At 41.2% G+C, this 121,896-nt stretch overlaps 2 protein-coding genes and 1 long non-coding RNA gene across 6 annotated transcripts; 1 reads left to right on the forward strand and 2 right to left on the reverse strand.

The window, feature by feature from the left end:
* Positions 1-2,058: 2,058 nt before the first annotated feature.
* Positions 2,059-92,663, forward strand: LOC132382446 (lamin-L(III)-like). Its single transcript, XM_059952649.1, has 11 exons — positions 2,059-3,759; positions 21,557-21,713; positions 21,803-21,928; positions 31,416-31,586; positions 54,517-54,642; positions 55,084-55,304; positions 61,759-61,972; positions 65,464-65,571; positions 72,406-72,522; positions 76,896-77,009; positions 91,279-92,663. Exons 1-11 carry the CDS (start codon positions 3,431-3,433, stop codon positions 91,318-91,320), a joined length of 1,725 nt encoding a protein of 574 aa, XP_059808632.1. The 5' UTR covers positions 2,059-3,430; the 3' UTR covers positions 91,321-92,663.
* Positions 32,284-42,732, reverse strand: LOC132382447 (uncharacterized). The gene is made up of 3 exons (XR_009508315.1): positions 42,671-42,732; positions 33,198-33,375; positions 32,284-32,455 (listed from the first exon to the last, which is right to left on the reverse strand). It is a non-coding gene; the product is annotated as an uncharacterized LOC132382447 (long non-coding RNA).
* Positions 92,664-99,194: 6,531 nt separating the features above from the next.
* LOC132382449 (E3 ubiquitin-protein ligase MARCHF3-like) lies at positions 99,195-115,277 on the reverse strand. Of its 4 annotated transcripts, XM_059952653.1 has the most exons (6): positions 115,144-115,277; positions 114,560-114,653; positions 106,206-106,467; positions 102,063-102,258; positions 100,901-101,110; positions 99,195-100,197 (listed from the first exon to the last, which is right to left on the reverse strand). In XM_059952653.1, the coding sequence occupies exons 3-6, from the start codon at positions 106,376-106,378 to the stop codon at positions 100,039-100,041; spliced, it is 738 nt and encodes a 245-aa protein (XP_059808636.1). In that variant the 5' UTR covers positions 106,379-106,467; positions 114,560-114,653; positions 115,144-115,277; the 3' UTR covers positions 99,195-100,038. The 4 variants fall into 4 exon arrangements, with proteins under 4 accessions (XP_059808636.1, XP_059808637.1, XP_059808638.1 ...); XM_059952654.1 differs by lacking the exon at positions 114,560-114,653 and having other exon boundaries at positions 115,144-115,265; XM_059952655.1 differs by lacking the exon at positions 115,144-115,277 and having other exon boundaries at positions 102,063-102,240; positions 114,560-115,023.
* Positions 115,278-121,896: the final 6,619 nt, after the last annotated feature.

Consider the following 121,896-nt stretch of genomic DNA (forward strand, 5'->3'; position numbering starts at 1 on the left):
AAAAGGCACTTAGAGAGGTATGTGATAGGTAAATGTTTTGGGGGATATGGGTCAAACAAAGGCAAATGGGACTAGCTTGGCGATGTCTTGGTTGACAGGTTGGGCCATAGGGCCTGTTTCCATGTTGTTTAACTCCATGAATCTACAGTGTATGATCGTAATCATGTGATAATCACAGCTTGTTGAAATTGGTGAAGTAAATTCCGGAATACGGCTTTGTAGCTAACTCTAGTGACCTTGCCTTTTCCCTTCTGAGTCAACCTTTCAAAATAGCACACAATGTCCACGGATGCATCAGGTCTTCTGTGATTGATGTAGTTATTCCATTAGATAGCTTCAATTAATTTCAATAATTTAAATAGAGTAGGCTCCTTTTGTTTGTTTTTATGCCCCTCCTCCCCCCTTTTGATTTTGATCCCAGATACGAATCTGCGTGCTTCCCAGCACACGTTCCTGTGAGTGGCCATTCAAAAGTGTGCACAGCTAGCCCGCGAGCATGATGATTGTATGTCAAATGAGCAACTCACCGCCTATCAGCAAACATGCCTTTAAACCATTCTGTTGTTTGCACTTGACACTGTATTTAATGTTGCATTTATTATTGACAAGTATTCTGTTTACTCTGAACTTTTTACAAGCAAAGAATTTCTTTCCATCCTGGTGTATACAAAAATAAACTAGGCTGAACCCGAATGTGAATTGGATGTGTGCTACTAAAGACGCTGGGGAAAAATGTTACACGTAGGGTCATAGAGGAGTACAGCACGGAAAGAGATCCTTCACTCTTAACTTGTCCATACAAACCAAGATATGCACCTAAGCTTGTTCCATTTGCCCACTTGTTTCCAATGTCCTGCCAACTCCTGCTATCTATTTACCCTTCTTTACTATCTTTGAAATGCTGCCATGGTACCTGCCTCAAATACTTCCTCTGAGAGTTCATTCCATAAATGGATCGCCCTCTTCATGAAGAATAGTCATCGAGCACTATAGAAGCAGGCTTTACAGTCTATCTTGTACATGCCAAACTATTCTTCTGCCTTCCCCACTGACCTGTAGCTGAACCACAGCTTTCCATACCCCTCCCATCCATGCACTTACCCAAATTTCTCTTAAATGCTGAAATTGAATCTGCATTCACCTCTTCCACAAGCAGCTTCACACTTACACCACCCTCCTGAGTGGAAAAGTTCCCCTTAAATATTTCACCTTTCTTAACCCATGACCTCTAGTTCTTGTCTCACTTAACTTTAGTGGAAAACGCCTGCCTATAGCACTCATAATTTTGTATCATCATCAGTATGTGCCACGTTGTACGGTATGGGCGATCATGGTACTTTTGTGCAACCCTCTCACCAGGCTCATATACACAAATGACTCGTTAGCTAATTCTGCTAACAGCCACGTGACTCAGCGATGAGAAGGCCATCTTTCATAAGCAATGTATGTCTTGAGTCGGTATGATTTGGGGTTCAACCAAACAGGAAAGTTAGGATGTTGCAATTAAGGAATTGGAATCAGAATCAGGTCTATTATCACCAGCATGTGACGTGAAATCTGTTAACTTAGCAGCAGCAGTTCAATGCAGTACATAATCTTGCAGAGAGAGAGAAAAATAATAACAAATAAACAAGTAAATCAATTACACAAAAACATAAATATTGCATATTAAAAAAAAGTGAGGTAGTGTCCAAAGCTTCAATGTCCATTTAGGAATTGGATGGCAGAGGGGAAGAAGCTGTTCCTGAATCACTAAGTGTGCACCTTCAGGCTTCTCAATCTCCTACCTGATGGCAACAGTGAGAAAAGGGCATTAATTGTAGTGAATGCTGTGTAGACACTGCCCCACAGTTATCAGTCACCAAGAAATGACAGATCGCGCACCAGAAGAAAGTATATTTACCAATTTTTCAACTTTATCAAATAGTTAATAGGAAAAGAAAAAATGTAGAGGCCTATTACAGTTAAACCAGTCCAATGAGTACATACACGTTGGAGATCGTTTCTGTAGTAACTGGGTGTATCTCTTTACTCACGTGCTGAACCCACATTCTGTGTGAAATACACAAGTCACAGTTTGAACTTCCTCGAAGACCATCTCCAATAAACTGGCTAACTCAAGGAGTGTTGGCACTTCCTCCTTAGCGCCATTCGTCTGCACAAAAGACTTCTTACAATGCGGTCTCTCCTTCGAGCAACACTCTGTGAGCATCTTCCCCTCTGCCCTGCTCCGCAGGTCCTGCCAAAAGACTCCAAACCAGACTACTGTCCTTCAGAAACCTCATCCTGCCCAGCTCGCTCGAATGTTCCATGATATCCCACCAGGCAGAAAGTTACCACACGTACCCAGACAGTCCTGATTGACTGACACGACACTAAGTTGGCCAACATGGCTCCTTATCTTTAGCCGAAACCAAAACACTCTTACTAGCAGGACACACTGCTTTTGCATATAATTGCTAAAATAAAATACCTAACAGCGTAGGAACCCAGGGCATTATATTTATGTACCTCTATCAAATTTCCCCTCATTCCCATGCTCCAGGGAATTAAGTCTAAACCTACTCAATCTTTCCCATAACTCAGGTCCTCAAGTCCAGGCAACAATTTTCTCAGTACTCCGTCCTGTAGGCAAGTGGCCAAAACTTCACACAATACTCCAAATTAGGCCTCATCAAAGAGGAGCCCCGGTCCTTTTTAATTCTTTCCCCTCCCACTTTGAACCCATGCCCACTTGGTTTTGCTTCCGTTTCCCTGGGGGGGGGGGAATGACTGGGTGCACTCAATCTAAATGTTCTCATGATTTTCTACACGTTATAAGGTAACCACCCCCAGTAGCCAAGGAATAAAGTCCTAGTCTGCCCTACCTCATCAGACCTGGCAAATTCATCTCAAGTCTTTGCTCTCTTTCCAGCCCAGCTGACGTCCTTCCTAAAACAAGAGCAACCAAAACTGTCCACAACATCCCAACTGTGGCCGCCCTCGCTGATGAAGGCCAGGCTGCCGACCGGTGACGCCGCTTCCAGGGAGCAACATCCCGCTGTTCTAAACCACTCCCCGGGGTCCTGCTCTCCACTGTGAGTTCTGGGTTAGCTTCTCAAAATTCAACAGCTCATACTGAGCAGAATGCCCAACTAGTCAAGATCCCCCCTGTGAACTTGGCAACCTTCTTCACTGTCACGGCACCGCTAATTTAGTGTCATCTGCAAAACGGGCAAATGATAAATAAGGTATTCTGTATTGAACGCATCAATCAGATTGGGTTGAATCCCAAAAATAACATTGCCCATTAAATGTGTGTCACAATGGGGGACATGTAGAAGTGCAATGCTTGACCTCTCCTCCTGGTGCTGCGAGTAGTTTTGCTGCTCGGAGCTGCCGACGGGCTTGGCAGAACCCGGAACGGCGCAGGGACTGCGGAGACAGGGCAATGGAGCGACGGAGATCTGCGCACCTCGCCAGCCCGAGTCCGGCTCGCTGGAGTCGGCTGCAGGAGAAGGAGGAACTGCAGCAGCTGAACGACCGCCTGGCCTTCTGCATCGAACAGAACTGCCGGCTGGAGGCGGACAGAGAGGCGCTGCGGCAGCGGCTCGCCGAGTGCCTGGAGGCGGACAGCTCCCAGTTCTGCAACACCCGCAGCCTCCTGGAGAAGCAGTTGGCCGACTGCCGGAAGCAGCTGGACGCCACGGCGGCCGAGCGAGCCCGACTGCAGGTGGAAAAGGGCAGGATTTACGAGGAGAACCGCAAGCTCCGAGAGAGGTACCGTGACCGGTATCCAACACTGACACTGTCCGCTCGCAGCGGCATACGGAACAGAAGAACATTGTTTCTTCTCCTTCCCCCCCTCCCCCCTCCCCGCCCCCCACTCCCCGCTCCTCCCCGCCCCCCACTCCCCGCTCCTCCCCTCCCCCTCTCCCCTCCCCTCCCCCTTCCACTCCCCACTCCCCGCTCCTCCCCTCCCCCTCCCCCTCCCCCTCCCCCTCCCCCTCCCCCTCCCCCTCTCCCTCCCCCTCCCCCTCTCCCTCCCCCTCCCCCTCTCCCTCCCCCTCCCCCTCCCCCTCTCCCTCTCCCTCTCCCTCTCCCTCTCCCTCCCTCCCCCTGCCCCTCCCTTGCTCCCCCCTCCCCTCCCCTCCTCTCCCCCTCCTCGCTCCCCCTCCCCCTCCCCCCACTCCCCGCTCCTCCCCTCCCCCTCTCCCTCCCTCCCCCTCCCCCTCCCCACTCCCCACTCCCCCCTCCCGCCCCCCACTCCCCCCCTCCCCCTCCCCCTCCCCCTCCCCCTCCCCTCTCCCTCTCCCTCTCCCTCTCCCTCTCCCTCCCTCCCCCTGCCCTCCCTTGCTCCCCCCCCCCTCCTCTCCCCCTCCTCGCTCCCCCTCCCCCACTCCCCGCTCCTCCCCCTCTCCTCCTCTCCCCTCCCCCTCCCCCTTCCCCTCCCCACTCCCCGCTCCTCCTCTCCCCTCTCCCTCTCCCTCCCCTCTCCCTCCCCCTCTCCCTCCCCCTCTCCCTCCCCCTCTCCCTCCCCCTCTCCCTCCCCCTCTCCCTCTCCCTCTCCCTCTCCCTCTCCCTCCCCCTCCCCTCCCCCTCCCCCTCCCCCTCTCCCTCCCCCTCCCCCTCCCCCTCCCCCTCTCTCTCTCTCCCTCCCCCTCCCCCTCCCCCTCTCTCCCTCTCCCTCCCCCTCTCCCTCTCCCTCCCCCTCTCCCTCCCCCTCCCCCTCCCCCTCCCCCTCCCCCTCCCCCTCTCCCTCCCCCTCTCCCTCCCCCTCTCCCTCCCCCTCTCCCTCCCCCTCTCCCTCCCCCTCTCCCTCCCCCTCTCCCTCCCCCTCTCCCTCCCCCTGCCCCTCCCCTGCCCCTCCCCCTCTCCCTGCCCCTCCCCCTCTCCCTCCCCTGCCCCTCCCCTGCCCCTCCCTTGCTCCCCCCTCCCCTCCCCCTCCTCTCCCCCTCCCTTGCTCCCCCCTCCCCTCCCCCTCCTCTCCCCCTCCTCGCTCCCCCTCCCCCTCCCCCCACTCCTCCCCCTCTCCTCCTCTCCCCCTCTCCCTCTCCCTCTCCCTCTCCCTCTCCCTGCCCCTCCCTCTCCTCCCTTCCCCCTCTCCCCCTCTCTCCCCTTCCCACTCCCACTTCCCCATTCCCCCATTCCCACCTCCGATTCTCCCATCCCCATTGTGCTTGCATTGGGGGCGTTACAGAAATGGTTCCTGTGTTGATTGCTGAGTTGAAGGGATTGGCATATAAAAAAGGTTAAGCTGATTGTGTCAATCTATATTCATTGGGGTTTTGAAGAATTGAGGATGAACTTGAAACATTCGAAATTTCTGGGGCGAGGGGTACATGTGATCAGGTGGATTCCGAGAAGAGTGAATATCTACAAATTGGGATTATGGCTTCATAATGAAGATGTACTATTTCAGGTAGAGACAAAAAGGATTTCCCTTTCTTCAGGTTGTGACTCTGGGTTTTACTCTACCAAAGATCTATGGAGTTGTAGTCATTGGATATATTCAAGGAGGAAATTGATTGGAGTTTGAGCTAAAAGAGAAATGAGGGATGTGTGAAGCGGGCAGGAAGTTGGTGTTGACGCCATAGGTTTGGATCAGCCATGACCTTACCGAATGACAGAGGAGTTTCACCAGGCCCACTTCTGGCTCCTGTTTTTTAAATTGGTATGAATCGCTTTGTAACCAATCCAAATAAGTGAACTTTTCCCTTCTGTACCCAATACTATTTTCTACCTTTTGATTGTCCCGAAGGATAATAACTCAAAATAATTATATTTTGCTATTTGATTTAAAAAATAATTGTAGCTCTCTAGTTAATTAACTATCGTTAGAAATTCAGGCTGATTATTATTATATTCTTGCATATAGTATATCGGGGATCTCCAATAGACAGAAATCAAAAGTTCTAAATCATTCTGATATAAATGTATCTTTTAAAAGTTTGTTTGAAATCAGAACTATTATAGCCCTTTGAGAAAAGATTTGTGTTCACAAGGGCTTCATTATTTTCTCTAAAAGCAAGTAAGGTGACAATTGAAAAGTGAGTAATTTGAGCCCACAGTATATATAAAAAAAATGAGCTTGTAAAAATTGGATTGCTTATGATGATGCATGAACAGGGCCTTCATTGATAGGAACCGACAATTTATTTTGTTTCCAGCAAGTTTTGAGAGCCTGTTTCCCAGAAATACCTGAGACAGTTTGGACATTGAAGCTTTAAAATTATAGCAACATACAAAATTAGCTTTCATACGAAATAAGTTTCAGTTGAAATGTAATTCTGGATCTATGATGATGAGATTCAAGTACGGTACATTGAGTATTTGCTGTGAACTAAAGTACAGTATTGTTGATCCTCAAATGACATCAAGAGACATAACTTTTTTCACAGATAAATGCCTGATAAAATAAAATACAGTGGATTCTAACTAATTAGGACATATCGGAACCAGTACCTTTTGGGTCAGTTAAGCAGCTACCCCAATTAGTTGAAGTTTCATGGAGATAGATAAAAAGGTATGGAAAAGACAAGTACCATTTCACTGACCAGCAAATTATGTATTTAAATAAAATACAGCACAAATTAGAACACTATCAGTACTATTACAATGCTCTGAAACTATGTAGTAGTTCCTAATAGTTATCGACAAAGGAATTCATCCAGTATATGCCACCATGTTCTTTTGGCTGACTGAAAATGACCAAAATCAGCATGGGCACCTAGTTCAGGTCACAGTTTGTCTTCAAAACTGTGCTTTTGACAATTGCACCCTCCAAATCTTCATTTTCATAGTAACATTCAAAATAAGAAGAGTCCATTAAAACATTAAAATATACAGGTCGACCTTCTATGATCCGGCACCATTGGGACCTGAGGAGTGCCGAATTACAGAAGGATCACATTAAACAATTGCTAACCGCCTCATCATAACTTTAAAATATCATGTAAATCGGTATAAGTTAGATAATAATGAAACAGAAATATTAGAGTAGCAAGTGAAATTTTAATAAAGTAATACTGTACAGGCACAGATCTTCCGCTTCTAAAGTGAGATGTTCAATATACCTTCAGGCAAAGTTACATGTTTGCAAGTGTGGGGTTGTCAGGATCATCAATATCTTCGTTTTGAAAAATGAGTGAAGCATCAGGAACTGGTGCTGAAACTGGCACAACAGTTTCTTCAAAAACTGTTGATGTTGGTGGGAGCACATCTGGGTGAGCAGATGCAGAATTCAGAGAAACGAGGTCTTCTATACGCTGCATTTCACATGACCGCCATGCAGCCGGGGATTCGGCGCTGCGCTCTTCCCTCTTCACTCGCAGTTACTGAGGGAATCTTCGTTAGTTTCTTTTCCCCTGCTTAGTAATATGCTTAGATTCTGCGGATCGCCATGTCTGATCTGAGGTCGTAGGCAGAAGAGAACGGAGCGCCGGCCGGGCGACGCCAAAGGGCAGTGCGCGACTACCGGCAGGCAGGTGAGAAGGAGGACCGACCCAGAGCACGCCAGCTCTCCCGCAGCTGGCGGGTGAGACGTCCGAGTGACGGGCGGCCATGCCTCACACAAATTATATTAATAAATGCGGTAAACAACCCGCAATTGCCTGTCTGTACTTACAAGAGCATGCCAACATGTGAACAGATTTAGTGCAACCAAAACAATGCGCAGCAGGTCGGTGTGGTGGCCTGGGAAATTTGAAATTACAGTTGCACGGAAAATTTGAAATCACTGCCGGATTATCGAAGGAACCAGATTGCAGATAGTCGGACTAGTGAAGGTCGAACTGTACATTAAAACATTCAAAATGATTGTTGATACCGTCAAGTTCTTTATAGTTGCTAACTCGTTGAAATAGTGAGATTGTTTCATTTTCACTCCTGGCCATTTCTGGCACCTCCAAACCTGAAGCTTGATGCGAAGCAGAGCAAAATAGATCTGATCTGTCTGGCTGCTTATTTTTTGCCAACTGTCAGTGGCAAAAATTGCTGCTTATTGAAACAAACACCCTCAAATGGTGCTATTTAAAAACTTTTAAGTTTTCGCTTTAAGTACTATGTAGTGTCTAATAATCACACAGTGCACACTAGTTAGAAACTGTTTGGCAATAGAATCCTGTCTCAATTAAGCACCATGGCGTACCAGTGAAATGAAGGAAATTCCACCTATATTCTTGATTGGTTTTTGTTCTGTAGGAGTTTTTCCCAATAAGCAGCTGCCCAGATGAGCCAATGGCCCAATTAACTGGAACTGTATTTTATATTTAGTTGTTGCTGTCCATTGGGGAATTGCCTGTGCAACAGTATTGCTCATTAGGTAAAATGTGCCATTTTAGTAGTTGGGTACATTATATAGGTTTTGCTTGAATGCTCGCTGGTTGTGTTTGTCAGGAAGTTTTCTGTATTAGCCAGCTTCCTAATAGTTTAAGTAGTATGGTGTCCTCGGAGAACATAGTTTTAACTGGCATGTTCTCAATTGTTTTATTTATATAAAATATTTATATGCCATCCATGTTTATAAACTAAATGTAGATATTCCTTTTCTTCATTTGCCTTTGATCTAAATAGGACATTCCTTTAATTCCCTTCTAATGCCTAACTATCATCACTTGATGACAATACTAATTACTTTTTCTAAAAAATGGGTGATGATCTATAACAGGCTCCAAGCTGAGAATATTCTGTTCTCTCACTTCCAGCACCCAGTATTTCACTTTCCTCTTAACTCATTTTCTGAAGAACTCGACAGTGTTTTTTCTGAAAGTCTATGTCTGACACGTATTTGCCATCTGTTTTGCATTGAACTTGTTAAGATAATTTGTTGTCACAATAGCTGTTAGAGCATGAGAAGCATGAATTAATATATACCATGAAATTTTAAAAAAAACTGTCATTAATCCAGTGTTAGTTGTAATGTGAAACTGATTATTATAGATCTGCTGTTGTTTAACTGAGTAATCTTTTGGAGGTTTTTATGACAGTGTTACAAATGTAAATTTGTGAATTCAATGGAAAATCTGTTCTTTTAAAACCAGTCATAACACTACTTTTCTCAAGATGGTGTGTTACATTCCTGTTTGTAGACTTGTTTACATCTTCAGAGCAAGGGTAGGGGAGTGATAAGGCCATTGGTAATTAATGATTACAACTATCAACTAGGCCCTTAATGTACCACGTGAACTTATAAAGCACATCCCAGATGGTAGAATAATTTAATTCTCTTTTTTTGTTTTGTTTTTGAAGTAAGTGACCTTTGCAGTGCTCTTCGAAATATAATTCTGATGTTTTTAAATAACATTGATTCCACTCTTGTCTCATTAGCTTTTAACCTTGAATTAAGTCAACTGCTTCCAGCAGCAGTGAAGTTAATCTAAAGCATGAAAATATAAGCTTTGCTATCTTCACGCCGTAACCCAGATCTCTTCAGTTTACTTAGAGAACAGATACTATTTGCCTATAGGCAAATTCAGAGGCTGAGCTCCAAATTGTCATTAACTTCTTCACTAATGAAGACAGTAAAATGGACTTCATGAGAAGTATCTGGAAGACAAAGATCCCCCAGACTCAGCCAGATATACTTTGCTGTAGAAGAGTAGCCCTTCTGCCCCAGCCCCCACCTATCCCATCCCAGCATTTGCTATCAATGTTCATGACAACACTGAGGCAACACAGCTGGTTAAAAGCCTTGATGCTGAAGATATTGGTAAATAGATGCAGAGGTAGGGTATTTAGCCCACTTTCCCTTCTCTACTAATGAGATCAAGTCTGATTTTTTTAATACTGCTTTATTTTTCTGCACTAATCCATATCCCAGGATTTCTCTTAGTACCCAGAAATCTTTTGTTTAACCCAGTTCATTGTCATTTATCTATATTATAAATAACCACATAATATATATATAGAAATGAGACATTTCTTCGAACTAGGGTGTAAAGCACAGTAGTACACATAACACATGACTCTTGAAGGTATGGATAAAATCTACAGATGAATCTCACATAAATAACAAGCTAAAGTGTGTTAATTTTAAATATTGGAAGATACAGAACAGATTACTTCGCGATACTTTGAGAACGATGCAGCTGGGAGTTCAGAAGTGTAATGGCCTGGGGGAAGAAACGGTTTCTCATCCTGACTGTTCTTGTCTTTATGCATCAGAGTCTCCTGCCCGATGGTAGAAAGTCAAAGATGATGCTGGATGGACGGGTGGGATCTTTAACAATACTGAAGACCCTGCATATGCAGTGCTCCTGATAAATGTCTCCGATAGATAGTAAGGAGACTCCTTTGATCCTCTCAGCTGCACTCACAGTCCTTTGTAGGGACTTCCAGTCCAATACTCGACTGCTCGCATACCAGATGGAGATGCACCTTGTCAGGATGCTCACAATGGTGCTCCTGTAAAACACAGTTAAGATGTGTGGTGGGGGTGGGGGGGTGATGGAAAGAGCCTTGCTTGCCTCAATCCTCTTGGGAAGTGGAGGCACTGCTCTGACTTAATGTTCAGGCAGGTGATATTAAGGGAGTGGGTGAAGTCATCCGTGATGTGAACTCCTAAGAACAAGTTGCACTTAACTCTGTCTACGGAGGAGCCATGTATTCGCAGAGGGGGATGCTATGTTTGCACCTTGCTGAAGTCCGCAATGATTATCTTCATCTTCTCCCACGTTCAGGCTTAGGTTGTTCTTCTCACACCAATCCACCAGCCGCTCTGCTTCCTCTCTTTACTCCCTGTCATCATTGTCCTTGATAAGGCCAACTACTGTTGTGTCGTCAGCAAACTTGATGACACGGTTTGAGCTGGGTCCTGTGAGACAGTCAGCAGTGTGAACAGCAGCAAGTTGAGCACGCAGCCTTGGGGAGTGCCAGTGCTCAGCGTAATGGGACGAGGGATGTTGCTGCCCTCGCAGACTGGCTGTTATTCAATCTCTGCCTTTCATACATTCAGCCAATGAGCTTCCATAGCTCTTTTGTGTTGAAATCTAAAATTCCACCATTGAGTACTATCCACCATTCTTCTTCTTCACTGGAGAATAAGGATCCATATCTCCAAAACATTGGAAGTCACATCTCAGCAAAATTTACCATTTAGTGTCAGCATAATCTCTGGCGAACTGAGGAAAGGAATGTTGAAACACCATGATTTCGACATTGCATTAAAGTCCTGGTGTACTGCGATCCACACCTTCCTGTCTTCTTTGGAGACTCATAGATCTTACTTTAGGAATCAATACGTTCTCTGCAAAAGCTTCCAAATCGGCTGTCAGGGTAGATGGATCAGGGTTAATGTCATGTGGATGAGATGGCACCTGGAGTACAGGCCTTCTCAAGGTTATGAGCGCAAAGCATATATATATATAGATAATACATACAAACGAGTGTCTGGGAGGTCACCAAGATGAATTTCCGAAATGGAACCTTGCGATAACCTGGGGAGGACTAGTATTTTGTGCAGGTCTCACCTCCCAAACTAAGGAAGAATATACTTGTGAAAGAGTAAATGCAATTAAGATTGATTCATATGAGAGCAGGGGTTATCATGACGAGATTACCAAACAAGGTCTATAATCTACTGAGTTTAGAAGAATAAGAGTTGATGTTATTAAAATACACCTGTTTTTATGGGGCCTAACAGATGAGAGGTGGGGATGTTGTCTTCCTAGAGTTTTTTGAACCAGTGGTCACATCTCAAGGTCTTATCAGAACTGAGGTGAGGTGAAACTATTTAACTCAGGGTCGTGAATCATTGGACTTTGACTCAAGAGGTCAGTGGAAGTTTGTTGGCTGAATAAATTCAAGTCAGGCATTGTGGGATTGTTTTGTCCTTTAAAGTCAATCAAGGGCCATTGGTTGTTGCAGAAAAGTGAAGGAATAAATAAAATAATAGCTTTCATCTCATTGGATGATGCACAAGGAGCTAAATAGCCTACTTCTGCATCCATTTCCCTTGTTCCCTTCCAAGCCAAAATCTGACGAGTCAAGTCTCTGGTCGTACTTAACCAGCTCTGGTGTTTGGGCCTTTATCTGTGTGCTTGACACTAAATTCCTGAAACCAGAATCTGATCCTACCCGACATGAAATTTCCAGGAAGAAAGGGAATTTTTTCAAGGCTGCGCTCTAAACTGTCTTAAAAGATTGCAACATCCTAACTGACGTTAAAGGAATCCCTGGGTTACAAAAGCTGAAAATAGAGAGGTAACATTCAGAAAGTCACTATATACCTTAGATCTTTGCACCAGGAAAATAGAGGCTATTTGCAAACAGGAAGGTTCATGCAACATCCCAAACAGCTCATTCATCCGTGTCATTCATTGCTGCCCATCTGTGTCGGAGCATGCAGCCTGGAGGGTTCTTCAGCCATCTCTGAACCCACAGAACTGGACTGAAAATAAATCTTTTTCAACCATGGAAGACAAGCCAAAGGCTGATTTATACTCTTGCATACGGGCTACACCATAGCCCTGATTTTCACTTCTGCATCTCTCTACGCCATAGCGAGCATGCATAGGTGTGCTTCGAAACGTTAGTAGGCGGTGGGGTTTTTATGCCACTGTGTTGAGTTTCTTCGTGAGAGACATGGATGAGGAAATACATTTCAAACATTTTCGCATGTTGGTAGGCAGATTTGACGATTTGGTTCATCTATTTCGTATCAGTGTACAGACATGGCGGAGAAGAAGCAACCAGAAATGCGATGCCACCAAGCGGACCAATCACAGTTGTTGCAGTCTGCGTCGCCACGGCGCATGAGTTACTTTTCTGGAGAGATGCACATCACCCTATGGCGTAGGGTACAGTGTAGGTACGGTGTAGAGTATGCGTTACCTTTAGCGTCAATGCGACGCACAGATCAGCCTTAAGAAGAGATTGATTGATGGTAATCTAATCATTGGCTGGTATGATGGACTAGAAGTCTACGATAGATCCTGGGCGTCCTGGATGGCATTCCAGCCTTGTTGTCATTTTGCTGTCAGTATATAAACAATCAAGCCCCAAGGAGGAAAAAATAAGAATGTTTTCATTTGATAGTTGATGCACCATCAATAACTCACACTGAGACGTAGGCGAGATATCAGCTTTTATTGACTGGAAGAAGGAACCAGGAGTGAGTGTCTATCATACAACGTCCTGGAGACTGAGGCTGAGCGTCAGGCCGCAGGTCTCCTTTATACAGGGGCCTGTGGGAGGAGCCACAGGAGCAGTCAGCAGGGGCCGTGTCCCGACAGGCACATAGTTCACCACAATAGTCTCCCTGATTACACCTTTTATTCAAAGAGAAACATTCAAATGCAATTTAAATTTCAAATAATAATATTTTTATGAGCAGTTGATTTCATAAGGATGTGCACTCTGTATTAAGTTGACTTTCTCTTGGTATATTTAGCTTTTACTAATTCCTTAATCGTGCTAAGAACCCAAAACAACATGAAGCTTATCAAAGTTTTAATTTTCTAGACTAAAAGGGGGAAATTTTGTTGATCTATAAATTGTTACATTTTGAGGAGACATACCTGCATTTGGGTGGGGGTGTGGGGGAATAAAGAACACAAGTTGTGGTTGTGGTCCTGGTAACTTTGTGTGAGATACAGCAAGATATGTATAAAAATAATGTTTGGCTGCTGGCACGGACTTTGAGATCCTGCATGGCATAATTCAGTCCTGAGTTGACTCAGGTCATAATGATGGGGTTTATTGAGTTATTCTGGAGTTCTTTCAGGACAGGGGTTACTAACCTGGGGTCAATGGTAGAGGTCTATGGCATAAAAAAAGGTTGAAGGCCCCTGTTCTAAGGGAATATCTCGCTGATGTTAATCATGGACCTTCTTGCAAAAATATTTTGGAGATTATCATTTAAATGGAAAAGATTTTAGCTTCAGTTAAGTAACTTTGAAACAATAGCTAAATAGTTATATTGAGAACTATCGGTGTTTAAATTGTAACTAAGAATTATTGAATGATAACATTCATTGACCTTTAAATTAATTTCATTAAATAGTAGATCTGAATTACATCTGAATTGCACCACTTCAGTAATGAGTTACACAGACCAAAATTAAATTCTGAAAGAATCATCTGAAGTTTGTTCTTTCCAAATGGTAGACACAGTAAGCCATAAAGACAAATGTAATGTGGGTGGAGTGATGAACAGGTGGAAAGTGCAACCACCTGATCTAATACTAATCAGGGATACTAATGATTATTCTGGCATCTTTCCCCTTCTTTCTTAGTCCTGAAATAGTGTTTCGGGCCGAAACGTCAACTGTTCGCTCTTTTCTGTAGATGCTACCTACTGCCTGACCCGCTGAGTTCAGAATCAGGTTTACTATCACCAGCATGCCTTGTTAACTTAGCAGCAGCAGTTCAATGCAATACAGAATACAGAAGAATAAACAAACAAATTAATCAATATATAGTATATGTACATTGAATAGATTTAAAATCGTGCAAAAACAGATCTTATATATATTAAAAAGTAAGGTAGTGGTCACGGGTTCAGTGTCCATTTAGGAATCGGATGGCAGAAGGGAAGAAGCTGTTCCTGAATCGCTGAGTGTGTGCCTTCAGGCTTCTGTACCTCCTACCTGATGGTAACAGTGAGAAAAGGGCATGCCCTGGGTGCTGGGGGTCCTTAATAAAGGATGCTGCCTTTCTGAGACACTGTTCCTTGAAGATGTCCTGGGTACTTTGTAGGCCAGTATTCAAGATGGAGCCGCAATCCACTGCAGCTTCTTTCAGTCCTGTGCAGCAGCCACCCCCACCCCCATACCAGACAGTGACGCAGTCTGTCAGAATGCTCTCCATGGAACATCTATAGAAGTTTTTGAGTGTTTTTGTTGACATACCAAATCTCTTCAAACTCCTAATGAAGTACAGTCACTTCTTTGTAACTGCTTCGATATGTTGGGACCAGGTTAAGTCCTCAAAGAACCTGACACCCAGGAACTTGAAGGTGCTCACTCTCTCCACTTCTGATCCCTCTGAGGATAAGTATGTGTTCCTTCATCTTATCCTTCCTGAAGTCCACAATCAGCTCTTTCGTCTTACTGATGTTGCTGCGACTCCACTCCACTAGTTGGCACATCTCACTCCTGTACACTCTCTCATCTCCATCTGAGATTCTACCAACAATTCTATCATTAGCAAATTTATAGATGGTATTTGAGCTATGCCTAGCCACACAGTCATGGGTATAGAGAGCGTAGAGCAGTGGGCTAAGCACACACCCCTGAGGTGCACCAGTGTTGCTCGTCAGTGAGGAGGAGGTATCACCAATCTGCAGATTGTGGTCTTTCGGTTAGGACTTTGAGGATTCAATTGCAAAGAGATATACGGAGGCCCAGGATCTGTAATTAATCGATCAGGATTGTGGGAATGATGGTGTTAAGTACTCAGCTATAGTGGATGAACAGCATCCTGACATAGATGTTTGTAGTGTCCAGGTGGTCTAAGGCCGTGTGGAGAGCCATTGAGATTGCATCTGCCATTGACCTATTGTGGCAATAGGCAAATTGCAGTGGGCCCAGGTCCTTCCTCCAGCATTTTGTGTGTGTTGCTTTGGATTTCCAGTGTCTGCAGACTTTCTCGTAGTAATGATTATTTATTACTTGATAGAAAAATATGAGACTGCAACAACTGAGAGAAATGACATTCTGAATTTTATGCATTAACATGGGGAATATAAAAATCAAGTATTTGGCATTGAATTTAAAGGAGATGATTACCTGGGGCAGTTTTGGACTGATCTTCTACATTATACTATAAAACTAATGACTTTCTTATACAAACAGAAAGTGGTGATTGTTCTAACTGAGATACTTAAAGGATTAGCTTTGGTATTCTCTAAACTGGCAGAAATGCAAAATTACATTTTGGGAGAAGATGCAGGAACTTGAAAGGGCAGACATGCAATCCAGACTTACAGAGCAGCAATTTCCAGCTGCTCTCAGACCCCTGAAGCAATCAACCCTTTCACACCCCCTTCCCAGTGGTGCTGGCATTTTCATGTACTATTCTCCCACTCTCCCCACTATAGTTTTGCAGTTGTATTTATTATTACTGTGCATATTGCTTTACTCTGTAAGTTTCATGTAAACAGGAATTTCATTACACACTAGTGTATATGACAGTAAACTGAGCTAATCTAATGTAGCAATTTTTAGTAATCTGGGTGTGTCCTATAAACAAATTACAGCAGGACCATTGCAAAGTGAGATTGCTTCTACCTTTCCCAATGATTTTCTATAGTGGTTCTATTAATATTAATAATATTGCATCCATGGGGCTGTGTCACTGATGAAAGTTTCATATACAGCCTATGAATATGTGAGCCTGCAATATAATTTTTGACATCCAAAAATAACTTGTTTGGAATATTTCAATAAATGGCATTTTGTGATTCTGGGTCCATTTTGAGAGCTGTGAGCAATTTTGGGTCAATTTCTCACTCAGCTGCACTTTGGAGGATTGAAACATTTGTTTCAATCTTTCATTTCTCTTCACCGAAATCTCAAACATTTTAGAAGTGCTTTAAGAAGCCCTTTTTACAGGTGTAATGTAAACAAGATGTCCGTTAGTTTTAATAAGTGTATGGTGTGAAATCCAATTTAAAGTTTGGATTCAGCAATTTTCATCATTTCAGCTTTTGGTTTGTAAATGTATGTAAATCTATTAAGGTTGGAAAATAATAGGTCAACTTTAATGCAGTATTCAAATATGTCTTCTGTACAGTTGATATGTTTGGTAACTTGTCTCTCGCATTGATTTTAGAGTGCAGAGAGCCTGGCTTCGAATATGATCAAATGTCCTTCAATTTCTTCACAAATCTACTTTTTCTATTAAATAGCTAGCTGACCACAGTAGTATTAAAACCAAGTGTTTACGTTTGTGGAGGTGTTGATATTACTGCTGTGTTCTGCATTCTTCAGACCTCTGTCACTTGCATATCTAATTTTCTTCATATATGATTTAAGTTACTTTGCTCATGGGCCAATTAACTGAGATGAGTTTCTATATCCAGTTTTGTTTGTATTTACATTGCGCTGTGGTTAAGGTGGCCCAACAGTACCTGTACTGGAGGTAACATGTCCTCACAGAGAGACAAGCTTAGGAAAGTGGTTAGCATTATAAATGTCATAATCATGAGGCCTTCGTTGGTCAGGATCAAACATGAATGTTCCGTCCTGGCTGACTAGAAACGCAAGCTTGGGCAACACAGTATGGAGAGCGAGCTGTTGCCTGTGTAGCACGTTCTCTCTGTCCATGCAGCTGATGAACCCGTACAGTTTCGGCTCTTGCTACGTTGCAGGAGTGATGCACCATCAATAACTCTCGGAGACGGGAGGCGAACAATAGGCTTTTATTAGCAGCAAAACGGAGCACTGCATCTCGGAGACTGAGGGAGGAGCAGTGCCCCCAATCGCCTTTATACAGGGGGTCTGTGGGAGGAGCCACAGGAGCAGTCTGCAGAGGGGAATATCCAGACAGGTATACATAGTTTACCACATTCACGCCCCCCCCCCCTTTGTTTTACAAGAGAGTCCCCACGGGGTGATCTTTCTTACAAGTATACTTACAGGTCAAGTGTATCAGGCGGTCGAGTCTGTCGTTGCAATCTACGTAGCACTGGTGGTGATTGCACCTGTGAAGGTGGTTGTGCTGGCTCCGGCCTGACTTGAGGTGCCAGCCCGTTAGGCATCAGTAATCCCTCACGCGTGAGCGAGGTGCCCGGTATGGGAGTGTCGTGAGGAGTCTGTGTAGGGCTTGGTGTGCGCGGTGTCTCGTGGGTATATACATCGGTGGGTACGGGGTTCAGAGTCACCGTGGAATGTTCGGGGTAGGGGTCTGGTGCTCCTGCGGGCGCCAGGTCGCGGACGGAGACCGTGTCCTCCCGCCCATCAGGTAAGACCACGTAGGCATACTGGGGATTCGCCTGAAGTAGGTGAACCCTCTCGACCATCGGGGAGTATTTATTGCTCCTCGCATGTTTCCGGAGCAACACTGGCCCTGGGGACATCAGCCAAACCGGTAGGATGGTCCCAGTGGCAGACTTCCTGGGAAAAGAAAAGAGTCACTCATGAGGGATGGCATTGGTGGATGTACATAACAGGGAGTGGATGGAGTGGAGTGCCTCGGGGAGGACCTCCTGCTAGCGAAAGACCAGCAATCCCTTTGACCTAAGGGCTAAGAGTGTGGCCTTCCACACAGTGGCATTCTCCCTCTCCACCTGTCCATTTCCCCGGGAATTATAGCTCATGGTCCTGCTGGTAGCAAAACCCCTAGCCAGTAGGCACTGGCGCAGCTCGTCACTCATAAAGGAGGACCCTCTATCACTGTGGATCTAGCAGGGATATCCGAACAGAGTGAAGAGCTGGCACAGGGCTTTTATGACGGACGTGGCAGTGGTATCAGGGCAGGGGATGGCAAAGGGGAACCGCGAGTACTCGTCGATTATGTTGAGAAAGTAGACATTGCGGTCGGTGGAGGGAAGGGGGCCCTTAAAGTCAACACTCAGTCGCTCAAAGGGGCGGGTGGCCTTGATAAGTTGTGCCTTTTTAGGACGGTAGAAGTGCAGTTTGCACTTAGCGCAGACTTGACAGTCCCTGGTCATCATCCTGATTTTCTCAAGGGAGTAAGGCAGGTTCCGGGCTTTCAAGAAATGGTAAAGTTGGGTGACCCCCGGATGGCAAAGATGTGCATGAAGGGAGTATAGCTGGTCGAGCTGTGTGCTGGCGCATGCTCCCCGGGATAGGGCATCAGGGGGCTCATTGAGCCTTCCAGGCCAGTACAGGATGTCATAGTTGTCCTTTGGAGAGTTCGATTCTCCACCACAAAATTTTATCATTTTTGATTTTGCCCCGCTGTTGGTTGCTGAACATGAATGCAACCGAGCGCTGGTCGGTCAGCAAGGTGAACCTTTTGCCGGCGAGATAGTGCCTCCAGTGCCTAAAAGCTTCCACTATGGCCTGGGCTTCTTTCTCCACCACAGAGTGCCAACTTTCAGGGCCTTGAAGGGTACGAGAGAAGAATGCTACCGGCCTTCCTGCCTGATTGAGGGTAGCAGCCAGCGCGAAATCGGAGGTGTCACTCTCTACTTGGAAGGGAATGGTCTCGTCCACCGCATGCATCGTTGCTTTGGCAATGTCCCCTTTAATGCGGTCTTGGCTGAGAGGGGAAATGCGGTGGACTTGACCGGGGGGGTGGGCCTTGTCTGTGTAGTGAGGGACCCACTGGGTGTAATAGGAAAAGAAGCCCAGGCATCGTTAGAGAGCTCTGAGGGTGGTGGGAAGAGGGAGTTCCAACAGGGGGCGCATACAGTCGGGATCAGGGCCAATGACCCCGTTCTCCACGACATACCCAAGGATAGCGAGTCGGGTAGTTCCGAACACACACTTGTCCCTGGTATAAGTAAGGTTCAGGGCTTTGGCCGCTTGGAAAAATCGTTGGAGGTTGGCGTTGTGATCCGGCCAGTAGCGACCACAGATGGTGATGTTATCCAGATATGGGACCGTGGCCTTCAGTTGGCACTGGTCCACCATCCAGTCCATTTCCCTCTGGAAGACAGAGACACCATTCGTGACACCGAAAGGGACGCGCAGGAAGTGATAGAGCCTGCCGCCCGCCTCGAAGGCGGTGTAGGGGCGGTCCTCCGGGCGGATGGGGAGCTGATGGTAAGCAGATTTCAGGTCTATGGTCGAGTACACCTTGTACTGAGCTATCTGGTTGACCATATCCGTGATGCGGGGTAGAGGGTACGCGTCAAGCTGCGTGAACCTATTGATGGTCTGGCTGTAGTCCACCACCATCCTATTTTTCTGCCCGGTCCGAACAACGACCACCTGGGCCCTCCAAGGACTTATGCTTGGCTCAATGATCCCCTCCCTGAGCAGCCGCTGCACCTCCGACTGAATGAAGGCCCTGTCCCCTGCGCTGTACCTCCTGCTTTTAGTTGCCACAGGTTTACAGTCGGGGGTCAGGTTGGCGAACAGCGGTGGGGGAGGGACCTTGAGGGTGGAGAGGCTGCAAGTGGTGTCAGTAGCGCAGCCGTTGGCATGGTGTTGGGTGGGATGTGCGGGCTAATAAAATTGATGCACCATCAATAACTCTCGGAGACGGGAGGCGAACGATAGGCTTTTATTAGCAGCAAAACGGAGCACTGCATCTCGGAGACTGAGGGGTGGGGGGAGCAGTGCCTCCAATCGCCTTTATACCGGGGTCTGTGGGAGGAGCCACAGGAGCAGTCAGCAGAGGGGCGTGTCCAGACAGGTATAAATGGTTTACCACAAGGAGTTGCCAGTCAGTGTTGAACTCAAAGTAGGACTGTTTTAGGAACTGGACCTCCGGGTTTTTCTCTTTGGGTTTACTCCCGAGTGGATGTAGCCACAAGCCAGAAGAGGTTTGAGATCAGAGTTTTCCTTCTAGATGAGCTGCCAACCACAGCTGACGAGCTCCATCTGCTTGAAGCAAATGTTTTTGAGGTGCCTTTGCCCCTTCTCCCATCAGCGGAAACGGTTCCGCTGGGCTTCGTAGTTAAGCCACATGTGAAGGCCAGGAGCTGGACTTGGTTGTCAGAGGCTATTTGAAGCGCACAGCATCGGGAGCATTTAAAAGGTAGTGGTTGCTTATCCCCATTACCTTTGCCTGGCTATAACGACCTTAAGGATCCACATTATAAATATAATCATTGAAATTTATAATGTGGAGGGAATTTTTACAGGAAGTATTCACATAATTAATCTAAATAAGACTGGCAGCTCATAATCTTGGTGGCTGCTGAATTTAACCATCTGTGTCAGGTGCAATTTAATTATTAAAAACAAGTATGAAATGAAATTTAATGGATTTTGTTGAACGTCCATAAAAATGACCATTTTATATTCTCATCGCTGATCATGGTAGTTCCTTGATTATCTCCTCAAAACAGCTGCTTTAGGCATCTAGTTGGAAGGAACAACAGGAATTATGCCGGTTAGCTTTGGTGAATTGCTGCTTTAAGTGTTAATTTTATGTCTTCAGAGTTTCTAAATAGTTTCATGTGGATTTATTTTGCAGGTTTAAACAGTTGTGTTATATTTCTCCCAGTATGTTGACACTGGTACACTAAATGGATTGCAGCTTTCACGTCAGTACTCAGCAACAGTGAGTAAAGCAGGTCAGATGCTGGGATGTTTTAGGTGTGCACTGTTGGACTAGAATTTTGAGGTAATCCTGTCTCTGCAATTAGTGTAATAGTGTTTAACACAACTTAATGTGCAAAATAAGATATAACTGAGAGCTTATAGAACGTGAGAAGGGATTATATAAACTGGAAGAGAGAAGGAAGCAGACTAGCAGACTAGAGCAGAAGCTCTAGTACAAAACTGGCCTTGTATTTCTGCTACCTGATGTTTTCTTTTAAATCAAATTGTGAGATGTCCTTTAATCAAATTATTTTGCTTTAAATCCATCCAAAGAATTGTGTTGTGTTTTGATATCAAATTAATATTTAAAGACTGGCTGATAAATAAATTCTAGTCCAAGTGGAAAAGTTGACGTGAAAATCGACTAAACTAGAAGTAATATTATATGCTTTCAGAAATGCTAAAAAGGAAGCTGAGTTGAAATCTGCTTTAGCCCAGTTGAGAGACCAGGAAACTCTGTTGAATTCCAACAAGACTCAGCTGGCTGCATCGCTGAGGGAGAAGAAGAATTTGGAGAATGAACTGTTTGAAGTCAAAGCTCAGCTTGCAAAAGTAGGCATTTTGTATTAGAGTTATTGATCCCCATCCTCATCAGAAGAAAAAGAAATAATTTCTGTATTATCTTTTCTGTTTTATTATAGGCTAATTCAATTGTCCAAGACACCAAAACACAACTTCAGGATGAAATCCTGAAAGGACATGACTTGGAACACAAGACACAAACATTACAGGGGCAGTTAGATTTCCAGAAAAGCCTCTATGAGAAGGTATGTACTGAAATCATTGAGACACTAAGGCCAGTTTCAAAAGAGAACACAACCATGTACTAATCATAGATGCATAGGATTATACAGCACACAAACAAGACCTTCAGCCCAAGTTGTCCTCAAGGTGCCTTCCTGAGCTGAAATCATTTGCCCGTATTTGGACCACATTCCTTTAATCCTGTCCTATCCATGAACCCATCCAAACGGGTTTTAAGCACTGTGATATTATCAGTCCCTCTCACTTCTCTGGCAGCTCACTCCATGTACCCACCATACTCTGTGTGGAAAAACTTGGCACTCAGATCCTCTTTAATCATTTCCCCTCTCACTTTAAACCTGTGCCCTCTAGTTTTATAATTCCCCACCCAGGGATCCACCTTGCCTATGGCCCCTTAATTTTCTCAACCTCCATAAGGTCACCCATAGAACCATAGAACATTACAGCACAGAAACAGGTCTTTCGGCCCTTTTGGCTGTGCCAAACCATTTTTTTTTTTGCCTAGTCCCCCTGACCTGCACCTGGACCATATCCCTCCATACATCTTTCATCCATGTACCTGTCCAAGTTTTTCTTAAATGTTAAAAGTGAGCCCGCATTCACCACTTCAACTGGCAGCTCATTCCTCACTCCCGCCACTCTCTGTCTTGTTACAAACCCTGTAACTGGGTTACTTACAAGCAAAAGTAGAGACGCCCATTGAAGTCTGATGATACCATTTTTAACAGTATTTATTAGTAAAAATACACAAAAATAATATCAATGCAAATATACAGATAATATACGTCGTCAAATACTAAACCTAAAAGTGCGGGTATAATAATAATAAGAAATAAGCTCTATCGTTGTCTAGGGGATAATGAATTGTCCAATGGAAATATAAAGTTCGCTGCAGTTCACACAGGCTGCCGCTGTGCTGCAATTGTTGGAGAGAGAGAGAGATTAGGAGAATGGGAACAGTTACCGCTACAGGTCTTTCCAACCTTCCTTTATGATTTCGGTCCATCGGTGTCTCGTTGGTGTGGCTGTTCAAGTGTGACCTCTCCTTTAGCTAAACCGTTCTTCCATGATGAGCCCACCACCCAGGCAAGGGAGGACACACACGAGCTCTCACCGGCTTTTGCTATAAAACGCTGTCACTGGATTTCTAGCGTTTCTCCTGGTGCGTCCAAAGGGGTTGTTCCCCAGACCCCTCTTTTATCCTCACTCACGGGGTCTCAGATGTCAGTCAGGTTGAGATGATGCAATCCCTCAACCAGACCTCTCTGGTTGTCCCCTGAGGGGTTTTGATGAATAGTACAGTACTCAATACACCATTCCTTCTCCAAGAGACAATAGCAGTAGTCAGTGGTTCCGTTCCGCTTATGTCAGGAGGCATTCCAAACCTTGTGTATTCTGTGTGTGTCTCTCTCTCATGATGTGTATCTCTCTCATTTCCTGGGTCTCAGACCCGAAATAATAGCGATCTTGCGATTCTCAAAAAAGAGGGGGCGACTTTGAGGGGCCGAAGGGTACAGAGTTGCTCCACCTTCGTAACAGTATGAAGAAGCCCCCCCCACAATGTTCCCTTTAAACTTTTCCCCCTTCACCCCTAACCCTTGACCTCTGGTTTTTTTCTCCCCTGGCCTCAGTGGAAAAAGCATTCTTGCATTCACTCTATCTATACCCATCATAATTTTATACACCTCAATCAAATCACCCCTCATTCTCTTGTGCTCCAGGGAATAAAGTCCTAACCTATTCAACCTTATCCTGTAACTCAGTTTCTCAAGACCCGGCAACATCCTTGTAAACCTTCTCTGCACTCTTTCAGCCTGATTAATATCCTTCCTGTAAATCGGTGACCAAAACTGCACACAATACTCCAAATTCCGCTTCACCAATGCCTTATACAACCTCACCATAACATTCCAACTCTTGTACTCAATTCTTTGATTTATAAAGGCCAATGTACCAAAAGCTCTCTTTACTACCCTATCTACCTGTGACACCACTTTTAGGGAATTTTGTATCTGTATTCCCAGATCCCTCTGTTCTACTGCACTCCTCAGTGCCCTACCATTTACCTTGTATGTTCTACCTTGGTTTTTCCTATCAAAGTGCACTACCTCACACTTGTCTCTATTAAACTCCATCTGCCATTTTTCAGCCCATTTTTCCAGCTGGTGCAGACACGCTGCAAGTTTTGAAAACTTCCTCACTGTCCACTACACCTTCAATCTTTGTATCATCAGCAAATTTGCTGATCCAATTTACCACATTATCATCCAGATCATTGATATAGATGCCAAATAACAATGGACCCAGCACTGATCCCTGTGGCACACCACTAGTCACGCCCCTTAGTCTCTTTTTTGTTCACCCCTTACTTCCTTTGTTTTGAGAAAAGTGGCCCCAGTCTATCTAGTTTCCCCATGAAACCCAAGCCCTTCAGATCTAGAAACATCTTTTTGAAACTCTTCTGCACTCTTAAGCTTAATTACATCTTTCTTATGGTATGGTGACAAGAATTTCTCACAAAGCTCCAGGTGTGGTCTCAGCTTTAACATGATGCACCGAGCCTTCTGGTAATTGAACTGATTGATGAAGGTAAGCGTGCCATGTGCTTACTTCAGCACGTTGTCGACCTGTGACAACACTGTTAGGAAACTGTATCGGTGCCCCTGGGTTTCTCTGTGCTTCAGCACTCACCCGAACCCTATCATTCACTGTATGTGTCCTGTCCTGGCTTAACTGCCCAACTTGCATCACTTCGCACTTGTTTGGAGTTAAATTTCAGCTGCCATTCTATTGCCCACTTTTGCAGTTCATTGTGTTATAACCTTAGACAACTTTCTTGGCAAACCATTGTTAAGTCGTGTTACACAGTCATTGAGATACAGCATGGAAAAAAACCCTTCAAGCCGTACCACACAGCAGTTTAACCCTAGTTGATCACAGGGCAATTTACAATGACCATTTAACCTACCAACCAGCAAGTCTTTGGACTTTGGAAGGAGACCAAGGAAACAGGAGGAAAACGTACAGTCACGGGGAGAACATACAAACTCATTACAGGCAGCAGCGGAAATTGAACTCCGGTCATTTGTACTGTAAAGTATTGTGCTAACAACTACGCTACTGGGTGATTTCATTTGCTGGTGTATGTCGTTGTGACTAGAAGCCATTTGTTGGAAGCTCCTAGTGAAGTACCTTTCTATATAAGGGTTCTGGTGCAGGTCACAATGAAACTCCAGTATCAATTGCTTAATCCTGAACAATAATAGGAATATTAATTCCTCATATGGGTAAAGTGGAATAAAAATTGTTGAAAAGGCCATGCAATTATGAGAAGATCCTTCCCAATATTTGTAAGAGAGAATCTGGGAGAAACTTCTTTACCCACTGAATTTGGAGACTGTTATTCCAGTGAATATTGAGACAAATAGTTTGAATACATTGAATGTGAACCCAGATAAGCACATGGAGCAGAAAAGGGTGTGTTGATATGATGTCGATACACATCGGCATGGACCTGTTTCAGTTGAATCGCATGTTTTTGCTTCACTTTGCATGTGGCATTTTAAAGAAGTTAATCTTATTGAATTTTTTGAAGAGGTTACTAGGAAAGTTGACGAGGGTAAAGCAGTGAATGTAGTGTATAGGGACTTCAGTAAGGCCTTTGACAAGGTTCCACATGGAAGGTTAGTTAGGAGGGTTCAATCATCAGGTATTAATATTGAAGCAGTAAAATGGATTCAACAGTGGCTGGATGGGAGATGCCAGAGAGTAGTGGTGGATAACTGTTTGTCAAGTTGGAGGCTGGTGACTACTGGTGTGCCTCAGGGATCTGTACTGAGTCCAATGTTGTTTGTCATATACACTGACGATCTGGATGATGGGGTGGTAAATTGGATTAGTAATTATGCAGATGATACTAAGATAGGTGGCATTGTGGATAATGAAGTAGGTTTTCAAAGCTTGCAGAGAGATTTAGGCCAGTTAGAAGAGTGGGCTGAATGATGGCAGATGGAGTTTAATGCTGGTAAGTGTGAGGTGCTACATTTTGGTAGGACTAATCAAAATAGGACATACATGGTAAATGCTAGGGCATTGAGGAATGCAGTAGAACAGAGTGATCTAGGAATAATGGTGCATAGTTCCCTGAAGGTGGAATCTCATGTGGATAGGGTGGTGAAGAAAGCTTTTGGTATGCTGGCCTTTGAGCATTGAGTGTAGGAGTTTGGATGTAATGTTAAAATTATTCAAGGCATTAGTGAGGCCAAATTTGGAATATTGTGTACAGTTCTGGTCACTGAATTATAGAAAAGATGTTAACAAAATAGAGAGAGTACAGAGGAGATTTACTAGAATGTTACCTGGGTTTCAGCACCTTCGTTACAGAGAAAGGTTGAACAAGTTAGGTCTTTAATTCTTTGGAGTGTAGAAGGTTGAGGGGGGACTTGTTAGAGGTATTTAAAATTATGAGGGGGATAGATAGAGTTGACGTGGATAGGCTTTTTCCATTGAGAGTAGGGGAGATTCAAACAAGAGGACACGAGTTGAAGTTAAGGAGCAAAACTTTAGGGGTAACACGAGGGGGGAGCTTCTTTACTCAGAGAGTGGTAGCTATGTGGAACGAGCTTCCAGTAGAAGTGGTAGAGGCAGGTTCAATATTGTCATTAAAAAAAAATTGGAATGGTATACTGTATGGACAGGAAAGGAATGGAGGGTTATGAGCTGAGTACAGGTAGGTAGGACTAGGTGAGAGTAAGCGTTTGGCATGGACTAGAAGGGTTGAGATGGCCTGTTTCCATGCTGTAATTGTTATGTGATTATATGGTTAATAATTAGAAACATAGATTCAAATTAGAAGGATTGATATAGACTGTGACAAGTATCTGGCTACCAGCTAGCTGCCTGATTATAAATATTCGATACAACAAGGTTTTAGAAAGGAAAGGGATTTGTATTGGGAAAAGCTGTAATTGTAACAGTTGGGAAGTGGTAAACAGACAAAGTGAAGTACAGTATTGTATCAGCAGCAAAGGCTGGAAGACTGGTTAGCACTGCCCTCTCTCTTTGATCGTTGAGATGCTGTCTACTGAGAGGATGCACAGGCAAAGTTAGCAATTGAAGCAAGCGTGTTATTTTCAAATGGCGTCAGCCAGCTTATAGCCCACCAACAAGTACCAAATTGGACAAATCTCATTTCTCATCGCTGGTCCACATCCTACTGTCTGCTGGTGAATTGAGTGCTCATTGGGATGCTCCTCACATGTTGCAGGAACACCTGCCTCTACTAGATTCAGAGACAGTGAGTTCAAGACTCCAACAACCCTCTGGTTGGGGAAAAATTTATTCCTTGTTTCCCTTTTAACCCTCTTATTCCCAGACAAGAGTTAAGAGTTTCATACTCTTTACCTTGTCAATCCCTCACATAATTGTGTATACCTCCAGGATCTCTCAGAACCCCCCCTGCTCCCCCTCTGCTCCAATGAAAACTCATGTGGCTGAAGCATTTAACCTCAGGCAAGATCCTTGTGGGTCTCCTTTGCTCCTCCTCCAGTGAAATCATTTCCTTCCTATTGTTTGGCACCTGAACTTCACATACAATAATATCCCAGCTGTGGTGTAAACAGTGTTTAATAAAGTTGTACCAAGACATCCATTTTCTCATACTGCTTGGTAATAAATACAAGCATCTTGTCTACTCTCTTCACATCCTGTTTATCTGGGCTTCAGCTTTGGGGACTTTGGACCAAGAACATCAAGGTCCCTTGATCTTCTCTCGAGCCTTGCCTTTCATAAAATGCATCTCACCCTTGTCAGAGCCCACTAAAATGCATCACCTCCCTCTCACCAGGATTGAGTTCCATTTGTCGTTGCTCCACCCAACATACAAATAGATCTATGTAACAGGGTTCCCTGACACTATCCTCCTTGCTATCAAAAAACACCACTGTTTTTTGTGCCATCTGTAAGCATTGCAGAGCAGGCAAGAAGCAGGACATATTAGGCTTGATGTTGAGAAGCCTCTGGATCAGTACATAACATTTAAGGAATTTCCTTCCTAGATCAAGACCAGGTGCTAGAATCAAATATTTCACTTTGAGAGAAAAAGGGAGCTTTTAAAGACCACAGTACACGTGCCAAATAATTTTGCAAATAATTTTAGAAAGTACTTGTAAGATTTGAACTTCATAATGCGCAGATAGGCACATTGCCCTTCCTTAATAATTATGTTAATTATGGGCAGTAAATCGAACTAATGAACATTCATAATTAGGAGACGTGAGCGTCCTTCAATGAATTGGATACATTGACAATTTAAAGTTTGTAATACTTGAATCAGAGTATACCAAATGGTGAAAAGAATGACTTACTCAGTATTAAGTACTGTTAATATTAAGTAATAATAATATCCGTGTGTGACATTTTAAACAGTTGAGAAGCTGCATTCTGGAGTCAGCTGTCAACATTGAGAAAGCAATTCCCCTGATATCCTGAATTCCACATTAGGATTATTTTCCCTTAATGGAAAAGGACCCAGGAACTTTTGAATATGGTAAAATCTAATGAAGAACAAATAAGATCTCCTACTGATGGCAGGAGTACATGATTAGGCATTATTCTAGTTTTGAGCAAATTAATATTTAAAAAACTTAAATGATAAAGCCTTACCGGGGCAGTTTGCTTATTCATTTCTCTGTGCATACAAATAGAAGACAATGTAATTCAGAACCTTTCAGTGTGTCTGGTTTATATGTTTTACTTGACAAATTTATCTTCTCACACTTTTTAAAGGCAAAAATACTAGCAAAAGAGGTAAATAACAAAACCAGGATTAACAGCCTATAGAGTCATACCACACAGTAACAGGCCCTTGGGTCCATCTAGTTGTCTTCTGCCTAGTCCCATCTACCTGCATCCAGACTATTTGCCTCCAAACCCCTCCCATCCATGTACCCATCCAAACTTCTCTTAAATGTTGCATTTGAACATTTGCTCTTCCACCGGCATCTTAGCTTGTGCAAAATATGTAATTCTATAAATTTAATGTTCAGCAAATAGCAGCAAAAGAACAGATATGAAGTAAAATAGAGACAAAAATTTTGAAGTGATACTGAAGTGGTTAAGAACAGAAGGCCTTATTGGTAATCCACTGGAGTAGAAAGAATATATACTAGCTGAGTTACTAACTTACTTTATTGCAAAAATCTTTCAGAATTAATTCATTAAAACCTGGCATCCCTGGTTCTATATTTTAGATCAAACTGTCTCTGAATATAGGGAGCATTCTTTGTCCCAGCAACACAAATGAGCTAATGATAATTCCAAAGAGAGAGAGAGAGAGAGAGAAAGAGAAGGCCTGCCTGTCTCATTTTATTGGCCTTGAATGGATTGAAGTATGCAAGTAACATTTTAGGATGATGTTGACGGCTGCTTTACTTTCCAGAAATAGCCTGTGTGCTTAATTTATGGTTTGAGCAATCCCTTTGTAATTGCCGCGTATGTTACTGACAAATGGTCACTATAGTCGTGTCAGTAATTAATCCTTATGACTGAATTAAACATGGTTGATTGACTTGTTAGGACTGTGTATTAGGAGAAGAGAATTAACGAAGGGAAATGTAGGCCCATGAATGACAGACACAGGTGGCACTATAATCCATTAAACAAATGTTAAGTGGATACTCTGCATTCCTTCGTGTGGAGGAGGAGGTTAAGATACTTGGGGCGAGCAAATATAAATGTGTCCAAGGGGGAGGTGACATACAAATAAGATCATGGCTGAATAAATAGCAGTCACTACTCCATATCCCCGACTACTCATGAAAACCTTTCCTCCCTCGTTTATCCAGTGTCTATTTACATCTAATTTACTCACAGTCATAGGATTTACTCTCAACACTGTTTTAGACCATAAGACATGGGAGCAGATTTAGGCCATTCAGCCCATCAAATCTGCTTTGCCATTCCATCATGGCTGATTTATAATCCCTCTCAAACCCATTTTCCTGCCTTCTTCCTGTAACTTTTGACACCCTGACTAGCCAAGAACCTATCAACAACCTTGAGGAAGAGAGTTAAAAAACCTGCCACACTTTTATTGGAGTATAAAAGTTGTATTGTTTGCTGTGTAACCAAAACTATGTAGTCAGATTTGAGCTTGCTATTTTGCTATGCATGTATCCAATTTAGTAGGAGAATGAAATCTTAAGAATGTAGAAGATTGGTGTTAATGAGAGGCTAGCTAAGGATGTAGATTATAATGGTGTGTTAATGAGAGGTAGCTAAGAGATGTAGATTAGAACATGATTAAGTCAATGGGTAGAAACAATAGTGGCGGATGTACTTGTGATAAGCAACTGTAGACCGATTGGATATGCTAATGCAACTAAACCAGGAGATTGCTATAAAAAATGCTATGTACAAGGATTGGTGGGCAATCAGAGACCAGCTCAATGATTGTCTCAGCTTTGATTTGCAAATTAAAGTTTAACCCTTCTTGAAGAATCTTCTGCGTCTCCTGGTCATTTGTGGGGCACGAAAAACCACAACACTTTCTGCAACAATAGATTTTGCATCATCCCTGCTTTAAATGGGTGACCACATATTTTGTAACAATGACCCCTGCTTATAGATACTCCAACCAGAAATATTCTTTGCATGTTGACCTTGTCAGTGCCCATGGATTGTCCACCCTGTCATGATTCCTCATCCCTTTGTTTCAACCAGCAAGTACACCCCTACCCAATGAACCCTTTCCTCATGAGGTAATTAGTTCATTCATGTTGTTCGTCAAGTAACTCACCTCTGAACTGCTTCAATTGCATTGATTTCCTTCCTAAATAAGGAGAGCAACACTCCATACAGTATTCAGTAATTGGTCTCATGAAAGCCCAATATAAATGAAAATTAACCTCCTTTCTTTTGAGTTCTCCTAACGATGAACATTCTAATTACAGTTCCCATTTTGACATGTCGGCCTTCTCTTGTGCCAAGGTGAAGCCACTCTCAGGGTGGATGGACATCACCTTATACCCTGCAACCTGATGGCATGAATATAGATTTTTTCCTTCTAGTAAACAAATTTATACACCACTCCCTGCTTTTCTATCCCCAACTCTGACTTTTTACCTCTTCTCACTTGTCTAATACTTTCCCCTAGGTCTCCTCCTCCTTCTCTTTGTTCCACGGTCCCTTCTCCTCTCCCATCAGATTCCTCCTACTCCAGCCCTTGACTTTTCCCACCCACCTGGCTTCACCTTTCACCTTCCAGCTAGCCTCCTACTCTCCAGCCCCACCAAATCTTTTTATTCTGGCATCTTCCCCCTTCCTTCTCAGTCCTGAAGAAGGGTCTTGGCCCAAAACTTTAATTATCTATTCATCTCCATTGATGCTGCCTGACCTGCTGATTTCCGCCAGTTTTAGAAATGCATATTTGGAATATGAAGGATAAATCCAAAACCCTGCCTGACTGTTTTCTGATGTTTGATCTTGTAGGAGATTATAGAATTCAAGAGAAAACGGGAAATGAGGCGTGAAGAAAGAGAGGTCCTTCACCAGAGGGAAAGTAAACGCAAACTAGCCGAAATGCTTCAGGAGTTAAGGAACAATCAGTGTGAACAGATCAAACAGTACAGGGAGCACCTGGAACGAAACTTCAATACTAAGGTAACTCGTGCCTCCCTAAAATTGCCGAATATAAGACCATTAAATATCAAAGCAAAATTAGGCCATTTGGCCCATCGAGTTTGCTCTGCCACTTCATCACAGCTGATCTAATTCCCTCTCAACCCCAATCTTCTGCCTTCTCCCCATATCCCTTTATGCCCTGACTAATCAAGAATCTATCAACTTCTGCCTTAGGCTACATCCACACTACGCCGGATAAATCCGTAACCGAAGCTTTTTCTCTTCGTTTTTATCCTCTGTCCACACTAAAACTGCGTTTTCATCCCCCAAAACTGGAGCTTTTCAGAAACGCTTTCCAGCATGGGTATTTTTGAAAACGCTGCTTTGGCAGATCAGTGTGGACAGGGTAACCGGAGACTTCTGAAAACGCTATCAGCACGCCATTTCATTGTTTTCTTAAACGTAACCTAACAATTTCAGAACAGACGGCAACGAGACTGAAGCCAGAAGAGTTAGAAATGTACTCACCAAATACTTTGACCCATAACTTAATGAATAAATAAGTATACTGTACTCACTTTGCCCTGTTTTCTGTCCTTGCTTGTATGAAGGTGGTTTACCTATTTATGCAAGTACTTCTCTGACAATAGATGTGTAACAGCCTAATGTAACATTGTATGGAAATTCAAGATAATACTGACGCAGACATGTTTTACACATTTAACAAGGTGCTTTATTAATGCAACAGAGTTGGTCAGTTTTTCAATGTTCGTCATCAGCCGGGTCAATCTGTCCGTGAACTCTGTTGGTTGCCGCCGTACGCTCCAGTATTTGTATTTTTTTAGTTTTAAGTTCTCCTGTGCGAAAGCCAACAGCTGTCCGTCGTCTTAAGTTTTTCTAGTCTGTAACTACACAAACGCGCACTTTTACGGCAAGATTCGACACCAAACATGTTGCTTGTTTTCGGTAGGTGTGTCCTGTGCATGCACAGGAGGAGGAGATTAGCTGAAACCTCAGTTTCGGTGTGGACAGAGATATTTTCAAAAACGCATAGTGTGGACGCCTATCATCCTATCATTTTTACATGAAACCGCCGTTTTCAAAATTATCCAGTCTGGCGTGGATGTAGCCTTAAACACATCCACAGCTGCCTGAGGCAATGAATTCCACACTCTCTGGCTAAAGAAATTGCTCCTCATCTTTATTCTAAATAGACATCCTTTTATTATGGAGATATGGTTTGAAATCTGTGGAGGAAGTGACTGCGTTGTGTCTTGTGATCTTTGCTGTGATGGCTCGGGCAGAATACCATGTAAATAATCAGGCAGAAGCTTCCAGTGAATTTATGTAATGCATAAATATAGTACAGTAAGCTTTGTTTTGTCAGGATTTATTACTCTATCCCTGTCCTTATCTGAAACTCAACACCTCATCCTGTACAAGGAGCATTATGTTGCAGTATTGTAACATATTTTTTAAAAAATAGCTTTTGTTTTGTTGGCTTAGCTGATATTTGTCAAAACCTTCCACAAATTCCTGAAGCAACATTGCTCATCCTGCCTTGATTAAGGTCTTTTCTCTTCTTGACTCAGACCGGTCGGTGACTTTTGCTTTATGCTTTGCAAATCAATTCTTTAAATGCTAACATACCGTCAATCCTGACGAAGGGTCTCGGCCCGAAACGTCGACAGTGCTTCTCCCTATAGATGCTGCCTGGCCTGCTGTGTTCCACCGGCATTTTGTGTGTGTTGTTTGAATTTCCAGCATCTGCAGATTTCCTCGTGTATACCATAATTTTGACATTTTTCAGTTTTATTCAGAAGTGCCCCTGTTGGATACAAAGGAAGATTGACATGTTAATTATTTTACCTAAAAGCCAATAAACAAACCATTGAAATGGTTGCCTTGTTCTGATAGAAACACATACACAGTGGCCATAGTATTCAAAAGCTGTGCACACAAAATGCCGGAGGACCTCAGCAGGCCAGGCAGCATCAATGGAGAAGAGTAAACAGTTGACATTTTGGGCCGAGACCCTTCATCAGGACTGGAGAAAAAAGATGAGGTCAGGTGGGGGGAGGGGAGGAAGAAGTACAAGGTGGTTGGTATTACATGCAATTGGGAGGGGGTAGGTGAAGTTAAGAGCTGGGAAGTTGATTGGTGAAAGAGATAAAAGGACTGGAGAAGGGGGGGAATCTGATTAGGAGAGAATTGAAGGCCGTGGAATAAGGGGAAGAGGGAGGAGCACCAGAGGGAGGTGATAATAGGTGAGGAGGTAAGGTGAAAGAGGGAAACAGAAATGGCGGAAATGGTGAGGGGGTGGGCAATTATGGGAAGTTCGAGAAATCGATGTCGATCGCTAACAAGTGTGAGGCTGACTAGACGGAATACAAGGTGTTGCTTCTATTTGAGTGTGGCCTCATCGTGGCAGTAGAGGAGGGCATGGATTGACATGTTGGATTTGGAATGGAAAATAGAATTGAAATAATGGCCAGCGCGAGATCCCACTTTTTCTGGTGCTAGTTGAAGTTGTCTCCCAATTTGCGTTGAGTCTCACCGATATACAGGAGGCCACACCAGGAGCACCGGATTCAGTAAATGACCCCAAAATGCTCTCAGGTTAAGTGTTGCCTCATCTGGAAGAACATTTTGGGTCCTTGAATGGTAGTAAGGGGGAGGTGTAGGGTCAGCTGTGGCCCTTGTTCCGCTTGCAAGGGTAAGGACCAGGATGAAGATCAGTGGGAAGGGATGAATGGGCAAGGGAGTTACATATGGAGTAATCCCTCTGGGAAGTGGAGGATGTGCCTGGTGGTGGAATCCTATTGGCGATTGTGGAAACTGCGGAGAATTATGTGCTGGACGCGGAGGCTGGTGAGGTGGTAGGTGAGGGAAAGAAGAACCCTATTGCTGGTGAGGTGTTGGGAGGATGGGGTTCCTCAACCTCAAAAGCTTCCAGAAAGCAATTTGTGTTAAACATTGTTTAATTCTATGAAGCAATGGTACGTTTAACAATGAGAAAGTGTCCAGGAACTTGGAGCAGTCCATACATGACAAGGTCAGTGCCCAATTAATTAGTACTCAATACTCAAGCTCTGTTTGCGTTGCATTCAGCTGCTAACATCCCAAGAAGAAAGGTCACTTAGAAGGCATCAAGAATTTGTTGAACCCTGCTGAGAAGGGCAGGTAGACTTCAGGATTTGAGAAAGAAGACCACTTCCTGTCTGACTGAATGATGTCATTGACCAAAATGAAAACGTTGTGCCAAGAATTGACTTTACAAGAAATGTTGTGCCAAGAACTGGTTTACAAGACAATAGGAGATGAAGTAGGCCACTCAACCACTGAAGCCTGCTCTGCCATTCAATGTGATCATGGCTGGACTCCCAAGACTCACTGGCTTCTTCCTCTTCCTCTTTAAATCCTCCAGTGATCTTGGCCCTAAAATTCTCCAGGGCCAGAGAATTCCAAATATTTGCCATCATCTCTAAGAAGAAATTCATATGCATTTCAGCTTTAAATGACTACCCCATGTGTCCCCTCATTTGAGAATTAAACATCTCAACATCTACCCTATCAAGTCCCCTTAGGATCTTGAATGTTTCAGTGAGATAACTGCTCACTCTTCTAAATTCCAATGCATTCCAATAACTGGAAATCTGAAAGAAAACTGAAAATGTTATTAACCAGTAAATGCTCAGCAAATACACAAATTTATCTGCAAGTTAAAATTCGATGTGAACTAGGAAATGAGTTCAAGTTGATCATGTTCCTGTGCACCTATCTTAATAGCACAAACATTGACAGTATTTTTGTAACAGAGCTAATTTTCTTTAAGGAGTGAAATGCATACCATGATGCAGTTTAGGGCACCACATTGCTTTGCTGGTCCGAGGATTATCTTTGAAACTGACTACTTTTGGGCTCGTGTGGTAGGGGTGAAGTTACGTCTTTTCCAAAGGAAGTATAAGGCTCTCCTTCTCTTTGCGAGCCTGCAGGTCCCCTTGAGAAAGGTGTAGCACCTGCTTGGCTCCCCACCCCACCACCCCAATCATGATCACACAAAGCCATGGAAACAGGTGCTGAATAGTTGTATGAGCAGCTGGTGTGTATTACCAGTCCTGATTATGCGACGACTGACGCCAGGCAGACAATGTCTGAAGAGTATTGATAATGTCTGGGGTCACCCATCTTGCAAAGACACTGCCCAGAAGAAGGCAATGGCAAACCACTTCTGTAGAAAAAAATTGCCAAGACCAATCATGATCAAAGACCATGATTGCCTGTGTCATACGACACAGCACAAAATAATGACAATTTTTGTGCTGTGTGTTTAATTCCAAATTATGAACTAAAATACAATATGCCTGATCTACATTGTGGAAAAAAAAATTCCGCACTTGGACAAGCCAAAATTACAGGATTGATAAATCACAGATAAGGAGACTGTCAAGCAAATATGTTTAGGGAGAGTGAGGGGCATTGCAACAAATATAGACAGTCATGAACAAATGTATTGAGTTATTCAGGTAATAAAAAGTGGAAGTTAGGAAAAGAAGCAAAATAATTTTGGTCATGAAATTAATTTGTAGCAATGACCTTTAATTTTTGAATAAATTGATACAATCTTCTTTAAAGTTACCAAGCAATAATCTCACTTTCAGGACTTATGTTCCGTTACTTACTGCTATTTACAGTCGGTCCTCCTTATCCACAGGTTTGGGATGCATGGATTCAACCAACCACGGATTGGGAAAAGCTGGAAGTTCCCTCTCCAGCACTTGTTTTTTGAGCATGTACAGACATTTATTCCCTAAATAATACAGTGTAACAGCTATTTGCATAGTATTTACATTGTATTAGGTATTGTAAGTAATCTAAAGATGATTTTAAAGTATACGGGAGGACGTGCGTAGGTTACAGCGGATCAGGATTAAAGAAAAACTGAAGAGCACATACTGACTTTTTAGTTAAACATTTGTCTTAGTATATATTTTACCTTTCTATGCATATAAAACACTTAAGCAATGTAAGTATTTCAATTATTAAACCACTGCGTTGTTTAGTAATAATTGTAGCTTTCATCGGGGCAGGGCCTTTCACATGCTCCATTATTCTCACTTTATCCTTTGAAATTGTTCCAATCATTGACTGACTGTAGCCTAACGCTTTTCCAATGACCGATGGCGTTTCACTTCTTTCTGATTGCTTTATTATTTCCACTTTACTTTCAGTCGTGATTGTTTTCCGGGACAGAAACACTGCAGGTGGGGCGGGGGGGGGTGGGGGGGGGGGGTCCTGAGCTCCGCCTGGTCCTAAAGTCCACTGCACGGAGACAGGTTAAATAAGCTCCGGTGCGCCGCTGTGTCCTAAAGTCCACTGCACCAAGACATGTTAAATAAGGGATTTGAGCATCCGCGATTTTTGCTATTCGCAGGGGGTCCTGGAACCAATTCCCCATGGATAAGGAGGGCTGACTGTATTTCTATTGTGCATTTGCAGTTTGCTGCCTTCTGCACTCTGGTAGATCTTTCATTGATTCAGTTATAGTTACTATTCTATAGATGTTCAGAGTATGCCCACAGGAAAATAAATATCAGAGTTGCATATAGTGACGTATGTGTACTTTAATAATGAAATTTCCTTTCAACTGTGTCACAGTTCATTACACTTTATGGCACAGATTCACAGTGCCACAGTGTCTATTACTAGGTCTTGAAAACGGAGTGTTATTCTTCTGAAATAAGAATAGAGATTGATTTTCTGTGGTTCTATACTAATTAGCTATTCAATAAGGTGCTGTGATTATCAGTTTCTTCTGTTTGTACTTCAAACAAATAACAGACACACTTTCCTGTCCGTTCCACTGAGAGACATTGTTTGGACGTATTTCAACATTTTTTTTGCTGGGATCTATTTGCCTCATGTATTTAAAATTTCCAAATGGAAAATCTTACCTCTGCATAATCCCCTAGTCTAAATCTGCTATGTCTGATAATGGCATGGAATTTACTTGGCTCTCATCCACCAATTCTTACATACCGTAAGGGTGAAATTTTTAAAAATTAATATGAATGAAAAATGAGGAGCCTAGTACCTTTATAAGATCATTGTCTTTTTGTGCAATATCAGTTGATATCAATAATGGACAATCTTAGAAAAATATTTGCAGAAGCTTTTCTGCCTTTAATGCCATTAGCAGTTGTCATTTGTATGGTTAGTATTTAAAATAAATTTAACCAAAAGTGATACACAGTCATTAGTGATTTCTTTCAGGTTAGTTGCAATATAAAACAAAAAAAAAATGACTATATTGTCTCATTTCTTTGGTCTGAAGAACAGTATTTGTTATTTTACCCCTCAACCATTAGGCTCTTGAAACAAAGGGCATCACTTCACTCACCCCAACACTGAACTGTTCTCACATCCTATAGACTCACTTTCAAGAACTCTTCAGCTCATCTTGTTTGTTTGCTTATTAATTATTTAGTTTGGTTTTCTTTCTTTCTGCATTTGTGCAGTTTGTTGTCTTTTGCACATTGATTATCTGGCCACCTTGTGTGTGGTTTTTTTGGTGTTTACTGTGAATGCCCACAATAAAATGAATCTCAGGGTTGTATAAAGTGTACTTTAAACTTCAGCTAGGATTAATGGTCTTGGATTGATTCCAGGTAATGGTGAACTCAGTGTTGCCTACCAGTTCAATAATCTCCAAGCTAATCTTTTAGCTTAGCATCGCATTCTTGCACTAACTCCATGTCACTGATTCCATAATATCCAAAAATCTATTTATTCCTATCCTGAATATAGTAATAGTGCGATCGCTGAGGCTGAGTATGAAGTTCTCCTGGGGAGTTCTCTATTGGTGGATCCTCAGGGGGCTGTAGAGGCCAATTCTGGATCCACATGTTCTGTTGCTGTGTGGGCAAGAGTAAGTGGTGCTTGTGGTTAGTGGTTGGGTCGTTTGGCTATTCGGTCTCTCCTTTCGCAGCTGCCGCTTGTTCTCTCCAGCCCAGTGGAGGCCGTTCTCATGTCGCACGTCTCTCCCTTGAACAGATTTCCTCCAAGTGTATCTATTGAGTGGAATGTCCTCCCAGCTTTTGGATGTGATGTTAAGTTTCTTCCGGCTGATTCTGATGTTAACTTTGAAGCATTTCCTTTGCCCACCAGTGACTTGCTGAACTTCCTTTAACTGGGAGTATAGAATCTGTTTGCGGAGGTGTTAGTTATGCATCCAGATAAATCCTGAATGTTTTTAACTACTGAGTATATATAGTCCTCGGGCACAGTGATTCACCACATGCTGGGTGAAGGTGTTTCCTGCTACCCCTGAACTGTTAAACTGTGATCGACTGTTGTTAGACACGCCAGCCAGAAGAAGCATCAGCTGTGTCAGGCCTCATTAAAACTCTTTGTGATACATTCTATGTAATATCTCCTCCTAAAGCAATCTCCACCTTCCCAATAACCAATCTGGTGGATCTTTGTTGTTTCATAAATGTACTTTCTTTCTTGGGTAGGGTGATCTGATATCCCTGAATGGTTTCACCAGAACCTGATACAATAGTAAAAAGAGTTCTTTCCTCGAAGACACAAATACTCCGACAATAAAGGCCAACATATAACAACAAACAATCTCCTGGAGGAATTCAGAGGGTCAAGCAACATCTGTGTGGGGATTGGAAATTTTGAAGTTCCAGGTCCTGATGCAAGGTTTTGTCTCCAAATGTCAACAATCCTTTTCATTCTAGATGCTGCTTATCCCATTGAGATTCTCCAGCAGGTTATTTGTGGCTCTAAATTCCTGTATCTGCATATTCTTGCATCTCCATGCCCAATGTACAGTTTGATTTCTGATTACCTGCAATATTTGCATGTTTGGTTTGAATGAATTGTATCCAGGCATACAAATACTTCTTTAAAAATACATCCATTTTCTATTCTCCATCAAGATGAAGGACTTCACATTATCTTCAATCTGCCACATTGTCACCGATTTACTTCCTTCATTCTCTTGAGAACTCATTGCCATTAACTTTTGTGAAAATCAGTGAAGTGGGATATACTGCACATGGTGCCTGGAGACAGGTAACGCTCACATAGAGCCTAGGATTTAACTTGAGAACTAACTTCCTTTATTACAAATTGGTGTCTCTGATCCAAACCTTCCATCATACTTGTACCATTTCTTATCTGCTTTGGTCTCTCCCCCTTATCTCTACCCTGCATGCTCTGTGGATAGATAGTGAGGTAATTGCTTTGCTGCTCGCGTGTCAACGCCTTGTTTGTAATTGGTCTATGTGTGGTTATGCTTGTGCTCTATACGTCCAGTGCTAAACTGTTACCCTCATGTTTATGAATAGGCTGCTATGCTTGTAGCTATGCCAGTAACCAAGCATGACTTACAATGGTTTACTTTGGACAGCAGCTTGTGGTTTGGGTTATTTTGAACCGTGTCTATCCAGCTCTACTGCAATAAGTATTTTCCTTACCACAGTGCCTTCATCCATATTATTGTTATAAATTGTAAGCAGTAGGGTGCCCAGCGCCAATTGCTTTGGTATCACATGAGTCCTAGATTTCCAATTCAAAACTCACCCATTTATTCCTATTCTCTACTTTCTGTCCATTAACTCAATCAATATCAATTTTATTATCACCATACTGTGTTCTTGAATATTATTTAATAAGCTATTCTCAGTATTCTATTTAAGACCATCTGAAAATCATTAAGAACTTAAAAGCTGCAAGAAGGCCTATTTACTCATCAAATCTGCTCTATCATTTAATAAGACTTCATATCCTCAGTGCTGCTTGTGGACCTCCTGCGATCACCTTTCACCCATTTTCTCATGAAGTAGCTTCTACCACCCTTCAAGGCCAAAAGTTCCAAAGTCTCGAAATCCTCTAAGAGGGAAAAATTACCTCATCTCTGACTTAAACAACTGAGTATTTTTTTAGTGATCAATAATTTTGGATACTCCCATAAGACCAAACATCCTCTCCATATCACATCCACTCTGTCAGGATCCTTCAGAAATGTATTTTGATCAAGTTCCTGTTCACTTATGTAAACTTAAATGGATACAAGCCCAAGCTGTACAAACGCTCTTCATAAGTCAAACCCACACATTCCAGTTAATGGTACAGTAAGCAAAAGTTTAAGCAGATCACTACCAACATGTCATCATCCTTCCTTGGACATGAGGACAGAAATACACATGGAATGCATCCATTGACTCCCATATCTACCCCACTAGTTACAACCTCAAAAAAAAATCAGCAGATTTGTCAAAAGTCATAGTGCAAAATAGCACAAGTTCAGGCCCTTTGGCCCAACAAGTACCTGCTGACCACAGTACCTACCCAACTAGTCCCAATTTCCTGTATTTGACCCATGTCCCTCTAAGCCCCACCCCTGTGTGTAGCTATCCAAGTGTATCTCAAATGATAATATTGTACTTGCCTCAGCCATTTCCTCTAGCACAGCGGTTCCCGACTTGGAATCCATAGACCCCTTGCTAAATGTATTGGTTCATGACATAAAAAAGGTCTAGCAGCTCTCTGCCCTCTGAGTGGGAAAAGTTGTCCCTCGGGTCCCTTTTTAATTTTTTCCCTCTCACCCTTAATCTATGCTCCCTAGTTTTGGACTACTCTATACTTGGGAACGGACTGTTGACGTCCACCTCATCCATGCTCGTCTAATGTGCTGTAAGGTCACTGCACAATCTCCAGTTGGAACGAACACCTAGCCTGGTCAACCTCTCTTTATACTTAAGGCTGTCTAGTTCTGGAAACATCCTCAGAGAACTCTGTACTCTTTCCAGTTCAACCACATCCTTCCTATAACAGGGTGTCCAAATGTGTACACGATACTCCATGTGTGGTCTCACCAATGGTTTGTGCAATGACCATAATATCCTAACTCACTGCCCTGACTGATGATGACTAACATGCTAAATGCCCTTTTCACCACCCTCACTGCTTTAAGTCAACTATAAACTAAGGCTCTCTGTTGATTGCACTGATTAGTGCTCCCACCATTCACAGTATATGTCCTATGCTAGTTTGACTTTCTAAAATGCTTATCTGTATTGAAATCCATTTGCCACTGCTCGGCCCTATTCCCCAACTGGTTAAAATTCACTATGTAACCTTCTTCACTATCAATACTTCATCCTAATTTTGTATTATCTGCAAACTTATTGATTAAACCTTGTGCATTTGCATCCAAATTATTTCTATAACTAATGATTAACAAGGGTAGCAATACCCTGTGGCACATCGCTAGTCGCTGGCCTCCACTCTGAGAAACAGCCTTCAAACACCACCCTCTGCTTCTTAACTACGAGCTTGACTCCACCTGACTATCTGTCCTTGGATTCCGCAGGACCTCACACTCCAGATCAGCCTACCATGCACCACTTTGTTGAATGCTTTGCTCAAGTCCAAATAGACAACATCTACTGCCTTATCCTCAGCTGCCTTCATGGTTGCTGCGTCAAATTACTCTTAAGGTTCATCAAGCATGACATTCCATGCACAATGCTATGCTGACTCTTCCTAATCAGAATTTTGGCTACCCAAAAGCTTGTAGATCCTAGAGTATTGCACAAAGATCTTGGGGCCATGTGTATAGCTAGAGTGCATAAGTCTTTTGAACAGTACTGTATTTGTCAATATGGAGCAGAGAGCAAGTTTGTAAGTCTGGCAGGAGCAAAGGGTATTGGGAATGGTGAGGGTGGAGTGCCACAGGAGAGGTTTGGGACAGGTGGCAAAGAAGCAGTGCCGGGGTGGGAGCAGGTGTGTGTGTAGACACACACAGCCATGAGACACTGGGCGAGGTAGTTTGATTCGAAACAATTGGTTTATTGATCATTACAGAATGTCTTTCTGGTACTTCCCACGCCCTTCCCATTTTCTGAACCTTGATTCCCCTCTCCCTGCCCCCTTTCTCACTTTCAGTCCACACTGGAGACCCAAATCAGAATCAGTTTTATCGCCACTCACATATGCCATGAAATTTGTTTTTGCAACAACAGCGGTACAGTGCAGTATATAAAATTACTTCAGTTCTGTGTGATAGTCTTAGGCACCCCAACTGAGACTTCTGCACAGTACAGTACCTTGTAATTTCCTCCAGTCGCTTCCCTGCTACCTGCCTGTAGTTACAGAAAAGAGCAAGAACAGTAAATGGGAGGGCAGTGAACAGAAACACTGTGAATCACCTCTCCCAATATAGTGAATAATGAACCTGTTCAAACTGGTACTTAGCTGGTTTAATTTGTCCGATTTAATCTAAATCTTTTCAAGGTCTTCTGTATCTACTTTACCTTCAAAAATGCATGTTGCGTCTTCCCAGTCTTAATATTTTTAAACTTTCTTGTTAACACTTCCTAAATATTTTCCAGCATTTTCTGTGCCACTAATGCCCAGTTAAGGGGTCCCTCATTTATTTTCTCTCGCTTTTTGTAAACAATGGGAGCTACCTTTGCTATTTTCTTTCTGTGGGTATTGTCATGGAAATTTTGGAAGGTGGCAATGAATCCCCATTTCTCTCAAATCCTTGGAACGCACTCATCATGTTCTGCGGATTTAATGGCTTTCAGACACAATAATTACTCCAATGCTCTTTATTTTAATTGACGTTAGTTTCTTTCAGCCCTGCATGCTTTCTTTTACCTGCTGCCCTTCATTAATTCCTGCAGATTTTTTTAGTCTCGCATAAAGACATACACAAAATATTTGTTTTATTTTCCTGTCATTTCCTAATTCTCCTGAATAATGTCTCCTGTTCGTGTCTAAGGGATGTGCATTAATTGTTAACCTTTACCTTTCATGAGTGTCTACAGAGGTCTTAAATCTGTTTTTGTTAATTACTGAATTACTCACATGTTCCACTTTCCCTTTCTTTATTAATCCTTTTTCTAAATTTTTCCCACTCCGCAGGTTTAGGCTCTTTTTGGTTAAATTATAAGCCTTGTATATTTTCTTGTTAGCTGTGTTGGACCACTTTCTTGTGATTTAAAGGAATATATATATTTGTCATAATATTTATTTAAAATGTTATATATTGTTTGGTAGTGTATGATATTCACGTAGCTTCCAGAGTGAGCCCTGCCCTGGGACCCAGTATTGGGGATGTAAACTGAACTTTTCTAAATTTAATTGAGAATTGTGATCTCACTTCATCTACCTAATCTGACTCCATATCCCTTAGTATTTGCTCATTGTTATTGATACAAAGCCGAAATTAAGATTTGTATCAATTTTCAGTTGGGCTCCGTGTTATAAGCTTCTACTACCCTTTCCAAGTACAAGTGTCCAGTAGCTCCTGCAATTTTAGGCTCAAATCAACTGGGAGAGCATTTAAAACTGGGGTCTCTAACTCACTGAAATTGTTAGAAAACATAGAAAATAGGTGCAGGAGTAGGCCATTCGGCCCTTCGAGCCTGCACCGCCATTCAGTATGATCATGGCTGATCATCCAACTCAAAACCCTGTACCTGCTTTCTCTCCATACCCCCTGATCCTTTTAGCCACAAGGGCCATATCTAACTTCCTCTTAAATATAGCCAATGAACCGGCCTCAACTGTAGTGTTTCAACTCCCCACAACACCTTTAAAGTTTTTATTAAACTCTACTTCCAACCTTTTAAATATGATCTGAATTTGTATAATTCTTCCTCGTGATGGCATTCTTCAAGTCCAGGTTTTATTCTTGGTAAATCTATCTTTCATTCACTCTAATGAGTAATTGGATGGCTTCTAGAGTAGCTGTATGAGCCATGTCTTAAATATTTTCAAGCACGATATTGAATATGCTTTAATTGGGGACATAAAAACAGGTAAAGTCCATTTGCTGGTTTTGATATCCAATGGTGGATGCTCTCAATCTAGAAACAAAACCCTCCTTTGAATAATGAACGTGAGGAAGTAGGTGCTTAAGGTATTGGTATAGGGTCAGGTCATATCACTGAAGAGAAAAAGTTAATATTTCAGGTCAAAGACCATTCATCTGGAAAGAGTAGGAGATAAAAGCAGGAATGGTGGGAAAGAGGATGTCTCTAAAAGGGTAAAAACAGGGTTACCTAGGAGATCAGCTGTAAATAAGGCTTGTAACGTTCTCCTTAGCGTGTAACGAACGCCGAATTTAACGTCGAGATAAACCACAGTTAATAAGAACCAGATCGCAGCAAGATTAACCATTTACTGTTCACTCTTCACATTAACATATGGTGAAAACTGTTGATAAAACAATACAAGATTGATACAGTATTTGTTCCTTCCTTAATATCACATTTCAAGTGTAAATACTTGCAAAGGTGACTATAACTACATTACACTAAGGTGCAGTATACAGTGAGAGTTTACCTGCTCCATTGACTACTTTAAATACACTTCCATGCAAACTATCCGCAACTCTTTAACTAACGAAAGCAGAAACATTATCTACCGTCGTTACTTCTAACAGGATCAGCATTAACATCTTAGTTCAATATATCGATTATCTATTAACTTACAGCGTTGCTCTCACTGTGATTTCTCATGCCTGCAAAACAACTTCTGCTCGGGTCTGCCTCGTGGTGAGCCCCCACCCTCGCGCTAATTTCAAACCGGTATTTTCCCACAAGACGCGGCGAAACCGGATGTGACGTCATCGCATGCCGATATATTTTACATGCAATGAATATACTTTAAACACTTCTAATTCTAACTAGAAAATACTATCGAATGAATTACTAAGCGGAAATATTATAAACTAAATAACTGACGTAAAGACAGCACAAGGCTATCTAGTAAATGAGTGAATGAGAACAGTAGAGGTGATAGATTTCCAGCATCTGGAGGTGCTTTTTTTCTGTTTTTACTAGCCTGTATCCATGCTGTGTAATATTAGGAAAAACCTGATCTTTCTCTATCAGTGGAGCAACTGCTTTCAGTACTCCAAGTCCAACAAGGGCTCTGCAATCGAGAACTCTAAATATATGAACAGTATTTCAATTCCTCTAACAATTTAAATTATGTACAGAAATCTAAGTCTCTTTTTTTGCTCTAATGCTGTTTCTAGTTGTTCACCATTTAAGAAGCACTTTTTAATGCGATTGTGTCAGCAGGAAATTTCGCTTCATTCCTCCTATTCCCTCATTGTCATTTAATAAGTGCAATGATGAGATGAGGCAACCATAAAGCCTGAAGTTACATGGGTCTAATTGGAAGCCCAGCCCAATCTCCTGACTCTCTGTGCCTGCATAATCTCCTAATAGTTTGTCCTCAGTCATGAGATTAAACTTTTATAGTAATTTCTGAGCACGCTTATTGAATATTTTCTGGAATTGCTACATAAATAATATTTGAAGATGTTCTTTTGTTAGATGAGCACAAGAAAGTAGGAGCAGGAGGAGAGCAGCTGGCCCCTCAAACCTGTTCCATTGCTCAACATAATAATGACTGGTCTGTCCCAGGCCTCAACTTTTCTCTTTGCCAGTTTTCTCGCAACCCTGAATTCCTTTATCTTTCAAATTTGATCTATCTTCTCTTTAAATACATCCAATGATCTAGTTTTCAATATCTTCTGTTGCAGGGGTTCCCAGTTTGGGATGCATGGATCCCTTGGTTAATGGTGGGAGTCCATGGCATTTATAAAGGTTGGGAACCCCTGCTCTGGAGTAAAGAATTCCAGTTATTCACTATCTTCTGCAACAGAAATTTGTAATCATTGCTAAATGATTACCTCCTTATCTAGTACAACCATATCCTCTCATTTGAGACCTTCCCACTATTGGAAACTTATCAACATTTGACCTGTTATGTCCTCTTAGGAATTTTGTATCTTAATAAAATACCTCTTCTTTCTTCTAAACTTAAGAAAATATAGATTTCATTAGTTGATTGTGATGTGACAACCGTCTCAGTCCCGGAATATGCCCACTGCATCTCTCTTAGACTATCTCCAGTGCTGATATATCCTTTAATAAATGAGGGGTAGAAATCTCCGACTGTACTCTGGCAAAATACTTAAAATTTTAACATTTCCCTGTAACTGAATTCCAGCCCTCCAGTAATAAAAGCCGAATGCAATTTGCCATCCTAACTGCTTTTTGCATTTGCCTCTATCATTTTGAGATTCATTAGCAAAAACACTTGGGTCCCTCTGTATTTCACTCAGTTTCCCCTTTTCTCCATTTAGGTTATGTCTACCTTTTGAATTATTTTACTGAATTGCATAACTGTGAACTCTCCAACATTAAAGTCCATTTGCCAAGCTTTCAACCACTCATTTAGTCAATGCTTATCCGGTTGCAGAGTCCAGATATCTACATTGCAACGTGCCCAGTTGTATTTGTGTAATTGCCATTTGGATGCTTTGCACTCTGGTCATTGACATAAATAGTAAATAATGAAGGGTCAAGAGCTGTTCATTGTGGTACTCCTCTAATTAAATTTTTTCCAGCCTGAAAATAGCCCATTTATTCAGGCTCTCTTCTGTGTGCCAACTAGTTTTCAATAAATGCTAATCCACTTCCCCCAATACTGTGAGCTGTTGTGCACAGTTTTTGTGTGCTCTCTTGTCAAATCCCTTCTGGAAATTCACATACATTATGCCTACAGGTGTCCCTCTATCAACACTGTTAGTTGTATCCACAAACAAGTATAGTAAGTTTCTTAAATATGATGTATGTTTCAGAGAATCATGTAAATTAACTTTGACTACATCAAGCTTTTCTAAATGCCTACCTATGCCTTCCTTGACTCCAGCATTTTGCCAACAATTTATATTAAGTTAACAGGGCAATAGTTTCCTACGTTTTTTGTCTCCCTTTGTGAAAGAGGAAAATATGTTTGCAGATTTTCAATCCAAATGTATCCTCCTGGATTTGGATGAGTTCTGGAACACTTCAGCCAATGGTATCTCTAATGTTTGTAGCTGCCATCTCTAAAACCTGTGGATGCAGGCCATTGGGCCCTTCTGAATTGACTGCCTATTGTTCCTAGTCCCCGTTAGTGTTTCCCTGAACCTTGAGGTGGCAAAGAATTTGAAACCATTCCCATTTGAAACTAGCCTGTCTGTAATTTTCAGTGTGTTTGCAGCAACCTTCAATCTAAACATCAAGGCACATTATTGGTTTAATTTATCTGATAATATTTTGTTGCCTATTAACTTCATCTCACCCTTCCAGGGTCTTACACTTCCCCTAGCTTCTCTTTTGAAGATCAATAGTTAATGCTGTTTGTTTTGCTTTTACTTACTAATTTTCTCTCCCAATCAATGCTTATCCTTTCGTCTCTACATTTTAACCTTTTCCTTCTGGTTCCTGAACAATTCTCAGTCTATTACTGGCCATGCAACTTTGTCAGCTCTGGTTTTCAATGTCATACTTTCCTTGATCACCTTCAATAGTCATTGACTGTTCATTCTAATCTTCAATGGATTCCATCACGACATTTAAAAAAAAAATAAATTTACTTCAGGTTGCATCACATGGTCTGAACAAAACAATGTTGACTGTCAACATTGATCTGCAAAAATCTTTCATATTCATTCACTCTATTTTTCTTGATAGACTCTTAACAATTTCTCAACAGTAGACATTAGTCTAAAGCAAGGATTCCCACCTTGGGTTGGGAACCCCTGGTTTAAGGAATCTATAATTCCCTTCTTTTTCTCCTTTCCCATGCTGAAAAGGCATAATTGCAAACATAACTTCCCAGTTTCAATGAAAGATTGTTGAATGACATGAAATCTAGTAGATCCAAGAAGAGCTGCATTATTTTCATCAACTCTGAACAGAAAACCATCTGGTTTAGCCAATGTGCCATTATTTTGAATGTCATTACATTCTTCTGAGCAGTTGATTTAGTTCTGTACATTGTGCTGTATCCTTGATTCAGAATTTAGTTCCTTCAGTCATCTGGTATTTTCTTTGTTGTGAAGAAGGGTCATGCTGAAGCAGTTCTGTGGAAGATCTTTCATCAGGGTGTTGCATGGGAGCAGTCAATCCCGAGCTCCATGTTGCAATAGAACAGTTAGAAAGGAGTTGAAATTATGATGACGGTGCATCTGACTGCCTTGAAGCTCACCACAGAATCCAGCAGCAGAGCACCAAAGTATCGAGCAAGATACACACTACATTCTGGCCTTTCACTTTATCCAAAGGTTCATTTGTTATCAAAGTATGTATGCAATATACAGCTCTTGAGGTTTTTCTTCTCCGGATAGCCATGAAACAAAGAATAACCATGGAAGTGAGTTCAAGGAGAAACAGCAAACCCGACGCCCCACATAAAAATGGCAACATGGTCATCAACATGGCTCTCTCTCCACACCACCTGAACAACACAAACACCTATATCAGGATGCTGTTCATTGACTATAGCTCAGCATTTAATACCATCATTCCCACAATCCTGATTGAGAAGTTGCCGAACCTGGGCCTATGTACCTCCCTCTGTAATTGGATCCTTGCCTTCGTAACTGGAAGACCACAGTCTGTGCGGATTGGTGGTAAAATATCCTCCTCGCTGACGATCAATGCTGGCACAACTCAGGAGTGCGTGCTTAGGCAACAGCTCTACTCTCTGTATACCCATGACTGTGTGGCTAGGATAGCTCAAATACCATCTATAAGTTTGCTGATGATACGACCATTGTTGGTAGAATCTCAGGTGGTGACGAGGGCAAACAGGAGTGAGATATGCCAACTAGTGGAGTGGTGCTGCAGCAACAACCTGGCACTCAACATCAGTAAGATGAAAGAGCTGATTGTAGACTTCAGGAAGGGTAAGACGAAGGAACACACACCAATCCTCATAGAGGGATCAGAAGTGGAGAAATTGAGCAGCTTCAAGTTCCTGGGTGTCAAGATCACTGAGGATCTAACCTGGTCCCAACATATTGATGTAGTTATAAAGAAGGCAAGACAGCGGCTATACTTTATTAGGAGTTTGAAGAGATTTGGCATGTAAATAAATACACTCAAAAATTTCCATAGATGTACCATGGAGAGCATTCTGACAGGCTGGTATGGAGGGGCTACTGCACAGGAAAAAAAGCTGCAGAATTTTGTAAATCTAGTCAGCTCCATTTTGGGTACTGGCCTACAAAGTGCCCAGGACATCTTTAAGGAGCAGTGTCTGAGAAAAGCAGCGTCCATTATTAAGGACCTCCAGCACCTAGAGCATGCCCTTTTCTCACTGTTACCATCAGGTAGGAGGTACAGAAGCCTGAAGGCACACACTCAGCGATTCAGGAACAGCTTCTTCCCCTCTGCCATCGATCCCTAAATGGTCATTGAATCTTTTGACACTACCTCACTTTTTAAAAATATACAGTATTTCTGTTTTTGCACATTTAAAAAAAACGACTCAATATACGTAATTGATTTACTTTATTATTATTATAATTTTTATTTCATTTATTATTATAATTTTTTCTCTGCTAGATTATGTATTGCATTGAACTGCTACTGCTAAGTTAACAAATCTCACGTCACATGCCAGTGAGAATAAAACTAATTCTGAATCTGAATTAACCCACCCCCCCCCCCCAACCTCCCCTCCGCTACCCTGCACAAAAAAATTAAACAAAAAACACAACAGGAACATCGCCACCCTGCCAAATGCCCCTCCACTGCACAAAACGCCACAAGAACATCAGCCCCCAAATCCGCCCCCTGGACAAAAAAAAACTAACAGACACAGCAAGACCATCAGCCCCCAAACTGAAAGAAGTGAAAGAAATACTCCTGGGTTGGATGTGTGTGTACAGTATTTGTAAAGGCCCCAGTAATTTCAATAGGCTTGATGAACTTGATTGAGAAGGTAATGTTTATTTAGTTGGGCTTAATGTTTTAATTCTATAATATCAATGTGTTTTAAGTAAATAATTTTTAATTTAATAGTATAAATTCATTGAAAAGTCTCAATGATTATCAAAACTGTAAGTCAGGAAAAGCACGAGTACAGGTAGCAGACCTGGTCACGCACAATCCTGCCCATTTCATAATGTTGTTACGAATTTGTGAACACTGCCTTTTACAATATTTAATTATTTCTGTGACTTGCAGTAATTTTTGTCTTGCACTGCACTGTTGCCACAGAATAACAATTTCACTATATTTAGTATGTTAGTGATGATGTACTAGATTCTGATTATTTCTAATCTGGCTCACAAGGATCCATATTGCTCTTGTTGCAGATGTCGTTGCAAAGGTTTTTGGGTTATTTTTTGATCCCCTCTTGTCAGTTTCTTTTCATACTTTCTGTAACTCTTAATGTCATTTTCCTGTATTTGTGGAATTTTATTTTTCATTTTCAGGGGCCTTTTTATTTAGTTTTTGGGTCTCTCATCACTCGACTTTTATCACTGTTTTTTTTATAAAAGTAATATCTGTTCCAAAACTTGATTTTTCTCAGTTAATATTTGGGAGATAAAAGGCTCTATTTTGTTCCACCTAATATTCCCTGGATGAATAAATGCCTGCTCCAACTTCTGATACATATTGCATCAATCACTGATTTTCTAGCCTAATAAAAATTAATAAAGTGCATTCTTCTAGACATGGTTGCATATGAATGTGGTTATTGAAATGATTCAGCTGGAACCAGGTTATGTTAATGCCTAAAGATATAAACATATTGCCAAAACACAGGAGTATGGGGGTTGCTTAGCAAAAAGACTTGATTGCTTCATAATCCTGGTAGGCGCAAATATCTAAAATAATGATGACTAATCCTAGCTATCAATGTGTTTCAATTAGTCACCAGTAACTACATCTGAAGCTAGTCAAGTTAAATTAGAGTGGCAGCTAGAGGTCGGCAGTTCTTTCTTGAACGTTACACTTGTGCGTCACTTTTCCAGCTGTTCATGCACTTTATCACAATGAAAACAATCAGTCTAATTACATTTGAATAATCAACTTTTACCCACCATCCACAGGGAGGTTGTTCTGTAGATTTTAACACTTGCACTTTGAAATAAAGCTTTTCACAAGCCCATTCTCCAACTGCAAACCTTGTACTCTTGTTCTAATAATCTGAGCATTGCAGAAAGTTGTTATATTTTCTTTATTTCCTTTCAACCTGAGAACTGTGTGTGTAGTGGGTATCGTAAAGTATCATGCTCAGTTTGCCCATGTGATTCTGGTGTTGTGCTGAATGTACTGGTAATTAGGAAGATTAGACCAGCTTATTTTTGAATTCAGTTCCAGGACTTCAGAATCAGAGTCAAGTTTATTATCACTGATTATATGGCTTGAAGTTTATTGTTTTGTAGCACAAACAGTGCAGTACAAAAAAAGTGCTATAAATTATAGTGACTTGCTGCCTATTACACTGCTGGCATTTAGGTACCGCCAGTCTTTGTGTGAAAAAATGGCGCTACAAATGCTCTTCGAACTTCCATCCACCACTCACCTTAATCCTTATTGCCTGATATTTCAAGCAATGATGAAGTTTCTTCCATCTCTGGTAGTGTTCAGGGCTTCCTTCATCACGTCAGGTACATTTCACTACTGTCAGTCACGCAAGTCCTGGATGGAGAACCTGGAAATAGTGTCACACTGAAGGATTCTTCATTGACGTGCTGTTGCCATTTTGTTTTACCGGTCAGAGTTGTTATCCCTGAACTGCAACTCTGAACCTGGAGGACTGGTGGATCACTCTTATTGTGGCCTCTACCCTTTGAGTTGTTTGGTATGGGTGACCCTACTAAGAACCAAAGCATAAAATGCTCCAGTCAAAATAGCTCTCTGAGACATTGAGGCATGCAAGCCTCCGAACCCAATGATGACATTGTGGTCTTCTCGGAGGAAATTATGGTAAGAATACATCCAAATAAATAGTGCAAAAAGAGAACAAAATTGTGAAGCACTATAGCAGAAGAGAAAGATTTCAGTAGCTCTGTATTCTCCAGAAGTATAGAAGATTTCAAGAGTGACCCTACTGGGCAATTAATAAGACAGCCGGAGGAAGTGTTTGCTGATTGAGAACTTAAAAGCAACAGGGCAAAATCAACTGTGGTTTAGGGCTAATTTCAGGATGTATTTGTTCTCTCCAAGGTTGGTGGAATAGTGAAATACTTCCTCAAGGAACCACTTAGACTAACTCCATTAAAGGATTCATAAATTCAGTGGGTGGATTTTTGTTGGTTTTACAGAAGTTGAGCGATTGAAAGGCAGGTAAACAAACTTGAGGTAAGGATCAACCAGACTCCCATTTTATTTTGTAATAAATCAGAGAAATTCAATGGCCTACACCAGTCCAAACTTCAGCAGATTAAACAATATAATTAGTTTCCCCACTCCAACCTGCCCTACTTGCTCTGCCATCTCCAGTTGGCGTGCACACCAAGAATCCCTGTAGGTTTCCATGGGTTGAAGGCTGGAGATGTCCAGTCCTCTCTTGCTTCTCACTTGTCAGCTATGGCTCAGTACCAACACGCTCTTTTCTGAGGTCCAATCTCAGATGAAACATCTAAAGATTCAGATTCTTCCATAATGGTCAAGATGCCCATCTAAGCTAGTCCCATCAGCCCTTGGTCTTCTATGTTCCAAAGAATGAAGTCCTCACCTGTCTAACCTCTTCTGACAAACCAAGCCCCCAAGTCCTGGCAATGTTGTCACCGATTTCATCTGAAAGATCTGCTGAGGTATTTTGAAGCAGTACAGAGACAACTCCCAGATGGCAAATTATCCCCCAACCAATATCATGAGATCAGATTCTCTGATCTCTATCTTAATGCTGCTTGTGAGGCCTACTATGAAAATTGCTTTTATATTTTGACAGGAATTAATTTAGACATCAAAAACTCTGGCAGTAAAATATCTTTATGATAATTGCTTTATTGAAGCAAGATCTTTACAAACTTGTGGAGAAACTTGGCAGTTACAATTGAAGTGCTTCAAATCCACTCTGAAAAAGTGCTGACTGATACTTAAAGTATACCTTTAATAATCTTGGGACATTTCAAAGTGATTTTGAAGTACAGGTTGAGCATCCCTTCTCCAAAATGCTTGGGGCTGGAAGTGTTTTGGATTTTGGATTTTTTTCAAACTTCAGAATACTTGCATTATTTAGTAAGATACCTTGGGGAGGAGACTCAAGTCCAAACATAAAATCCATTTACATTACATTTACAGCTTATGTACAACTGGTGTGAAGCTCACAGAGTGAATAGTCCTCAGTCGGAGTGCAGTCTGACAAGACTGAACTGAGTGACCAGCCCCAACCGTGTTCATTACTGGGTTCCAGCACTGTGATTGGCACAGATTTCAAGCAGGCACCTATTCCAAAGCACCTGCAATGGGAGGGGGAGTGGTTTCATATATTTTTAATAATTTTGTGCGTGAAACAGTTATCTTCAATTTTCAGTTTCATGAATGATCTTTGCTTCTATCATGACGAGCATACCATCAAGCACCATGTGCTCACTCCATGACAAATCCACTCATTCAACACCTGCTCGAAATCCTCATTCTTCACCTTATACAGTATTTTTCTATTTTTCATTAATGTCTGTTCATTACATTTGTGAGGTCACTTCTCAGGACTTTCTGCCTGGGAACCTTCCCAGCACCTTGTGGAGCTTTCATTTGTGACGTCTTGTCAGCACTCCAAAAAAGTTTGGATTCTAGACGTTTGCACATTTTAGAATGTCAGAGAAGGAATTCAACCTGCACTTGCATCTCACCAAAGTAATAAAAGATTTCCAAAACAATTTTGAACAACTGGTTTATTATACACATCTTTCAACTAGTAATTCACCTCATTCATCTTCCCCTTCCCTGTCCCCTTTAGAAAATCCTCCAATCAGTGGTCTAGGGATAGTTCTTCTCAAAAGTGTTTAGATAGTGAAAAATCTGTAAGTTGCTCACTGTGTTCGAGGCGTGGGTTGTTAAAGGAATGAGCTTATCTTAAAAAGGGCAACTTGTTTGAATTGCCCCAGTCACTTCCCTCTCTCTTGCTGTAACAGTTTGAAAATGTCCAGCTGGTAGCTGCAAAGAGCAGTGACTTTGCCAGTGCTGCAAAGGAGGAGGTGGCAGAAGCTAAAATGAGATCTGACAATCTAGTGTTGGAACTTCAGCAATGCCGACTGCAGGTAAGACCTTGTTTATTTACTGGGATCAATTCAAGTACACAAAGTTTAAAATGATGGCAGCAGAAATTCAATCTCTATCGTTTGTATTCATTATGCAATATTATTAGGCAAGGGATTGACAATAAATTTCTTTCCCCTTGTCTACAGTTTTTATCATGGGATTTTGCCTCTAGACAAAGGTTTTTATGCATAATAATTGTGGCATTTGGAAGAAATTAGTCTGCAATTGTTCTGTATCAAGCATACTTCACTGTACTCCTAGTACTGGTATACAAATCTAGAGAGGGATGTTACAAAAATATTTTTTCAGTAAAATTAAGATTTGATTAGATTTTTGATTCCATATCTTTAAAACATGATTGACAGCCAATCAGTATTGTTCCGGGAGGATACATATCTTTCTTTTTTTCTTAGCTCTCCCTCCACTCCTTGTTTTGTCAGATTTCTGAACTGAAAGCTAAGGTTCAGGACACAGAGATGACATTGGATCATGAACGGACTGTCTGGCAAAAGAGGCTGGTGGCCAAGGAGCATGAAATCAGTGAAATACACAGGAAGGCACAGGAGAAGCTGGAAGAATATGAGGAACTGCTTGATGTGAAGCTGGCATTGGACCTGGAACTAAATGTGTACAGGAAAATGCTGGAGGAAGAAGAACAAAGGTGTGTTGGCTATAAAGCTTCTTTTCCACTTGATAATCTATCTGAAGCAAAATTACCTCACTGGAACAAATTGAATTAAGTTATTACAGTTTAGTTTTAAGTGCTGTATCACCTTTAGGTCTGTCTGAGGAATTCTGGGCCTACTTTGCTGTGGGAATCATACCTCTCTTAGTTTGTGTTCCTCAAAGAATTATTGAAGATATACTACCCAAAAACCAGTCACTTGGCTTCACTTGAGTCTTCATTTTCTTTTAGCATTGGTCTCTTTCATCTTGTGTGTACTTTGTCTCCTCCCTAAATGTGCCAACACTATTAATCTCTACACCTCCTTATTCAAATATTGTGCATTCACACAGTCTTTGGTAAAGGAGTCCTTTTTTTTTCCTAAACTCCCTTTATAATTCCTGGTAACAATTTTATGTTGTTCAGACGTTCTGTCTGTACTTTATGTGAATCTTCAGTAATTTTAAAAATGCCCATTAGGTAAATGCTCGTTCTTCCTTTACAAGGTCTTGTGGTCTTCTGATGGAAAAAGCCTTGAAGTTCATCAATTATCATTATAGAGTTCTTTTCATTATTAACTTTTTTATCTCTCATTGGACTAGATTGTACACAGTAGCCAATCAGAACCATAGAACATTACAGCACTGAAACAGGCCTTTTGGCTCTTCTTGGCTGTGCTGAACCATTTTTCTGCCTAGTCCCACTGACCTGCACCTAGACCATATCCCTCCATACACCTCTCATCTATGTACCTGTCCAAGTTTTTCTTAAGTGTTAAAAGTGAGCCCGCATTCACCACTTCAACTGGCAGCTCATTCCACACTCACACCACTCTCTGCGTGTAAAAGCTTCCCCCTAATGTTCCCTTTAAACTTCTCCCCCTTCACCCTTAACCCATGTCCTGTGGTTTTTTTTCTCCCCTAGCCCCAGTGAAAAAAACTAAGCTCAGTGGAAAAAATTGTGGTCTAACTGCTGTTTGGTCTATTTATTTATTTAGCGATACAGAGCATATTAGACCCCTTGAGTCGCACAGCCCCAGCAATCTCCAATAGCCCTGATTTAACCCTAACCTAATCATGGGACAATTTACAATGACCATTTAACCTATCTGGTCTGTCTTTGGACTGAGGGAAGAAACCAGAGCATCTGGGAAAATGCACACATTCCATGGGGAGTACGGAAAGAGACTCCTTACAGAGGAAACCACATAAGACCAGAACATATAGAAGCAGAATAAGGCCATTTGGCCCATCGAGTCTGCTCTGCCACTTCATCAGGGCTGATCCATTTCCCTCTCAGCCCCAATCTCCTGTCTCCTCCCCGTAACCTTTCAAGCCCTGACTAATCAAAGACCCATCAGCCTCTGCTGTAAATATACCTAATTACTTGCCCACCACAGACGCCTGTAGCAACGAGTTCCACAGATTCACCACTCCCTGGCTCAAAAGAAATCCTCCTCACCTCTGTTCTAAATGGATGATCCTCTATTCTGAGATTGTGCCCATTGGTCTTGTACTCCTCCACCATTCTCTCCACATCCGCTCTATCGAGGTCTTTAAACATTCGATAGGTTTCAATGAGAACCCCCCCCCCCCACCTTATTCTTCTGAATTCCAGTGAGTATAGGCTCCGAGTCATCAATCAGTACTCGTATGGTAATCTTTTCATTCCTGTAATCATTCTTGAGAATCTCCTCTGAACTCTATCCAGTGTAAGCACATAATTTCTTACATACGAGGCCCAAAACGGCTCATGATACTCCAAATGAGGCCTAACCAGTACCTTATAAAGCCTCAACATTCCATCCTTGCTTTTATATTCTAGTCGTCTCACAATGAATGCTAACATTGCATTTGGCTTCCTCACCACCAACTCAACCTGCAAATTAACCTTTATGGAATCTTGCATGAGAACTTCCAAGTCCCTTCACACCTTGGACTTTTGAATTTTCTCTCCATTTAGAAAATAATCTGCGCTTTTATTTCTTCTTCCAAAGTGCATGACCATACACTTCCTGACACTGTATTTCATCTGCCACTTCTTTGCCCATTCTTCTAATCTGTCTCAGTCCTTCTTCAGTCTCCCTGCTTTCCTCAACACTACCAGCACCTCCATCTGTTTCGTATCATCTGACTTTGGCAAAGTACCCTGAAACCACATCCTTAATAATTGATTCCAACATCTTCCCAACCACTGAGGTCAGATTAATTAGTCTATGCCATCTTTTCTTCTGCCTCTCTACCTTCTTGAACAGAGGAATGACATTTGCGATTTTCCAGTCTTCCGGAGCCTTGCCAGAATCTATTGCCTCTTGAAGGATAATTACTAAGGTTTCCATAATCCCTTCAGCCACCTCTTTCAGTACCTTGTGGTCTAGGCCATTTGGGCCAGGTGATTTATCGACCTTCAGACCTTTCAGTTTCCCAAGCACCTTCTCACAGTGGCAACATCACTCACTACTGCCCTCTGATGCTCAAGAAATTCTGGCGTACTACTAGTGTCTTATACACTGAAGACTGATACAAAGTACTTAATCAATTTGTCTGCCATTTCCTTGTCCTGCACGACTATCTCTCCAGCATTATTTTCCAGCAGTCCAATATCTACTTTCACCTCTCTTATACTCTTCATACTGTATGTAACTTCCTGGGTCACCTCAGGCTCGCTCAGCTCGTTCTCGTCTAGGGGGAGCAGCCTTCGGCCCCACCGAACTGGGTAATCAGCTGGTGTGGATGCTGTGTGATGTCCCCGCCTCGCCCAAAAACAGACAGTACACCATAAGCGATTAAATGAGTACAATTTATAAAGGTTACTATAACTAAGTGATTAATAACGATACAGTATATATGAAGAGAAAAAATAAAGAAAAGGCGCCAAACTTATCAAAGTCCAAACCACTTCGTGCACAACCGTTGGAGCTCAATTACTGAAGTCTTCTGGCCACCATTCGATCCCCTCCGAACTCCTTGACTCGCAGCTCAGGACTCTCCGAGTGGTCAACCAAGCACATCTAGCTTCATCCCCCTTCCTCGGAGTACCTCCTGGCCTAGGACCCCCGCTTGGGGTCCGTTCCTCGCCCAGCTTACAGCATTGCGTCCTCTCTCTCAACCCCCTCACACCGATCTGCCCAAAAGCCCTCAACAAAAGCTTACAGACTCAGAAGAAAGAACAACATTAATCCCCATTTGGTTTACAAAGGAATACAATTCTCGTTATCAGTAAATTTTAACCCAAACAAGCTTCCAGCACTCTCTCGCAACAAAGAAGCATTCCTGCTAGTTAACAAAACAAAGAAGCCCTTTTGATTACATACATAGTAACAAAGAAAAAAGAAGAAACCCCCTTTACATGTATATCTGAAGAAACATTTTGTATCCTCTTTAATATTATTTGCTAGCTTACCTTTGATTCATTCCTAATGCTTTTTTTAGTTGCCTTAAGTTGGTTTTTAAAAGGTTCCCAGTCCTCTTGACTTCCCACTAGTTTTTGCTCTATTCTATGCCCACTCTTTGGCTTTTAAGTTGGCTTTGTCTTCCCTTGTCTGCCACAGTTGTATAATCCTGCCTTTAGAAAATTACTATTTCTTTGGAATATCTGCGCCTTCGGAATTGCTCCCAGAAATTCCAGCCATTGTTGCTCTGCTATAATCCCTCCTAATGTTTCCTTCCAATCAACTTTGGCCAGCTTCTCTTTCATGGCCCTGTAATTCCCTTTTGCCCTACATCTACAGTATATCTGTAGGGTACATCTGTATCAGAAGGAGCTTCTCCTTCTCAAATTGTGGAGTGAATTCTGTCGTTTTCTGATCACTGCTTCCTAAGGATTCCTTTATCTTAAGCTGTCTAATCAATTCAAGTTCATTGTGTGACCCCCACCCAGTCCAGAGTACCTGACTCCCTAGTGGGCTCAACCATGAGCTACTCTAAAAAGCCATCTTGTAGGCATTTTAAAAATACCCCCGCTTGCGATCCAGCACCAACCTGATTTTCCCAATCTACCTGCCCATTGAAATCCCCCATGACTATCATAACATTGCCCTTTTGACATCCCTTTTCTATCTCATGTTATTTGTAGCCCAAATCCTTAATGTTTGAAGGTCTGTATATAACTCCTTTCAGGGTCTTTTTACCCTTCTAGTTTCATAGTTCTGCCTACAAGGATTCTCCACCTTCCAATCCTATGTCACCTCATTCGGAGGATTCGATTTCTTTTCTTTACCAGTAGAGCCACCCCACCCCCTATGCCTATGTGCCTGACTTTTTGATACAATGTGTATCCCTGATGTTAAGCTCCCAGCTATACGTAATCATCCCTCAGTCATGTCTCAGTGATGCCCACAACATCATTCCTGCTAATTTGTAATTGTGCTGCAAGTTCATCTACCTTACACTGTATACTGCATGCATTCGAATATAACACCCTGAGCCCTGTACTCATCATCCTTTTTGATTTGCCTTTAACATTGCAATTCATCCTGGTAACTGCAATTTTGCCCTACATCAGTCTATCCTTGCTAGCAATCTCACTACACACTACCTCTGTTTGTAAGCCAACTACCTCATTCTCAGCCCTATCGCTCTGCTTCCAATCCCCCTACCAAATTAGTTTAATCCCGCCCAAACAGCTTCTGAAAACCTCCCTACAAGAACTTTAGTCCCCCTCAGTTTCAGGTGTACCCACACTTCTTGTACTGTCGTACCTTCCCCAGAAGTGATCCCAATGGTCCTCAAATCTGAACCCCAGTTCCTCAGCAACACATTTATCTGCCAAATTAGCCTATTCTTACCTTCACTGGCGTGTAGCAGAGGCAGCAATCTGGAGACTAGTACTCCGGCAGTCCTATTTTTCAGCTTTCTACCTACCTCCCTAAAATCTCTCTTCAAGAAAATCTCTCTCCCCTTTCCTACCTATGTCATTGGTGCCAAGTTCTACCAAGACTTCTGGAATTGAACTCCGGGTTTAGATTTCCCCAACCTGTAGTAGCTTGCGCTAACTGCTCCACGCCCACAATAAATAGTTTTATGCAAATTTAGAACAAACTTCAATTCCCTTTACAATCAAATAGTTTTCTGATCTAATGGTCATACAAGTCTGCATGTCTGCAAATCTAATGGGTGCAGAGAAAGTATTTTCACTAAGCTTCCGCATGTTTTTCAGGGCTTGTCACCAATAGCCTCATGATTGAAATGAACTTTAGGGTAAGATCCAGTTTGTTCCTTTCTGAGGCATTGTTATAGAACACAAAATCAGTCTCTCTGGTTACTTTATTACATAAAGCATCATTTGCATTGTATCTCCCAAAAGTGACTCACTTATTTTAGAGGCAATTTACAATGGCCAATTAATTACATTTTCTGTTTCTGGGAGGAAGCACATACTTTGTCGAGGAGAACATATAAACTTTCCACAGGCAGCAGCCAATGGTCAGGACTAAACCAACTCTCTGAAGGTGTGAGGAACATATTAACCATTGCAGCACAGCAGTGTAGAATTTAGTGCAATACTATTACAGAACTAGTGACCCAGGTTCAATTCCACCTTTGTCCGTAACGAGTTTATATGTTCTCCCCATGACCACGTAGGTTTCCTCTGGGTGCTCTGGTTTCCTCCTACATTCCAAAGATGTACAGTTTAGTATGATGATTGGTCAAATGGTGGATGTAGGTGGGCAACACAGGATTGTTGGGCCTAAAGGGCTTGTGTTGAACTGAACTGAATATGCCTGGACTCTCTGTTGAATTCTCTGTTTTTTGCTGTTTTTTTAAGCAGTTTACACAATTTGTTTTTTTTTGCATTGAGGAGGTTGATCTTTTTCATTTGAATGGGATCCTTGATTTTCTTTGTTGCTTGGCTTTCTGTGGGAAGACAAATCTCGGGGTTGTATACTGCATACATACTTTGATAATAAGTATACTTTAAAACCTAAAGAAAATAATTGAACTATGTACCAACCCTAAAGGTATTTAGAAAAAAATATGCATTTGGTTTATAGAAATTTGTTGTCTTTCATTCCCCTCTCATCTTCCAATCTTTCACCTAAAACAAAAGTCATAGAATAGGCAATCGTAAATAATATGTCCAACATCTAACTATACTCTTCTTCAGTGATTTTCTTTAAACCTAGTTTGTATTGAAGACATACTGTGAAGCAGTGACATAAAGTACTTCCCTTTTAGTTATTTTTTCTGTCTCTTTGGGCAAGGTTGGACTTGCTGCAATTAAACTACAAACTTGGTCTATATTGTTATGACTCTTGTGGAGTGGGAGTAGGCCTGAGTCTGTGTCAACATTTACTCTAAAACAGACCAGGGAAAGAAGTGCAAGCAACATGCGTAATTGACTCTGAGAGGTGGTTTATACTTCAAAGATCTATTTGTCCTGTGGACATTTGAATTGCTACATTTGCATGGAGGATGAAATAGTTATTTTCAGCTTGCTTTTAACATTACAGACTTGACTTGACTCCCAAATCATTGTCACGGAGTGTGGTGTCTCCCTCAAGTCGTGTGACTTCACGCCGTGGGAAGAAAAGGAAATTGTTTGAAACGGAGTCTTCCAGCTATAACTACAAAATGGAAGAATACATGTATTCTAAAGGAAAAGTTATTATAGAAGAAATTGACAATGAAGGAAAATTTGTCAAATTAAGGAATATTTCCAAAAAGGTATATACCTTTGGTCTCTACCACAAATGTCACCCTTACACAGTGATATCACCCTTCTGCATACCAGAGGCTGGTCCACAATGTTCACAGCCTCATTGACATATTTGTATCTGGTGATGAACAACACATACATTTGTAGAAATGGATGGTCTTAATGCTGTCCATCTAATGTCATCATTAAAACTATCATTGTCTGATTCTAATACTGTTGCATCTTAAATTGTTGAGATTCTTATCTGCATGGTTGGATTGAGTTGTTCTTTGATCATGGCTATCGATCTGCAAACATTTTGCCACCATACAAGGAGAGATGATGTCCCCTCATATGGTGACATTTGCAAATGGATTGCCAAGATTGGAGAACAACTCAACCCAACCATCAACCACCTGAGCTACACATTTTCTGAGTTAGTTATGTCTTATATGCATCCTTGTTACTTGCTGGTCTTGCCTGCTATACGTTTCCTGGCTGGCCTGTCTTGTTCTGTCATCTTGACATTGACAATGACCACAATTAATGGCCTCTGAGATGTGACCCATACATAATTAGTTAATGATTATTAATGTTCTGCCAAATCCACCATTTATAGGGTGGATTTCAGCAATGCAGGAAGTACTCGAGTGATGCCCTGCCCAATTTTCTTTTTAGGTCCTGTTCATTACTTATTTCTTGGCTGTAAGTCCATACAGTGTCTCAGTATGTAATCGAAAGGAAACTGTGCTTTAAGCAAGGGCAGGTCAAGTACTTGGATCATTTTACAGTGAGCAAATTTAAATCTGTGTGCAAATATGCTTATGATGCAACTTGGTTTATTTCCTAAGTAGACCATGGTGATCTTGGTTTCAGTGTCTTGTGTACATTGGATTATGAATGTGTCATGTTGTGAAGGGGCTGCAGGAATAGTTTATACTATTATGAAAAGCATGGTCTGTTTACGAGGGTAGAGAAGCCCATAGGTTTAAATTCCCCCAAGAGGACCACCTCCTTGTCTTTGGGTTTGGAGACTTGTGTGCCTCAATGACCCAGAGAGCTATGTTGGCTGGAGTCAGGGATTTATGCTTTGGCTCTTGGTAAGGTCACCCATGCCAAACAGATTCAAGGGTAGAGGCCAGACTAAGAGTGGTCCACCAGTCCTCCAGGTACAGAGGTTCAGTTCAGGGATAACAACTCTGACTGAAAACACAAAATTGTTATGGAAGCATCAATGAAGAGTCCTTCTACATCAGAATGTGACAGTATTCCAGAGTCTCCATCCAGGACTTGCACGACTCACAGTAGTGAAAACTGAGCGGACGCACCTGACATGATGAGGGAAGCCCTGAGCACCGCCAGAGATGGAGAACCTTCATTGCTGCCCTAAACACTAGTTGCATAACAGGCAGTAAGGATTAAGGTGGAGGGTGGAGGGAAGTTCTTAGGGGATTTTAAGAATAATATTTTCACGCGGAGCATTGGCTGAATGGAATAGGGTGTCAGAGGAGGTGGAAGAGGCAGGTACAATTAGTGCTTTTTCAAAACACTTTTGGATAGGTGTATGTATTGTAAATGTTCAGAGGGTTCTGGGCCAAATGCAGGCAAATGGTATTAGTGTAGACAGGCATCGGAGAAGAATTGGGCTGAAGGCCTGTTTCTGTGCTGTAAAACTTCCACAAAAATGCAAATTTCTCACAAAGTGTCGAAAACTAGTGGGTGTACATTTAAGGTGAAAGGGAGTAAGTTCAAAGGAAATGCACAGGGCAAGCATTTTACACAGAGACTGGTGGGTGCCTGTTATGCATTACCAGGGGTGGAGGTTGAGGCAGATATAATAGAGAGGTATTTATAGAGCTCTTATTCAGACAAATGAATATCCCGAGAATGAGTGATATAGACTTTGTGTAGGCAGAAAACATTAGCTTAGTTAGGCATTTAAGTACTAGTTTAATTAGCTTGACACAAGGACATGGGGTGAAGGGCCTGTTGCTGTGTTGTGCAGCTCTATATCCTTAAAACCAGTGTTGCTGATTTCCACAATGAGAACTGTATTGGAAATAAAGATTGAAGCAAAATATTCTGGAGGTAGGACCTCAGAACCAAACCAAAAAAAAATGCTGTAAACTCAGCTGGCTAGACAGCATCCCTAGAGGGAGGAAGATTATTGTTTTTGGCCATTAATGTTTCATTCTGATGTGTGATCTGCTGAGTATTACCAGTGTTTTCTGTTTTTATTGGGGCGTGCTTATGGTTAGTTGTGGGGTGAGGGTAGGTTTGGTTCTTATCTCTCAATAATTCTCAGAGTTAAATTAGGAAAATGAAACCAGCCAGCTTGAATTTCCTGACTGAATTTGATGCTGACGGTGTGGAGTTTGTACCTTGTTGCTGTTGCCGCGCAAACTGTACCTCTCTTGGTAGCTCCACCTCCTCCTTTTACCTCAAAGATAGAGTTAATTGGCTGCTGTAAATTATCTCCAGTGTTAGTGGATGTCAGATGGGGTTGATGGGCAAGGAAGTCAGACGATTTTACAGGGACGTAAGAGGGTGGGTGCAGAAGGGATGGGAATACACTGAGAGCCAGCCTAGTCTCAATAGAAAAGTGAGGATTCCTTGAAGTGGAGCCACTGTTACATTGCAGAGAATTTAGTAGTGAGTATCTACCCCAAAATATAATGTGCTGGCGACTGTCATCTTCACTTAGATCATGATGTGCCAGGAATACAGTAAGAACTTTACTCTTCTGGTAGATCCTTGGGATATTTTGTGTTCATTTGAAAATGGAATTGGGGCCTCTTCTTACTTCTCCTAAAAGGGTGTTTGGAAAGTTTTATCAGTCCTTAATCAGTCCATGTCTATCCATATATCCAGTCTCTTAGAAAACTTTCCAGTGACTTTCCCACTACCGGTTTATTTTTTTAAAAATCTATCTTAAACAGCAGAACAACGTTGGCTATCCTCCAATAATCTTCTCCCTCATTTGTCACTAAGGATGATTTAAATATCTCAGCAGGGTTCGAGAGAACAGCTTATCAGGCCCTGTGGATTTATCCACTCTAATTGGCCTCAGCAGAGGAAGCACCTCCTCCTCTGCAATGTATACAAGGTCCATGAAATTGATGCCACTTTGCCTCACTCCTATATATACTGTGTCCATTTCCTGAGTAAATATAAACACAAAAAATTCGTTGAAGATCTTCCCCAAATCTTCTACTCCACAATATGGATTACCATTCTGATCTTACAGAGAACTAATTTTGACCATTACAATCCTTTTAATCTGTGTAGAAATTGGGGGAAAAAAAATCATCATCCAGTGTTCTAAAGCTCTGTGTCTTTCTGAAGCATTAAACCTGTTCTTTATCTTCGGGAGCAGTTCCAGTGTTAACCACTTTTATTTCCATTTTCCAATGTTCGCATTCTTTTCCTTTTTTTAAATTTGATTGTTTCCTTTTTTTAATTTTTACTTTTTTAAAATTCTTGACAGAGAATTTGAAATTAGTGTTTATTATATTTATAGGACCAACCATTAAAAGGGTGGATTATAAGGAGAAAGTTCGAAGATTCTTCAGAGATTGTGTACAAGTTTTCTGCACATTTCACTCTTAAAGCCAAGCAAACAGTAACTGTAAGTACTCACCTCGAATTGGAGTAACAGAGTGATAAAACTCCTTTAGCTCAACCTGTCCATACCAACTGTATTGCCCAGTGAGCTAAACCTCTCATATCCGTGTACTTATCTGCATGCCTTTTAAGTGTTGCTCATTTGCTCACCTCAACTACAACTTCTGGCAAATATGCCCCACCCTTTCTGTGGAGCAGCTGCCCCTGATCTTCCTTTGAAATCTATTGCCTCTGATCTTAAACCTATGCCCTTGTGTTTTTAGCCCCTCTCTGGGGAAAACAGGTACATGTTTTCATTCAATATAGGTGCCTTATGATCTTTTGTATCTCTATTAGTATACCTCTTAATCTCCTGTTTTCCGATTTGTTCATGATTCCAATTACATTTATTATAAAAAAGTATATCTACCACCCTGAGATTCATCTTCCTCACAGAAGGGCACGAGCCAAAGAGACACCGTGGAAACCATTCAGAGAAAAACATCAAACCCCCAACCTGCTAAAAAAAAAGGAAGAACATATCGTGCAAAAGCCAAACAGAAATGTGTGAGAGAAACAGAGTATAAAACAGCAAGCTACGAAAGTTATTGAAAGAGTCCAGGCATATTCAGTCCGGCTCAATTCAACTCATGTCCGTGAATTATTACCGTAGAAGCAGCTTGCAAACCTGCCTCCTTCTGCTCTCCTGTTACATTATTCTGGCTTCTTCTTTCTTCCATTCCAGTCCTGTTGAAGGGTCATGGTCTGAAAGGTCCTCTGTTTATTTTTCCCCCATAGATGCTGCCTGACCTACTGAGTTCCTCCAGCATTTTGTGTGTGTTGCTCAGAATAAAGTTATAAGTTTTTTTTAGCTAAATGTGCACCCTTTCTGCCCTTATAACTAACAGCACATTATCTAGTATTTTCACTCTTTAAACTTGAGGTCCTAACCTCCCCCCACCACATCCACTCTCTCCAATAACAAACCACTCCCTCCCCATCTCTCCCAGCCAAAATCCCTTGGAGAGATAAATAGCCATTGATTTCCCCCCTTGTGGCTTGCAAAGATGTCTCAGGTGTACCCTAGGGACTCCTGAATCAGGATTTGGAAATTTCCATTCTATAACAGAATGAATGACGGATAAATTACTCCTTTGAAGGAATGACAACAGTGGACCAGGCGTGCAATTCGATGTGGCATTAAGAATGTTATATTTAACCCACATTCAGAGAAATATGTTGATAATTTAAGCAGCACAATAACATGAGTTTATGTTCAGATAATGTTCAGGAACCTGAAGATTAAATAAAATTGTGCCTGCTTTCTTATTGTTTGCAAGTGCTGTTTGAAAGGAATTCAAATGGTACTGAGACATCTATAAGAACACTGATGATTCATTTTTATCACATAACCATCATTATTTTAAAAACAAAAGAAACAATTTTTCTCCCTTTGCGGCATATTACTACAATGAACACATAAATGTGCTGATATTATTTTACTCTTTTTAGCTTCTTCACATATAACAATATATAAAAAAATGAACTGTATAATATGAAAACAAAACATTTCATAATCGTATGCAGGTGAGTTGGCTGGTATCTGTTTTGCATTTCTGATTGTCCCTGAAAAGATGACAGTGTCTGTTGAAAGATGGCAGATATATTTCTGAGTCAGAATCTACTGTGACCTGGAGGGAGTGTTGTACTGGTGGTCACAGTGCTCCTGTTGTTGCCTCTACTGAGTCGGGAGGGAGAGGTCAAGGATTTGGAGGGCCTCATGGAGGAAGTCTTGGCAAATTGCTGGGAAGAACTTTGTAGATGGGTGCATTGTAAACACAGTGGTAAAAAAAATGTTCAGGACAGTGGCTGCTTTATCCAAAGTGATGCCAGAATTCAGGCTTTTTTGGAGCAAGTGTAAAATGTGCATGACTTGGTGTCTTGTAGATGTGACAAGACTTTGTCAAGACAGGAGATCAGTACCTTAACATAGCACCTAGTCTCTGACCTGCTATTCTACCTGCATGGTTGGGCTGGTTAGCTTCTGACAATGAGATCCTATGGGATATTGACGGTGGAGATTCACTGATGATATAACATTGTACGTTGTGGAGTACTGGTTGAATCCTTGATGTCTTATTCGAGATGGTTAATGTCTGCCCACTGTCAGTCAAAATATTACTTTGAGGCTGTATCAACCTTCGTTGAATGTTGCCTAGATCTTGCATACAAACATAGACTTTATTTTCTCTGAGGTTTTGAATGCAATTGGACTTTAGGCCAGCAAGTGCAAATGTTTCCACTTCTCATTTGGTCAGTTCACCTGTATGAAGTGGCAGAGGTCATCAGCTTGCCAATCGACCAGGGAAACCCACCTTGCCTGAAGTAGCTTGGTGAGGCGGTCCCAGAATAGGTCCCGCAACAGAAGGAGATTGTCATCCAACCACAGGGCCATTGCTGATGCCCACACTCTGCAGGGAAAAGTTTCCTCCTCTCTATCTTCCAGTGTTTGCCTTATTTGTCTTCCGGTTTCAGAAAACGTCCGTGCTTCCAGTTGTTTCTTAAATGTGAAAAGCTGCAATAATGTTGTTGGCCATGAAGGTATATCTGTCTGCTAATCAGTAATGGAAGGAAGGTCGTTGGTGAAATAAGCAAAATACTGTGTGCTTGTGCCCAAGGCACGTATCTGAGAAATTCCAGCAGTAATGAATTAGGGCTGAGGTGATTGATCTCCAACCTTCTGGTGCTTGGTTTTATTACAACAAGTGGAAAAATTTGACCTGAATTAGGACTGAGCCCTGATAAAACCGAAGCTGTTGATGCCACACTTGCCCAAATACTATCTTGATTGCAAGGAAATCAGTCTTGTCTCACCTCTGGGATTTGCTATTGTTGCCGTTTACGATGAGATCTAAAACAGGGGGGTACTTACAAAACTAATCTGAGCACAGGTAGACAGGTGCTGCTTGAATCTCCTTCTACTCCTTTTCATTCAGCATTTTGCAAATGATTGAAAACAGCCAGGTTGGAAATGTTATATTTTCATCCACCATATGTAGACATCACGAGCACCATCAGTAATTACTCCTGAACTGTGGGAGGCCGTAATAATCAGTGAATGGTCTGAACTGATGTGTAGGCTAGATCTGGTAAGGATTACAGATTTTCTTCACTGAAGATATTGAAATGGGTGGGTTCTTAACAACATTCCAGTAGTTTCCTGGTTAGCATAGCAAAAGTAGATTTAGTTTTTCATGTACAGTAAAAGCTGAGATCTTGAACTTTGATCAGCTTCATTGTGGCCCTTGCAGGTTACTGATCTACCCTGCACTGTACTTTCTTTCTAGTTGCAACACTCTATTCTGCATTCTGCTCTTCACCTCGATGTATGCATCATCTGTCTGAGTGGTAGACGTCAGTGTTTTTTTTTTGCATCCTACTATGGACAACGATAATAAACCAGCAAACAGTAATAGTTACTACCTGTTTGAAAGTACCCTGGTGACATCTGAACTGCTCCTTCAGGCCAATGCCTTTGAGCAGAAAATCATATGAAAGGTAATGGATTCAGCCCAGTACATCACGGGTAAAACCCTCCCAACCACTGAGCACATCTACATGAAACGTTGCCATAGAAATGCAGCACCCATTATCAAAGACCCTCACCACCCAGTCCATGCTCTTTTCTCACTGCTGCCATCAGGTAGAAGATACCAGAGCCTCGGGATTCACACCACTAGGTTCAAGAACAGTCACTACACCTCAATCATCAGGCTCTTGAACAAAAGGGGATAACTTCACTCATTTAAGGACTCTTGTTAGTTCATGCTTGTTTTTATTGCTATTTTATTTATTATCTGCATTTGCACAGTTTGCTTACAGTTTATAGTTCCTGATGTTTACAGTTTGCAGTTCCTGTCTACTGCTACTGTTCTATAGATTTGCAAAGTAGGCCCGCAGACAAAGAATCTTAGGGTTGTATATGGTGACATGTATGCACTCTGATAATAAATTTTACTTTGAACTTAAACTTTAAAATGACGGGGAGGTGAGGCAGAGTGTTATTGTATGGAAAATGGAGATTAATTTGCTATCTTTAAAGTGTGGTAGAAACAGTTGATCAGGACTTTAAAAAGGGAATCCGGTAGACACTGGAATGAACTAATTTTTCAGGACTACTGAGAAGGAAGGGTTATGGGATTGTTGATGAATCAATAGCCAGAATAATCTTGCGTGCCATGAGGTTATAATTTGCTGAATAGTGAAATGTAAAATAATTCAGAAAAAAACATAAGGAATTACAATCAATGAAAATGAAAGAGAGACATGAAAATAGAGATCTCAATACAGAATTGTGCCTGTCACTTCCAGTGCACTTTGCCCAGTATTAGAGAGGGTATCTAATGAACATTCAAATTGTCTGACTCTGATTGCACAGGGTGATCAAACTCACTGATAATCTGCATAAATTGCTAAAAAATTATGAAGAGCATTCTTAAGGTGGGTGGGGAATATAGCTTGATTAGAGAAATGAAAACTAAACTACAGGAAATACTCAGTAACACACACACAATGCTGGAGGAACTCAGCAGGTCAGGCAGCATCTGTGGAAAGGAATAAGCAGTCGGCATTTCAGGATGAGACCCTTCATCGAGACCTACTCAGTGGCTCGGTAACATCCGCAGTAAGAGGAACAGTATTTTAGTTAAAAGTTCTTCATTAGAGCTACCTTGCTTGCTGAATGTATTCAGCACTTTTTTATGCTTAGCTCAGATTTCTAGCAGCTGAAGTTTATTAAGTCTCTTAATTAGAGCAGTCCAGAAAGAGATGACATAATATTGCAGTTATTGGACATTGTTAATTAAATATTAACAATGAAAATATATGCAAATAAAAAGTAAACTCCAACAGCCTAAGATCTACCTCCGCACTCCTCCAAGGCTTTTCTAACATTTACAAAGTATAAGTCAGGAGTGGGAAGGAATATTATTTGCTAAATTGGATCCTTTACTGAGGACAAGCGGCCCTACTTGATTGGGAATTCATTCACCAAAGGTTTAAAGCATATTTATTATCAAAGTATGTATTCAGGATACACCACACTCTGCAGTGTATGCTCCACACCAAACAACTACTTTGTCAGACCTCCGTTGATACCCCTGCCCTCCCCACTTACCCCGTCCCTATCTATAATTTTAGTCTGGTTCTCTTTCTCTCTCTTCCCCCCCCCTCACTATAATCTCCCCCCAGCCCTACCTTTCTTTCTCTTTTATTTCCCATAATTCTCCACCTTCCCCCTAGCCCATTTCCCTCCAGCCTATCACTTCCCAGCTCTCCACTTCATCCCTCCCCCCACTTCTTATTCCCCCTCGACCATCCCATGTTACTTCACTCCTGATGAAGGGTTTCGGCCCGAAACGTCGTCACTTCCTCCTCCCATAGATGCTGTCTGGCCTGCTGAGTTCTGCCAGCATTTTGTGTTTTCATTTACTTCCAGCATCTGCAGATTCACTCGTGTTTACTTTGTCACCAGTGCTCTGTGCCTGCCAACTATGAAATGCACTGCAGTTCATCACCTTGGTTACCCTGATAGCCAACTCCAAGCCTACAAGCTGTACTACCAAGCCCTGTCAGAGCCTCTGCCATCAAGAGGTCAGTGGGCATGTGGGAAATGCAACAGCTTCAGTTTTTCCTCCATGCCACACTATTAGATTTACAATGACATTGCCGTTCCTTCATTGTCGTTATTTTGGTTCTGCATCCTGAGATCCTATTCCCCACCTAATTGCTGGAGCTCCTTCACCTGAAAGATTGTAACAGGGCAAAGCAATGACACTATCTTCTCAAGAGCCACTGGATACAGACAACAAATAAGCCTTGCCACCAGCACCCAACTTAATTGGTTAAGAAAGTAAGGCTCATTCTACCTCCAGCAGAAAATTTTCTCCAAATATGCTTTTTATCATGATTTCCATATCCAGGTAGTTGATATAATGTATTTTAGTATTAGCTAATTTAAAACAGTATCTCTTTTGCTTGGATCCTTGATCCTTCTGATCAGTTTTCTGTGCTGTTTGGTTGATGTCAGTTCCATATGTGAACTTCAAATCTCTTGTGTAAGGATCTTTGAAAATCTTTGGACCCTCTAATCACTAATCCTCCTTTGTGAGTTTTGTTAAACCTCCTTGGGTCCGATTTACAAAACCCTCAGCACATCCTCAGCTTGTCCAATTTCATCCCTTCACTTACCTGATCAGACTAATGGATTATCAGACTAATTACTATTGTAGTTCTGCCAGAAAACTCTCTGGTCTGCTGTTTGGGGGGGGGGGGGGGGGTTCTGCTCCGCTCTTTAACGTCAAGTTTTTGATTTTCTAGTTGAAGTTTGGGGAAGGGGGAAGTTACTTAATGACAGCTGTGGGAAATTTACTAGGGTGGGGAATAGATGGGTGTTAAGACAGGAGAAAGAGAACAAGTGGTGATGAATGCTAGAAGAGGCATTTGATAAAGAGGGAAATAGACCACACAATTAATTACTGTGACAAATAGTATGTTTGTTTTAATTGCCATTAGAGATTTGTGGTAATTTTGACCCAGAGAGTTCAAGATTTTGTTTGCATATATCTGAGTTGACAAATTATTAAGCATTTTCATTTAAGTAAATATAGTTGAATGAGCAAGGAAGTAATTATGTACGGTGTGGATGCTAACTACCTGAAGAGAAATTGTGAAGTCCTCTTTTTTGGGTGTATGGTATTTGATTCCTGTTATTTTTTTAAACAATTATGCAATTAAGCAATGGTGTAATGTGCTAAGGAACAAAGAAACATAATTTCATGTAACTGTTAACCTTGTTCAGATCTGGGCTGCAGATCATGATGGTGCCTCATGCTCATCAGTAGATTTGGTGTGGGAGGACCAGAGATCCTGGGGAAAAGGAGATATGAGAATGGTTCTTCTCAGTGCGAATGGAGTGGTAAGTTGCAAAAACTTGCAGATCCTGTCATTGAAAAAAGATGCAAGTGCCAAGTATGAATTTGTGCACTCAACTAAATAATAACTCTGTCTAAAGCACTGAAATTCATGTCATTTCCTTTTAATCTCCACTTTCCGTAAATTTAAGATGGTATAACGCTCACTTTGTTCCCTTCAGATTTATCATTTTTATTGACCTTCAAAAGGGGGTAATAAAATGCTTGGCAGCAAAGGAAAGCTGAAAGCTAATTGCTGAAGTGGTGTGTCAATGCTTTGTTGGAAAAACATCAATGTAGGTCCTTGCTGCCTTAGGTTCCGTTAATGCCCCTCCTCCCCTTCTTACCCCATCCCTGACATATTTAGTTGTTTGCCTGTTCTCCATCTCCCACTGGTTCTCCCCCCCCCCCCCTTTCTTTCTCCTGAGGCCTCCCGTCCCATGATCCTTTCCCTTCTCCAGCTCTGTATCATTTTCGCCAATCACCTTTCCAGCTCTTAGCTTCATCCCACCACCACCCCCCCCCCTGTCTTCTCCTATCATTTCACATTTCCCCCTCCCCCCACTACTTTCAAATCTCTATCTTTCCTTTCAGTTAGTCCTGACGAAGGGTCTCGGCCCGAAACGTCGACAGCACCTATAGATGCTGTGTTCTACCAGCATTTTGTGTGTGTTGTTGATATGTTAGATTTGTCCTTTTTGTATTGTAGTAAGATGGTGTGAAATTCTTAGTGCAACTTTAAGAAGTGGGTGACTTCCTTGGGGCAAGGGGTGGGGGGAGCAAAGGTTGCAGCATTTCCCTGCGCTTTTGTAGTAGAGGTACTTAGTTAAAACTTTCTCAAAATAAATAAAGAAATATAATTGGCAATTCTTTTTAAGTAGTAATTGGGTATTTATTAGAGGGCTGATGAAAGGAGGTAAAGGTTGTATATTTCACAAAGTGTGAACAACAGGTACTATGTGCTTAGTCAAATATGGCACTCATGCCTAATGCAACTGGGAAAATAAACAAGAGGAAAATCTGCAGATGCTGGGAATCCAAGCAACACACACGCAATGCTGGAGGAACTCAAAAACCAGGCAGCATCTATGGAAAAAGAGTACAGTTGACATTTCGGGCCAAGACCCTTCACTGAGACCTGATGAAAAGTCTTGGCCCGAAACTTCGACTGTACTCTTTTCCATTCATGCTGGCTTGCTCCAGCATTTTCTGGGAAAATAAACAACTGAATTTGTACTGAGGGTACAATTTAAACTAAGCTACTACTTTCAGAATGTTCCTTTCAAAGGTTGTTTTTAATTTAATATAAACCCTGGAAAATAAAGCTAATCTTTTTAGGTTATGCAGACATCAATGCATTTCTTGTGGGGGGATGGAATGGAAGTATCTCTGTTGCATTTTCTTTTAGGGGAGAGAATGGAGACTCTCCAATATGTGGAGAGTACAACAAAGTATAAACTTTCTGGTCCTGGTTCTGGGAAATGAGCCTGTTAATGACAGACCTGATGGTGGATGAATCTTTGCAGTATAGTGACCACATCTCACTACATTTTAAGATGGTTATGAATAGGATAAAATTGGATCTTGCAGGAAGCTAATAAGCTGGGGAAGGGGAAATTGTGATAGGGTAAGAGAGGGGCTAAGTGGAATTGATTAAGAGTACTTGTTGTTGGACAAATTCGCGTCTGATATGTTAGAGTTGTTTAAAGACCAGCTGATCAGGCTGCCATGTTCCGGTTAGGACAAGGATAGTGAGGTAAGTGAACCTTGGATGACCTCAGAGATCCTAAATTTAGACAGGAAGGAAAAGGAAGCATATGTGAGATTTGGAAGGCTAAAATTAGATTGGCCCCCTGTGGAATACGAAGATAGCAGGAAAGAACTCTAACAGGCAATAAGGAGGGCCAAAACAGTGTCTTTAGTGAGCAGGGTTAAGGAGAATCCCTAAACATTTTATGTTTACATTCAAAAACCGAGGATAACTAAGGAGATGTTGGTCCATTCAAGGACAAAGGAAAGAACTTGTGCTTAGAGTCAGAGCAAGTGGATCAAGTATTAAATGAGTATGTTGTGTCAGTATTTACCAAGGAAAAGGATTTGGAGGATAGTGAAAGTGGAATGGGACGTACTAATGTGCTGGGACATTTTGAGGTTAAGGAGGATGTAGTGCTGGGTCGTCTTAAGAAGTATTAAGGTGGCCTGAGAGCATATATCCCAGAATATTGAAAGAAGCAAGGAAATCGCTGGGCCTTTGACTCTTTGTGTTCGCAGTAGCAAGATGCAAGGTCCTGGAGGAGCCGAGAATAACAGAAGCTCTGGCCTTGTTCAAGAAGAGAAATAGGCCAACTGAGCCTCACGTCAGAGATAGGCGAGCTGTTGGTGGTGATACTGAGGGTTAGAACTTAGCACATTTGGAAAGGCCTGGCCGCCTTAGGGATAGTTAGCATGGCTTTGTGCAGTGCAGATCATGTCTTGTAAACTTGACTGAGTTTTTTGAGGAGACAACAAAGGTGACAAAAGTTGTCTACATGGACTTTAGTGCAACATTTGTTTAGGTCCTTCCAGGTAGGTTGATTCAAAAGATAAAGATACATGGGATCTAGGATGAATTGCAAGTTTGGATTCAGAACTGGCATGTTCATGGAAGACAGGATAGGGGTGGTCAGCTATTATTCTGCCTGGGGTTTAGTGAACAGTAGTGCTCCTCAAGGATCAGTGCTGAGACCTCAATGATCGGATTTCATCCAAATCACTGATCTGGATGAAAATACAAAATACAGCTGGATGGATTAGCAAATTTGTGGATGGCATCATGACTGGAGAAGGTGTGGATAGTATAAAGAAGCATCGAATAATACAGGAAGACACAGATCAGTTACAGATATGGGCAGAGAAGAGGCAGATGGAGTTTAATATGCGGTAGGGTGAGGTTTTGCACTTTGGAAGATCAAGTGAAAGGAGAAATTATACAGTTAATTGTAGACCCCTTAATAGCATTGAGGTTCAGAGGGATCTTGGGGTCCAGGTCCATAGATCAATGGAAGTGTCTATGCCAGAGAAGAAGACATGTGGCATTCCTGTCTTCAGTGAGTATAAGAGTAAAGATGTCATGCTGCAGTTATGTAGAGCTTTAGTCAGACAGCAGTAGGAGTACTGTGTGCGGTTCTCTGGTTGTTGCGTTATAGGAAGGGTGTGGAGGTCATGAATAGGTTACAGAAGAGGTTTACCAGGATGTTGCCTGGATTAGAGGGAAATGCTCGACAAATTGGGTTGCTCTTCCTAAAGTGTCAGAGGCTGAAGAGAGAACTGATATTGGTTTTTAAAGTTATGAGAGGCATTCATAGAGTAGAGTTAAAATCTTTTCCCCAGGTTAGAATTTTCAAACACCAGTAGACAAGCTTTTAAGATTAGAGAAGTTAGTTTAAAAGCAATGTGAGGGTGTTTTTTTTTAACAAAGAGTGTAGTTTGTAGTAAATGTGTAGTACATTTGTAGTAAATGTCTAGAATAGGTTGCCTAGGATAGTAGGGGAAGCAGACAATTTGGTATAGTTAAGAAGCTTTTAGATAGACACATGAATATGAAGGGAATGGAGGGATATGGATGAAACACAACAGGATGACTTTTAGTATAGTTTGATATCAAGATCAGCAGAAAATTGGGGGTTGAATGGCCTGGTAGGTACTATACTGATCTATGCAGGATAGCTATTTGAATCTTGATTTATGCAATATTCTCTGTATACCACTTTCCTGTTCCATCTTTTAATGTGATGTGCATAGTGATTTTTAATATATTTTGTGGTTTTGTTTGACCATCCCAAAGAACTTGACATCAGCATTGTCAAATGAAATGTGTTATGTGTCAAGTGAATATTAGGGCGAATGGCCCAATGGCTTTGATGCAAAACTTATTGGAGATAAGTTTAATATCCATCAAGTAACTTGTACAAGGAGCCTGTTATATTTACCAAGGTTGTTATGTCATTGGAAAAAATATTTGGAAAGGTTTGCAGATTTCTTCCAAGAAAAGCAAATGTTTGTAAAGTTAAGTCCCAGCTATGTAAAAGTTTTGCTTAATTTGATGTCTGAGAGAAAGCTATTATGGCATATGAATGAATTGCTCAAGGCCAAAGTTAAATTTAAGAAGAACTATTATATTAGATATTTGCAGTGATGGGCAGTTACCAAATGAGGTAAGCCTCCAGTCCATTTTAAAATATGAAACAGAAAAATTCCTTTAGGATAAATTTTATAAAATGTTGAAATATTCACAATAGCATCTTGAGGGACCCCCATCAGTTTTTTTCATTTTCTGAAAACTGCATGAGTTTTGGCTGAGGTACCCTTTCTACTACTAACACTAATATTGATTTCACAGGAGATGTCTACACGGACTATTGTACAATTACCAGGACCACTGGAAGGTAAATCTAGGGATGAAGAGTATGAAGGTCCTGCTGAGGGCAGAAGTCATCTTGAATATAGTCCAATGGTATGAATGCACAGTCCTGCTACTTATCTGTTGGGCAAATTGAAAATCTAAATGGTGCTAATGATCTATCTCTATTCAAAGCAACATAGTGAGAACAAAAATTGGGACTGTTTAATAAAGGATTAGTGCTGTAAGCGGCTGGTTAATGGTAGGTGAGGACTTAATGGGCTAAGAGTCCTGTTTCCTTCTTGTTGTACCTAAGACTCTTCAAGGTTACCTCTTCTTTCTCAAGTTCTCTGCTACCTTCTGCAAAGAGAACAAACGAGTGAATACAGGCATGGGATGGAGTGAAAACCAGTGCAGTTGTGACTCAGGCAGAGCCATGCAAAAAGGTGAAGCTGAATCTTCATTGGTACCAGGATAGCTGAGGATGTGTGGAGATCAAATAGCAGAGAGGAAAGAGAGTACATACGTTGTTATCTGATGAGTTACATGTAACTTGTCAGAGTCAAAATCTCATCACAACGTCATTCTGTACCAAGAACCACTCAACTTTCCTATGTGTCTGCCGGTACTCACACCAACTGTGAGGTGACCCCTCATTTCTTCCATCAGCAGGGAACCTGAGGGCCTTGAAGATCTCTGCAGCTCCTGGCAATTGTGGGCTCTGTAATCTTTGATAAACCATCAAATATCCTGTTTGGAAAGTCTCTCTAACTAATGGAGTGAGTTGATTCTGATTTGAACAACATTGTGATTGATGAGCCCAGATATTAATTAAGGAAGCTATAAATAGTAACCAAGTGATTTGGATAAAGCAATGCTCAGAAGCACATGCCGAACAATTTTGATTCTGCTCTCCATTTAGTGTCCGCCCCTCTCCATCCCAGTCTTTTCTCCTGTCACAATGGTAAATTAATATCTAAGCCAAAGATTTAAAAGTCAGAGTACAATTTTCCACCTTATTGTCTATTCATGCAGTGACAATCTAATTATGTTCAGAATTTTGAATTGGTAATTTTGTTCGATTCCAAGTGCCACAGACATATTTCATAAAGTCTCAGCATGAACAAATATTCTCATCGTTGGGTTCTTTAGGACGATTGGATCCATGCATATCAAGAAGCAGGATATCAATAGAGATCCTGCAGAACTTCGCAGAGTATGCTGGAACCAATCTCGCAAGGCCTTTCTGTCAACCCTATTCAAATCAGCAGACTCAGCAAGAGAGCTCAGCAGCTGAGCTTTGCGCATGGTGTAAGTTGTGCCAGATTTAATCTAAAATTCATAAAACGTTAAGAATTTTTTTTGTGAAACAACAGTTGATCTGTGAAAGCGAAGTGTGGAGGAGGGTTGCTGGTGAAAGTCATTTTCACTCTCTGGATCTCTTGCTCCTCAGCCTATGCTTTTTGGCTTGAAAGTAACATTCTCACCTTTGGATCAGAAGGTAAGTGACATGTGAATCATGCCAGCAGTGATTAAACGAGGAAAGTGGTCTAGTATATGCATACATTCTAATTTATTTCTGGCATTGCTGCTGCGGCTGCAATTACTGGTGGAAATAATACAAATGGAAGACATGGTTACATAATGAGTAAAGCTAACTAATAACAAATGATGGATTCGTGTTGCATGATGTCCTGTTCACCAGTTGTATAAACATCCCATTCAACAGATTCTGCCACAATTTTATGTTTAGACTATGATTTAGGTGAAGGAGTTTATTCAGAAATCTGATTTCATTTTGTAATAGTTTATATAACATGGCCCATTTCTTCCCCCTTCTGAGGACAAGAGCAATGTTTTTTTGAGTCCTTTCTCCTTCAGTTCTAGTTTTGATGATTTTGGAAAAGAACAGTCTGTTATTCTGGCATTGTCTTATTCAATCCCTGCATGTTTGCCAGCTGTTCGGGGATCTGGACTCCAGCAAGTCCCTATTATGTCTTCCAACTGATGGAAGTATTATATCATGGAATTCCAGATCCTGAAGGAAAAATTAGTTTTTTATTCAGATGAATGATGATAAGTTGACTTGTGTTAGTAATATTTTGAGATTGAGATAAGTTTTATTACCATTGCTCTTAAAACATTCTTTCCAGGATCTTAGAACTCCTCCTCACTTACCTTCTTTCCATTGATTCTTCTATTCCATTCTGGTTGTCCTTCTTCCTTGCTGAGTATTGATCCTCTTCCCTCATAGTGGGACTGTGTTGATTCAGGTTTGTCAGACGCCCTGTGTTTTCAGTGGACATGTTAGAGATTTAGTACAGACTTGTAAAGATATTTTGTCATTATTTAAAAATGTTGTGGGATGTTTACCTGGTCTCTTTGCCAACATTCCTCCAGAGTGAACATTATTGAAATTATACCTGCACATTTCTCATTGTTGTTTCTGAAGTCTTAACTTTGCGCATATTGGCTTCAGTCATGGCCTGTATTACAACATTTTAAAAGTATTTCCTTGGGTTTTAAGCACTTGTGAAATCTTGAATGTGTGAAAAGTATAACTTAATTCAAATTAAAACTTGTGTTACCCTTATATTCTTCGTACTGCTCCTCATTTTGAGATTTTTATTCAACAAAATATCTTTACATTTTTAAAAAAACAGACCTTCCATTAGTAGACTCTCTCTGGCAAAGGAGGAGACCATTCATCCCATTGAGTCCATGGCATTTTCTGCTAGCACAATCCCATTGTTCCCCATAGCCTTGCAAGTTGCTCTAATTCAAATCATTAGTTCAAATAGTTCATTCCCTGTCAAGCAAATCCCAATTCTGACAGCAGTCTAATTTAAAATAAAGCTTTTCCTCACCTCCCACTGGATTCCTTCCTCCTTCTCATTCTCCTCTGGGTCCACACTCCTCACCTATCAGATTTCTTCTTCTCCAGCTCTTTATCTTTCCAACCTACCTGGCTTCATCTGCTACCTTCGAGCTATCTTTCTTCCACTCCTCCCACCTTTTTTATTTTGGTGTCTTCCCCTTCCTTTTCTGTCTTAAGAAAAAGTCTCAGCCCATGACTTTGGCTATCTATTCATTTCCATAGGTGCTGCTTGATCTGCTGAGTTCCTGCAACATTTTGGGTGTGTTGCTTAAGATTTTCTTCATCCCTTCTTGACTTCCCTGCCCAAATGTTTAATCTGCATTGCGTGCTCTTTGAATCACCTGCTAATGCAAACATGTTTCCTGCATTTTCCTACCAAAATAAGTAATGAAATTGCTGACCTCTGTAATATCTCCTCCCTAACATTTCTCCAAAGCAAGGAGCCTCAACTACTTCTCCAGTCTAACTTTTTAGCTAAAGTCCCTCATCCCTGACATAATTTAGGTAATTCTTGTATTCTTTAAAACTTTTTTTTTCCTGTCCTTAAGATATCCAATCACAAACAAGAGAAATTCTGCAGATGCTGGAAATCCTAGCAACACGCAAAATGCTGGAGGAACTCAGCAGGCCAGGCAACATCTATGGAAAAGATTTTGAGTATATAGAGAAGTAAAGGCAAGGAGTTAAACATCATGGTCAGTGTTGCACTCTTGGTGTAGGTAAAAGAAAGGGATGTAGTCTTGTTGTACTGGAGCTTTGAAAGATGTTAACTTCCAGGACCTCAAAGGCAGTGAATTTTACTGCCCACTGCCAAAGACTGATAAATATAGAAATGGGAGGAAAGAGCAAGTAGATGCTTTGCTAGAGAAATGGTGCAGGAGACAGGGTTTTAGAGCTGTTCAGGGGGCCAGTGGAACCTGTATATATTGAATATGTTGCATCTCACTATGGACAAGATCAATATCCTTTAGTGGAGGGTCACAAGCTCTAGTGAGGATGGTTTAAACCATAATATATGGCAGGGCCATGGAAATCTCAAAGGAAATCCAGGAAGAATAAAACAAAACAGGAAGTGGATTCAAGAAAATAAATCCTCAAAATAAACAAACAACAGAAACAAAGGCAGGCAGCAAATGAGATAATAGTGCGAAAAAAATGCTAAACTCGCAATACTTGCAGAATACATAACAAGCTAGCTAAATTACTGGCACCAATTAGAACTGAATGGTATTATCTAATTGCCGTTACAGAAATGTGTTTCAGAATAACCAAGGCTGGGATCTGAATGTTTAAAAGTAGGTAATGTTTAGAAAGAAAAGGAAAAGAGAATGCTTAGGATTATTAATAAGAGAGGAGGTCAATGCAGTGGTAAGAAGTGATCTACTTTAGAAAAACCATAATATAGAATTAAATCGATTTGGAGCAAACTTAGAAATGGCAACAGGACATTCTTAAAGGGGCTTAAAGGCTATCAAATAGTAGTTCTACTGTTAGGTATGGCATAAGTAAAGAAATTAGGAGTGCAATTACATGCGAAATGGACAATATGATATCATGGAGCACTTTACTTATGGACTGAACAAGTCAGATTAAGAGGTAGTGGATAAACTCATGGTATGTAGATCTTTAAAAATTCTTATATAGAGAGTAATCAACCAGGCAAAAGGTTATATTAGAACTTCTTTTGTGCAATAAGAAAGGATTAATTGTTGATCCAAAGGAAAAAGGGGCCATCATAAAACAGTTATGAAAACCATAAGATTTAGGAGCTGAATCAGGCCATTTAACCCATGGCTGATCCTTTCCTTCCATCCTCAGCTGCACTCCTCAGCCTTCTCTCTGTAACCGTTGATGACATGTCCAATTAGGAACCTATCAATGTCTTCCTTAAATACACCCAATGTCCTGGCCTGCACAGCTGCCTGTGGTAACAAATACCACAAATTCAGCACCAGCTGGCTAAATAAATATCTCCACATCTCTATTTTAAATGGATGATGGACACCCCTCTATCCTGAGGCTGTGCCCTCTTGTCCTAGACTCTCCCACCATGGGAAACATCCTTTCCACATCTACTTTGTCAAGGCCTTTCAACATTCGAAAAGATTCAATGAGATTCCCCCCCATCCTTCTAATTCCAGCAAGTAAAGGCCCAGAACCATCAAACAGTCCTCTGATAATGAACCTTTCATACCTGGAACCATCCTTGTGATGCACTTCTGGACCCTCTCCAATGCCAGCACAACTTCTCTTAGATAAGGAGCCCAAAGCTGTTCACAATACTCAAGGCAAGAGCCCACCAGTGCCTTATAAAGCCTCAGCATCATATCACTGCCCTTGTATTCTAGACGTCTTAAAATGAATGCTAACATTGCACCAAGTCTACCTGCAAGTTAACCTTCAGGATGTTGTATACAAGGTCTCCTAAGACCCTTTGCATCTCAGATTTTTAAAATTTTCTCCCCATCTAGGAAATAGCACGCATATTTATTTCTTCTATCAAAGTGCAAGACCATACATTTTTCAACATTGTATTTCATTTGCCACTTTCTTCCCAATTCTCCTAAGCTGTCTAAGTCCTTCTGCAGCCCACCTGTTTCCTTAACACCACCTGCCCCTTCACAACTCTTCATATCATCTGAAAACTTGGCAACAAAACTATCTATTCCGTCATCTAAATCATTGATATACGGTATAAAAAGAAGCATTCCCAACAACACTAGTCACTGACAGCCAACCAGAAAAGGACCCTTTTATTCCCACTTGCTGCCTCCTACCAATCAGCCAATGATCTAACCATGCCAGTAATTTTTCTGTACTACCATGGGCTCTTAACTTGGTAAGGAGACTCATGTGTGGCACCTTGTCAATGGCCTTCTGAAAATTCAAATATACAACTTCCCCTTTATCTATCCTACTTGTAATCTCCTCAAAGAATTTGAACAGGTTTGTCAGGCAAGATTTTCCTTTAAGGAAACCATGCTAACTTTGTCCTACCTTGTCCTGTGTCACCAAGTTCTCCATAACGTCATCCTTAACAATCGACTCCAACATCTTTCCAATCATTGAGGTCAGGCTAACTGGTCTATAATTTTCCTTTCTGTTGCCTCCCTCCTTTCTTAAATTTGCAATTTTCCAGTCCTCCAGAACCATGCCAGAGTCCAATGACTTTTGAAAGATCATTAATACCTTCTCTAGGGTACAGTTCATCTAGTCTGGGTGACTTAAGTACCTGTATACATTTCAGCTTTTTGAGCACCTTCTCCCTTGTAATAGTAACTGAATTCACTTCTCTTCCCTCACACTCTTCAACACCTGGCACACTGCTGGTGTCTTCCACAGTGGAGACTGATGCAAGATATTCATTTACTTCATCTATCATCTTTTTGTCCCCTATTAGTACTTCTCCGGCCTCATTTTCTAGTTGTCCTATATCCACTCTCACCTTTCTTTTATTTTTTTATATACCTGAAAAATTCTTTTCTATCTACCTTGATATTGTTTGCTAGTTTGCTTTCATATTTCATCTGCTCTCTCCTGATGATTCTTTTAGCTGTTTTCTGTATGTTTTTAAAAGCTTCCCAATGGTCTACTTTCAATTTGTTGTATGCCCTGTCTTTTGTTTTTACATGAGCTTTGACCTCACTTGTCAGCCACAGTTATGCTATTTTACCATTTGAGTATTTCTTTGTTTTTTGGAATACATCTGTCCTGCATCTTTCTCATTTCCCCAGAAACTCAAGCCATTGCAGCTCTGCTGTCATCCCTGCCAGCATCTCTTTCCAATTTACTTTGGCCAACTCCTCTCTCATACCACTGTAGTTTCCTTTATTCCACTGAAATACAACTACATCAGACTTTACTTTATCCCTATCAAATTTCAAGTTGAACTCAGTCATATTGTGATCACTTGTCTCCTAAAGGTTCCTTTGTCTTAAGCTCCCTAATCACCTCTGGTTCATTACATAACACCTAATTGAGTGTAACTGATCTTGTAATAGGCTCAACAACAAACTGCTCTAAAAAGGCATCGCGTAGACAGGCATTCAACAAATACACTCTCTAGAGATCCATTACCAACCTGATTTTCCCAATCCATGTGCATGTTAAAATCTACCATAACATCATAACATTTCCCTTTTGACAGCCTTTTCTATTTCCCGTTGTAATCTGTAGTCCACATCTCAGCTAGTGTTGGGAGGCCTGTATATAACTGCCATTGGGGTCCTTTCACCCTTGCAGTTTTGAAAGTCAACCCACAAGGATTCAACATCTTACGATCCTATGTCACATCTTTCTATTGATTTGATGCCTTTCTTTACCGGCAGAGCCACTCCACCCCCTCTGCCTACCTTCCTATCTGTCCAATACAATGTGTAACCTTGGATAATCAGCTCCCAACTATAACCATCCTTCAACCATGATTCAGTGATGGCCCCAACATCATACCCGGCAATCTGTAAAAGTGCATCAAGATCATTCGCCTTATTTCTTATACTCAATGCATTTAGATACAACACATGGAGTACTGTATTTGCTACCCCTTTTGATTCTGCCTCTGTAACACACTGATACTCGGCCTGCTGTCTGCAATTATGTCCTATCATTTGTCTGCCCTTCCTGACAGTCTGACTGCATGCTTTCTTTACTCTTTTACCATCTGTCGTATCCTGAGTTCCTTCACTCCGGTTCCCATCTCCCTGCCAAATTAGTTTAAACCCTCCACAACTGCTCTAACAAACCTGTCTGCAAGAATATTGGTTCCCTCCCCCCCCAGGTTCAACTGCAACCCACCCCTTTTTGTAGTCATACCTCCCCAAGAAGAGTGAAACAAGAACCTGAAGCCCTGCCCCCTGCATTAGCTCCTCAGCCACACATTTACCTGCCAAATCATCTTGTTTCTACCCTCATTGGTGCATGGCACAAGTAGCAATCCAGAAATGAATACACTGGAGGTTCTGCGTTGCAACTTTCTGCGTGACTCTCTAAATTCTCTCTCCAGGACCTCTTTGCTCTTCCTTCCAATGTCACTGGTGCCAATATATGTACCATTGTGGCTCATTCTAAAACTGAAGTCTTCATCCACAATAAAGGGAACTGTGTTGGTATGGATGAAGAGTTGGTGGTGGGTGATGGGGAAGATGTATTGAATTGCATGGCAGTCCATAGCCAATGGCAAGCATTTAAAAGAAATAATGCATGGTGGCAAAGCAAAATTCTACAAATTAATTGAAGGTGATGTTAAAAGAAAGGAGGAAGCTTACAGAATTGCCTAAAATTATTGTAATTCTGAGTAACAGGACGATTTCAGAATTCAGCAAAGAACCCAGAATTTGACCTAATCAGAGGTCCAGGTAGAATATGAGAGTTGAGTAGCAAGTAGCTTAAAAATGAACTGTTAGAACTTGTATAGCAATATAAAAAGGACAGTACTAGTGAGAGCAAATGTGGGCTCTTCACAGAAGAATCAGGAAATGGCAAATAAATTAAATGGTAATCTTACTACAAAAAAAAGCACTGCCATAAATAGTTATCCATCTAGAAGATGCAGGTTAAGAGACTGAAGGAAATGAGTAGTAATTGAAAAATGATACTGCAGATGTTAGTGGGGTTGAAAGCCAACATATCCCAGAGTTGAGATTGTGGATGCGTGGGTTGTTCCAAAATTCTCTAAATTTTGGAATTGTGTCTGTGGTTTGGAGGTTAGCAAATGTCACCCCATTACTTATGAAAGGAAGGAGAGGGGAATATTCTGAGAACCACAGTTCTGTTCAGCTATTGTCATTAGTGGGGAGAATGTTGGAATATATAATAAAGGCTGTCATAACAGTATATAGGGATAACAGGATTGAGCGAAGCCAGCATCGATTTATTTGTCTAATCCATTGAACTTCTTTAAAGGCCTTACTGCTGGGATAGATTCAAGGAAACTGGTGCTACTCAGAAAGCTTAGTTAATGAGCTTAGAACAGAGTGGGGTATTAGGAATAGTATGCAAACACATTGAGAATTAGTTGTGTACAGAAATCTAGAGATGGAAATAAATATGTTCTTCTCAGGTGTGTATTGCAGGCATTTGAGATTGTTATTGTCATTAGTTTGATGATTCATAAACTAGATCAACGTTTCCCAATTGTTTTTGGGTTACTGTCCCCTTGGCTCCCAGACCTTACCCCTAGCACCTCTGGCCATTACAGAAAAGCTGTAAAGAGTTTTGATCACAATGCACAGTGGGGGGAAAAAGGAAGACTGTAAGTTCAAAGCAGTGACAAATTTTGGTTAATTTGGACATAATGGGACCAGTACACTTTGGCCCAATTAAGTGGCTACCCTAATCAGCTAAAGTTTCATGGAAATGGGAAGGTATATTAAAAAAAGACAAACTGCTGTTTATCTAAATAACAAATTATAATACAGAACAAATTAGAACACCACTACAGTACTATAAAACAGTGTATTAGTTGCTAATAGTAATCCAGGGAGGAATTCATCCAGGGTATGCAGCCACGTTCTTTGATTGTAAATGAACAGAATCAGTGTGGATGCCTAGTGCAGATAACGAACTCCCTTCGGACAGTGCTGTTGACATTTGCATCCTCCAAATCTTCACTTTCATTGTAGAGTTCAAGATGATTGTCAATACCTTCAAATTCATCATAGTGCCTAAATTGTTGATGTAGTTAAATCATTACATTTTCACTCATGGCCATTTCTGGCATCTCCGAGCCTGAACACTTGAAACTGCAGTGAGCAAAGCAATTCTGAATTGTCTACTGCTTATTCCTCGCCAGCAATCAGTGACAAAAATCATTGCTACTTGAACACAAACACATGCAGCTGATGCTGTATGCACAACGTAGTGTAATGGACACACAAATGCACATGACTGACACTAGTTAGAAACTGTTTTGCAACAGTCTTTTGTCCCAATTAAGCCACATAGTGTCCCAAATAAATGAAGGGCATCCTGGCTATTTTCTTGATTAGTTTTTGTTCTTTAAGTGTAATCACAAATAAATGGCTGCCTGATTACTCAATGGCCCTGTTAACTGGACCCCACTGTAATTACAAAAATATTCAAATCTATTTAAAACTACAAATAGCATTTTCTTTAATTACAGTAAAAATAATTTTCATCAACAATTTTTAGAGCTTACATCTGAAGACCAACTATTCACTACTTAATTACTTTTTCACCTTTCAATGTGGTGGATGGGCTTGGGGCAGAAATATCAGCTTCTCAACATCAAGCTGAATGGAATTCAAGAGTCTCAGATCTCCATGTTCAATAATTTGCAGACTATTTTATTGCTTTGAAAGAAGTTGGGTGACTGTGCTCCATTAATTATGATGGAATGGCAATAAAGAACATTTTGTCCTTTTTCCGTAGTGAAGAATAGAATTCAAAGACTTCTTTCTGCAACCAGCTGTCTTGATATGATTATTTGAAGCACTGCTTCAGCTCAAATTCAGTTTGTAGTGAGATCAGTTCTTCCTCCATCCTTCCTGTTAATTCTTCACTATCTAATCTAGAATTTGTATTGAAAGTAGATCCTGAAATCTCTCTGACATGTCTTTATGCAGCTCACCAGGTGGGCGCAGTGTATTTGAAGATCATCTGGCATTCTCTCTTTCTCCTCCAACTCAGAAAGGCTCAAAAATTGGAAAATGTTGGCCAAAGTTGTACGTGAATAGGGTTAACTTGGACAGAAATGTGGAGACAATTAATTTGACTTTGATAAAATTCACATCATTTCCTTATATTTGAAGACTGATTTCATTAAACCTTGCGAACAATTCTGACAAATAAGCAATGTCATGCCTAGTATTCAGTTGATTACTGAATAAAACATTTGAGTCTTCTAAGAATTTTATCACCATTTTAAAAGGTCTCTCAGAAAGTTTCCTTTAGAGAGCTATCTGACTTCTTTGTGCAATAGCAAGCGATCAAATTGTTCATCATCCTCAATACAACGCTCTCAAAATAGTCAAGAATTGAGAGCATGGGACTTGATTTTATTTACCACTATGATAACAGTATTTAATTGTGCAGCAGATCTCTTAGGATTTTTATGACAAAATGTTGCCTGTGAATTACAAGGAAATAGTAAATACATACAACTTTTTTTTCCAAGAAAGTAATAACCCCGCAGTGGTGTTCTGTCATTGATGGTACCCCATCTGTTTTACAAGCAAGAATTTTGGTGACCACAATGGCCTTCTCTTTGAAAAATCACTCGACAGCCCGAAATATTGACCTCCCCTTCATATCTTTTTCTAATCCCCTTGCAAATAACAACTCCTGAACAATACCTTCATCTTTTATGAAGTGAACATAACCAAGGAGCAAAGATTCATTGTCTGGCAAAGTTACTCGTACAACTGCAGAGCAAATTCCATTGTCCTAAGTATGTTGCACAATTTGTTTTCCACATTTTCAGAAATTTCATCTAGTCTTCTTTGAGTAGGGTTGTGGCTAGCAGAATTGCTTTAATAATTCGGTTTGGTGACTTATGCAAAATCATACTCATAACCTCCCTTACTGCTGGCAAATTCACTTCTCTAATTGAATAGGACATTGCAGATTTAGCAATAAGCAATGAAATATTGTATAAAACCTGCAAACTATCACTATTTTATTATGAAGTGCTGGCAAACATGCTTTGAAGTGTTTTCTGTTTCTGAGGATTTTCAAGAAGTGATTGAAATAAGCCAAGTTCTTGTTTACTTTATCAGAGTGTGTTCTCTTCAAATGTTCAAGGAACCTGAATAGTTTCATTGCCTCAATTGGAAAAACTTTTTCACACAACAGACATATCGACTGCTGCTGGTATAAATCCAAATTTCAGATACTCCACACCATATGCTCTATCTTTTAGTTTGGTCTGCTTCTACCATGTTTGTTATGGATTAATGACCACAGTCAGTCATCTATTGTGGTTAGATTTAAACAAGTGCTGTGATCAAAAATGGGGGCAAATTATAATGGCATCCTGGCTCAGGCAAAACCTGACTCTCGACCTGAAGGTACATTAAGTTGGGCAGATATTTTGGTTTACCTATGGATTAGAGAAATGTGCCCAAGACCAATTGAAAGGGCAGATTCTGAATTTTACCCCATTGAATGCTACACCTTAGTTAACAGGATTTGCATCACTGCATGATTAGAGTATGGGAATTGTACTAGCTTACGCTGTGCTAGTACAACAATGTGTGATTGGGCCTGGAAATAACATGATCTCTTCAGACCGGATTTCTCATGATATGCCTGATACAGAAGTGTCACATTGCGTTTCAACAAGAATAATGTGCTTTGAGCAAAATCTAAGAGAATGGTGAGTTAGCAAGAGACAAGGTGATTCAGTGATCATTGTAATCGATTATGAGGCACTGAGGATCAATAGCTAAAATAGGTCATTTGTTTCTTAAATTAAGCCTGTAATCCCTCAGACACTCCCCTTGTTACTGAGTGCCCCCCTACCCCTTTTTCAATTCCATAGAAACTCCCACTGCCCTCTGGGGGCATTACCACCCACATGGTACCAAATATCACATTTCTATGTTTGCTGACAATTCCAGGGTAGGACTGTGTATGATGTAAAGCTGCTTCAGGATGAGAGACACACTGAGTTAGATTGGAAAATGACAGATAAAAAAATTTGAGGCCATCCACTTTCAGGCACAGTACACAGAAGTAAAGTAGTGTTTAGGGAATTAGAGAATTGGGTGGTGTTGCTGTTCAAAGAAGGGAATTGGGTGTCCTTGTAGACAGGTCACTGGAAATCAGCATTGTAGGTCCATCGAGGGATAAGAAGGCAAATACTTATACTTGTATTTGAATATAGGAGTGAGGATACATTATTGCACTTATATAGAGCTTTGATAAGGAGACGAAGATTGTGCACAATATCCCAGATGTATTCTTATCTAAGAAAGGATACACAAATAAAATTCAGTGAATGACGGCTCCATTTTCTGAAATTTAGAAGAATGATAATAGATCCTATTGAAAGTTAAGATTACAGTGCTTGACTGGGTGGATGTTTCCCTAGCTGAGACATCTGGAGCTACAGGTTATACGTTTAGAGTAAGAGGTTATACGTTTAAATGTCAGATGAGGGGGAATTTTTTTTTCACTCAAAAAATAGTGAATCTTTCTAATCCTTGGTGTGGAGCACAACTGCTGATAGAGATTGAATGAGTTCTGGACATAAAGCACATTCAGCCTAGATGGTACAGCAAAATAGCACAGAGGTAGCACTTCTACCATATTCTCATTGCATGCCGAAACAGGCTTGAAGGTCAACTCTGCCAGTTTCTAATGTCATTATAATGAGCTCCATAAAAATAGATGCTTTCGCTGATTCAGTCACAGGTTGTTCAATAAATTGAACATTCAAGACAGTAATTAGTCCATAGTTGCTGTTGCAAAAATATTCTGTCCTTGTATATTTGTCCCATCATTAGCTCCCATAGAAATTTACCTTGAAACCATGTCTCCTGGTATCATTTTCCTAATGTGACTCAGAAGATGTGAAAAGAGAAATATTTAATATCTTCTTGAGCTGTAAATGTACTTGAAATTCCATATATCTACCTAGTTGCAATTTTTGTTATTAAGTTATTTAAGCAAATTGCTGACCAGCTTGCATGTGGCAAGTTGTTAAGTGATTTTTGCAGTTACTTTTACTGTATAAATGGCAATAAATAGTATTAGACTGAAGGAAAATAGATCAAAATCGTTTTTGTATGTTAATTTAGATAAAAATGCTTCTCTAAATTATAATGGAGTAATCTTAATCTGGCGAAATCACAGTCTGCATTAATTAAAGTATGGTGCTTACTCAGTAGAAAGGGCTTGTGATTGAAAATAAATTTGTGGTAAATTCCTCTAAGGTAAGTAACTTTAAGGTTTCATGAATCTGACAGATTACTAATTTTAGTTTGATCACAAATCAACATTACAGTTCCAACAGAGTATATATAAAAATATGTAATTTTAAACAGATAAAAGGCAATTCAAAGTGCATTTGTCATGTACGGAATGAGGAATCTGAGTTTAATGTGGGTAGGGATAATAGTGATACTTTTTAAAGTTAAATAAAATTAACAGATAAAATTTGATTTTATCATGCTTATTGGGTCCTGTGTAAAATGATCCATGCTCACAGATTTCACCTGTATGAGACCCACATCTTTTCAGCTCTTGTCAGGGAAAGAGTCAATGTGGAGTTATGGGTACTTTACATACTTCCACCAGGGGGCACCAAAGTGATTTCCACAACCTTCTGCCCTCACATCAGTGGTACTGGAATTAATGGACACCCTAGTTCCATTGTAGCTGAGATCAGCTGACTCAAAGCAGTCCAGCTGTTGAACCTAGTATTTATTGGTCTGCAGTATTGCCTGTTAGGTAACATTATTACCAGCTGAAGACTGAACAAGTTTTTAACCTTCACTGAATCTGGCACGTATACTGAATGAAAACTCTCCATTTCGTTTCCAGAGCCATGCTGGGAATGATAATCCAGGGTGTGCTGTGATGTAATGTCAGAGAGGAATCCTTCAGAAGATGAATATAATTGTGGTACATCTTTTTTAATGATTATTGAATGTATCATGTACTTGGAATATCCAAGTACATGTTTCCAAAGGAATGTATTTGATTTCAACTGCTTGTTAGGAGTGGTTATTGAAGAGAAATAATCTTGTCATCAAATAGATTCTGTTGATTCAGTGCCATGCAAATATAAATGTGCATTTTTTTTTTACATGTTTTTGAAACTGTAGCGACTCATTAACTGAATTGACAGCTATGGTAAAATGAATTTGTACCTTTAAAATTCTACTTAATTTACACTTCTGTGTGTTAGTTTTGAAGAGCACTAATTTATTATAGAAATTAAGGGCAGTGGGTGTGGATACTTTGATTTGAAACATCATAATCCAGTGTTGATTTAATTACAATACTAGCTTGGGAAAGAGCCAGCCCCACAACTCCAATCTAAATTGTTTCTGCTTGATGTAACCTGTCACTCTTTTCACTTTAGTAACTAGAGAAATGAATCTTTCCGAGCAAATGCCCCTTCCAAAGATTTTTTTTTAATGAGCTCCCATTGCTGAGAAGATTTTTATTGAAATACTGCTGAGCTTTCTCTACTTGATTCATTTAGGCATCTGTGCAAGTGAAAATGATACACATGCCTAATAAAATGTTGATTTCTTTAACAGAAATATGATAAACTCTGGAGAAATTATGGAAATTCTTAACATTTAATAGAAGTGGCCTTTAAATGTGTTTTGTCTCAATTTCATTTTTGTTTGTGACATTTAGAAATTGCATAAGTGTGTGTCACTCACTCTTCTGTTAAATTATTTATCTACTGATATAAAAAAATCATTACGATAAAAAATTCAGTAATGCTTGCCTTTTTTCAGATGTCAATGCTAGGCTTTACTACCTGGTGTGTAGAGCTAACGAGAACTGATGGCAGTGTCAGGTGACGTTGCCTACTTTTAATGAATTCTATTGAAGTCAGTGTCAGAGGCAGAATACAATTCGATGAGCCCTCCGCTTAGCGTGTTTAGAGTTATTGATGAGGATGAATATGTGAATGTATGTGTTTCGTTTTCATCCAGTTCTCAGTTTGTCTGTTTTCTCAGAGATTTTCTCTTTTTTTGTTCTTTGCCCCTTGCCTTCCAGTGCCAAAAAATGATAACCTTAGCTTATAAATTCATTTCACTGCTGTTCTGATTTAAAATTTTTATTATTTTGTTTCTATAAATAAATCACATCAATTGCATTTTTATGGTGTATTCAACACCTGACTGCTATTTATGAGCAAATGCTGACTTGAAATTTAAAATTATTAATAAATATCTATGCAATGATCTTTTTGTTATCATGTGTACACGCATTGTGTTAGATTATATACACATATAGATCAAATTTATTGGACATAAATACACATCAACTTAACTACATTGCTGATTATTAACACTCTGAGGGGTCTGCTTGTTTCTTGCCAAAATTCTGCATGTCCGTTTTGAGATTGTAATCCAAACTCAAACTGATTTAGAGATTTAACCTACATCTTGTCATGACAACATAATCCCAAATTTCTCATGGATATTGACTCCATAGAGATAATTTAAAGCAGGTGACAAGATCTTGTAATAAAAATATTTGATAAATCTGCTGCATATGTGAAAGGAATTTGTATGTTCTTCCCTGTGACCGAGTAGGTTTCCTTTGGGTGCTCCAGTTTCCTCTAACACTCCAAAGATGTACTGGTTGGTATATAAATTGGTCATTGTAAGGCTCGGCTTAAATTAGGGGTTGTGGGGCAGCACAAATTTAAGGATGGGATGGGCCAATTCTGCACTGAATCTCAGTAAATCTCGAGGCTTACGTTTCACAGAAATTTATTGGGATCTTGGGAACTTGTGACTGTAGACCAGAGGTGTCAGTAACAAAGGCAGCAGTGGAATAATGGGAAAAAAATTAGGGAGGGAGTTTTATGAGGAAATTAATGTCAGTGCATTGGCTGAGTTGCCTGTCATGGTGACTTGCACATCAGCACCAATTAATTTTCTTCCATTGTTGTACCTGGGTTCTTGTTTGAAGATTCAATTGTCCTATCTAATTGCATTAGATTTACAGTGTGCAGTGGTTTTAAGGTTAGATTAGGATTCTTCATAGCTCACCTTGCATCTTTTTTCCCCAATCATTTTGTTTTTGCAAATGTTTGATTCTGCACAGCCACAGAATCACAGAACACAGCCTCCATTCGGCATTCCTGCAAGGAGATCCTTGGAATGAACCAAAATAAAAAACACAGTACTTCCTGACAAACCTCATCCATCAGTATAACCATATAACAATTACAGCACGGAAACAGGCCATTTCAGCCCTTCTAGTCCGTGCCGACACTTACACTCACCTAGTCCCACTGGCCCGCACTCAGCCCATAATCCTCCATTCCTTTCCTGTCCATATACCTATCCAATTTTACTTTAAATGACAATACTGAACCTGCCTCTACCACTTTTACTGGAAGCTCATTCCACACAGCTACCACTCGTTGTGTAAAGAAATTCCCCCTTGTGTTACCCTTAAACTTTTTCCCCCTAACTCTCAAGTCATGTCCTCTTGTTTGAATCTCCCCTACTCTCAATGGAAAAAGCCTATCCACGTCAACTCGATCGATCCCCCTCGTTATTTTAAATACCTCTATCAAGTCCCCACTCAACCTTCTATGCTCCAAAGGATAAAGACCTAACTTGTTCAGCCTTTCCCTGTAACTTAGGTGCTGAAACCCAGGTAACATCCTAGTAAATCTCCTCTGTACTCTCTCTATTCTGTTGACATCTTTCCTATAATTCGGTGACCAGAACTGTACACAATACTCCAAATTTGGCCTTGCCAATGCCTTGTACAATTTTAACATTACATCCCAACTCCTATACTCAATGCTCTGATTTATAAAGGCCAGCATACCAAAAGCTTTCTTCACCACCCTATCCACATGAGATTCCACCTTCAGGGAAGTATGCACCATTATTCATAGATCACTCTGTTCTACTGCATTTTTGAATGCCCTAACATTTACCATGTATGTCCTATTTGGATTATTCCTACCAAAGATGGAGGTGTATGGCCTAGTTGAGTTTATGAAACTGTCAGTTGCATAGTATTAATGTAAATTCACTCAAAACAAAAAAATGTTGTTTATGGAGCAAAGGAAACAGAAACTATCAAATTTTCCAAAAAAAACAGTCCACCACCACAGAAAACTGCATTGCTGCTACTCAGAAATTATGGGCTCAAATTTGGTTCCTCATGATATTGTGGCTGGTTGATGGTAGAATTACACAAACATCTTGACTCTGACAGGTTATATCATTAATACTGTCAATATCATCAATAAAATCAATATTCAATACCACAAAGTAGAAGAGTGCTACTGCTGTCATTGCCAAAAATAACTTAAGCAACAGGTCCTGGAACACGTGCACTCATATGACTCAAACAGATTTATGTTTTGTTGGTGCCCGAGCGGAACAGCATGGCCTCTGTCACCCGTAGGGTTCTGAACTCTGTGCAGAAAACTGCTATGTTTCTACAAAATCGGCATATCGGTTACAGAAATTGACCATTTGGTAAATTGTTTGTATTTGAATTCCTTACTTGCAGGATCAATCATCATTCACAAGAGAGATTCAAAAGTCAATAGGAGCTACAAGCTGACACATTGAATTTAGTAAAGCCATTGTCCCTTACTTACTGGGAGTATTTCACATTTTTCTGTATTCCTATCTCGTCTGTCTCTGGCACCCCTTATTGTGTAAAGGGACACTATGTTTTAGACAATAGACAATAGGTGCAGAAGTAGACCATTCGGCCCTTCGAGCCTGCACCGCCATTTTGAGATCATAGCTGATCATTTACTATCAATACCCGGTTCCTGCCTTGTCCCCACATCCCTTGATTCCCCTATCCATAAGATACCTATCTAGCTCCTTCCTGAAAGCATCCAGAGAATTGGCCTCCACTACCTTCCAAGGCAGTGCATTCCAGACCCCCACAACTCTCTGGGAGAAGAAGTTTTTCCTTAACTCTGTCCTAAATGACCTACCCCTTATTCTCAAACCATGCCCTCTGGTACTGGACTCTCCCAGCATCTGGAACATATTTCCTGCCTCTATCTTGTCCAATCCCTTAATAATCTTATATGTTTCAATCAGATCCCCTCTCAATCTCCTTAATTCCAGTGTGTACAAGCCCAGTCTCTCTAACCTCTCTGCGTAAGACAGTCCAGACATCCCAGGAATTAACCTCGTGAATCTACGCTGCACTTCCTCTACAGCCAGGATGTCCTTCCTTAACCCTGGAGACCAAAACTGTACACAATACTCCAGGTGTGGTCTCACCAGGGCTCTGTACAAATGCAAGAGGAAAACCTTTCTGAAAAGTCTCACGACAGAGACCTCATTCTTCTGGCTTGAGTACACAGTGCTGCTGTCAACCCAGTCTATCTCCTCTGAGTAAGCAGATGTGTGTCCAGCAGTCTCACTTCAAAGGTCCTGTGTGACTGCAGCTTTTCTGGGCAATGCTTGCCTGGACATTTTCTTTAACCCTTGCCTTACCACAACTTCCACACTGCTGCCCTGCTTACATAAGAATACTTCTTCTCTCGCTCCGGTGGGATGCAAAGCTTCAGAAACACCTCTTTCCTGACCAGCAAAATGTGACAACATACAAGGCAGGGGAATGACACTTTAGCCTAACCTTAGACCTATCATACTGGTCGCAGTTATAGAGAACCATGGAAGTATAGTGTTGTCCTGTCCAATCACCCATCTGTATTATCTTATACACCATGCTACTCAAATTGCCAATAGATTAAATTATTACCTCACAGTACTCAGTATTAAGACTGTGCTTTACAGTCTCCAATGCTCGGCATATTCTAAGAGATGTTATCAACACAGTACTGCTTCTTTAAAATCCTTACCAAGTTTGAGCATTAACTAGTAGTTGATGTGTCTTTGCTGAAGCTCTTTAGATCCCAAGTAGCACAACACGATCATTTCATGGGGAGTACTGGCAATGTCCGACTTGTGTATGTGAGTGTCTTCTTGAATATTGTTCAGTAACGTGCATGTGTTTCACCTGAGACTCTGACACCCAGAAAAAATAGGAAGGATCGAACTTGCCTCGTGCTCAGCAATTCCTGGCTGGGAGCAGCATTCACTTGGTGCTGAACTGATTGTACAAATGAGACAGCTTCCCTCTTTATCTATTAGTCATCCCCTTTGAGCAAGTGATAATCCACCACCACGTTCTTTGGCTAACCTATCAGATTGTACAAGTCACCCATATCTGTCCAAGTGTCACAGCTCCATGTATGCTTGCAAAATCGACAGAAGCATCTGAGAAAATGTGTGTCTGATGACATCTTAACTTTGAATGCGATGCATGGGACTGGTACCCATCGCAAGTATTTCTAATTTTATGGGTGACTAAGTTCAGCAAGTCTTTCATCCACCTTGACCCGTGCGTCTTACGCATTGAGTTCAAAGCCCCAGGGTAACAGAATTTTCAAGTTATTTCCCGAAGTTTATGCCTTACTTTGCAATCCCAAATAAAGCCACAGTTAATCCAATAACGCCCGTGAGGACTTTACCTTTTGCACGACAAAAGGTAGTGGATTCAGCCCAGTACAACACAGGTAAAGCCCTCGCAAACATTGAGTGCATTTATATGTAACACTGTCATAAGAAAGCAGCACCCATCATCAGAGATCCCCACCCCACAGGTCATGCTATTTTCTCACTGCCACCATCAGGTAGGTTCAAGAGCCTCAGGACTTGCACCAACCACCAGATTCAAGAACAGTTACTACCTGTCAACTGTTGGTCTCTTGAACAAGAAGGGATAAATCTCCTGGACCTGATGGAATGCACCTTTGGGATCTGAAGGAAGCAACTGGAAGAGCTTACAGAGGCATTAACGATGACCTTTCAAGAATCGATAGATTCCGGCATTGTAGCGGATGACTGGAAAACTCCAATTGTTATTCTGCTATTTAAGAAGGTTGGGAGGCAGCAGAAAGGGAAACTATAGACCTGTTAGCCTGACATCAGTGGTTGAGAAGTTGTTGGAATGGATTGTTAGAAATGAGGTTACGGAGTACCTGGAGGCACATAAGATAGGCAAAAGCCAGCATGGTTTCCTGAAAGGAAAATCCTGCCTGACAAACATACTGCAATTTTCTGAGGAAATTACAAGCAGAGTAGACAAAGGCGATGCAGTAGATGTGGTGTACTTGGATTTTCAGAAGGCCTTTGACAAGGTACTGCACATGTGGCTGCTTTGCAAGGTAAGAGCCCATGGAATTACAGGGAAGTTATTAACATGGGTGGAGCATTGGCTCATTGGCAGGAAACAGTGGGAATAAAGGGATCCTATTTTGGCTGGCTGCTGGTTACCAGTGGAGTTCCACAGGAGTCAGAGATGGGACCACTGCTTTTTACAATCTATGTCAATGATTTGGACTATGAGATAAATGGATTTGTGGCTAAATTTGCTGATGATGCAAAGATAGGTGGAGGAGCGGGTAGTGTTGAGGAAACAGAGAGTCTGCAGAGGGACTTAGTTTAGGGGAATGGGCAAAGAAGCGGCAAATGAAATACAATGTTGGAGAGTGCATGGTCATATACTTTGGTAGAAGAAATAAACAGGCAGATTATTATTTAGATGGGGAGCGAATTCAAAATGCAGGGATACAAAGGGACTTGGGAGTCCTTGTGCAAGATACCCTAAAGGTTAACCTCCAGGTTGAGTCGGTGGTAAAGAAGGCGAATGCAACGTAGGCATTCATTTCTAGAGGTACAGAATATAAGAGCAGGGATTCTAGGACAAGAGGGCACAACTTCAGGATTGAAGGATGTCCATTTAGAACTGAGATGAGGAGAAATTAGTCAGAGGGTGGTAAAACTGTAATTTATTGCCACAAGTGACTGTGGAGGCCAAGTCATTGGGTGCATTTAAGGCAGAGATAGATAGATTCTTGATTAGCTAGGACATCAAAGGGTATGGGGAGAAGGCAGGGGAGATGAATGGAAGAATTGGATCAGCCCATGATTGAATGGCAGAGCAGACTGAATGGGCTGAATGACCTACTTCTGCTCCTATATCTTATGGTCTTAAGAGATAAATACACTCACTTACCCCATCATTGAGATGATCACACAACCAAAGATCTCTCTTTAAGGTTTCTGTCTCATTATGTCATGTTCTTGTTATTTATTGCTATTGGTTTATATTTGCATTTGCACAGTTTGTTGTCTTTTGCACTCTGGGTGATTCTTCATTGATCCTGTTATAGTTAATTATTCTATAGATTTGCTGAGTATTCACAGTAGGAAAAGAAAATTAGGGTTGTATATGGTGACATGTATTTAGATAAAAAAATTACTTTGACTTCCAACATTTGAACTTTGAGAATGTAATCCAATTAATTCCATTCTGATTACCTGGAGTATGTGGTATAACTCCTGTGATAATCTAAGAAGTTACTTTAAGGGCTACTGGTGCCTGAGATTAGATGAATAATTCTGAATTTGCAAAGTGATCCCTTTACTTCCTCTGAAGCGCATAGCCTGTTAGTTGGCAGATAGGGACACTTCAATTAAGCTTTAGCACATGGCCTATTTCTATGATCTTAAAGTGCACCTTGTCAGTTGTAGATTCAGTATGTGTATTCATAAATTTGGTTTTCAGTCTAAACATCAGTTTGAAGTTAAATTGCTGCTGTAATTTATACTTTTCACACCTATATTAATCATCTATTGAAAATAAATGTATTTCAGTTTCCAGTTATTATTCACACGTACAAAATATTCCACTGTGTCACATTATTTTTATTGTTTTACAAGTCTGGCAATTTCAGTTTTTTTTTACATTTCAACAGGCAGCAAAACCTAAACATTTCTTAATAATAAAATTGTCAAAACTCAGAAAACTGAAAACAATATCACAATGAAAGATTAACAGTTATGGTAGTTGGTTGTATAGTTTGTATTAAAATGATATTCTGAAGTTCAATCGTTATTAAAAAATAAGCAAATCTTGTTTTTAAGTTTTCAAGGACAATGTATTTGACAACCCAGGAGTACAATGAACCCATTAACAATTTTTTTTTGCTCATTACTTGGTTGTGGCACACTATAAATTCTAAAAGCCCTAGAGATTGAGTAGTTCATGTGTCCTGAAGCACCGTAGTCAGCAGCAACAAGATCCCACCAGTGCTAAGTCTACAGCACAATATGATTCAATTCCAGCAAGATCCTCATTAAAGAAATATAGCATCTAAAATTAATATAACAGAGTGAGAGAGTTACTTCCTATCTGGTCATTTTAATCTTCGCCATGAGAAAGTTGCTTTAATTTTACCAGCTAATTCAAAACCCATCAATGTGCTCAGTTAAATTACAGAAGAACTCTCAAGGCGGACAATAAAAGGTATAAAGAAGCATTGGTTTACCACCAGTTGTAATAGTGATCTTTGTCTCATTTTCCATTAACTGATTATAACAAATAGTCCGCAATCAAGCAAAGTAGCAGGATGCTTACTAACAAGCCTAGTTCATTGAAAAGTTGTGGTATAACATCAACTCATCTTTGCGTTATTATTTTCTGTAACTTACAAGTTTGGTCCCTCTTTCAGCTGCAGAACATTCAAGGCAGTTCCTAGTAAAGTTAGACTATAGTCTCTTTAGAAATGATAATACTTGAGTTTTGAGTTATGAGGTTTGGCTGGTTGCTGAAGAATACATGCGATCTTGGAATAAGCAGTTTAACCTTCTGGTTGGTCCGTCTCCACTCTTTCAGCAGGCGCATATGATATCGGAAAGAAGCCTAGAGCCAAGATTAAAAAATCATTAGATTGTTGGTTAGTATTGTATGTTATCAGTAGACCAGACTTTTGTAAATTGCATTGTTCGCTTCTACTTAGCAATATTCGAAAATCCACTGTAGCCCTTGGCAACGCTTTCCCAAACTCAATCTCACCTCATGTTTTATATTGTATCTATGAGAGGGTGAATGATAGAGAAGAGAAGATATAAGAATATAATTGTAGTTTTTTTAAATGGGGAACACAAAGACCCAGACTGCCACTTGTGTTTCCTATGCCAATGAAGGAAGGACATTCAGCCCATCAAATATATGGAAGCTCTCACCGCAATCCCGTTGATCCTATTTCCCTCTTGCTTTCTACTCGTGTGTCTGTCCAGTCTCCCAATTGTCCTGCCACTTAATTACATCAGAGTAATTTACAGTGGCCAATTAGTCTACTAATCAACACCTCTTTGACAATAGACAATAGATGCAGAAGTAGACCATTCAGTCCTTCAAGCCTGCACCGCCATTCTGAGATCATGGCTGATCATCTACTGGAGTAATGATAAACTGGAGTAATGATTTGGAATAAACTGGAGCACCCAAGGCAAACCTGAGTTAGTTGGAGTTGCAAAGCAACAGCCCCACCTGCTGAGCCACCATTCTGCACATACGGTACAAATACATAAATACGAAATGCATGTTGATGTTATCTACTTACAGTCGTCCAGAGGATGTAAATGGTAATTAGCACAGCTGAAAGGATAAGAAGTCCAACTGCTTCTATGCTGCTACTGAAGTAAAAATGGTCAATAGTTCCTTGGACACACAGCCAACCTGACAATGTAGCCAACGGCGTAATGAAGAGAAAACAGATAATGTCTCCATATAGCATTCTCCTTGTATGTTGTAGTGTAGGATCTATCAGCCACTGGAAAACACACATAAATATTGAATAGTAAACTTTAGTATTGTTGATTAATTATATGGTGATAATAACCAATAATATCCTGGATTACCAATATGTCTTTAGTGCAGTGAGACAGTGGGGGGAGCCCAGTGGTGCAGTCAACAGAGTGTTGCTTCAATCCTGTTTCCCTGTCACCGGGAGGACCACGGTGGTTACAGGGATCTTCAGTGTGGATTTTGTATGTCCTCCCTTTGACCCCGGGATCTTTTCACATCCCAAAGATGTGCAGGTTCACGAGTTGATTGCCCATTGTTATTTGCCCCTATGTGGTAGAAGTTAGGAGGCAGGTGAAGGCAATGGGGTGAGAAGAAAATGGGACTGATGTAATTGAGTGTTTGATGGTTAGCACGGACTTAGTGATCAAAGAGTGTGATGCCACGCTGTGTGCCTAAGGGCAAACTTACAGAAAATCTACTGGTACGTATCTCATGCTAGTGTTCACATCAAAGCAAATGGTACATAAGACTAGGGCATCATTTAGATAGTGAATTATAACCTGTTCTAATTTTAACATGCTGCATTATAACATTTGGTGTTACAAATCGCAATGTGCCCCTCTGAGGCTGCAAAGCAGCTGTGATAGAAAGCCAATGGATGATTGGATCGAGAAGAGTTCCATCCATACTTGACCACCCAGTTCAGCGGTCAGTATGGGGTAGGGGAAGGGGGGGTGGAAATTAGAGCTAGCGGCATATCTGGCTCATTATGACACATAGTTGAAGTGGAGATGAGTCGTTCAGATGCTACCTGACCTGCTGAGTATTCCAAGCATTTAGAAAATCTGTATCCGCTGTACTGTTCTTTTGCTGCATCATTTTGAGTCCAGCGTGACTGGACACCACACATCAGATTTCATACTTTCACACGTTAGTCTGCTTTATCCTTTCTTAGTCACTGTTGCTGTGTAGGTTACCTCTGAGATTGGCCTTGACGTTCGTTCCAGAGAAAATTCGAAGTGGCACAGTTCACAGTGGCTGGAACAGGAAGCAGCCAGCCACTGCTCCAGGCAACTGCGATGAACAGCCCCCAGAGTCCCTGAACATTCACATGGGGACAGCAGGCTTTCCTTATCGCTCGGTTCATGGCAAATTCTGCAGATTGGAATATCACTACACAGAATGAAAAGAAATAGGCTTGACAATTATTTTCTTTAATTAAAAATGACGGCTTAAATTTCACAATTCATCTGCCCAGGTCACTGACTATCTTGCAATAACTGTTTCTAAAGCCAGTTTAGTGAATTGACAGCCAACTTTACAATTCATTCTCCCATCCCCTGACTCAAAGACAAAGAAAGTAAATACATATGTAAAACAAACTGGCCACAAGGGCTATTTAACATTCCAGTACAAATAGCCCAATAAGCCACAGCTGGAGGATTGAGTCCAATTCTAGGCACCACAAGATATGAGGCATAACAACCAAAGATTTTTTTTCTCTCTAAATACACAACAAATACTCTAAAATGTGCTGCCTAAAAGCAAAGTGGAAGCAGATTTCAAAGGGAAATTTTGGATACATACTCGAAGGGGGAATTTCGCAGACCACCGTGCAGATTCAACGGCCAAAAGGATTTAAAATATTTCTGTAATTTTCCTGAGAGGGTATAGATTATCTGGAGCATCGTGGGATCTTTAGATTAAATACCTAAAGCAGAAGACTCACTGGATTTTCAATCAGTAAATTATAAGGGAATTAATTTCAGGTAACTGAATAAATTTAGTTAAAACTGACATTTGGTTGGATCCAAGAAAAGTTTGTAGTAAATCTGTTAAAAGTATTAATTCATGGAGAGCACCCAGATGTTGCTGGATTTGGGGGATCAAACCATACAATATGTCCCGAACAATATTCAATTGTGCCCTGTCTGTGGGGATACTTGGGCTACTGTAGTGCAAGGCACAACCTAAATGTTTTAACAGACACAGTGCACGACTGAATATTTTTCTCAACACATTTGTTTCACGGTAGCACTCTCACGATCTGATAAAATAAGTGGGCAGAAATGTATTTTATTGTTCCTGACTCAACAAAACTGGTCTGATAACTCCATGTCAAGCTATATTTCCAGGTGCATCCAACTGAGTCATACAGGTGACAGCAAGGTGCACAAGAAGCTTGGGGCCCCTAGTGACATCTTTCCAATGAGGAAAAGAAAATGAAGAGTGTACATTCAGTCTTGAGGACAAACAATATGATTGCATTAACATGGCTTTCATGTGATATGATATACCATGATGTGAGATAATATCAAATCCTTGTTTATTTTTACTTATGTCTTTTTATGAGCGCTGGCAAACCTAGAAAGAGGCTCTGGAGTGACCTTCCTAAGCTCTTTGCTCTTTCCTGTCCTAAATCAGCACACGGAGTGGCAGGGTAGCGTAGTGGTTAGCATAATGCTTTACAGCCCCAGCGACCCAGGTGCAGTTCCTGCCACCGACTGTAAGTTTGTACTTTCTCCCCATGACCACCTGCGTTCCCCATGGGTGCTCCGGTTTCCTCCCACGGGGCGCTGTGGCTCAAAGGCCCGGAAAGGCCTATTCTGCGCTCTTTCTCAATGAGTAAAACAAAATGAGTAACCTACAGTAAGATCAGAGGATGTCAATTAGGAAGAAAGATAAAGATCGTAAAGATTCACTTTATTTGTCGCATGAACATCAAAAGTGAAATGTATCCTTTGTATCAAATCAAATCAGCAAGAAAGCCTACCACTGGTGTCAAGATTGCATTCCCACAACTCACTCACTCTAACCGATGTCTTTGGAACATTGGAGGAAACCGGAGCCCCCGGAGGAAGCCCACTCAGTCATAGGGAGAAGTACAAACTCCTTACAGGCAGTGGTGGGAATTGAATCCTGACCGGTGATCAGTAGGGCTGTAGAATGATGCACTGATGGTTCAGCCACCGCGCTATCCTGCTGTGCTTCTGGGCCACCCTTCTAAACAGATGTCCCTTCTGTTCCTTCACTATTAATTGGACCTTCCAAAACCTGCCATTAGCAAGATCCACTTGCATCATACTCAGAAGAGATAATGAAAAGGAGAAGTTATTAGCCTCCACATCAAAAAACCCTCTGTACAACTGGCTGATTCCGTTTGTGTGCCGACACTGCACAAGCCAGGGTGAGATTTGTAGCCACCTTCTCAATGTTGCTGTCATTTACAGCTTTATACCTCTTCCACAAAAACACACACTGCCTTTGATTTGTACCTTATCTTTTCGTTAACTATTATAGGTAAATGATGGCGCCGTCCATGGATAATGAAATCTATGATAATAATATCCCAGTCTCAATTTAATTTAGATTCAGAATGTTAGTGAGCTGCCCTGCTAATCTCCTTGCCTGATTGAAAACACACCTGCAAGTTCCAAGACCTACTTAGAGCAAAGTCTTACATCCTGACTGTATAAGGCCAGCACGTCAAAGGTTTGCTCCACACCCTGAACCACATTTCAAAACCATTTCCCTAAATTCCATAGGAGGTAGTGAGATAAATGAACAGGGTCCACAAAGATGTCCATGAGTCCAGAATGAAGCAGAGTCGATGCAGGTATCAAAGTCAATGGTATCTCCAGACTGAGGGTTCATACCATAAAGGCCAATTAGCATAGCAGTGAACGATGGTATGGATTTCACTTCCATTAAGGCAACTCAGAATGTTCCTTTCCTCTAGGCCCACACAGCTCACACAAACTGCCTCCCCTCCATCACATTCCTCAGAACTCAGCCACGACGGTACACCTCTTGCTCTTCTGCCAAGCACACTCTCTTCTTACCACTCGGATGTCAGCTCAGCAGTCCCTCACTCCTGCCTCTACTTGTGATGGTTGCGTGCACGATCGCAAGCAGAGGGCCAAGGTACCATCATACTTGTCGAGGCGGGATGGGGAAATCTGGGGTGTCTCGGCCCTTGTGTGAGGTGAAGGTAGTGGTCCACCTCAAACTTTGTAGTTTGTTCTTCAAACTCCTCATATACCATCTGGGTAGTCTCCAGCCCCTTGGCATGAACATTGAATTCTCCAACTTCAGTAATTCCCTCCCTCTCCCTTCCCCCCATCCCAGTTTCACTCTGCCTCCTCCTCCAGCTGCCTATCACCTCTCTCATGATTCTGCCACCTTCTACTACCCATAGTGCTTTCTCCTTACATTCCTTCTTCACCTTTCCTGCCTATCTCCTCCCTCACCCCTTGATTTTTCTCCTTACTGGTTTTTCACCTGGCACCTACCAGCCTTCTCCTTCCCACCCTCCCCCCACCTGCTTTATAGGACCTGTGCCCCCTCCCCCTTCAGTCCTGACGAAGGCTCTCGGCCCGAAATGTTGACTGCTCGTTTCCATGGATGCTGCCCAACCTGCTGAGTTCCTCCAACTTGTTGTACGTGAAACTTAGTTTGTTGATGTTTAGTAGAGAAGATGTTCCGAGAACAATTGCCTGCTGCGAACTGTACGGGCATCCAGGATAGGATCCATTTGTGAGCTCAGGTTTTTACTGTGTGTGGCACCTGGAATGGACTGGAGGCAGAACACGTGAGGGAAGGGCCACCGGCATGACTGAATGAGGGCTGATGTCAGCTGACGATCTCTTTGCAGGAGTTCATATCTCCCGATCAGCCCCTGATGATCAAAGTTGTACAAATTCAAGTTTTGGTGATATATCCCCCTTGGATCTATCACTTCATTCTCCATGAAATATTGTGGTTAGGGTACTCTGAATGGGATCTTAATACGGAAGGATGGCAGGGAAAGGGGGAAATCGTAGCTTGTTCTTCTGTTCTTGAATACTCACCTTGGATGGGAAATAACTTAGCAGGAAAATGGGATTGAATTCTGATTCACTCAGTTGGATGCCCTTCCAAAGGGTGACACATTTTGTACAAGAGCAAACAATAGTGGTGGGAAATCAGCTGTGCAGAACAGACGGGAATCTCGTGAATTTAGCGTCACCCAATCTTTTGATTACTGTTGACACTGATGTCACCTGTGGGATCATGCATCACATATAAATCTCATTTTTTTTCCTACACATTGAGAGTATTTAATAACTACAGAAACTAACCTAGAAATGCTGCTAGTTCTGACCACTGATGATGGGGGATGGTCATCACTGCCTGAAACTTCCATTACATATTGTAGCTTTTGTGACAACAGACCGATAGAACTGGCAACTGGCGGGTTGTTACTTGCATTGTTCAAGTGACTCTCAGATGCCTGCAAGTTACCAGTCTTCATGGCAATCAAGTCAAAATCATTTTTCCAATTTATTACGTTCCCTTGTATTCCAAATGTAGAAAGTATGAAGTTATTAATATAGCATCCACCTTAAAGGGAAAGAAACAAAAATGACTTGATTTGCTATTCTAAATGTTTAATTCAAACCATATTACATAAAACTGCATTGTCAACATTATTTTACTGCAATTGGCACAACAGTGAAATGACATTAATAACAACTTTTTTAATGTGGTAAAAATATTTTCTGCACTTAAAAGAATAAAGTCGACCCCTTTAACCAAAATAAAGGTAGACAGTAAATCATGTGAAATATAGCATGTTCAAGGAATCAGTCTGAAGTAAGTCTTAAACGTAGAGAAATAGGGAAATTCGTAATTCCAGTGTTTAGTTGCCTTTTCCACAAAATAAACTTGTAAAGTCACTTTCAAGATAGAGGATGGTCAGCAAGGCCAGCATTTACTGTCCATTTCTAATTGTTATTGAGAAGGAGATGATGAGATACATTCTGCTACATCTTTGGTGTGGCTGGTGCCACAATGCTGCTGGGTAGGGAGTTGCAGTATTTACACCCCTCTCCCTCTACCTTTTTATTCTGGTTTCTTCTCCCTTCCTTCTCAGTCCTGACAAAACATCGACTATCTATTCATTTCCAGAGATGCTGATTGACCTGCTGTGTTCCTCCAGCATTGTGTGTTGTTAGTGATAATGAAACTCTTGTTACAGGAGATTTGAAAGGGAAGAGAAGAAGCCATCTACAATATCTGTTAACATAAGTAGTTTTTATGATAAGCTAATTACTTGTTAATTAAGCCTGATCTTTAACAAAGGTGAGCATATTGGAGTGCTTGCTTCAGTTTGATAGCAGGAATAACTAACAATAATTCCTCGTTATAGAAGATATAAATATCATTTGCCTTTACAGTATATGAAAACATCTACAATACTCTAAGAATAATTATCCATGCTGTTGAAGAGAGGTGTGTTATTTATTTGTCATTGAGATATTTAGCATCCATTCTACAGACATGAAAATAAATAAACTGGAATTCAGAAAAATGAAGGGTGTCCTCATTGAAACCTATCGAATGGTGAAAGGCCTTGATAGAGCGGACGTGGAGAGGATGTTTCCTATGGTGGGAGAGTCCAAGGTCAGAGAGTATAGCCTCAGAATAGGGGGCGTCCTTTTAGAACAGAGATGAGGAGGAATTTCTTTAGCTAGGGAGTGGTGGATCTATGGAATTCTTTGCAATAGGCAGCTGTGGAGGCCAAATCTTCATGTATATTTAAGGGAGAGGGTGACAGATTCTTGATTGGCCAGGGCAAGAAAGGATATGAGGAGAAGGCAGGAGACTGGGGCTGAGAGGAAAATTGGATCAACCATGCTGAAATGGTAGAGCAGACTCGATGAGCCAAATGGTCTAATTCTTCTCCTATATCTTATGGTCACACATCTTAAAAAGTTTCCACTCTTGACCTGTATGGACCAGAGAGGCATGCCATAGAAAACACAACCGGTGGCTAGCCTACCTTCTCCTTGTCACCGTGAATTGATTTAGACAAGGATTCTGCACATGTGGTAGGCCTGATTTCACCTGCAAAACCACTGTCAAGACTTATTCACAAGAAATGGGAATTTGGAAGAAAATCGCATGGATGGAAGCCCAGTCAGCTAAAAGCAGGGACGGCGGAGGAGAGTACATATGAAATGTACACAGTTAAATGGTATGAATATTCATTTCTTGGCCTATTTAATGGTCCTCTCAGCTGGTCATCACTATCCTGCTTGAAGGCAAGAGCAAAATTACTCCAGAATAATTCAATTCTTCAGACTGAAGGACAGACTAAATTGGCCCTAACTGGATATTGTTTTTGAATTAACCGGGACAAGAACTTCATAGAAATGCATTTAAAAATGCATTTTGCCAGCAATTGGTCAGAGTAAAGGATGATATAATAGCCTCACATCCAGTCAATTGTAGTTTTCAGATATGGAAGGCAGCTTATTCAAATAATTATCCATTTAACACTGTCTGCAATAAAAAATTTTTTGCTTCTTAACCAGTTATTAAAGTAAAGTAACCTCATGTTCTGAACACTAAAGTACTCCAGAGATAAAGAAAGTTCTTAGTATTTCTTCAATCTACCATCTTTCAATTAAGTTCCATGTTGTAATTACACTCTGGGTGAATAGCTCTTTACTCTCTATTGGTTTTATTTGTGATTAAATTAGATTTATGACCATCTTTTGAATGCAATAAATCGCTTAACCTTGAATGAAATGAAAAGCCGTTTTTATTAAGCTGAACGTGTTTAAGTTCTGGAAATATCCGTTATTAGGAAGTAATATTTCATTGTTGAGCACTATGTCCTGTACATTTCCAATTGCTGTTGTAGCAATTCTGAAATACAGCCTTTCCCTTTGGCAACAGAAATAATGAGAGTGTTTAACTTCTATCTGGATAATACCTATTAGGCACCAGTAGGATATTTCCTGTATTACTTGTTGTACAGTTATGTGCTGAAATGGGTCAATACTTCTTGACCTATGTGAATAACTTGACTAAGGAATGATATTCTGCAGCTGATACTAAGCCTGGAGGTGTAATATGGTAAGAGAATACTAAAGGATGGTAGAAAGGCATAGACAACTTTAAGGAATGGGACGACATGTGAAAGATGAAATTTAATGCCCAGGCAAAGTGATTCTGCCACAAGGAAAAATATTTGTTTAAGTAGTACACACTGAGTTAACATTTCAGGTAAAGAAAAATCGCCTTGAGTTCTGACGATGGGACTCAGACTTGAAAATTCACAATGCTTCTCTTTCCACAGATACTGTTTGACCTACTGAGTGTTTCTAACATTTTTTTTATTTCAGATCTCCAGCAGTTCTGCTTTATTTTACTTTCATAGCTGATACTGACCCTGAGGCAAACCAGGTTTCTATGTCTTTACGTATGATGCGATAACATAGCGAATATACAGTATATAATGCAATTTGTCTGCCTATCTAATAAAAAATATCAATGACGTATTCCTTGATCTATTGGATCAAGATATTTCAGAACACTTACCTTTGCCAGTAGTTATTGCTTTTCAATAAATGATGATAATTTACAGAGAAAAATGTAGCAGTTGTTCGGTGTGTTAAAATAATTACATTAAAATACTTACTAAAATAAACAGTGAGGGTGTGTAATTATTTTGCATTTCTCGATCTGTTTATATAATGAACACAATCCATAAGTTATAAGCTCAAATTTCTTCATTACAGTGCCAGATAAACAAGCAAAACAAGCTGTTCAATTGTATGAAAACCCCAAAACCCAAAACGTTCAGAGAAAGGAAGTCACCATTAACACCTGTTCATGATATGTGAGCCTGCGATCCCAGCTTTAATTCTTAATGTTCCTTTAACTCATGAAAACAAGTGCAAAGAAGATGGCTGATCGCCCCCTTCTTAGACTTGGAGATCTCCACACCGCAAGCAGTTGATGCTGATGGTGTGTAGACCCTCTGACAGTCAGATGCTGCAGCTTTGTGCATCTTCTTATTCCAAGAGAAAAGGAAAAGAATTAATGAGTGTGTGACAAGGTGTGATATGTCTGTTGCAGTTGGAAAGCTGCAAGTGTGAGAAGGGTGCACGAAGAAATATAGTTGTTGGTAGATAGGAGTTGTTGTTTCCACAGACTTGACTTCAAATTTGAGGTCATTATAAACTTTTTCTAGAATGGTTTCATGAACCACATTCTCACACTTAAGTTTTATTTCCAACTTACTCTGTGTGTCCTTGAGCTCAAGGGCCCTCTACCTCTTTCTTCCAATGGATGCTCAAATCTACCCTACTGCTCAGAGATCCTTAAGCAGAAACCAGCAGTCATAGGATTCAGTACTCACCTCAGTCCATGACCGTGCCTGCTACTTTTACTTGGTGACCAGTTATTTCAAGATCCTTAGAGACTTAACCTTCAAAATGGCCACAACCTTGTTTGGAGGCTTGCATGCCTCAATCATCTGGAGAGCTATGTTGGCAGGAGTCAGCACTTTACACTTTGGCTCTTGGTAGGGTCACCCATGCCAAACAGGTGAACAGGCAGAGGCCAAACTAAGAGTGGTCCACTGGTCCTCCAGGTTCTGGGGATCAACTCAGGCCTAACAACCCTGACTGGTCAAAAAAATAGTTATGGAAACAAAAATGAAGAAGCATTCTATAGCTATGTGTGACAAAGCTGGAGGACCTTCATTACTATCCTAAATGCCAGCCAGCAGCCTAATGGGCAGTAATAATTGGAGACTTCAGAGTTACTTGACTTTCGCTCAACACAAATTGTGCAGGATCCCTACCCAGCAGCATCTTAGCATGTGTTTTCATGCAATAAAGAGTTTCTACATGTTGATGTGGACATTTCACCATCTCTTGTCTCCTGGCTTACAAAATGCTACTGTTCTGCATGTTTCATCCCGTAAACCCATCTGATGGAAGTAATCGCATGGAAGGAAAGACCTTCAGCTAAACTTGTCCATGCTGACCAAGTTATTCCCTGAACTAATCCCACGTGCTTGCATTTGTCGCCAGATACCTTTAAGCCTCTTCTATCCATGTATCTATCTCAATGTATTTTAAACATCTGAACTGTACCCACCTCTATCATTTCTTCTGACAGTTTGTTCCATATATCCACCATCCTCTTAACAGAAAGTTGCCCTTCAGATCTCTTTTAAAACTTTGCCCTCTTCCCTTAAATCTATGCCTTCTGGTTTTAGACTCCCTTACACTGGGAAAAAGGACTGTGACCATCCACTTTTTTTTCCAAGGACATCTTCAATCTCTCACTGCTGCTGTCAGTGGTTCCTATGTGCTTTAAAAGATGACTATCATACCAGTGCCCAAGAAGAGCAGGGAAGCTATCTCAACAACTATTGCCCGTTTGCATTCATGCATACTGTGTGAAGTGCTTCTAGAGGTTAGTCTTGGTCAGAATCAATGCCTGCAGTGGATGCAATCTCACTGGCTCTCCACTTGGTCTTGGATCTCCTGGACAATAGCAAAGCCTATTGATTATAGCTCAGCATGCAATACAACCATACCTTTAGTTCTAATCAAAAAGCTCCGAAACTTTAGCCTCTGAACTTCCTTCTGCAACTGGATCCTTGGCTTCCTCACTGGGAGACCACCGACAGAGTGGATCAGAAATAACATCTACTCCTCTCTGACAATCAACACCTCAAAAATATGTGCTAGGCCCACTGCTCTACTTTGTCTGCACTCATGACTGTGTGGCTGACCACAGGTGAAAGTACATCAGTAAATTTGGCAATGATAGAGCTTTTGTTGGCAGAATTTCAGATGGTGACGAGGAGGTATACAGGAGTGAGTTAGATCAGCTGGTTGAATGGTGTTGCAACTGCAACCTCGTATGCATTATCAGTACGACCAAGGAATTGATTATGGACTTCAGGAAGGGGAAGCCGAGGGAACACACACCAGTCCTTATTGAGGGATGAGCAGTGGAAAGGGTGAGCAGTTTCAAGTTCCTGTATGTCAACATCTCTGAGGATCTATCCTGTGTCCAACATATTAATACAATTACAAAGAAGGCACCACAGCAGCTATAATTCATTAGGAGTTTGAGGAGAATTGGTATGTCACCAAAGACTTGTAAATTTCTACAGATATACCGCAGAGAGCATTCTAACTGGTCTGGAATGGAGGGGCCACTGCACCGGATTGGAAAAAGCTGCAGAAAATTGTAAACTCAGCCTGCTCCATCATGGGCTTTAGCCTCTCCTGCCTTGAGGACACCTTCCAAAGGCAATGCCTCACGAATGCAGCGTTCATCATTAAGGACTCCCATCACTCAGGATGTGCCCTCTTCTCACTGCCTCAATCAAGTAGGAGGTACAGGAGCCTTCACTCACAACTCTGTATGATTGCATAATCTACAGACTCACTTTCAAGAACTCTGCAACTCATATTCTCAATATTATTTTTATATGTACAATTTACCCATTCATTTCTCTTTGGAAGGTACGGATTGACTTTTTCTAAAGGCAGTGAATTTCAGATTATCACTCAACTAAATCTTCACATCCCTAACTAAATCTTCATGTGCCTCTACATCTTATATTGATTATTGATCCTTGAACTATTTGCTTTTGTGGAATGTCTCTCTGTCCAATCTGACATAATTTGATATGTATTTATCGAATCTCCTCTCAGTATTCTCTGCTACAAGGAAAACACCACAGCTTCTCCAGTCCATCCCTATAGCTGAAATCCCACAAATTGTAACTACCTGAATCAACTTCTTCTCTGAAAATTAAGCATATGTACCAATGGAAATTGTGGTATTCTGCTTGATGCTCAGATTGACGGAACTGTGGATGATAAGGAAATCAAAGCATATTGGGTGTTGTTGAGTACGTGGACAAGCCCTCTGATTGAAAAGTACAGCATGGAAAATTTCAGGCATAGTTAAATAGATTAGAAAACTCAAAATAATATAAAGCCATCAAAAATGTGAATACCACTAACATAATATCTGAATTCAAATGAATAGTTTCAGGGTTGTAACAGTTAGTGGCCAATATCTATGACAAGCCTACTGATGACCACCGCTCCTTCCGACTTCCTGAAAGGGTCCCTTTCCATTCTCCTTTGTTCTCCAAACTCCATCAGATATGGAGATGACAACTTCCAAAACGATACTTCTGGGATGTCTTTGGTTTCTTTCCACCATAGTTGGGAGGTCTCTCAGCTGCAACTATTCCATCTCTTACATTTCTGCTCTCATTCCCTTTCCTCTTTCCCCCAACCCACCCAGAGCAAGGGTAAGCATCTCCCTGACCTCACCTTCCACCCCACTACACTGTAGTTACATGGCATCACCGTCAGATCCAATATCCACCTCTCCTTCCTTTCAGCATTCTGAATAGATAATTCCCTTTGCAATCTACTAGTTCATCTGTTGACCTTCTGATGGCACCTTCCCATGTGACCACAGGAGTTGCAACATCTTCCCTACTAACTCCGCTCTGCCCACAGTCCAAGGACTCAAACACTCCTTCCTGGTGAAGCAGTGATTCACTTGCACTTCTTCAGGAGGTGATAGAAGCAGGTTCACTAGCAACCACTGGAAAAACATATGGAAAAGTTTAGATGGATACAGGGCAAACAAAAGCAAAGAGGATTAGCACAGGCATCCCAGTTGACAAGAGCAAGTTGGGCCAAAGTGCCTGATTCCATGCTGTATGACTCCAAGAATCTAATCTGACTCCTATTTTTAGTAAAGCCCTAATCATAGGGACTGCCAATATAACACACATCATTACTTGGTTTGTGTTAGATGGTTTAGGCTGGCAGAGCAGTTAGACCTGTGGAAAAGAGTATTCCATTCATTTAACCTTTGTCAGAATCAGAATCAATCAGGTTTAATATCACTGGCATATGTCATGAAATTTGTTAACTTTGTGGCAGCTGTACAGTGCAATACATGGTAATAGAGAGAAAAGTAAACTGTGAATTACCGTATATATATGTATATATAGATATATAAAATTAAATAATTAAATTAAATAAATAGTGTGAAAAAGGGAAATTTGTAGAGACAGAGTGGTCTTGAGATCCAACTATATGGCTGATAATTTTACAAAAATAACGAGTTCAAAACCAATACATACTTGTAAGTATGCTACTTAGTCATTTTAAAGTAACTATTGAAACTGAATGGACCCCAAGAAATTATCTATAAATCATGTAAAGGTCAATCTAATGAATTATTTCTTCAGACATTTCATTTCAGAAAGGATAAACTTCACCATCAAATTGTCCAAACAAAAGTCCCTGCAACATCACAGTCATGATCAACTACGATATACTAACAAACTTTTAAAACATCTTTCAAAATAATGCAAGACTCCCCCCACCCCCACCCCAATCTAGATCAATAGTGGGAACTAGTTTACGTGAGGGATGCATTGATCATTTCAACGTTTAAATGAACCGTCTCCTTGTCCAGGAATAAAATCATCAATTGAAATAATTGCATCTCATAGACTGACAACAGACATGTTGCATGTCTGGAGAGACTCCGATTAAATCTGTGAGTTGATTCAACATTATTTGTAGCCACTGCATTCACAATTTAACGCCTTTCAGATGCAAGGCTTTAAACCAACCTGTTAAAGTAGGTTTATAATCACTCCGGTGTCGAGGTTTTCAATTACTGGTTCCAGCGGCGAGTTCAAATGATTCCCTGATTAATTTCTGTACCTGACGCACAATGGAGCGGATATAATTAAATCTTTGTTTAAACTGTATTTCACGTTCGTCCTAGTTCAGTTTGCGGCAACTTTACCATCTATGACTGTTAAACCTCCTGCACGATATCAAAACTGGTTCCAACCAACTCTGTTAATAATTCAAAGACGCGTCGGAAAGCAACATCGCAAGCAAAGCACAAATCAATGGCAGTGACGTATGTAGCCAGGTCCAATTCCAAAAGCAGCTTTTAAACGCTCTCGGGCAAACACCTATTGCAAAATACAGTTTTACAAATATGCGGTATAGCGATGAAGCTTACGCAGAGACAACAGCCCGGAGAAGATAAAACTGGGTCAGAACAGCTGTCACCAGTTGAACCCTCCCCTTCTGGCGCCTGATGATAACAGTTCATTGGCACGTTGTCTCTGGGCGCGGGGGGATTTGCGGGCATGTTTTCCTATTGTACATCTATGTTTTTCATCAGAAACGTTGAACTCACAGTTCAAACTCTTCCCCCTGTTTCCTCTGTTCAGACGGCCTTTAACACCAGAATCATCTGCCCGTCAGGTAGCCTTCACTTGTCGGCGCTCAGCTGGGAATGGCGTGCTTGCATTACACCTTCAAAGTAATAGAAACGCCCCCGGAGTATCTCCAGCCCGGGAACTGGTTGTTGTAATTATCTCCAAACTACTGGTGCTCGCTGTCGTTCCAGTGCGAAGGTAAGGCGTACAGGACCCAGAGCTCCCGCGCGGGCTGAGGTGAGCAGGAATCTCAGGATCAGAATCGGGTAGACATGCGTCATGAGTTTTGCAGTTTTGTGTAGTGCAAAGGCATAATATTGCTGTAAATTATAAAAGAAATAATGCATTTTTTTAAAAAGGGACAAGGAACTAGTGTTTATGGTCCACAGACCGTTCAGTAATCTAACGGCCGAGGGGGAGGAAGTTTCTCCTGGATTGTTGATTGAGGATGTACCTCCAGCCCGATGGTAGGACGAGAGGTGGGCATGTCCCGGATGATGAGGACCCGTAGTGATCCGAGCCGCCTTGCCCTTGATGTTGGGGAGAGCTGTGCCCGTGATGGAGCTACACCCATCTGCAGCTTCTTTCGGTCCTGTGCATTGGCGCCTCCAGACCGGGCTGTGGGGCAAGCTGCAGAATGCTCTCCACTGTTCATCTGTGGAAATTTGCTGGAGTCTTTATCACTTCAGATTCGAGTTGCCGGCATACCTTCTTCGTGATTGCATCAATGAGTGCGGCTCAAGATAGAGCCTGTCTGATATCGACACCCACCCTCTCCGCCGCTGACATCCCCTTCCTGAAGCTGACAGTCGGTTCCTTGGCCTTGCTGATGTTAAGTGCGAGGTGGTTGTTAGCAGCCGATCTATCTCACTCCGACATGTCTCTTTGTCACTATCTGACATTCTACCGGCAACAGCGGTGCCATCGGGGAATTTACAGATGGCGCTTGAGCTGGCCACCCAGTCATGATTGGAGAGTTGCGCTGTGGGCTAAGCACACATCCTTGAAGTCAGCAAGGAGAAGTTATTACCGATTTGCACTGTTTTGTACAGTTTATAAATCTTGGAAAAAATCTACCCAACATTTTTTTTGTGTTTGACTGACACTTATTGCACAAAATAGAGGTAGATCATTCAGCAGGACATACCGGAGTCAGGATTGGAGATAAGCATGCACCAGAAGTATGGTTGCGTTCTGCCCCTGAAGGATGCTGGTGAACTAGACTGGGGTTTATTTTCAACCATCTAGGGCAACCATTGTGAATATCAAATAATTCATCAGCCTCTACCCTGAAATGGGTTCAGCATCTGAAGCCTCCTGGTTAGAGAATTCCAAAAATTCACCACCCTCTTGTTTAAGAAGTTTTTTTTTATAATATCTGTCCTGAATGCCTGTCCCACTGTACTGAACCCTGTTTTTATGAACATTGGATTGGGAAAAGGACAACTTTGCATCTACCCTGTCAAGCCCCATAAATCTTAAGTATAGTGCCTGCAAACTGGGTTCAATTCTGCCGCTGTCTTTCAGGAATTTGTAGATTCGCCCTGTGGCCATGTTGGTTTCTTCCACATGCTCTGGTTTCCTCTCATTCCAAAGACATATGGATTAGTAGGTTATTGAGCTAGATAGGTAATTGCGTGGTATGGGGGTTATTGGGCCTGCTACTGTACCAAATCTCTAAACTTACTGTTTGCCTTATTGCTTGGCAAACTTTCATGTTAACTTCAGTTGTTCCAGTAAAAGGTTATTCAATTCATTCTGAAACCCCACATTTTCAATGTCCCACCAGTTAAAAACATACTCTACTTTTCTATTGCCCAACCTAAGTACATGACCTCAATTTTTCCACATTGTTTCATACTGAAAGCTTTTCTGTCTTCTTCCATGGAGATAGGCATAAAATCGTTGTTTAATTTCTCAGACATTTTGTTATCACTGAATATAATCTCTCCTGTTTCAGATCGTAAGATATGAACTTTTAACTGATCTTTTTCATCTTTTCAACATAAATCTTCTTGATTTTATGCTTTTCACCAAACTTTTGTACTCTGTTTCCTTTTTTTAACAACATCTTCAAAGTTAAAAGTAAATGTAATGTCAAGTATATATCTGTAACCATATATATTTTCTTGCAGGCATACTCATTAAATCCAATAACCGTAGTGGAATCAATGAAAAACCGCACAAACTGGGCAAACAACCAGTGTGCAAAAGACAATAGACTATGCAAATACAAAAAGGAAGTATAAGTGAATGAATCAATGTATAAATAAACAAGCAAGCGACCAATAAATATCAAGAACGAGATGAAGAGTCCTTGAAAGTGAGTCCATAGGTTGTTGGAATATTTCATTGATGGAGCAAGCGAAATTAACCCCTTTGGTTCAAGAACCTGATGGTTGAGAGGTAATAACTGTTCTTGAACCTGGTGGTGTGAGTCCTGGCACTCGTGTACCATCTTCCTGATTTCAGCCACAAGAGGAGAGCATAGCCTGGCTAGTGTCCCTGATGATAGATGCTGCTTTACTGCAACAATGCTCCATGTAGATGTACGGTACTCAGTGGTGTGGAGGGCTTTAGATGTGACAGACTGAGCTGTATCCAATACTTCTTCTAGGATTTTTCACTCAAATACCAATCAATATACTCTCCAGCACACACCTAGAGAAGTTTGTCGAAGTTTTAGGTGTCATGCCAAGACCTCACAAACTCCTAGGGAAGTAGTGCATTCCTTATAATTGTACTCACAATTGTACTTACAATTGTAAGCTTGGTCCAGGACAGTTCCTCTGAAATTGTAACACCAGGAAATTTAAAGTTTCCATCCCTCTCCACTTCTGATCCGCTGATGAGGACTGGCTCATGGACCTCCAGCTTCCTCCTCCTTGAAGTCCATAATCAGCTCCTTGGTCTTACTGACATTGAGTAACAGGTTGTTGTTATTGCACCAATCAGCCAGATTCTCAATCCCCCTCCTGTATGCTGATTTATCACCACCTTTGATTTGGCCAATGGCAGTGGTGTCGTCAGTAGACTTGAATATGGCACTGAAGCTGTGCGTAGCTACACAATCATAGGTGGAAAGTGAGTTGAGCAGGGTTCTAAGTGTACAGTCTTTGGGGTGCACCTGTGCTGATGTGATTATGGAGGAGATGTTGCCAAACCGTACTGACTGGGGTTTGAAAGTGTGGAAATTGTGGATCCAATTGCACAAGGAGGTATTGAGGCCAAGGTCTTGAAGCTTAATGATTAGTTTTGAGGGGATAGTAGCATGGAAAGCTGAGTTGCAATTGATAAAGATCATCTTGAGGCATGCATCTTTACCATCTAGATGTTACAGGCTTGAGTGAAGAGCCAATTGCATCTGCTGTGGACCTGTTATGCTGGTAGGCAAATTGGAATAGATCCAAGTCACTTCTCAGAAATGATTTGATATGTTTTGTCACCACCCTATCAAAACACTTCATCACTGTGGATGTAAGTGCTATTGGATGATAGTCATTGAAGCAGGTTAACACATTCTTAGGCACCGGTATACAGTAATCGAAGCCTGCTTCAAACAGGTGGGTATTTCAGACTGCTGAAGCAGGAAGTTAAAGATCTCAGTGAACACCCTAGTCAGGTGCTCAACACAGGTCTTTAGTACTTGGTCAGGTACTCTTATCTGATGCTTCCCAAGGGTTCAGCTTCCTTACAATTTGCTCACACCTTGGCCTCAGAAACTGAGGATCATCCGGGGCTCATCAGGATCATCGGGGGTTGTGGGAGTTCATGATGATTCCTGTATAATTTGACAGTCAAAGTGAGCATAGAAAAGTTTTGAGCTCATCTGGAATTGAAGCACTGTTGTCACCTTTGCCTCTTGATTTTACTTTAAAAGAGGTGATTGTGTTCAAGCTTTGCCACAGCTGATGAGCATCCTACATTGATTCATGGTTCATCCAGAATTGCCTCTTCTGTGAGATGGCTTTCCAGAGATCTTACGTGGACCTCTTGTAACTTTCTTGATCACCAGACATAAATGCCTTTGACCTGGCCGTTGGTAGACTATGGATCTCCTGGTTCATCCAGGGCTTCTGGTTGGGGAAATCTCTAAAATGAGGACACGCGGGTCCGCAACGGTTTTTATAACGTCCATGACTCAGATCCACAAATGAGTCCTTGAACACAGCTCTGTCCACTGACTTGAAACAATCCCTTAGCTATTCCTCTGCCTCTGTGACCACCTATTTCTTGCCCTATTCTCTGGAGCCTTTTCCTGTGTGCAGGTAGGAGAAGGACAGCCAAGTGATCAGATTTCCCAGGGTGCCATCTGGACATGGAACAGTAGGCATTCCTTATCTTAGTATAACTGTGGTCTAGTGTTTTGGGACCTCTTGTGCTACAGTTTATATATGTTGGTGGTAATTGGGCCAGACTGAAATCCCCGACTATGATATGGAATAACATTCAGATAGACAGTTTCTTGTTTGGTAATCACTCATGCAGAATCTCAAGCCCCTGGTTACAATTGGCTGCTGGTGGTATGTTAACTGTGGTCAGGATCATGGAGGAGAACTCCCTTGGTAAATAGATTGGACAGCATTCGATCATTAGATATTCAGATCGGGGGAACACAAGTTCAACAAAACTGCCACATCAGAGCACCACATAGACTTTATCATGAAACACATACCCCCATCTCTTGCCTTTTCTGAATCCACAGTTCAGTCCATCCTGTGTATTGAGAAGCTTTCAAGTCTGATCGCCATATTTGGCATGCTGGGAGTAAGCCATGTCTCAGTAAAACACAGAATAAAACAATTTCTCATTTCCCTTCAATACATGAATTTTGCCCTCAGGTACCCAATTTTGTTCTCCAGCGACTACACATTTGCAAACAAGAAGCTGTGTTAGAGGAGGTCTGATTCCTTTGTGTTTCAGCCTGGCTTGGAGTACCTCCCTCCTGCCTTGCTTCCGGCCATGGTGATGAACCTTCGCTTAAAAGTGCTGTATCCGCTTGCTTGAGAGTTAAATCTACCAAGTTCTTCAGAAAGGCGTGGAATCTGTAGTTCATTAAGTCAATTTAAAAGTACATCACTTGGAGGGAAATTACGTGCTGCAGACTGCAGTGAGAGTAATTCAAAAGAAAAATGTTTACTGGTCCTCCTTTGTTAAATTCTGTAACTTATCAATTTTCAGGTTTAATGCTTTATTTGGCATCATGGCCTGCCATTTGTTTTGGCCTACTACATTCAACTTCTGGACTACTTTGGATACTGAGCACACAGTAAAGTGTATATTCGGTTGATGTTAATCGATTACAGCTCAGCATTCAATATCATCGTCCCCTCAGTATTAATCGCAAAGTGTCTAAATCTGAGCCTTTGTACCTCCCCTGCAAATGGATCCTTTATTTCCTTATTGAGAGACCACAGTTAGCATGGATTGGTGATGACATCTCCTCTTTGCTTTTGGATCTGGAGATAATGTTGTCCAGATGGTTGTTGGGAAGTCAAAAATGAGGTGAAAATCTCACCGTTACAGCCATTTTGTTAGATGCTCTTCATAATACCGGCCAGATAGAGTCAACCTGTATCAGCAAGGCAAGAGAGAAAAGGCAAAAACAAAAGACAGGAGACCTTATGTTCACTTATTTATTGTGCAAAGTAGTTGAAGCTGATTAGATAAGGGAATTTACTCTGGAAGGAACAGTCTGTGAAACAAGGACAGTCTTGATTTGTGCTACCATAATATCTTGTGCTCACAGACCAAGAAGCGATGCAAGTATAGAACCATGTACAAATAACTGAACATCTACTGATAATTTATAGGCAAACAGCTGAATATACAAATATATAAGCAAGAGTAACAAAATTTTTTGAAAAACAGAGAAGTAACAATTGAAATAGCAATTTAGACTTTAATCTAGCATTGCTGACTTGATTGTTTGATGGCACAGGCACACCTCTAGGACGTGCTTAGCCTAGTGCTCGATTCTCTCAATACTCATGTCTGTGTAGATACCATCAAATGCATATACATTGTCTGTCCAGAGTTTGTACATTCTCCCCATTGACTGCTTGGGTTTCCTCCAGGTGCTGCAGTTTCCTCCGACATTATAAAGACCTATGGTTTAGTGGGTTATTGGTCACATGCGTATAATTGGGTAGTGCGAGCTTGTTGGGCCAGAAGGCCCTGTACTGTGCTCTATCAATAAATAAAATAAGAATAAAAATTCAGAGTTGACACCACCGTTGTTGGAAAAACCTTAGATGGCAATGAGGTGTCGTAGAGGAGTGAGATAGATCAGCTGGATGCGTATTGTCGCAATAACAACCTGGCACTCAACATCAGCAAGACTAAGAAATTGTTTGTGGACTGCAGGAATGGGAAGTCATGAGAACACACACCAGTCCTCATTGGGAGATCAGGGTTGGAAAGGGTGAGCAGCTTCAAGTTCATGGATGTCAGCATCTCAAAGGTTCTATCTTGGGCCCAATGCATTATTGCGATAATGAAGAATGCATTGCAGTGACGCTACTTTTTAAGGCGCTTTTGGAGATCTGAATGACTCCAAATGCTCTTGTAAATTTCTATAGGTGTATTCTGGAGAACATGCTGACTGGTTACATCACAGCCTGGCATGGAGGCTTCAATGCAGAAGGATCATAGAATCTGCAGACTCGGCCAGTTCCATCATGAGCACAACCCTCCCTCCATCAAAGTCATCTTAAAGAGGTAGTGCCTCA

The sequence above is a fragment of the Hypanus sabinus genome, chromosome 28 (genome assembly GCF_030144855.1).
Source record: "Hypanus sabinus isolate sHypSab1 chromosome 28, sHypSab1.hap1, whole genome shotgun sequence".
Classification (NCBI taxonomy): Eukaryota; Metazoa; Chordata; class Chondrichthyes; order Myliobatiformes; family Dasyatidae; genus Hypanus; species Hypanus sabinus.

Bases quoted from the DNA above. Each gene is read 5' to 3' on its own strand.
- LOC132382446 (XM_059952649.1), top strand. From the start codon at position 3,431: ATGGAGCGACGGAGATCTGCGCACCTCGCCAGCCCGAGTCCGGCTCGC. The intron at 55,305-61,758 runs GTGTGTTGGCTA...TTAACATTACAG, and splicing joins CTGGAGGAAGAAGAACAAAG to ACTTGACTTGACTCCCAAAT. The intron at 77,010-91,278 runs GTATGAATGCAC...TTTCGTTTCCAG, and splicing joins ATCTTGAATATAGTCCAATG to AGCCATGCTGGGAATGATAA.
- LOC132382449 (XM_059952653.1), bottom strand. From the start codon at position 106,378: ATGAAGACTGGTAACTTGCAGGCATCTGAGAGTCACTTGAACAATGCA. The intron at 101,111-102,062 runs GTAACCTACACA...TGTGTTTTCCAG, and splicing joins CGTCAAGGCCAATCTCAGAG to TGGCTGATAGATCCTACACT. The intron at 100,198-100,900 runs GTAAGTAGATAA...TCTTGGCTCTAG, and splicing joins TTTACATCCTCTGGACGACT to GCTTCTTTCCGATATCATAT.